Raw genomic sequence first — 144179 nt, forward strand, 5'->3', positions numbered from 1 at the left:
CAGAGCGTCTAGGGGAGTGAAACACAGCGTGCCTCTAACCAGGATGGTTATGAGTGAAAGCACCTAATCGAGTGAATGCAACCCGACATAGTGCAATTATGGAAATGTTTGGCGAGCAGGAGCGCCGTGCAATGGCGCAGGATATGTTTAAAAAACGTGACAGACCGCTCACAGCTACAGCGGCAGCCTCGTCCTCTGGGGCGGGAGATGGAAGCAACAAGCTCAACGAATTGTTTTTTAAACTTGAGAGAATGCATGAGCAGGAGATCCGCAAGTGGTGGGAGGCCACCAGCCTCAGTAGCTACATCGACGAGAAAATGGTGCCCAGAGGATTAAGAGTGTATACGGTGCCGGCTTACGAGCACCCTGATCCCCAACTGTTAACGGACTGGCAAGAACATACTCAGGCGTACTGTGAAGGTATCTTGAAACTCCTGGTAAAGTACGCTTGGAGCGACAGGGACAAAGCCCTGTCAGAAATACAAGCTCTAGAAACCCTCATAGATGGGGAAGGCGACTCTTCAAGAGTGAACGAACTGAAGGAAGCCCTGAAAAAACGTCTGGTCAGATACCAGCAGAAAATAATGTCACGTAAACAAGAAAAATTCGAACGTGACGAGAACGACTATCGACAGGGGCGCGTCCTGACGTTCGCAAAAAAGTACGACGCACCTAGGAAGGCCATGATCCAAGGCACCGCGCAAACACCAGGCTCCAGTGCGCCAACCTCGGAGTCTGAGGTAACGGCAGACGAATCAGGAGATGAACAACGGGAACAGAGGAGCGAAAGAAGGAGAATCCCTGCTCCTTTTCACGCGGAGTTCCAGCTGATCCGACAGAATTGGCTCAGAGGTGGCAAAAACAAGCCTCCAGAAAGACAAGAAGAAGGAGGACTAGAAGAGCCGGAGGAGGCGGCAAAAGGAAGAGGAAAGGGCAAAACAAAACCCCAAACACGGTCATATCGCAAAACAAAGAAGTAAGAATAGGTGAAGAACAGCGCGATAATGGGAGTAACCTTACAGTGGTAAATCTTACAAACAAACTCCTGACCGATGAACAAAAAGAGCTCCTCGGCCTTGGGCTTTCTTTCTGCCCCAATGCGGATCTCGAATTCACTCAAACCAAGATCGACCTCTTCAAGTTTACAGGAAAACTGAAGCTACACAAACATTTTAAATCAAGACCACACATTAAGGGTATGTCCAAACCAGGGCTCAGGATAACAGCCACTGACACCTTGATTGGTCGGGACATGCCCTGCATTGAAGCCATGGAAGCTCTAAGGAGTGAAAATGTTGATATGGACATTTCGACAATGAATATGGCAGAGAGGGCAGTGGCCCAAGGTATTGAACAAGAAAGAGATGGGAGCCAGTTTAAACCTCTCTCAACGTTCATTCCCCAGTCCCCTTGGGATGCAATTGACGCCTTCTCTGAAGCCATGTTGATGGAGTTGGTCAAAGAAAGAAAGGTTTCCCACCCTATTCCCAGTAACATCACTCAATCCCAGAAGAAAGCCTTGCAGGAATTGTTAAGCGACAAACAAACAATTATAAAACCCTCGGATAAAGGAGGTAATGTCGTCTTAATGACAAGGGAGTATTATTACCAAGAAGCAATGAGGCAACTTTCTGATTTAAAATACTATGTCATCACGACTAAAGATCTGTATGATGCAAGTATTAGGGAATATGATAATTTGATCTTCAAGTGGTATAACCTCTCAATGCTTGACAAAGACGAACACATCTTCTTAAGAAGTAGCAACCCAATGATACCTACTTTTTATCATTTGCCGAAATTACATAAAAACAGTGTCACTCCTCCTGGCCGACCGATTGTGGCATCTATCGGTGGGCTAACAGAGAATATGTCCAAATTTGTGGACAATTATATCTTCCCTCTGGTTTTGGGTCTGGAGTCTTATGTCCAAGATACAAAGGACTGTTTAAAGAGAGTGGACAATATGGACTGGCAAGATGATTATCTTTTCTTAGTGATGGATATTACCAGCTTATACACCATCATTGAGCATGGACATGGACTATCTGCTGTCGAACACTATCTAAACAAACGTCCCATTCGGTTTGCGCAACATAATGTGATGTTAATAGAATTTGTGCAATTCTGTCTGGAGAATAACATCTTTTTGTTCGAAGATAGTCTATACCGACAAACCTCTGGGACAGCGATGGGCACATGCTTTGCCCCCATCTATGCGAACTTGTTCGTTGGCTGGTGGGAGGAGCATGTGCCCAGGAGCTATGACGAAGAGGGTGAAAGTGGGAAAGTGGTACATTGGTACCGCTACATAGATGACTTGTTCATCGTGTGGCAGGGTACAGAGGATTCAGCAAGAAAATACATTGATATTCTCAATGATAATATCTACAATGTGCATCTGTCTGGTACTATTAGTGGGGTGGCAGCCCACTATCTGGACCTACGGGTTCACATTGAGGATGGCCGAGTCCAAACGTCTCTTTATCGTAAAGAGACAGCGGGAAATTCTATCCTGTTTGCTAGTAGCGCCCACCCACCTAAGCTCGTCAAGAGTATCCCGTACGGTGAACTCTTGAGGATAAAAAGAAACAGCACCCAAGATAAGGATTTCGAGGCGGCTGCCTCGGAATGCCTTTCCCGCTTCCGATCCAGAGGCTATGATGAGCCACTTTTGTCCAATACATTGAAAAAAGTGAGAACGATTCCGAGAGTTGATCTACTAGCTGAGAAAGTAAGGACGCCTGATGAGAATACTGGGAATGTCTTTAGAATGATCACCCCTTACTCTGCAGGTGCTGATAGACTGAGGAGTTTGATGCGCAAAAATTGGCACATCTTGCTCACAGACGAAAGACTCAGAGAGGATCTGCCTGCGCATCCCCGGGTGACCTTTAGCAAAGCGAGGTCTCTGGGTGATGTGTTAGTACACAGCCATCTAGAACCCCTACCCACTCAAAGTAATACCAACACTCTGAAAAGTATGAGTGGTTTTTTCCCATGCGGGAAATGTAAAGCTTGTAGCAACAGCCATAGGGTTCTGCAATATGATATTCCTGATGCTGGTAGGACTAAGAAAATCAATAAGTTCATTACATGCAGCACCACTTATGCTGTGTACTGTTTGATATGCCCATGCGGTCTCAGATATATTGGTAGTACCATCAACCAACTTAAACTGAGAGTGCTTGAACATCAGAGGGCTATCGAAAAGGTGGACCCCGCATACCCAGTAGCGAGGCATTTTGCCGAATACCATAAAAAAGATAGAACGAAACTGCGCTACTTTGGCTTGGATTATGTCCCATTCAATCCACGGGGTGGAGATAGGCTAAGAAGGCTCAGACGTCTTGAGTCAAGATATATAATCGATCTGTCTACCAAGTTCCCCAAGGGTATGAATAGTGGCGAGGATATGGCGGTCCACCTGGGAAAATAAAGGGCTGAATAGGATTATATAGTCACTAGCACAAGTTATTCCATCTCGTCTCGATATCACCTGTACGCTATAATATTATGCATATCTGTTTGAAAATATGGTGAACTTAGGAAAATGTAAATGTGTATATAGTGTACATACTGTGCTTAGACTATATGGTTATATTACATACCTAGGCTGATCACTAGCTTCTGCAGAGTAGTATGTGTGTGTAATTACATACATATATGCTTTCTCAAAATTAACAACAAACTGTTTATACGCTATACATCTCGTAACGAAGCTCACTCCTCTTAGACTGTACTAGTATCTGTATGTTTGTGTGTGTATATATAGTCTGACTTTGATCACTCTCTACATTAATATGGTTTTGATTTGATGGTTCTTATGAATATGACCACTCTCCATTGTACAGTTGTGATCATTTGTAGATAGATTATGGTTCTTATCTCCCGCCAGACGGACGTTTGGCTGTTTGTTTTTCTGTGTTGCATGAATGATTAACTTTATCTATATTATTTATTCACGGTGAATTTATAGCACCTAACATATTTATCTTGACTGCTGATATGAAGTAGGCCACTTCCTCTTTGCACATATTTATATATATTTTCTAGCGCCTTATTGTATGTGGTCATGAAATTGTCTATTCTCTTCACTCAAGGGACCCATGCCGATCCACGGCTATACTTCTTTTGTATAATCATTGGAATGCATTATTGAATTTTGCCCTCTGCCTATTTGATTTAACCAATTCATGGTTATATCTGTGTGGTTTTGACTTTTAGAAAACCACTCCAAGATGGCGCTTATGGTATTGCTGAGGGTTTAGTCCCTTGTTGATGTTCATGAATTAACACATGATTTTATTTAAGGTGTGTTTTGGATTATGGGTTGTGACACCGACGAAGGCTTTTAGCCGAAACGTTTGTCTGTGCTAAATAAACTGCACGCTGCTTAGTAATTTCCCTGAGTGCTGCTCCTTTCTTTTCGTACTACGGAGAAGTTTTTTGAGCGTCATATATATATATATATATAATACAACTCCAACACTTATTTTTTCAAAGAAAACAGGTCGCAATCCGGACTTCGTGATTCAATTCTTTAGCATATTTATTCCATCACACTCCAAGTTTAGAAAACACACCAAAGCGTTTCGATCTCACCTGAGATCTTGTTCACAGTAACGCCCCCTCCATTATTACACCTATTTAAAGTGCATTTGTGCTTACATCATTTCCTGTATTAACTTTTGCAGGCCATTATGGTATTTGTAGAGACAACTTAACATACCAATATATACACATTGCATTAAAATAAACCAAAACTTGTGACAAACCTAAATACAAACCAGTCATCTATTAATCCTATCAATAGATGTTACTATTTTAAAAAACCTTGTGGATGTACGGCTTTTATGTGTTATGCATATTAGTTCAGTTGCATGATTCCTGTAAGTTAATTCCCAAAACCGGGTTCTTCACCATCAGTTTATGCTATTAATGCCTCCAGTGGCATTGATCAACCTAATTTTTCACTTATTCAAAACATTTTTAACATTTCAATTTCATTACCGGTTAAAAATAGAAGTGCCTCCAGTGGCATAGATCAAACTAAATTTCAGGTTGCACTACTCCAAAACATTTTATACCGCTAGTTCTGGTCTTCTATCGAGCAACCTTTTTAGCTAGCTTGGCTGGATTCAACTAATCTTTATCGTTCCAAAACCATGAAAAGGTGATACAATGTGAAAATGTAATTCAAAATAAAAACCATTCTGTGATTTAAATGTCCCCCTATCTACGAGAGTTTAAAGATTATCCATTGTTATCATTTGTCTTACATCATCCTATTTACAGACCCGTGAAGAGACTTTTTCCTCTGTTTTCCTTGCATCTTATTATTTCCAGGTGTAATTTACAAATGTACATATAATTCCTCACTCTGATTGGGTCCATGCGGTGTCAGAGACCGTAGATTTAGAATGTCTTGATTCTCTTTTTCTGAGTGTTCTTTTGTCACCGCCTCTTACCTGCCTCTTCACTATATCAATACCATAAAACATTAGCGCTTTCCAATTACTGTCATGGCTTGTTTCTATATATTTGGCAACTGCATTGCTCCTCTCCTTATGTGTTGTTGCCCTTACATGTTCCAGAATGTTTTTTAGTTCACATATGGTGCTGCCCACATATTTGAGTTCACATGGGCATTCTATTACATAAACAACGTACTGACTTTTGCATGTAATTAACTCCGGTATGTTCCAAATTTTTCCGTTCGCCATCATGACCTCTTGGGTGTTCTTTGCGATCTGGCACACTTTACAATTATAACATTTCTTGAACCCTTTGCTTTGTAGCCAAGATTTGTTCTTTTCTTTTTGAAAGTGACTGTGTGTTATCCGTTACTTCAAATTGGTTGCTCGTCGATATGTCATATTTGGTGCACTGCCCATGATTGGTCCAACAGTCGTGTCTAATTTCAAGATTTACCAGTTTCTTTTTAGTATTTTTCTGATCTGAGTTGATTCTTTTGAAAAGGTGGTTATGAATCTTATTGGTTCAGCTTCACTTTTTTTGGTGGTATTTTCTGGGATTGTCTATAATAAATCCTTTCTTTTTTTTGTTATCAGTTCGCTCCCACCCATTGTTGATTTGAGATTTTGGATAACCTCTCTTTTCAAATCTTTTAAAGGTTGACGCACTCTGTTTTAACCATTCCGTTTCTTCTGCGCAAATCCTCTGAATTCTTATAAATTTGCCATATGGAATGTTTTGGAATAGGCATGGCTGATGGTTGCTGTCATTTTTCTATGCAACGTTGTTTATTTGATTTGCCTCGATGTAGATTTCGGTATCAAGGAAGGTGACTCTTGTTTCACTCAATTCATATGTGAATTTGAAATTTGCCAGTGTTTTGTTTAAATTCTAAAAGTATTCCTTGAACTCCAACTCTGACCCATGCCAGATGATAAGGAGGTCATCGATGAAATGTAACCATAGAATTATTTTGTTAAAAAATGTCATTGTCAGATTGCCAAGCCCATTTTTGCTCCCACCAGCCCATTGTAAAAATTGGACTAGACCACCAGGGCGTCCAATTGGTTCTGCAAATGGATCCTTATTCGAACCCATGGCTAATTATATTGATTATTTTTTGTTACCTTTTGTTTCGAAATTGAGTTCTTACATTAAAGATACAACAGAAATGTTAAGACATCTGAATGGCACTCCTTGGCATCCCACTTACAAATTGATAACGATGGACGTTATATCGTTATATATGAATATAGATCACGAAATTGGAATTTCAGCCTGCAACTTTTTTTTGAAGGAAAGAAACATCTATTATACCCAACACAACATCATGCTGGAAGAGATGATAAGGATGTGCCTGATACAAAATGTACTCTATTTTGGAGAAGAAATATTCAACCAAACAAAAGGCACCGCAATGGTTTTTTCCTTCAGCCCTAGCTTCGCCTGTCTCACAATGGGCTGGTGGGAGCAAAAATGAGCTTGGCAATGTGACAATGACATATTTTTTAACAAAATAATTCTATGGTTACATTTCATCGATGACCTTCTTATCATCTGTGTTGGGTCAGAGTTGGAGTTCAAGGAATACTTTGGGATTTTAAACAAAACACCGACAAATTTCACATTCATATTTGAATTGAGTGAAACAAGAGTCACCTTCCTTGATACCGAAATCTACATCAAGTTAAATCAAATACAAACATCGTTGCATAGAAAAATGACAGCTACTAATGCAACCTTGCATGCAAGCAGTTTCCATCAGCAACGCCTATTCCAAAATAGTCCATATGGCGAATTTTTAAGAATTCAGAGGATTTGCTCAGAAGAAACAGCCTTTAAAAGATTTGAAAAGAGAGGCTAATCAAAATCTCAAATCAACAATGGGTGGGAGCGAGCTGATAAAAAAGACAGAAAGGATTTATTACAAACAATCTAAGAAAATGCCAACGAAAAAAGTAAAGCTGAACCAGTAAGATTCATAACCACCTTTTCAAAAGAATCAACTCAGATCAGACAAATACTAGAAACTGGAAAATCTTGAAATTAGACACGACTGTTGGACCAATCATGGGCAATGCACCAAATATAACATTTCGACGAGCAACCAATTTGAAGGATTGGATAACACACAGTCACTTTCAAAAAGAACACAACAAATCTTGGCTACAAAGCAAAGGGTTCAAGAAATGTTATAATTGTAAAGTGTGCCAGATCGCAAAGAACACCCAAGATGTCATGATGGCGAATGGAAAAATTTGGAACATACAGAAGTTAATTACATGCAAAAGTCAGTATGTTGTTTATGTAATAGAATGCCCATGTGAACTCAAATACTTGGGCAGCACCATATGTGAACTAAAAAAACTTAATCTGGAACATGTAAGGGCAACAATACATAAGGACAGGAACAACGCAGTTGCCAAACATATGGAAACAAACCATGACAGTTATTGGAAAGCTCTAATGTTTTATGGCATTGATAAGGTGAAGAGGCAGGTAAGAGGCGGTGAGAGAGAAAGAACACTCAGACAAAGAGAATCAAGACATATTCTAAATCTACGATCTCAGACACCGCATGGACTCAGAGTGAGGAATTACATGTACATTTGTAAATTACACCTGTAAATAACAAAATACAAGGAAGACAGAGAAAAAGTCTCTTCACAGGTCTGTAAATCGGATGATGTAAGACAAATGATCACAACGGATAATCTTTAAACTCTCGTAGAAAGGGGGACATTTAAATCACAGAATGGTTTTTATTTTGGTTTAAATTTTCAAATTGTATCACCTTCTTATAGTTTTGGAATGATAAAGATTAGTTGAATCCAGCCAAGCTAGCTAAAAAGGTTGTTCAATAGAAGACCACAACTAGCGGTATAAAATGTTTTGGAGTAGTGGATCCTGAAATTTAGTTTGATCTATGCCACTGGAGGCACTTATATTTTTAACTGGTAATGAAATTAAAATGTAAAAAATGTTTTGAATAAGTGAGAAATTAGGTTGATCAATGCCACTGGAGGCATTAATAGCATAAACTGATGGTGAAGGAACCGGTTTTGGGAATTAAATTACAGCAATCATGCAACCGAACTAATATGCATAACACATAAAAGCCGTACATCCGCAAGGTTTTTTAAAATGGTAACATCTATTCATAGGGTTAATAGATGGCTGGTTTGTATTTAGGTTTTTCACAAGTTTTGGTTTATTTTAACGCAATGTGTATATATATTGGTATGTTAAGTTGTCACTACAAATACCATAATTCCCTGCAAAGGTTAATACAGGAAATGATGTAAGCACGAATGCATTTTAAATAGGTGTAATAATGGAGGGGGCGTTACCGTGAACAAGATCTCAGGTGAGATCGAAACATGTTGGTGTGTTTTCTAAACTTGGAGTGTGATGGAATAAATACGCTAAAGAATTGAATCACGAAGTCCGGAGTGCGACATGTTTTCTTTGAAAAAAGAAGTGTTGGATAATAATTGGTGGTGTGGCGCTACCGGGAGGTTAGGCACAGCTGAAGAAGAGCGCCTCGCCAGTGAAAGGAGCTGGAGGTTTGTGTGTATATATATGCGGGATCGCGGTATTTCTGTGTCACGGCCCGGGTTGGTGCTGGACTCATGATAGAGGCGTTGGGGACTTGAGGCGGCAATCAACACCTGCAATGCGGGATTCACTCGGCTACCACTAGCCATCTTCCCCCTTCAGTCATGCACAACAGCGCTCACACGAGCACAATTCAGCTCCGCCATTGACACTTACCCGGATGATGCAAGCTGGGAAATGCAGTCCCTGATGAGCCGGACCGACAGCTGTGGGTAATCAAAAACGGAGCCTGCTTCACTCCAACCAATAGGAGTGCTTCTAGACATTTAAAGGAGGGAGCGAGTATGTCCCAGAGTAACCTGGCATCTGATGAAGGCCCACGCCGAAATGCATTATGCCGCAATTACTATGGTGAATAAATGACCGCTGAAAGATTCACCGCTGTGTCCTCTGCTCGTTTCTTGGAAGTGAGGTTTGTTGGACATATATATATACACATACACATATATATACACACACATATGTTTTTAGCATGTGTTGGTGTAGGTACACATGCTTAGCATATACCTGCCAGCTTGTGTTAGGCTGAGACGTTTGCAAGGTATTATTCTTCAAAGAAGTATTTGGAGTCACGAGGTATAGAAACTCTTCCCTTAACTCCATGCTAGACTGTGGTTTTTCCTAGCCACCCAGCTTGGACGTGTACCAACTGGGCTCCGTGTTTGATGCTGTTAACCGTGTACTTCAGACCCTCAAGGCATTTCACCAGTGCGGACAACTTTGAAAACAACTTTGAGTGACCATCCCATTCTCGTCAAGTACACAACAGTTCCTCTAGGTGCCTAATCACTAGGCTCGAGTCGGGGCTTTTGCCGCAGACCACTTCGACTAATTCCTCTCCGAAAATGCAACAGGAGTGATGGAAAGAGCTTCGTTCCAAAACTGCCCATAGTGTCATGCAAACTATCCCTGGGTTGACCACTGTCCTGTCCACAACCTGTCTCTCTACTTCTCCCTCCTAAGCCCAATGAGTCGAAGTGCGAGGTCTGCCTGTGGTTCCGGGCCAATAAAACCCCTCGCCATTGACGGGAACGCAGATGGTCCCATCAGAGGATGCAGTTGCAGGGCATTGAAACCCTTGACATCTTTAGAGAACAGGACATTGAGGGAGAGGGACAGTATCAGCCTGAGACATTCACTACGTAAGCTCCTGAACTGTCCCCAAGAGCTTAGGCAGTGTTCTGCTGTGAATCCGAAGAACAACAACAGTAAGGTGTACGTAGTATGTCTTCTGAGAGTCATATCTACATAGCCCAGAGACTCCGAACAGAGAGCAAGCAGCAGAGATGCAGAGCATCCAGCCCAACCCCCAAAACACTTTCTGTCAAACCGCCATTGCCCTCGGGCCATGGTTGGAAGCCAAGCACACGCTTCAGAGCAGATACCAGTCACTGTGTTAAGCACCAAACCACTTTGGGCTGAAAGGGCCACACAAGCCTTCGAAGACGAAAGATCGCCGTACCATCATCGAAAGCCAGCCAGGCATCAACAGCGAAATTTCATTGCTGCCAAAAAAAGACACAGGCGCCACCGGTGCATTCGGAGCCAAAAAGAGTAGCCTCTTTGACATCTGAGGAGTCAGAGGCGATTCTTCAGTGCCTGCAGGATGAGCTCGGAGCTTTGCAAAAATACCCATTTATCCACCCACAAACCAGAAAAATCTGCACCAAGGTTCCAGCAAAACCAAAGGAGACCCTCTCACATAAAGGGAGACTCACTTGTGAGAAGCTGATTGCTCTGGAGCCGATGCCACCATAGCAAAGGAAGTTCAAAGACAGACAGGGGCACTAACCCTCCATCTCGACCCGCTAAGCATGCTGCTTCTTCCTCTTCACTGCCACCTGTACATCCTCCACCACCACATCCTCCGTTGTTCCCTCAGTCATGCTCTTCACAAGGATCACCAGACTCTTCACGAGAGAAAGGATGTCAAACTTAACCTTCAGACTCTTATAATGCACCTTATGCCCCAGAGTACCCAGGGTAACCCTGGGTGGACTGTAATATTAATTTAGAGGGTGACTCAGAACCAGATGTCCATCCAGTTAGACCCTCCCCACCGGATAACACTACCTCCTACCACGAGGTGATACAAATGGTGCCTAGCTATCACAAATTAAGCCTCCAGCTCAAAAACACCATCCAGTTAGGTAAAGAGGCAACATTATCATGGATTAAAGAGATGGTGCACTGTGCTTGCTTACAGACTCACATTGGGCAGCTGTACTGAGTTTAGCCCTTTTGAGATCATGAGAGGCAGACTGCCAACCATGAAATAGTGTGGCTTGAATGCATCCTTATAAAAGGAGTAAATTCACTCCTAAAGTGGTTAAGGAACAGGTTATTAAGAGTCAAGACAAGAGTAAGAAGTACCATGACAGAAAGAATAGCTCAAAATTAGTTGATATGCGAATTGGTGATTGGGTTAGTGTAAAGAAAAACCAAGAATTTACAAGAAAAACGAAGGTCGCTATTTCCATCCTTTACAAGTAATTAAGGTGTTATGTGACTCAGTCCAGTTGAGTGATGGAAAACTATGGCACTTGAGCAGCATCTCTCTATACAAAGGAGAGAAGAGGTGTGCTAATGGTACTTTTGAAGGGGGTTCTAATAAGGATGCAAATAATAGCAAGTGTGATTGGTTATTGGATGGATGTTCCGATATCACCATTCCTGGTATGATAAATGAGAATGACTCTGCTGAAGTCAATACACATGAACAAGGAGAAATACCTAGCCAAAGTTCCTCGGTCTTCTGGTCTCAACAGGGAGATGCAAGGAAAGGGAGACACTGGGAGTATGATCAGAAACCTACAGAGGTTTCAGGACTATGTGTGCAGTTGAACTATATTATTACTGTGGTTACAGTTTATCTTTACTGGATAGTTTGCTTTTATTATATATATGTTTTGTTTTGTTTTTAGCCTAACCCTGTAAAGTCCATTCCCTTTAGGGAGATGGACCATGTCAACAGTTTGGCATTCTCACCCCATATCTGATGAGCCATCTGAGGGGCCTGTGGTCTGTCTGAACCTGGAAGTGAGTCCCAAACTGGTATGGTCTCAACTTCTTCAATGCCCAGACAAAAACAAAAGCTTCTCTTTCAATGGCACTCCACCTCTGTTCCCGAAGAAGTCACCTTCTACTAATAAAGGCTATTAGTTGGTCTAGACTATCTTTATGTAGCTGTGCTAAGACTGCCCCTATGCCATGCTCTGAAGCATTCATTTCCACTTTTAATTGCTTGAAGAAATCAGGTGCCTTGAGTACAGGTACTGTACACATGGCTACTTTGAATGAATCAAATGTTTTCTGACCAGGCTCAGCCCAGATCACCAATCGGCTGCTTCTTAAAAGTCAGCTCAGTTAAATGGGCAACAATGGTTCCATAACCCTTTATAAATCTTCAGTAGTAGCTTGTGAGGCCTAAGAAGACTCTCACTTCTGTCTGAGTTTTAGGCTGTTGCGAGACCATGATAGCTTCAATCTTGGCCTGGAGGGGCCGCATCATACTCCCACTTACTAGTTGTCCTAATAATTTTAATAATAATAATAATAAAAGACATTTATAAAGTGCACAGCTACCTCGACTGAGGTGTCCGGGCGCTAAAGTGGATTACATCGCTGCCATGCTAGCAGAGAACTAGTCTCTACGGTTGAACAGCCAGGTCTTCACGGCCTTTCTAAACTCCTGCTCAGAGTACATCATACGGAGTTGGAGGGTCAGGTCATTCCAGCATTTTAGAGGTTCCCACATCGAAAGTTCTGCCCCCCATTCTCACTTTAACAAAATGGGGGATGAAAAGGAAGCTTTTAAAACTGGACCTCAGCGATCTACCCTGCTGGTAGGGACGAAGTCACATCCTCAGATACTTAGGGCCACTTTCCTGGTAGGCCCGGAAGGCAAATGTGAGGGCCTTAAATTCAACTCTCTTAGCCACAGGAAGCCAATGGAGTTGTCTGAGGTGGGGGGGGATATGATGATGGAGAGGGACCTTGCGGACCAGCCTAGCTGCCACATTTTGCACTATCTGCAGCCTACGGATCAAGCCGTTGGGCATACCCAGATAGAGTCCATTGTCATAGTTGATATGCACGGAAAGGGATAAGCCCTTGTTCCAACGGACACCAAGATTCTTCACTGAGCCCTTAGAAGTGGGAGCTGTTCCCAATTCAACCGGCCCCCACAAGGCTGCTGGAGGAGGGACTGCTTTGTTGAAAAACAGTACCTCCGTCTTGTCAGCATTGAGCTTTAAAAAATTGCTGCTGATCCAGACGGAGATATTTTTAAGGCACTCTCTAAAAGAGTCAAAGGCGGATGCCGACATTTCTCTAAAGGAAATATCAGTTGGGTGTCATCCGCGTAGGATATCACCTTGATCCCTGTGCTAGCGATGAGTTCAGCCAATGGTGCCAATAGAAGTGGACTCAGGGCCGAGCCCTGAGGCACCCCCCATCTTATAGGCTTGGCCTTCTTGGAGAAAGGGTGGAGAAAGACCTGTTGGTCTCGGCCATGAGGTAAGATGTGATCCAGTCCAGGGCCGTCCCAAGGATGCCCAGCTTGCACATTCCAAAAGCTGTCCCGGAAAACAGGAGGCCAAGTAACTGCAGCTCTAGCCATTAAAAGGCCTCAGTCAGATTTATTCTATTCTTCCTGTCTTCTTCAGAAGAAATATAAGACTAGGACAAAAAGCATAGAATGTTAGTGGCCCATCTACCAACCAACACAGTTGAGGACCCCAGTCTCTGCCAACTCCCCAATCCAGAATCAGAGAGGCCCAGTTACATGTTCATCATCAAAGCACTCACGTTCCGATGTGTCTCCTACCAGCTACTCTTATTGAAGTAATAAGGATCATGTAAAACAAATTGTTTTGATATATGTTATTGTATAGAGGTGGGCGAGCCAACAAATTAACGGGCAGAGCAGAGCTTGAGCCAAGGCAAGTTTCTAGCTCGGATCCTAGAGCCCGTGCACGAGCGGAGCCCTGAAAATATCTACAAATATTACGTGAAAATGATAATGTCTTTTCAATGTTCCAAAAAGTGTACTTCTCACATCACATTATAGCATTACCCTGAGAATTACTTTATAAAAAGTGATAGATTTTTAACATGAAGCATTAGTGAACTAAGAATCAAGATAATTGTCTTGTAAACCCGGTACTGGCCCAGATTATTGCAAAGCAACATTATAGTCAGGTACGTAGCTTGGTCAGTAAGATTGGGTGGTGTGAGCTTCAGAATTCCTCAAAACAAGATTATACATAAAAGGACGGGAGACTCGCCCCCGAGATTCTGTCCTAGTGGACCTTTTAAAGACCAGGGAACAAAGATTATTAGGAAATCTGTGGCACCACCATCCAATGAGGGGACTCTACCTCTACAGTGAAGCGAGGGAGATGTGAGAAGTTGGCATGGCATATGCTATCCACTATTCTAGTGGGCACCTTGCACCAGTCCAAACGACCCTTATTGATGGTAGGTTTAAAGACAACCTATATAGAAAGCTATCCTAGTGATAGCTGTGGAGAGCAGCCTTCAGGCTAAATCTTGAAGGAATGTAAAGCAGCTTGTTTTACCAGCCTATAATCTCGTGAATGACCAAATGAAAGGAGAACCACACCAGGTATATATATAAAATATATGTATATAATCTAAACACATCCCTCTAGTCTCTTTATGAGGCTAGAGGCAAAAGTACATACAGTAAACTTATTTAGCACACAGTAAATTAGCACAATATATGATTAGCCCTAGGGGCATCACAAATCATATACTAAGTAAGTGGTATAAGAACCACAACGGACATAGAGACAAGGCCTAGGGCCTGTAGAACTGCTGGGGCAACCAGCAACCACCCAAGGTAGTGACGCAGGAGACCCACGGGGGACGCGGGCAGTCTCTAAACACAGCCGCGAATTACCATTGACTTCTATGGAGAAAGTTACGATTAGAACTTTAAAGATTAGGGACACTTAGGAGTGGACTTAGAGCAAACCCCATTAGAACTAGACAGTTCGAGAGTCCAGACCCGCGGGAGCACCGAAGTACTCGTGTTACCTCACCCAGGGAAGCCGGGTGCATAGGTGTCTTTTCGTGTCGGGTTTCGACGTCGTTTTCTATTGCGAGCTACGAAAAAGTGGTGCAGGCGACCAAGTGGAAAGTGTCTGGATGGATCCAAGGGTGGATCGGAGATCTGAAGAACTTGAAAGCAGAGGGGACATAGTCTGGGTTACTAGCCAGTGACCAGGAAGGCGATGAGCAGATGCCCACCGATGTCGGGTGATTTCAGGTGCAGAAGGTGAAGCTTGACTCTTCAGCCACGAGGACCAGGAGGAGTCGACGACAACCAGGAGCTGGATTTGAGCTGTCCCATGACGAATGTCACGTGCTGCGGTGTCAGTATTCGGGTTGGACCCAACAAGCCTTGGCAACAGCAACCCACGCAGAAAGCAAAAATGTTACTTCGGAGCAGACCAGCAAGGTCTGAGGGACTCACCCTTTGGAGGGGAGTAAGGTCACGTCTGGCACAAACAGGGAAGCCCAAGAAACAAGAGTTTGCCTTCGGAGGGACCCACCAGTCAACGGACCAGGGATCGGGAAGGGGCCTCGAGCAGAAATGCTAGAAGCGGGCCCACGGAACACTTGTGGAGTGTAGGCCCACAATCTCGGTGCAGATGATGCTCAGGGCTTGGACTACGAGTAGCCCAATGCACAACTTGAGGAATGCTCGGGAAGTAGGTGCACTAGCAAATGTGCACGGTGTCAAGGAGTTCCGGTTCCACGTCTCTCGTGATGGCTGCGGGTCTCAGCTTTGCTGTGATCTCGTGTCGGCCTCAGAGATGTCTGGAAGTCTGGGTCCAGTGTCGCAAATCCTTCGGGATCCAGTGGGAGCCTTGAAAATGCAGATTGGCAAGATGCTTCTTTGGTGCCTGTTTGAACAGTGGAGTCACTCCTTGACCCCAAGGGAGAGTCTTCCGTCTTCTAGTCGAAATAGAATGTCGAAGTTCCAGGATATATGTTGCAGAGTTTCGTCCTGGGTAATCTAAAGTCCTAAGGACTGGGTTCCTATACTTATACTATGTTTAGGGGTTGGACTTACTCTAGGGTCCCATCTATGGGAGGACCCAGGGTGGGGGTGGTTACACCCCTTCCCCTTTGCCCAGTTTCGCGCCAGAGCAGGGGCTGAGTGCCCCTGCAACCGGTTTGAACTGGGGTATGCACAGGGACACCAAGTGTGCCCCGAGCACTGTCTGAAAAGCATTCACTGAATAGTATGAATGGTAGGCCTCTGGGGTACCTATACACTTGGTACCTAAGGTACCATATACTAGGGACTCACAAGGGTAACCCAGTAACCAATCTGGAGTGTACCTAAAGTACATGCAATCAATTTAGAGAGGAAGCAGCTAGGCTGGGATCCTGAAAAGCAGGACCCCAGCCAGACTGAAATCGAAAAACAGTGAAACACCAGCAAAAAGTGGGGGTAACCATAGTAAGCAGATTCCACTCTCCTACAGGAGACACATTACAATAAACAACACAACAGCAAAAAGGTACAATGAAACAGGAAATGTAAACTAGTGAAACAGAGAACTGAGGATTCATATTTCCTGGTCCCTGAGATAAAGAAAACCACTGAATATTGGATAAAGGGTAATCCAGATCTATCCTTGTTGCTTGCTAAAACCAATAGCTAAGTTTTAATTGTTACATATTTTGTTTGCATATACATGAATTCATCATGATGAAGGTGGAGAATTGATTCCTAGTCCCGCTGACACAGAGTCAACAGTATTTTTAAAGAACTAGGACTTATGATGAAAATAAACTTTTTAAGATTCAGAACGTGTTATTAAATTTTTTTTATCTTTCAATGATGTTTTAACAATTGATATGTGATGTACACATTTTAATGATAGTAGGAACAGAGGACTTGCCGATAAGTGTTACATATTATATCTAACATTGACAGGACCCTTTTTACACCTAAAAAGTCCAGATATACTCCACTTCTTTATGCAGGTCCGTTAGGTACGTTTGATTGTATGTCCATATATTTATATTTTGGAAGGATTTTTAAATATTTATGTGAATTAACAATTTTGATAAAGTACAGGAGACCGTTTTTGACTTACAATTTTACATTACCATACACAATATTGTAAGTCTTTTCAGTGCACACCTATTTGTGGATTATTGGATATCTAGAAGTTACAGCACAAAAGGGAATTTGTTTTACTTAATAGGTTCAGATTTCCCAATAATCACGCTGGTATATCATGGTAAAATTCATTACCTGAGAAAGAGGACATGAGGGGGGCTTAAGGGGCAGTGGAAAGGGAGAGAAGTGTAGATTGTTAGCGCCACTTACAACTAAATAATTTGTAAAATAACCAACATTTTTGAGAACTTTAAAACAGAGAGGAGAGAGTATGTGTGTTTGTTTTAGTCTGTGTGCGCATGTAAAAATTCTAAGTGAAATCTGACAGACACCTCCCCATACCTGACTGAAAGCACCTGTGCCCAACTATGTACGAGATAGTACATTTATTGGAAAACAGCCATTACAACACAGTCATTACAACGACCTACCTTTACAATGCAACTGTTAGAACGCAACTGCCTTTACATTGCATGCCATTACATGGCATGTCACTACAACGCATGCCATTACAACACATTATAAGGTAAGTAATGGAGATTTTTTTTAATATTAGGGGGGGTATGGGTTTTGGGGTACATGGGAATAGTAATTTTCACCACTACACTATAAAACACTTTCCCTACTGTTGCACTCACCAAAGTGGGAATAGTAATTTTACCCCTACACTATCCAATATTTAGTAGTTTTTACCCCTACACTATCCAACACTTACCCTACTGTTGCCCTAAAAGTATTATGCGTTGTAATGGTATGCGTTGTAATGGAATGCGTTGTCATGGTATTTATTAAAAATGTGTTGTAATGACATGCGTTTTAAAATCATGCGATGTAATGGTAGTTGCGATGTAAAGACTGCGTTGTAAAAGCATGAGTTGTAATTGCATGTGTTGTAACATCATATATTCACATTTATAAGGCGGTTTAACACCCCAAACACCCCTCTGAAGCTACGTCCCTGATTATAGTCTAGGAGTCGTAAATCGACCAGCATAGGTTTTTATTTTACTGGTATTCTGAACTCATGTTTGAAAGTACTTTCATATGCGATGATGAAGAAAAAGAAATTCGATGAACTTATACATTTGATAAAATCCCAAGGTTTATGGAGGAAGTCACAATTTTTCCAGGTTTAACTTTATACATACAAATCAGTCAGTACATGGTTATCAATTTGTCTTTCCTCATGTTAAAGCTTTGTTTTTTTTCCTCTTTGTGCATTTTTCTGCAGTTTTTATATAGCTGCAAACTCAAATTGAAGGTGTTAGAGTGTTTTATATGAGCACCAGTTACATTACACAATGTCATCATTCATTGTTTATAGGGATGGGGGATTAAGTGGTTTTCCCAGAATAACAGGTTGTTGAGCCACCGCCTCTAAACAGGTTCGCTGGTTCCAAAGTTGGCAGTTCTGGCTGTAACTCCAAATCCAGGGTACAGGTAGGACAGCAGATAAAACCACATGAAGGCTTGGCTCATTATGGCATCGAGGTTCCAACAGGACCTTGAGTTGAGCCAGAGCCAGGCTTCAGGCTCGAGCCTGCTTGAGCTTTCAGTGGCTCACCCACCTCTACTCTACAAGCTTTAAAACACATCATTCAAAGCACATTTTTTAAAACATTACTCCACCCCCCAAAAAAATACCAACTATTGTTTTGTGAAAGGTTGTGACTTGTGCAGTGCATGTGGGACAATTGTTTGGGGTTGCACATGCCTAAATCGAGCCTGATCCAGTGCATGCCGTGGTCTGCTTCTCTTCAAGTTGGATCCTATAGAGACCTGCTCATTTGCTTACAACAATCAATTTACTGTGGAGGCCAGTAAGTACAATTTAGACGGGGGCAGGGGCCCACACACACACACACACTCATACCCAAGCATTCACATGCATACTCATCCATTCATAATACTCACTCATAAATACACATATATTCATACATACATGCACTCACCAAACAGTCAATAAAAACACAACACTTACCTGCTGCAGCTCTCAGGAAGGGAAGCCTTAGAGGTGCCAGGAGGTTTGGGACTGCTGCCTGCCCTCATTGGATGACCTAAGTGACCTCATTTGCTGACCCTAGATCAGCCAATCAGGGGAGGCAGTAGTCCCTAGCTCGTCCTAGAGTAGGATGGGCTCAGAGAGACTGCTGACCCACCCATTCTGTGACAAGGTGTCAGTGATAGACACTCAAATCTGTGCACTGCAGGGCCTACAACTGAAGTGCCCAGGTACAAGGCCATCGCTGATGCTCACCCTCAACACGAGGGGGAGGTTCTTGAAGACCTCTGCTGAGCTCAAGAGGTCATGCCCACAGCAGCTGTAACATCCTCAGCCCAGCAAAGTTCATCTCAAGCAGTTCTCATGGATGGGCCGCTGCTGCAATCTAATGTAAGGTGCCTGCATTCTATATCTCTCTCTCCTCTTCTCACAATTACGTTCCTAGGATTTGGTGTGACCTAAGATAAGGGCACTATTCTGATTGCTGACAGGCAACCCCAAAACTATTCCCACCTAGGCCAGCCTCTTCCAGCCGAGCCCTCCTCTCTGGTGTAGCTTGCTACCTGTCTGCTAATGCACTCTGGGGCCTCCCCAAGAGTATGAAGCGCTGGATAAATGCAATACAAAATGAATCTTATTAGAAAAGAGCCTAATGTTGATATTACAGCAAAATCCAATAATCTATGCATGCCAATTGACCCGATTAGACGGGAGACTCACGAATCTTAAGGCAAAACGGGCTTTATTTTGGCTGCCCCCACCTGCCTCTCCTTCAATAGAAGACATGGGGGAAAATCCAGTCTCTTGATTATTTTAGTGACATTTCCCACTTTCCTCTTCTGAAATGTTGACATATATGACTAATTGCTGACGCCATCCCATGTTGGCTTTTTGGGTTCTCCGGCAAAACTATTAAACTTCCTCGCAGAGGGCTATCTATCCTAACGTACTTTAAAATCAACATGCTGCGGGCGGGTTCCCTCGCACATCATCTGACGCGCCACCAAGCTCGCCCAACCTTTAATTCACGCGTCCATACCTTTAATTCACGCGCCAATACCTTTTATCCATCCACTGAGCAATCCACCTGCCAATATTACCCTTCAATTCACTTCATCTGCATGTTCAGGTAAGTAGTTACCTTCCTTTACCCCCTCACCCCCTCCCTTTCACTTCCATCACATCCACCCTTTCATCTGTTGCCTCGACCTCCGTCCTGAGCTGTGAGGCCCCGCTCCAGGCTCCCCCAGCGTCGAAAACCTCTTTATTGAAACCGATGTGCGTTCCTAAGACACCCATATGTCCCTCCTCGCCCCCCTGCTTCTCTCTCTCTCTCTCTTAGTCTCACTTCTCTCCCTTTGCCACACTACCGTGCTGTGGGGCGCAGGAGTGCGGCCCTCGCCATGTAGTGTGACTGTCACCCTCTGTTCATTTCTCTGCCATCTGAGCTATCCCTCGGCTCTAGTCTAACCCCCTTCCTCCTCTCTCACTTCATGCTGAGTTAACACCCCGTGTAACATGGTTCTGCCCCCCTTCGCAGCTGCCACTGACTCTAGCCCCTCATCCCTTCTACCCCTCTCCTCTCCCTCCTTCCTCTTCCCCCACCCCCTCCATGCTGTCATAAAACCCCGTTGCTCCTGCTGCCACCCCTGATAAGCTCTGCTTGCCACCCAGAGCATCACAGGGCTCCAGTGGTTTAGGATCTGCAGAGCATAATTCCGGCTCCTGCCAATGACTCAGTGTTTGATCCTTTTCACATGACTCGCTGCTGCTGCCGCCCGTATGCCACGCACCAGCATGCTTCATAGCAAGAGATTATCCCTCCCACCAATATCTCCGGGGAAAAACAGTTTATACATCTGTTCAACTGAAAGCTCCAATGATGGAGCTTCAGTGACAGACTGGGTACCGGAGAAGCATGGAATAATACAGAAAGAGGGGGGTGCCTTCAATGTTGGGGAGCTACAAAGAGGTGCCAGGAGCTAAACAGGTTGAGGATTTGTCTGCAGGGGGCGTCATTCAGCGAAGGGCTCATAAAGTTTGGGGGCTGGAAAAATTCATGAAAGATGAAAGGGCAGGGTAAATCCATGAACTGTGGGGCATCTTTTGTGGTGTGATTCATGGTTAGTGTAAGTAATGTATGAAGAGATCAGGATTGTGGGAGGATTTTGAAGGGGTCAACAGTGGGACTGATTCACAGAGGGTCACCAAGTGTCAGCCTTAGGGGTGATTTTGAAGTGTGAAAGGGGAGCTTGGTGAAGAGTTAAAACTTGTGTGATTCAAGAAACCTCTAGGGTAGGGGTCATTCATGTAAAGCCAGAGGCGCGATACATTCATATGGTAATAGAAGGGGGGTTCATTTGTGTGGCCATCCAGTGAAAGCCAAAGCAAAGATGAGACATCGCCTTCAACCTAAACTCTTTTCAAATCTATATGACTTCTTATCTCCTAAAACTGAATCTTACCAAAACTGAATTACTCCTAATATCCTCTTCAAAATCAATCCTGGATGGACACACTCAACAGTAAACCCACCATCATTGACAGTGCCAAATCCCTAGGAGTCATGCTAGACAGGAATCCTGACTTACAGTCTCAAATCAGTGCCATGGCCGGACACATGCTCTATCAACTACATCTTCTCTGTGGAAACCACTGCTACATTCCAGACCAAGATCTGACTCTTGCTCATGCTCTGGTTGTTAGAAATGGGGGGTCTATGTAGTTGGCAATGGTTTGCACCTTTGTCCAAGTAGGGCCTCTTCTTCCTAGTCAGGGTAGGGGGATACACTTCTAAAATAACCCTGCTCACCCCCTTGTAGCTTGGCACAAGCAGACAGGCTTATCTCAGAGGCGGTGTGTAAAGCATGTGTGCACACATACAGTAACACAGTGAAAACACTACAAATGGACACCACACCAGTTTAGAAATATAAGTATTCTTTATCTAAACCAAACAAGACCGGAATTACAAAAATCCAACATACTGTAATCCAAATATGACTATTAGACGGTAAAAACAGTTCTGTCCATAGCAAACTATAGATGCAGCACTTTCAACACAAAGTACCTTGAATACATCACAATCATACACAAAAAAAAGCCACAGAGAAGGCGATGCGTCGGTACCTTACGCGAAGGGAAGGTGATGCGTCGATTCTTTACTACAGGGGAGATGATGCGTTGGTTCCTTACTGCCACTTCACTGCCTTTGGACTGAACTCACAGGAGGAGTGGAACACAATTCTTTGAACTCCTTCTTTGTCCTCTGTTTATTGTAATGAGCTATGCTTTAACAACTGCTCAGTAGCTCAATATGTTTTTCTTATAATTGTATTTTTGGTTTTTTTCATGATTTGATGTCCTACATTGTTGAACCTCTTACTTACTCTGTCACTCTTTATGTACGTTTACTATTGTACTTTACACTAGTGGCACTAACTAGTATAGCTGCATTCACTACCGGCTTCTTCCTACAGCTCTTCGAGTTACACTTCTGTATTCACTGGAGCAAGCACAAAGAATATCTCTTTAATTGATTACTACCACTGGATGTTATACATGCACCCGTGGTCATACTAACCATTTATTCATAATTATTGTTATCATTATTAATTGTATTCTTATTTCAAAGGGCAATTTTGGACCATGAATTATGGTCGGGTTCCCGCTAACCCATGCGGTTCTTCCCTCCTTTCCATTTATTGTCGATTAGAACACGCTTGGCTAGTTTCATACCCGACTGCCAGCTCAGATTCACGCCACGCTGTGACTGAGCACTCCTGCGCCTTGTGCGCATGCCCAGCCTTGTTCCCAGTTAGCGGTCTAGTGTTTCCTACTTCCCCCTTCCGGGTTATATTCTGAAACCGCACACCCTGGTGGTGCATTCTCCTTCAACAAGCCATGGAGCTACTTACCCTTCTGTGGCTCTTCCGACTATGCGGTATCCCCGGCTAAGTAAGTGTTAACCACTGGCCTCTACATACTGAACACCGCTACTGATTGGACCCTTATTTTCCATTTCCTTTGTTTTACAGATTAGCTATACCTCCACGACTACGCAGTGCACTCTGGAAATTATTGGGGATTAATATAAGCCTTGACTTCTTCTAGAAGCAGCTCATCTGACCGTGAGCCTCCTTGTTTCGTTTTTCGAGTAAGTGAATCCCGCTCCAATTATCGGCACTCCCTCCTACAGACTGGCAATTTTTCCCTATAACTTATTTGGTCTAGATTCAATTCTCCAGGACACATCCCTCCAGGGAATAACATTTTTTCTAGCTATCGCGACAAGAATTTTAGATTCTATTAAAGACACGGAGGTGAGGATTATTCTTTCTCTATTTCTTTACTGCAAACACAGCAGCCAATTAGAGTAAAACTACACCAATAAAAAACAACAATACCCATGAGGCTTTGAACCATGCCTCCTTTGTAACAGCCAATCACTGCATTATCAAGTATACAAAGTAGAGAGACACCAATCTGGCTTCCTCTTTTCTTTGCGCGAACTCAGTCCAATAAGAACAAATCAAAGTCTTAAACTCTCAACGGAGAGATGAACAGTTCCTTTAAGAATTATCAACGGAGAATAATCCACAGCAAACGAAGACTTCCTCTTCTGTCAGGAAGGCCAGGTAGCTCCATCCGGAGTATCCACTCAACTCTTGTTGGAATCATTTCCTAAAACAGAAAACAAGGTTGAGAAAGGGAGCCCACAACTTCATTTCTCATCGGGTGGGCATAAAAAGTTGTTAAAACACTTACAACATCAACAACTTCACAGTTGCATAAACTGTCCCAACGGTTGGGATAATCTTCGCCTCCGTGTCTTTAACCGAATATAAAATTCTTGTTGCGATAGCTAGAAAATTTTGTATTCTATAGCAGGACCGGAGGCTTCTGATAATGCTGGTTCAAAGCTCGTCAATCACAGCATCAGAAACATGAGGAATAGGTTTATAATAAAAAAACTTTAAACATTGAATCAGAAGACCAGTCAGCTGCTTTGAGGATGTCTTCCAGACGGGATCCTAACAAGTAGGCTTTGGAGGCCATAGCCCCTCTGGCAGAGTGGGCAACATAAATAGAAATGTCAATACCTGCCTCCGACATGACCCATCTAACCCACCTGGCTAAGGTGGCAGCAGAGACTGGTTTGAATGGCTTCTGGATAGAAATCAGCAACTGACCCAAAGGATCAGACCTGTGAGCAAAAGTACGTTCTTCATAACACTTCAAACTCTGTAAAACACATAACTTGTTATTATGAGGAAAGGAAGGATACTCCACTGAACGAGACATGGTCTTAGTCCGTCGTGTGATCATAAAAGAGACACCCTGAGGAGAAAACATCCTACCAGCCAAGTCTTAAGGCTCTAACATCAGACACTCTTCTACATGAAATGAGGCAAAGCAACATAGTAAGCTTGGCAGAAAGCTGTTTCAAGGACAGATCACCATTATCCGGCCAGGATTCCAAAAGGGAGAGAACTGTAGAAACATGCCATAAAGTGGAATACCTGGGCTGAAGGGGATTAGCCACGCGGACACCCTTAAGTAACTTACAAAACAGGGGATGCATCCCCACAGGCTTTCCATCAACTTGATCATGCCCAGCAGAAATAGCAGACCTGAAATTTTTAACCGACCTGTAAGCAAGGCCTGATTCTGCACATTCCGACAAGAAATTCAAAATCTCAGTTATATTTGATCCCACGGGATCCACCTGTTTTTGAAGGCACCAACCCACCCATCTCTTCCATGAAGTAGAATATCGTTTTTGGGTGGAAGGAGCCCACACTTGTTGCATAAAGCAGGAAGCCGCCTGTGAAAGTCCTGTCATGCTCTCATGTCTCCTGAGAGCGTCCACACCATCAGTGTTAACTGATTCTGCAGGACCAGCGAGTGGCCCGACCCCACTGGGTCCTGGAGGAGAGTCGGGAATACCGGAAGCCGGAACGGAAGATCCACAGATAACTCCAACTGAGTGGGAAACCACGACTGAGTTGACCAAAACGGTGTCACCAACACTAGTGAAGCCCTCTGACGACAGATAAAGGCCGCCACTCTCGGGATCAGTGCAAACGGAGGAAAAGCATAATTCCTCTTTGCCCCCAATGGTGCAGGAATGCGTCCGTTCCCATCGCCATCGGATCCGGTCTCCAACTAAAGAAGAGGGGAAGTTGGGCATTGAGGCAAGAGGCAAACAGGTCTATCTGGCATGGGCCTCGCATAACCATGATCTGAGCAAACAGCGAGGGGTGAAGCCTCTAATCGCTGTCGTCCCGAAGGAACCGGGAGTTCCAGTCCGCTACCTAATTGAACTTCCCCGGGAGATATTCTGCTACTACAGAGATCTAGCGATCCAGGCAGAAATGCCAAAACTCTTTAACAATTTGGACTAGCATGCGGGACTTCATCCCCCCTAGTCGATTGATGTATCTCACCACTGAGACATTGTCCATTCGGAGCAGGATGCAACAATTGCTCTTCAGGGGTGAGATAGATCTGATGGCAAAGGACCCTGCCAACAACTCTAGACAGTTTATGTGTAATTTTAGTTCTTCTGCTGACCACCGTCCTCCTGTGGTAAATTCCCCACAGCGAGCGCCCCAACCCCATTGGCTGGCATCAGACTCGACGACCACATCCGGGGCGGCGCCGAAAATTGCTCGCCCATTCCAGGCTGTCATGTGTTCCAGCCACCACTGAAGCTCCTCTCGAGCTTCCGGGGATAGGGGAATGATGTTGTCGTAATGAAACCTCTTTTGGATATAAAAGATTTTGAGTCTCTGAAGTGCAAGGGTCCCGGGAAGATGGCTTGGATCTAGGATGCAAGCAGACCCACACTTCTCGCTAGAACTCTCAAGGAAATAATTTCTTTGGACAATGTGGATCTGATTTCTCTCTTTATGGACCTGATCTTGCTCACTGGAAGGAGGAGCTGTGCAGAAACTGAGTCGATCAGGAATCCCATAAATTCCATTTGCTGACTCGGTATCATCACTGATTTCTTGGCATTGATGACAAACCCTAGATTCTGTAACAGGGACATCGTCCACTCCAGATGAGTGAGGAGGAGATCCCGGTCCTGTGCCAGAATTAGCATGTCGTCTAAATGCACAATAAGACATACCCCCATCTCCCGGAGGCGGGAGACCACTGGTTTGAGGAGCTTGGTGAACACCCAGGGTGCTGACGAGAGGCCAAAGGGGAGCGTGCGATACCGGTACCACTGCCCTTTCCATTGAAATTGCAAGAATTTCTGATGTGAGGGGCAAATCGGGACCGTAAGGTATGCATCCTTCAAGTCCACCCGGACCATCCAGTCTTTTCCTAGCAGGAGATCTCGCAAGAGATGGATACCCTCCATCTTGAAGTGACGATACACGACATAGGGGTTGAAATCTCTTAAGTTTAATACTAGGCGTTGACCGCCGCCTTTCTTCTGAACCAAAAAGACGTTGCTGCAAAACCCTTCGGGGATGAAGGCTCCCACGGCAATAGCCTGTTTGGCCAAAAGCTCTTCCAGCTCTGAGTCTATAAAACTCTGTTCGAGATGGGAAAAAAGGAGAGGACTAGGGGGAAACACCTGACGAGGACACTCCAACAGTTCTATCTGGTAACCCTGCACGGTCTGAAGGATCCAAACATGTGAAGTGAGACTCGTCCAATTTTCCACAAAGTGCAGCAATCTGCCAACTAGGGGAATGACAGGACACACAGGACTTACCAGAGGATTGATTGTCGAAATTCTTGTAACCTCGGTTGACTCCCAGGTTGATACGGCCTCTGTAGCCGCGCGATCTGGACGGGTAGAAGCCCGCCTGTTCGGGTTCTTGGGTGTAACCTCTGCCACGCCTTGGGGCATATCCTTGCTGAGGACTTGTATTCGAATAGCGGCCGGTCGATCGTCCTCTGCCACGCCCGGCCCCACCAGAGACCTGGTACAGAACTCTCTTCAAGGATGCCTGAGAATTGTCCAGGGAAGCGAACGTGCTTACAAATTTGGCTATATCTTTAACAAATTTGTCTCCAAGCAATTGGCCTTCCTCCAAAGGCCCTGGTTCTGATGAGGCCAGCTCCACTAGTTGTGGATCAATCCTTAGCAGGACTGATTTTCTTCTCTCTGAAGCTAGGGCGCAGTTAGCATTCCCTAACATGCAAATAGCTCTTTGTGCCCAACCAGCCAGGACCTCAGGATGGATGGCGTCACCTGTCTCTTGAGCTTGGAGGGCCAATTCAAGGATATTAGCCAAAGGGCCCGAAAGGCCGAGGACCTTGTCTTGGCATGCTCTGAGCGCGTTGTCAATCCCCTTCTTGGGGTCCTTTTTATACTTCTTAAGAAAGGTGGTCATTGATGTATCAATGTCTGGGGTAGGGGCCACCTTGTGGGCTAGGTCTGGGCGGGGGCATTCAGACTTGCGCAGGTCAGCCTATAGGTATTCTGCCACCATGGGGGGAGGGACCCAGTCGGGGACCTAGGGTGGACAATGTCCGAGGGATCGAACATGAAAGGGGAAGTTGTAACAGGGGAGGAAGCATGCTTACGCTTCTTTGCGCACTTGTGCGGTTTGGACGCTTGGGAGGAATCTGTGTCCGTATCAGTATCAGTGGTGGTATCTGCCACCGGGATAGGTGAGGACTGCGGACGGAGGATGGAAGGAACAGCGTCCTTGGCACCTTCACTGGACTTATAAAGTTTAGCGTAGGAGTGGACATGTGGCCAGGAGGACTCAGGGGACTCACGGCTTAGGGGAGCAGGGGTCTGACCCGAACCTGTAGGAGGGGGGCTTTGGGAACAGCAGGGACAAGCATTTCCAATTTCTTAGCTAAGGGTAACAGGGCGGAAGACAAGGCCTTGTCTAGTTTAGCGTCAAGCTTTTTATCAATAATGTCCTCCATGGACTCTTCTTCATAATACTCTTCGTCACCCTGCTCGTCGCCCGCAGCAACCTCCTCCTGATAGCAATCAAATGTTGCCATCCTCCAAAGGAAAATAAATCTCCACTCTTAAATCCCCAGAGGGAAGCTTAATTCTCAGCCCAGCAGGGCGTCGGTTGGAAGTAGTGCCGGGCGCAGGAGCCAAAAAACAGTACTGAAAAGACACTCACTGATGCTGTAGTCCCACTCTAGGACTAATGGAGGAAGTAAGCCCCTTTCTGCAGGCAAGCAGACAGGGGTGCGAAAAATTATGGCTCAAAAGAGCCTAGATAGAGCAGGGGTTAATAGTCAGCCCAAGCCAGAAGATAGTCTGCTCAAAACGCTGGTTTTATATCTTAAAAGGCCCAATTTGGCTCCTAGCCTGCTGCGAGGTGTCCCCTATTCAGCCCGGGGCAGAGCGTCGGAAGAGGCACTAATTTCGGGCTGCGCGCGCTTAGACACGGGCGCGAGCCCGGGAGACGCACGCTGCGAGCCTGCGAAGGCTCCGACGTGCGCTCCCTCCCAGAGGTGAGGGCCAAACTCCTCCGGCTCGCGGACCGCGAGCAGGCAGGCAGAGCTGCCAGATGCGGGCGGAGGCACAGAGAATAACAGCGCAACATGCGCTGAACAAAGGAAAGAACAGCGGGGAAGCGGAGTGGGCTCCACGGGAGGGCCGCGCTCCGAGGCTGAAAGCGGGGAAAGCGCGCAGAAGCAAAACGCGCAAAGCAGTACAGATTAACCCCACAAGGTAGAAACTTCAGCAATATCTCGTAGAAATCTCAAAATGCAATACATGTATGAAATAAGCAATACAAAGCACAAAAGCTACTATCAGTGCAAGTATACAGAGTAGAGAGGCACTTATCTGGGCTGCAGAGCAGCAAAGAAAGAGGAAGCCAGATTGGTGTCTCTCTACTTTGTATACTTGATAATGCAGTGATTGGCTGTTACAAAGGAGGCGTGGTTCAAAGCCTCATGGGTATTGTTGTTTTTTATTGTTGTAGTTTTACACTAATTGGCTGCTGTGTTTGCAGTAAAGAAATAGAGAAAGCATAATCAGAAGCCTCCGGTCCTGCTATAGAATCCTAGCCCTCGCCGTCATGTATTACTGAGCCTATCTCCAGACCCAGTAAGTAGTCCTAGCATACTATGTCACGTACAGATACCACGGTTGCCCGGCATTCTCCACCTCAACTCTTCATTAACTAATTGTGAGATTACGCTCCTTCAGTACCTCTCACAGTTCAGAACACCTTTGGTAACAAATCAGTTGGCATGCTCCATCAATGCCGCACAGTTTGCGCGAGCAGTTATTCAAGCACTATCATTGTCACGATATAGACACTGGGTAAAATGCCAGCAATCTTTTATCTTTTTTCTACACAAGCTAATTGACTCCTTCCTTGATTTAATGTTTCTATATCTCCTGGCATATTTATGCATAGTCAAATAGTATTGCTTAGTAATACTGAGAACCAGTTTTTTTAAAATTAATACAAATGTCTTTTCAATAATAATTGGTATGTTCTTCGTGACCTTCTTCAAGTTCTTTTTTCTTATAATATAGATATTAGGTGCTCACATACCAGTCCTGAGGATGATATCGAAGTATTGAGATCGAAACATCGTCGATCCCAGTACAACTAAACTCCTTGTTCATTATCTAAAAAATTGTTTAGAAGGATTTTTCTTATGTTGTCAATGTGATGAATGTTTTTATATTTCTTCTTACTCACCACAGCACCCCCCCCCTCTTTTCACTAATTTGTGAGCACCGCAGGTATCTTTTTGAACAGTCTGATATGAATATTGTGAATTAAATGTATTACTGAAAAATGTCCTTATGTGGACTTCTCTATACCTACTTAAAAAAATTGTATGACACTGTGGGGTATAGAAATTTCTGCCCTCGATGTTTTGTTGTACAACACTGTTATCAGGACCTATTGGCCTTATAAGAACAAATGTTTTCTTCTAGACTACACGTCGGTTTTACGTGCAGGGAAGGTGATGCATCGGTTCCCTATGCGCAGGAAAGGTGCTGCATCCGTTCCTTACTGCCATGCGGGGCAGATGATGCGTTTGTTCCTTACTGAAGGGGAGGTAATGCGTTTGTTTCTTACTGTGATTCATCGGTTTCTTACTGCGGCCCCTGTGTCCTTGTAGACTTGGCACCCTGGTGCGATGCGTCGAGATTAGGGATGCGTTGGTTCACGATGCGGCGGCGTCAATGGCGCTGCATTGGTCTCTCCAGCTGCGGTCCCAAGATGCGCTGGTTCTTGCAGCCGCACAACAGGGCCTGTTTCAGAATCAGTGCAATGATCTTGGACTTCGGAGGACGGTGCACGGGAATTCGGTGTGCAGGGACTTCTTCAGCCGCGAGCAGGCACTGCGTCGGTTTCTTCAGCAGCACAGCAGTTATGCGTCGCAAACAGGTGCGGATGCGTCACACTTCTTGTAGTTGAGTCTCTTTTCAAGCTCCCAACAGCAGAAACAACCTCCAGAGGCCCAACTGAGCAGCAGGCACCTCTTAGCAGGTCAGAACAACCAGCAAAGAAGTTAAGGGAAGCTGGTGGTGAAGTATTTGTGTCCATGAGACTTCAGAACAGGAGGCAAGCTCTACTTCAAGCCCTTGGAGATCTGCTTCAAGCAGGATACACAGCACACAGCAAAGTCTTTATCCTCTCCTTGGAAGAAACAGCCACTGCAAGCCAACCCCAGACAGCACACAGCAACGGGGCAGTACTTCTCCTTCAGCTTTCCCAGCTTTTCTCCTTGGCAGAGGTTCCTCTTTAGTCCAGAAGTATTCTAAAGTTCTAGGGTCTGGGCCCCAATACTTATATCCCATTTCTCGTTGTTCTCTGGTGGCAGAGAGGCTCTGTGCTCAGTCCAAACCTGTTCTGTCCTATCTGGTAGAGCTTCCCGGCAGGAGGTGGAGACAGCATTGTGTAAAACAAACCAGGCCTATTCAGGTGCAAGGAAATCTCCTCCCCGTACTCTAAGTGAAGCTCAGGTCTATTCAGCTCAGCTCTTACTCATTCAGGAAAGGCAGGATACACATTAACCCCTCCAGTGGCTGTCTGAGAGAATGCACATCCCCAGCCCCTGTCACTCCAAAGCCAGACAGTCAATCCACAAACCAGCAGAGTCACACAGGATGGCTAAGCAAGAAAATACCCACTTTCTAAAAGTGGTATTTTTAAACATATAATATAAAAATCACTTTACTAAAAGGTGCATTTTCATATTCTGAGTTCAGGCATACTAAACTCCATCTTTCTATCTTGTCCCAATGGGAAGTTATACTTATAAGATGTTATAAATAAACTCTCATTCTATCCTATGGGGCAGATATCCTTTCAATAGGGAAAAACAAAATACATTGTGTTTCACTATCAGAACATCACACACATCAGTATATGTCCTACGTTTCACATACACTGCACCCTGCCCACAGGGGTACCTTGGGCCTACCTTAGGGGTGACTCATATGTAAGAAAAGGGAAGGTTAGGGCCTGGCAAGTGGGTGCACTTGCCAGGTCGACATGGCAGTAAAAACTGCAAGCAGACATGGCAGTGGCAGGTCTGAGAACCCTTTGAACCCTTGTGTCGGTGCTGCAGGCCTACGAGCAGCATTTGATTTGCACTCCCTGGGCACATACAGTGAACTGTACTAGGGACTTAGTAGTAAATCAAATAAGCCAGTCATGGAAACGCCAATCCATAAACACAATTTACAGGGAGAGCATATGCACTTTAGCACTGTTCAGCAGTGGTAATGTGCCCAGAGTCATAAAACCAACAAAAACTGGTGAGAAACAGGAGGCCAAATAATCCAAAGGTCTGGTGGTAAACCCGCTGAAAAAGCCAGGTCAAACACAGGTGCTCTCCAGAATCAACTATTGTAACTATCTCTAGACAGGTCTCCCCAAAACCTTTCTCATCCCCCTGAAATAGCCCCTATACTCGACAACACATTTCGTAAAAGTGTGAAAAGGAATGACATCACACCTATGCTGATCTCTCTCCCACATTTGTCCATTGAAGCCAGGGCTATACACAAGACTGCTTGCATCACCCATAAGGCACTACAACATCTATTCCCCTTTACCTGGCAGACAAACCCAAGCTTTCAGGAGGTCCTAGACCATTACGAAACGCCGAAGCACTGCTGCTAGTACCCCATATCATTAAAAAGGAACGACTCCTGGCATAAACTTTCTCAGGTAGCGCAACCAGAATTTGGAACTCACTATTTTCAAACTCAAGCACTACTGCCTCGCTCATGACCCTAAAAACGAAACTGAAAGCCCTCCTCCTTCAACAATAATTTAACTAAGACGTTACAGCTAATCCTCTCCAGTGAGAACATGTTCACTCACCTCTTGGCATAGAACTAAACTCCATTTCATCAGGTGCTTACAACTGCTGTATATATTTCTTCACTGCGGTATATATTTCTTGTATAATTTATTTATATTTCCCGTAAAGATTTACCATTTTGTGACTTTTTACCTAATGTAACTATATTTGGTAATGGTAATTTTGAACTCTCTGTAACTATCCATGTAACAATATATGTTTACTGTAAATACTCTAGCACCTTTGGGTAACATCTGTGTTATATAAAAACGCATAAATAAATTAATAAACAAATGAACAAATGAGAGTGAGCCACTGAAAGCTCTAGCTAGAAGCCTGGCTCAGCTCAAGGTCCCTTTGAAACCTCGAGCCAAAAAGAGCTGAGGTTCCATCTGGCTCTGCCTGACCCCCATGCTCTAGCTTCACGGGCCAAGAAATAAAGTCCAAGCATTAACCTTTAATGTAAATCAGAAGACTGAGAAATAAATACTTTTTGACTTCCTCCTCCCCTTTTTTTGAATTTGTTTTTATTGGCCTCAGAACTCTGGGCACTTTACCATTGCTAACCACCAGTGCTCAAGTGCATGTGCTCACTCCCTTAAACATACACGGTTTAAGGGAGCCGGGGGCTCTATCTGCTTTCCCTAATTTGTTTTAAAAAACGTGAGTGTGTTTGTTATTATTTTGCACCGCCGCCACAAGTAGATTCACTTACTGTGGTGTCCTGTTTTTAAAATAACATTTGTGGAGCTCGCATACCTTGTCCCCGGATCCCCTGTGCAGCCGATTAGGCGCTGACGTGGACGGACCGGGACAGGGGCTCACAGCCGCCATATTGAGAGGACTGGGGGTTGCAGTCTAGCTGCAGGACGCCTCCCGCCCTCCCGGGTTATTTAAACAACTCGAAACCCGCAGCACGCAGACTATTATTGAGTTGCTCAACCCCTGAGGCGGAAGCCGGGGGCTCTATCTGCTTTCCCTAATTTAAAAAAAAACGTGAGTGTGTTTGTTATTATTTTGCGCAGCCACCACAAGTAGATTCACTTACTGTGGTGTCCTGTTTTTAAAATAACATTTGTGGAGCTCGCATACCTTGTCCCCGGATCCCCTGTGCAGCCGATTAGGCGCTGACCTGGACGGACCGGGACAGGGGCTCACAGCCGCCATATTGAGAGGACTGGGGGTTGCAGTCTAGCTGCAGGACGCCTCCCGCCCTCCCGGGTTACTTAAACAACTCGAAACCCGCAGCGCGCAGACTATTATTGAGTTGCTCAACCCCTGAGGCGGAAGCCGGGGGCTCTATCTGCTTTCCCTAATTTCTTTTTAAAAAACGTGAGTGTGTTTGTTATTATTTTGCGCCGCCGCCACAAGTAGATTCACTTACTGTGGTGTCCTGTTTTTAAAATAACATTTGTGGAGCTTGCATACCTTGTCCCCGATCCCCTGTGCAGCCGATTAGGCACTGACGTGGACGGACCGGGAAAGGGGCTCACAGCCGCCATATTGAGAGGACTGGGGGTTGAAGTCTAGCTGCAGGACGCCTCCCACCCTCCTCAACATCATATAAAGGTCACATGTCCTCCCGTCCGTGCAGCGGGCGGGCGCAGCGGTCGCGCCGGCGGCACGCCGAAGGCGCGCCAAAGGCAAGCCCGTCTGCGCCCGTCCGAGCCCGACCGGGACCAGGGGCCACCCCCCCTGGCCATTTAGTAGGAGATGGGAGGCTGTATAGCTCGGACCTCCTACATCAGCTTCGTCCACCCATGTCACCCAGCTGTTGTCATCTTATACCTCCCTTGGAGATCCCCCGTTTCTGCCCGCACTGTAAGACTGAGTTGATCAGTACATCAGCCAAGCCAGACGCAAGGGATTACTCCATGTTTCTCCTCAAATGCAGGTCTCTTCCTAAGCACAGTGTAGAAATATCCTTGCTGTTGGATGTATATACACCGGATGCAGTCTTTCTGACTGAAACCTGGTTGGCCCAAGACTCTCAGCCTGACCTGGTGCAAGCCCTCATACCTGGCTACCAGATAGCCCGTCTAGATCGATCTCAGGGCAAAGGTGGAGGGCTTGCTATCATTTATAAGGATAATTATGTATGTCATTGTCTGACGGAGTCTGTTGCTGACTGTGAAAGTCTGCCCTTCGTTATTGAATTTTCCCCTAACACTAGTTTTACAGGTATTCTTATCTACCGTCCACCGGGACCCATTAGACAATTTCAAACATCCCTCCCTTCTGTGGCCGCTGAACTGGCCTCATCTCCCTCAAACTTCACACTACTTGGAGACTTTAACGTCCCTTTCGATAATATGTCAGACACTGTGGCTACAGAGATGATGGCGAGTTTAGCTGCCATTCAATTAGAGCAACTTGTCCCTTCTTCAACGCATGCTAAAGGTCATCTTTTAGATCCGATCTTCAGCAATTGTGAACATCTCATAGTGGGCACCATCAGTTGCCTACCCTGGACAGATCACTTTTTGATTCCCTTTACTTGGACCACACACAAACCTTTACCTTCTATCTTCATTTCCCGTAAAACTCGAAATTGGTCCAAACTTCATGTAGATAATTGGTCCAATACCCTTAGCATCACTAGACCATCATTTTCTTGTGACCCATCTGTGAACAATAACGCATATAACAACTGGATCACCACCTCTTTAGACTCGATTCTTCCTCTTCGCATATCTGGGTCGAAAAGACAGAATAAAACTGCACCGTGGTATACAGAAGAGCTCAGGGACAAAAAACGGATCTGCAAAAGATTGGAGAGGAAATGGCGTATGACCTATGATCCCACCGATAAAACTATCTATAGGGAAGCCATTAGGACCTATAAATCCAAATTTAACACTAAGGGAGGTCCCAGGGGAATTTTTTAAAGACCCTTACTGCTAAACCCCCTGACTATAAATGACACCAACAAAAATTAGCAGTGAGTCAAAAAACGACCAATCAAATTATGTACCCACTAGACAAGAAATGGAAAAAGCTATCACTTAGAACGAGTTCCCATCAGTCCACCATCGAGACCGCCCTTCATCATCTGGGATCTCTTGTTCCTTTCAAGGTTGGGGAACCACAACAGACATGGCAGATTTAATAACCAAGTCAAGGATGTCCTAAGCAAATTGCCCCAGATGTGAACAGGGTGTGTCTAGTGAGGAACTGAATAGCAGTGCTGCTATTCAGTTCCTCACTAGACACACCCTGTTCACATCTGGGGCAATCTGCCATGTCTGTTGTGGTTCCCCAACCTTGAAAGGAACAAGAGATCCCAGATGATGAAGGGCCGTCTCGATGGTGGACTGATGGGAACTCGTTCTAATTGATAGCTTTTTCCATTTCTTGTCTAGTGGGTACATAATTTGATTGGTCGTTTTTTGACTCACTGCTAATTTTTGTTGGCGACCTATAAATCCACCATAAAAATCATACAATCAGCCCATTATAATGCGAAGATAACATTGGCTAAATCTAGGCCCAAAGAAATATATCGAATAGTAAAATCTCTGATGAGGCCCCCTTCACATTTGGCAGACAATTGCAACTCACTTTCTAGATGCAATGAGCTGGTTGATTTTTTCTTTCACAAAGTCAACACAATCTACCACTCCTTTCCGGACCCAGTCATTGAACTATCTACTCAAAGCCCAGATTTGGTCTTAGACACAGAAATTTCTTCTCAAAATAAATTAGACCATTTTCCTTTGCTGAATCTGGAAACACTAGAGACTCTAGTACACCAAATAAAATCTGGCTCTCCGTGCGATCCTGCTCCCCCAGGCACGTTGGTTTCGGCCAGCAAAGCCATCCTTCCAACACTCATGGAGCTGTTGAACTCTTCCATCTTGAGTGGGATGGTACCCTTGGCCTGGAAGCATGCCATGGTGCGGGCTTTGCTGAAAAAACCTGCTCTTGATCCGGCTAATTCCAGCAACTACCGTCCGATCTCCCTGCTCCCATGGGCAACTAAGATCCTCGAGAAACACATTAACACCTTTTTCACTCAGTTTCTCGAGGATAACCATCTGCTTGATCTTTCCCAGACGGGCTTCCGCCCCAAACATGGGACGGAGACCGCCCTGCTAGCTGTGACAGAGGAGGCGAGGCGGATCTTGGATCGGGGAGGATCGGTGGCAGTGATCCTCCTCGATCTGAGTGCTGCTTTTGATACGGTAAATCATAAAATCCTTGTGAACCGTCTCGCCGACCTGGGTGTATCCGGCGAATCTCTGGTTTGGTTCAAGTCTTTTCTAACTGATAGAACCTTCTAGGTCTTTGATGGCACATCTGTCTCGTCAAGCAGGCCTCTGGGGTGTGGAGTACCTCAGGGTTCTTCACTGAGCCCTACGCTCTTCAATGCATACATGAGACCGCTGGCTGGGATTGTTCGTCCGCATGGTATTAACATCATTTCCTATGCAGATGACACCCAGCTAGTGGTCTCCCTTGTGCAGAAGAGTGGTCTCCAACCACTGCCCAATTTAGCAGCGTGCTTGGAAGAGGTTAAGAGCTGGATGATGAAGTCCTGTTTGAAGCTCAATGACGATAAGACTGAGCTCATGCTCTTGGGCTCGGCAGCTCCTTCCACTCTGGAGCTGCTGTGGCCTCTGAGCATGGGTGCAGCCCCTGCTCCCAGAGATTACATCAAAAGTCTGGGGGTATGGCTAGAAAAGTCATTGACCTTCAATACACAGGCTACCAAGGTGGCGGCCACCTGCTTTGGCCTCCTTAGGGTGATAAAAAAGATCCTTCCCCTCCTTCCATTTGAGGCCAAGCAGATAGTCATACAGGGCCTTGTTCAATCCCGCCTGGACTTCAATAATGCCCTGTACCTTGGGGCGCCAGAGTATAGCCTGCAAAAACTTCAACGAACCCAAAACTGTGCAGCTCGAGCATTACTTGGAATCCCACGAAGGACCCCAATAAAGCCGGGGTTAAGAGCTCTGCATTGGCTGCCCATTAGGGAAAGGGTGAAGTTCAAATCTTTGTGTATTGCTCACCCAGCTTTTTGGAAATTGGGCCCAGAAATTAACCACTCTTTGATCTCCCTTTATCTACCCAATAAAATGCTCCGTTCATCATCTGCATCTCTGGCCAAGATTCCTAGAATTCAGAGAGCTAGAGCAGGAGGCCGATCCTTCTCTTATAATGTATCAAAGCTGTGGAACACTCTTCCTCTGCATCTGAGAACTAACCCCAATCTGTTTAGTTTTGGTAAACAGCTTAAAACGTTTCTGTTTCAGTAATTAGAAACCCCCTGTTTTCTTTTAAATGCACTCTTTTGGTTTTAGCGCCTGGACGCCTCAGGGCAGCTGTAGCGCTTAATAAATCTTCTTTTCATTTCATTTTCATTTCATTTCATTTCATTTCATTGGCATATACCTGATTGGCATATTTAATTTACTTTTAAGTCCTTTGTAAAGTGGTATACCATATACCCAGGGCCTATACATTGAATGCTACTAGTGGGGCTGAAGATCTGGTTGTGCCACCTGCTTAAGTATCCCTTTAAATATGTCTCAGGCCTGCCTCTGCAGGGCCTGTGTGGGCAGTTTACACTGCCATTTTGACTTGGCATTTAAAATCCCTAGCCAAGCCTTAAACTCCCCTTTTATTATATTTAATTTGCCCCTAAGGTAGGCCCTCTGTAGCCAATAGTGCAGGTTGCTGTGTAAGTAAAAAGGCAGGACATTTGCTTTTAAGTTTTACATGTCTTGGTAGTGAACCCCCCAAATTTGTTTTTGTCTACTGCAAGGCCTACCTTCTCATAGGATAACATTGGGTATTCCTTATTGAATTTAATACACTGTAATTCCTAATTGAGAAGAGGTAGACCTTTCTTGCTTAGTATCTATGTAATTGTAATAATAAATCCTCTTCAGTGACAATGTTGAATTTATCATTACAATTTTGAAAATCCCACTTACAAAAAGATGGCATTTCCCTGCTCTGAGCCCCGTTTATCTGCAGCCTGCCTCTGATTCAAGTCTGGGGAGGGTGACAGCTGAGCTTTGTGTATTCCCCCTAGACAGTCACACACAATGGGAACTTAGGTGTGACTAAATCTGCCATCTTGGGAGGATGGTGCTAGGGAAAGCCTCACACTTACACCTGAATAAGCTATATCCTGTCCCCACACAAAGGGATGCACTCCCCTGTAGTGAGTCTGGAATCAGGGCAGGAAGGGAGGATCTCTGTGCACTTCGAAGACCCTCCTTTGAAGTCTCCCCCACTTCAAAGGCACCACTGGCTTTAAGAACTGGACCTCAGATCCTACCACTTCAGTACATGTCTGGACCTGTGGATACCCTCCTAAGAAGAAGGGCTGCTGTGCTGCTGGACTGCCACTTTGCTGGACTGCTGCTCTTAAAGAACTGCTTTCTTGCTGTGCTGAACTTCAGTTTCCTGACCTGAAGTCTCAGGGACGTAGGACTTCCAACCATCCTGCTTCTACACCTGGACTAAAGGAACTCGGCCTAAGGCGTTTGCTTCATCTGAACCAACGCATCCTCTCAGAGCCAGCGCATCACCCTCAGATCCGATGCATTCTCTGCAATAGGAGCAGAACTGACGGATCAACCGGCGCATCTGTGTTGTTGCTGGTTCACAACAAAGCATCGCTCGGCTGTACCTTGGACCTTTGTTGACACAACCAGGATTACTGTAGCCTTGTTCAGTGGGCCTCACTAGTCCCTGTATCAGGCCTGCACTCCATCGCAGTGGGACTGAACTTTTGATTTTGACACAGTCCAGCTCAACCAGATATCCCAAATAAGCAATTATTGCTTCTAAGCACTATTTTACAGTTTATTCTTTAAAAATTCAAAACTCACGTTCTACTTATTAGATTTTTGAAATGTTGGTCTTGTTTATTTATTAAATTAAGATTTGTTTTTCTAACTTGGTGTGGAATCTTTTTATGTGCTGTTTTTACTGTTTTACTGTTTGAAGTGTTGTACAAATACTTCAAACATTGCCTCTGAAGGTGAGCCTGACTGCTCTGTGCTAAGTGACCAGAGGGTGAGCACAGGTTAATTTAGGGTGTGTTTGTGAATTATGCTGACTGGGATTGTGGTTGCTGCTTGACCAGGGCTTGGCCCAGTCAACCAGGAACCTAATTTCTATCAGTGATCCTAGCCAAATATTTTATTTAATCTAACATCCTCATTACCACATTTGACAGCACCTTCAAGTAGGTGTGGTTAGGATGTTGGCTGCACAAAAACCCTGTGGGTTTGATTTAACAGAATATAACATTGTTCCTTTCATAAAAATAATTTAGGCCAAATCTAGGGTACAATTGATTACTAACTTGCTGAGGAATTCACTTATGGCAGCGTTGTCAGTGCTGGAATGAGAAGCAAGAATGTTTCTATATTCATGTTTAAAAAACATCTTTTTTAATAATTACCTCTCAATCCAGTGAGATAATATGATATACTAAGGTGAAACGCCCTCCACAAGTCAAAACGTTTTGAATTTTTTACATGATGTTTGTTTGTTGCATGGTTTTCATGACAAATATTTACATGGCTCAGCTTGTGCACAAGGTCTTAGAGCAAGCCAGCCCGCTGCCTCGGCCTCCCCTGTTAATTTGTTCGTTTAACAGTGCTTAATTTATTAAAAAGAATAAGTGCTAGGGCTCTGATCAGGAAGCCACTGCAGCTTCCACCACACATTTCCCCTCCCAGGACCTGCCACTGATAGTAACCACAAAATTACTAATCATCTCACGCCTACAAGTGTGAGAATTCTGACTATTTCAGGCCCCTAAAGCTATAAGAATGGCTTGGACGGCACGTAAAAGTCACTTTTAATGTAGGTTGCATTATGCATTAACTGTTATTGTGGTCATCTCTAAATTAGCAGACTGTCAATCCCAAGTGTTGATAATTGAGCACCGGAAACCACCAGCTCAAATTAAGCACTGTCGCTTAACCACCTGTATTCATGGAGTGAGGTGATATATGAGGCTCAACTGCTGTCACAGGCAGTGTTGAAGTTGGTAGAACTGGTATTCAATACGGGAACCCAAAAATTGAGTCTGACAGTCAATTTTTACATTTATTTTTAAATCTGCTGCAAAGGAATTGGCAACAAGAACATAGGACAGTAAATATGTTCTAGATTACTTAATTGGTCACAAAGAGATTGAATTTTAAAATCTCTTACATATTTAAGACACCTGCTGCAGGGGTCATTGTGTTCTCAGTGATTTTGAGGAGAGTATTTTAGCGTTAAGTTAACACTAGTGGTGAATGCAGTTCTGCTAGAGCACTGTATTTTGTCCAATCACAGTTTTGAGTAATATAGAAGATTAATATTCCTGCTGCAAACCACATTATACAATATTTAATTAGATAGGTAAGTAGGTGTTATATTCACCCTGTGCCTCAGCTTTTGTCTCGCGCTGAGCTCGTGCTGTCTGATCCTGTTACGTGTCCAGTGTTCGGTCCTAACGGCAGTTAGTTGCCCGTTTGGTCCCGGTCTGGCTGGTTGGGTTTTCTACGCTTTTTCTTGATTAAAGTACCTAACCAACGCGACACTGGTGTGCAGCCTCATTCATCATTTATAACATTTTAGCGACGAGGGTGGGATGCGAACCCACGCGTGCAGGTGCAGACCAGAGAAATGCCTTTTTATTGATCAAACAAAATATCTTGGATGCTAATATTCTTTCAAGTTTTGTACAGTCATTTCACACCATTCTCACTGTGGACGCTAGCTCTGTTGGGATCGGAGCGGTTTTGACACAAAAAGGTGATGGTAAACAGAACACTGTTGCGTTTGCTTCACGTTCCCTGACTGAGACCGAAAGGAATTACTCGGTCATAGAGCGTGAAGCATTGGCGGCTGCATGGGCAACCCGATATTTTCGTGTGTATTTATGGGGAATCACATTCACGCTCAGAACTGACCACAAGCCACTGTTGAAGGTTCTAGCCCCCGGGGGTATTAGAAATTGCTCAGGGAGGTTAGCGAGACTTGCAGTCAGTGTCCAAGAGTTTACGTGCAATGTGGAATACTTACCTGGTTGGTGCAACAGTGTTGCGGACTGCTTATCAAGATTGCCTGACACTAAAGTGCAGCCTAAAGAGATGGTGACCGAGAGTGTGGTCGCGTTTCTAGATGACCTGGAAAGTGATTTACCCAGTTCCATATCTAAAAAGGGGTGGATGGAAGAAATGAAGAAGGATCTTGTCATGGAGGGTTTAATTAAGATGTGCAAGGAAGGGGTGTCAAGGCAAAGTACGGTCTCACCTGCTCTTAGGCCTTATGTTCAGTTACAGGATGAAATTTCTTTACAGAGCGAGTTTATTCTTGTGCGGGGTGAAAACTATATACCACCTGTATCCCTTAGACCCCGTATCATTGCCTTGGCGCATGAGGGCCATCTAGGGCACACCCTTACTGGCAAACGCATCAAGGCTGACTTTTGGTGGCCGGGAGTAGATGCACAGGTAAAGAGTTTGGTTGAACAGTGTCAGTTGTGCAAAGAGTCTGAAAAAAGGTTACAGGTTCGTGCAAGTAAGGGTGCTGTGGGACAGATTGGTTCTGACGATGTGCGTGGCAGAAGGTTTGTATTGACTTCATAGGTCCTTTTCATGACCTGGTGGATTCAGAGAAGTTTGCTTTGGTGTTAGTGGATTCGGCTTCAAGGTGGGTAGAGGTTGCTTTTATGAAGAGCATCACTGCTGAATCCACTGTCAAAGTACTGGATGAGATTTTTAGACGTGAAGGGGTTCCTTCCATGGTGTTGACAGATAATGGCACACAACTTACCTCTGCCATTATGGAGGATTATTTTGTGTTTTTGGGCTTAAAGCATTTACGTACTTCGCTTTACAACCCACAAGGGAATGGACTATGCGAGAGGGTAAACAGACTTGTTAAGGCCACTATGCAGCTTGCATTAGCCTCAGGTCGTTCAGTGCAGAAGGAAATTAAAGAAATGTTGTGGGCATACCGCACAACAGTTCATAGCAACATGTCCGTGACACCTTTTGAACTCATGAGGGGGAGGTCAGCGGGTACGAAGCTGATTCCTACTTGGCTACATGGGAAAGTAGAGAAGATGGGTCACAACGTCCCGGAAAATTGTGCTTCCACTAACATAGCTGAAGGGGACTTGGTAAAAGTGAAACCTGGCGGAAATCAGAGGATGTTCAACAAATTTAGAGGGCCTTACCAAGTGAAGTCGGTGGTTGGTAACTACATAAAGTTGCTGAATGGACAAACTTGGAATCTCCGCAGGGTAGCACTTTACCAGAAAAAGGTCAAGCCAACAACTTCAGTGCCGGTCACTAAAAATGTTGTTGTTGAAGAAATTTGCAGACCTCTTCGCAAAAGGGTTGCTCCTGCCTATTTAAAAGATTTTGTGTAATTTTGCTGATTTAAGGAAGGGTGTGGGGTTACATGGTCCTGTGTTACATAGTCCTGTGTTCTCAAGGGAAAACTGTGTGTTTAATGCAGTATCGTTATTTTTATGTGTTGGTGTAAACTCTTGCCTAATTTGTTTTATCACATTTTCTTTATCCATTGTTTAAGGAAAGGAGATGTGTTATATTCACCCTGTGCCTCAGCTTTTGTCTCGCGCTGAGCTCGTGCTGTCTGATCCTGTTACGTGTCCAGTGTTCGGTCCTAACGGCAGTTAGTTGCCCGTTTGGTCCCGGTCTGGCTGGTTGGGTTGTCTACGCTTCTTCTTGATTAAAGTACCTAACCAACGCGACACTGGTGTGCAGCCTCATTCATCATTTATAACAGTAGGCTACTGCTTTTGACACTAAGATCATTGTGTTTGTCCTGGGTTCATAAGCTGCAAGCCTTCTAATATAGCACAGTCATCTATTTATGGCATCAAGGTGGTACATGCACACTGGAAGTCATGGGTTTAGAGCCTTATTGTTTTTTTTTCTCATGCTGTTGCTATACTAAGACCGCAAAAAAGGCTGCCTCCTCTGGGAAGTAATAAGTCTTGTTGGTACACACAACCACATTCACTGCATTATATTTTATATATTGACTATGTGTTTCTCGCACTGTTCACTGTTAGCATATAATATCTACAAGTATAGATTGTATGTGATTCTACACTTTATAATCCTCAGTTTTATGTAGCATTTCTTGAACATTGATTTACACACTTGTATGATTTCTTGCACCTCAGTTTGTGATGTAAAGCACTCTGACAACCTACACTGGGGTAAGTAGTGCTATAAAAGAATTATAAAAAAATAGTAGGGGCCATTTAAATCAATATTTGTGTAATTACTCATACAGATGCATAAATAATAATTTGTTACAATGCAAGCACATCTCTTAAAGAGGGGCTGAACAAAGTTAAAACCCTGCTTTCAATCACAGTTTCTCTTAATACTTGTGAAGTGATTACAAGCTGTGCACCTTCCACTGCATTGGTATTTAGGAGATAGGCTCCAAATGGCTCCCTACCAGGCTGATACTAGAACAAAAGGCGGGCTGATGGCCCTTTAAATCAGGCCTTTGCTATAGCCCAGCTGGATTTTAAAATAAGAAAGTCCCCTTTCTGCCTATAGATTTCTACTCTAAACAGATTGCAGCCAGCTTGAGGGCACCGCTGAATTATGTCCCAGTGTTGGAAAATGACACCCGGACAAGTTCAGCATGATTCCCTGGAAAATAGCTGCCGGAACTGGGATGGGGTTTCTGGTAGTAGATGATTTTGGATGGGGCAAGAGTTCAACCAATTCAAGGAGCAAAAGTAAATCATGAATGGCTCAGGAGTGAAGATGATTTGATAATGGCCTAAAAGAGGGAATGTTTTCCGCAGGGCTCATGAGGGGACAAATTCACGAGGGGTCAGAAGTGGCAAATAGTTGATGGGTTGTTTTTGCGTTGGGTTGTTCGTGAAGTGGGCAGGTGCGTCGAGACGGGGATGATTATTGGAGTGCTTGAAGTGCAGACACGTTGTGAAGGTGTTGAGTGCCAATGATCAGTGATGGACAATTCAGAACAAGTATGGGAGAGCAGTGGCAGCTGGCAACTTACCTTTGCGCTGGGTCCGCGTCTCTTCTCCTGCTCTTCTCCATCTCAGACGGAAACACAGCCAGGCCCCACTGACCAATCACGTTGTGAATGGTAGGCACCCAGGCTACCCCCTGACCAATCATAATTCTGCAATGCAGCGTTGTGATTGGTTTTAAGCATCCTGGTTCAACGCTCGACCAGGGAATGGGGCCCTGGGCTTGTTCTCCATGCAGGCTGTAATGCACCCTTTATGGAGAACGGGGAGAGTGCATGACTGTTTGAGGGCCCGAGAGGGCCGAACCAAACAGTCATTGTGCTCTTAGTGGGCAAACAATTCCTCCCCTGTCCATCCCCGAGATCAGAGCAGCCCTGACCACGGCAAAGCAGCCGGAAGCATAACATGATAATAATTTAAAGTTATCATTTTTTGCTTCTTCGCACTGCCTAAAAACAGTGGGGAGAGGAGCCGCCACTGTAGGGAGAGGTTCGTGGATTGGTTTTCAAAATGGTGATTTCATTCATGGGGCCTCATTTATGAAAAGTGACTCATCGCTGCGTGAAAACAGCGATGCGTCACTTTTCACAGCGCCCTCCTTGCGACACCAATGATGCGTCATATTTACAGTATGACGCATCATGGCGCAAGGAGTTACAGATACGTCAGTTTTTCTGACGTATCTGTATGGCGCAAAAGTAACGCATTGCTGGAGTGTGTCACAAAAGTGACGTAACTCCAGCAATGTGTCCTTTCACATGGGGCAAGCCCCATGTGAAAGGGCCTGCGTCAGTCTTACGCCTGCTGTGAGGCAGGCGTAAGAAATTGACGCATTTTAGTCCTAGAAGTGGCGCAGTGAAATCTTATAGATTTCACTGCGTCACTTCTATGACCCTGTATTGCGTCAGAACGCCCCCCTGCATACATTGGGGCAGATTTATGAGTTCGGGCGCATCTCTGCAAATCAGCAGGGATGCGCCAGAACTGATGCGTCACGCAATTCCCGCCTTGCGGCACCACATATGCGCCGCATTTACAATGCGGCGCACCATGGTGCAAGGAAGGGCAGATGCGTGACGCATCTTGTGGTGTACGGGCGGCGCATTGCTGGAGTAGCGTCGCAAGTGCGACGCAACTCCTGCAATGTACAGAAGCCACCCATACATAACGTGGTGCGTCACTCCTTACGCCTGCTTCAAGCAGGCGCAAGGATTTGACCCAGCAGTGTCGTAAAACTGACTCAGTGAAATCTTGTAGATTTCACTGCGTCAGTTTTACCGGGCTTTCCTACGAGGGAACGCCCATCCTGCGACAGAACGCCCACATGAAAACTGGCGTAGGTTTCATGTGGCGCAGGGCTTTACAACGTGACGCATCTGCCTAGATGCGTCACGTTGTAAATAGGTCGCAGGATGCGCCACGTTTCCGCGTAAACGTGGCGCAAGTCCGACATAAATCTGCCCCTTAATACCTGGCGTAGGTATAATGTAGCGTACGGGTTTACAAAGTGACGCATCTACCTAGATGCGTCACTTTGTAAATATGGTGCAACAAGGCACATTTTTCACGCTGCTGGTGCGTCACAAAAAGTGACGCACCAGCGGTGTAAAAGTGACGCACGGCCTCATAAATGAGGCCCATGGGATGTAGTAAACACTTTCTTTACGCAATGGTCAATTAACTATCACATCTGACTCGGACTCCCCCGCCCTCTCCAGTTAAATCCTCTCTCCCTGCGCACCAGCGCACGCACCGTGCCTGCGCGCGCGCCCCAGCTGCAGGCCGTTGTCAGGAGTGGGATTATGGGCCTGCTCGCCGTTCCCCGATGGCTCTGTTCGGCAGCCCCGGTTGCTGCTCAGTTTCTAGGCAAAGCAGACGGATTAACACTGCGTGATGGAGGCAGAGGGTGCTGGGAAGGACGGAGAGGGAGGCGGATGCCAAGAGCAGAGCGGGGAGAGACAGGTGAGGCGAGGTGGACCCACAAGGGAGCAGAGGGTTGCCGTGCAGTGAAGGAGGAAGTGGAATTTACAGAGATAACGAACACTCTAAAACACTCCAGATTATTTTAGAATTGTTCCCCCCAAAATATTATTTGTAATCACGCGATTTCATTCAAAATACGTGTTTGTGTACATAAAGAATAGTGTAGTTGAAAGTAGTGCGAAGCCATGCAAATGAACAGGGGGTGGCGGAACCAAGGGTCGAATCAAGCTCTAAAAGACCATGCTCAAGCCGAGGCATGAACATTTTGGCATGTAAATTGTGCCACAAACATCGTATAAAAACAGGATCATTTTAAAGTCTGATCAAAATGCAAAAAAGTGTATATATTTTTTACTTGCGGAAGCATTTTGCCGAAAGTACATCACATTAAATCACTACACTAAGAAGCATTTATAAAAAGTGATAACTTTAAAACATGGGTTTGCAAACATATATTATCCTCTCCCCTGACAAATATGCCATTAGGTAACTAAAAGGCGATTCAGATGTAATGTGCATTCTATATGTGGTTTAGATTCTTATTAGACATAGAGTCTATTTAACACAAGGCAGGATTTTGTATAGGGCACATCCTGAACTCCTGCTTTTCTGGGCGCACTCATATGAAATAATGAAGAAAGGGCGGTACGGTGAAATAAAATATTTGCCTAGGAGCACACAAACTGACCCAAGGTTTTAGTTTCACATTGTGCCACTAGATATGTATGTCTTTCTCTCTTATTTTACAGCGAAGGTTAATTCTGTGTCTGTGATTCTTGGTGTGTGAGGTAAGAGCGTAAGTAGCAGTCAGAGGCCATAAAAGCGGCTTGTTTTGGGCCTAGAGGTTCAAGAGGACTTCGAGCTGAGCCAGAGATCTGGCACAGGGCCGGCTCTAGGCTCATGGTGGCCCTGGGTGGGAGCGTTGGAAGGGGGCCCGGAAGAGGGGGTCCGGGCGGGGCGGAGCGCGCAGGCCAGTAAAGAGGGGAGGGGGTCAGAATGTTTAGAAGTGGAACAAATCCCTGCCAGGGGCCACCACGCAAATATGTATCCATCTTCAGAGGATTAATATATTAAGGATATATATTGGCGTGGTGGCCCCTGGGGTTTGGTGGCCCTGTGCAGGTGCACAGCTTGCACATGCCTAAAGCCGGCCCTGTCTGGCACGAGCCTTCAGGGGCACACTCACCTCTGCTGTAAAGAGGTTTTGGTGTAGTGTTTCGTCTTTGTACACATGAATTTCAGAAAGAAATGTGTGCCTTTAATTGACGTTTTACCAGCACGCCCACCAATATCTTCAGGACAATTTGGCATTGTCATGAACGCCCTGTGCTCTTGCCGCAGCTGTACAAAGTTTACCTCTCCCCTCTGAGATTCCCATGTTTGTGACAATGACATATGCATCTGATGAAAGCACTCAGATGCCAGCTGCAAAATATCAACAGACTACTCCTTTCAGCCTATCTAGCGCGTAAGGGTGGGTAGCCAAGAGGTAGTTTTTAGAGATAGTGGAGGGTACCAGTTTCCTTTTTCCTGTACCTGCTGTTCGCTTCTGGCCTTCGAGTCCATTATACATGCACTCTGTTATTTATCCCGGGGTAAAATGCACATTGCACCGACCAAGTTTTGATAGCCACCCTTTGGAACCTCAACATGCTACTTGATGAATGTACCTGGTCTTCCTGAGTCCGTGGCGCACCGTCAGTACTGCATAATCTGTTGCTTTACTACAACCACCATAACCAGTAAGTGTGCGCTCCAATTTCAAATGGCTCAATGTCTAATGTGTGAAGCTACAGATATATTGATTTTGCTAGACTTTCCTGTTTTCAGTTCTATTTCTTGTGAATGCCACTGAAGTATTTTAGGTGTTTTCCAATGATTTCACAAAGTGGAAAAATCAGTGGTTATTATTGTTTACTATTTTTTGTGCTGTAAAAAAAGATGGCCGTTGTGTATTTCCAGTACTTTTAAAGAATGTGGCTTTCATTTTCTTCCTTTGCTCACTTCTACTGCCAGCTTGACCTTTCTTCTTTCCTGATCCCGAGTCCATTCTCTGTACCTTTTCCTTGATTTTACTCTTCCAAGTACCTTAATTATTTCCTTTCCTGTCTCATTTCCCAGGACTCAAACTCCCTCTCTAGCAGTCCAGTCCCCCCCTAGCTTCAGGATGAGCCTGAATGCTCATATTGTTGTCCATCATTAAGATTTGATTGCAGCTGATAAAAAGTTAATGGTGAACATTTAACACACCTTTCTGCTGCTCTATACGTTGAGGATCGAACAAATGAGAATTTCTGCTTGAGACGTGATATATTTTGGTGTGCTTGGTGCTCTATTATTGCGTAGTAGTGTTAAACCGCCCCTTTCTTTGTCTTGAGGTACCAAGAAAGGGCTGAGTTACTAAGTGTGATTATCTGAGCCTATTCCTTCTCTACATGGTCATGGAGAAGTATGCAGAGGAATTAATGTACGTACTGTTAGCTACGGGGTCTTTGCTGTGCAAAGAAGCAACTGAGATAGTAAAGAAACTTCGTGAGCTGGAGGATAACTTGTGCCATTTGATTGTGCAGTTCACACCACAAATTAGGTTTATTTGATGTTACTGGGGTATGTGTAAGGGATTTTATGTTCATTTGGAAGTCAGCACACAGACCGGTAGTGTTAGACCTGGGGTTACCAGTCTACATAGGGTAGCTTGGCTCAGAGCAGGAAGGTCTATCCCAAAGGCACATGTGTTAAGTTTGCGTCGCACCCTTCAGTAACACAGCGTTCATCCACCAGAAAAGAAAGACACTACACCAGTCTTAGAAAAATACGGGCTGTTTTATAAAATTCACTTCGCTGTTTTTCTTTCTGTTACTTAGCAGTATTTAGTTTCAGTTCATAAAATTACTCTACATTTGATTGTTACCATCTACACTTTTACGTTTAACATTTTCTTACACAGTTCTCACACCAATGGAAGGAGTTTAGCAATGTTTCCCGTATTTAGGCAGTGCAGAGTATTCAACTAAAATTGGAGAACACAGCAATATCCAAACCCCCTCTATAATAAGGCAAGACTATACATTACCCTTAGAGTCTCAATGTTACTATTGGCATGTAGTTACAGGTTCCATCAACAGTTTCATTATTATCACATTAGTTCCATTGTTCAAGCAGCTGTTTATCTTCTTTAAGGGCACTCTCTTATCTCTGCTTTCATGAATGGTAAAGTTAACTTTCATTAGAGTGCTTCTATTGACCAGAGGAAAATGCCTCAACCCTAGAGCCATGCATTGGTTTCGCGCTGTTCCAGGCGAAGTTTATCAGAGGGGAGGTTTCCCAAGGTCTGAGGATAACTTCCCAGTCCCTTCACAGGAAGCAGCAGTTAATAACTCCCTGGCTGTTATTCCGGGTAGGCACAACTCTCTCCCCTCAGGGACAACCTTATGGACGATCACGCGGCCCTCTTAGCCCCTGGGGCCCCGCACTTCCCACCACTACCTTACCAGATGGTGCAACAATTCAGTCCCGGCCTGCTCGCCCGACTGCGTCACCACCTCCGATCTTGGCTCAGCTGTAGTTGGGATGATTCCGGCCCCAGTGTGGCAACCTTGAAGCAGCTGACTGGGCCGGATTGGTGCGGCGGCTCCTTCGGCGCTCCACTCCGTCAGCGTCGGTGGAGACGGCTCCAGCACGCAAGCGCAGGGGATTAGTGGCTCTCCTTCCGAACCTGCTCGAACGCGGCAGGTCTCGGGTTGCCACTCCGCCCCCTCACAAGGATCAGCTTCCGCCTTCCGGGCCTGCGCAGTACCGCGGCAGCCAGATTCTCTCTCAGCCACACTACCCTCTCTCTCAGGGATTATCGACTGCCTCACGGGGCTTGCGCAGTACCGCAACTAGCCAGTTCTGGGGATTTCACGCTCCGCTTTCTCCTCAGTGCTGTCACGCTTCCTGGGATCACCGCCACCAATTTCCTCCCCCAATCTCGCTGTCCTCCACCAAGCCTGTATTGTGAGGAAGCACTCCCGCGTTGGTGCTACTGACCCCAGGTGAGAGGGAGACAACGAGGGAGACGGGGAGTAAAACGAAAGGAGAAGGGGGGTTGTATCAATCTGCTTTTCTGTCCACTCTCCTTCCGTAGCAGTTCCCTCACAGCTACTAGGAAAAATTCACCCTATGGACAACAGGAGCAGAACTACTTCACAGATCGGTCTCCTAAGATCGATTTTCTGGAACTGGGTGGATCTTTTGCCCAGGGTCAACAGGAACACAAATTGGCAGGGTCAAGTCTGCAGTAAGGGGGAAGGGTGGTGAAAGCAGTAAGGAGGCAATCCCTTGGAAGGAAGTCAACCCTCTGAATATCCTACCCCCCACCTAGCGCCACAGCCTGTACTCCAGCTGACTCTCTCGCTGAATGACAAAATAGTCGCCCTACAGTTGGCCTTTTTATACCCCTAGCCTCCGGTGTCCAGAATAGGCCAGAAGGTTCTAGATTCCCTATGTTAACCTATGGGTCTCTTTCCTGAAGTAACCGTTATGGCAGTTACTGACCACCATTTTGGGTAACTAAGTTTGCCCTTAGAAAAGGAGGGATTTCTAGATCTATGAGGAACCATGGGGTCACGGAGTACCTAACCCCCAGGTCAACACCTAAACATTTCAGTGGACATAATAAAATGAGAGGATTGAGGGGCAAAAACGGGACAAAAATAAATAAATAAAAGGAGGGACCACCCAAAGGGCTGACAGGTCTAACACGTAGAAACTGATTTCTACCACGCATGAGTGCCTTTTGTTTATTTGAAAGCAGTGTGGGGATTGTACTTTTTCCAGCATTCATTAGTCTAGTGCATTTCCAATCTTGCTGAAAAGAATGAGCACAGCTCCCGTATGTTGCTGTAGTCTGTGAAGGTGATTTTTTTAACAAGTGTCAGGCATTGTTTCAACACCATAGGTTCTCAGCTTCATTTTGTTTTGGAGAAGTAAGAATGAAAACGGAACTTGGTGACTGGGGCTGTGTCATGAACATGTTCTGTTTCAGTATTCAGGCTCAGAACTGATCCAAGTCTTTGTTTTGCCAAATTGTGTTGTCTGCAGCACATATTTTGAAATGTAGAGTTATAGTAGTCTCTTAAAGATTCGGAGCTGCACAGTCTATAGCTCATTCTCTAACTCGTAGATTTTCTCTGTTAATGTATAGGCTTTATGCAGCTCGATTTTAGCAAAACCGGAGCATTGGCCTCTTCTGGGCCTTGGCATGGTTGCTGAAGTTGTTCATGATATGGACCTTCTCCCTCTGTTTAAGAACACATAGCTCATAAATGCATGCTTTGTATACCATCACTTTATGAAGCTGAAAACAGGACTAATGGGTACATGCTATTGTACCTAGCAGAATCCTCATTCACGGTGATCTTAGTTGCCACAGTCTTGATACCTGAGCTTTCAAAAAGCAAACCTTAGTATTGCTGTCAGTGAAGGAGCGGGAGACAAAGTTCTGCTTGCTCAGAATTCAGCTGCAAACATATTGCCCACTACATAGCAACATACAGTGAAAGTGAACAGTGAGGTGAAACCAAAGAGTCAACCCAGGCTCCTAAATAGGGGTGTAAGTAGGCTACAGGGACTTTGCAGAGGGTCAAAATGGCCTATTAAGTCGCTTATTGTGCTCCGAATGGGACATGCATAGAGGGAGAGGCTGCACTTGGACTGTTTTGAATCCAGCGGGCACAAAAACAGTAAAAGTGCAGCAAAATCTGTTTTTCATTTTCCCTTTGGTGGAGTTTTGTCTGTTATAATTGTTTTAAGCTAGGGATTCTAGATTGTGTGGCATTTTATTTATATTAATGTTTTCCCCAGGGAGTGCAATGGCTCCTCCTGGGAATAAAACACATTTATAAACAAGCATTTACAATGCAATAGGTTTCGCATTGACGTGAGTTTGAGCTATTGACATTGCAAATAACAATGCCTTTTTTTTAAACATAAATAAAAGGCATTGTTATTTACAAAGTCAATAGCTCAGACTTGTGTCAATGCGAGACCTATTGCATTGCAAATGCTTGTTTTCATTGGAGTGATTCCCGCACAAGGGGAACTGACTGCTGAAAGAGACAGATGGGAAGGGCGCGGCGAAAGGTGGGGGAAGGGCATGGAAGAAACAGGTGGGGGTGACGGAGACAGGTGGGGAGCAAGGACAGGCGAAATGTGCATATCAACTAAGATTTGGGGACTTGAACACGAAATGGTTTACTACTGGGCTATGGAGAGCTTTAAAATACCACTAGGGCAGAGATTAGTGAATTAGACTGGGGGGGGGGGGTGCGTAGCTAGGAAAACATCTGGAGGAGGTGAAACTGTCATGTGGGGGAAGGCACTGAACGTAAGATATGATTCTGCACTTATTCCATGTCACCAGCTGCCACATAACCACTTCCAGAGCGTTCATTGAATAACGTGAAGCATTATGGGAGTTGTAGTCCTTTTTCTACGAATAAACAAATTGTATACTAATCTACCAGAATGCAGAAGAAAAAAATTCAAAGAAAGCCTAACTCTGGAATATTTGGTCAAATGGTAATCCTAGACGGACGGGGGGGCATTAATGAGGCAGATGGATGAGGGTGGGGGGGAGACGATGGAGCTGCGTTACCTTCCAAACTGGCAGGACCTGTTTCTGTCGAGGAGGCACAGATATCCATTTACCTTGCTTTCAGCCCCATGGCCCTTGTTTTCAGGTGCTTGGGAGTGGGGAGCTCGGTGGGGGTGTTGTGGGGGTGCCGATGAATGAGGCACTGTGAAAGGAGAGGGTAGATCTGATATCTCTCCCTCTTTGTCCTTGGCTGTCAGCCCCCCCAGGGGAAGCACAGCCGGGAGCGGTTCCTCCATCCAGACCTCTGATGCCCTCCCCCCTCCTGCGCAGGAGGAGGGAGGGGTGACCTGCCGCGGGGTTAAGGAGACCCAACCTTCTTTCACAAACCCTAAAATAACCACCCTTCCCCCTCCCCCACCAAGGTGAAAAGGTTGCAGGGATAGATCTGCCCGCGTGGGAACATGAAGGGCACAGATAAAGGTGCGCTCCGGATGGAGGGGGCAGCTCTGCGGTTCCCCTGTTCAGATTCTCTTTGTTTGAAGGGGGGGTATGTGGGCAGCTGGAGTGAGGTGGGTGGAGGGGTAGGAAGCTGGCATCTGTCCCCATCAGCAGCAGAAGCGGCTCCTCTTCCCTCCCTTCCTCTTTCCTGTCCCTCCCTTTCCTCCCCCCTTTGTTTCCATCACCGCCGAGCCTACAGTGGGAATAGGCGATGGCCAGTGAAACAGCGTCCGGGTGCAGTAAACAGAAATCAAAAGCTGGCGCTATCACAGAGAGGGCACTGCGTGACTGGGGGTTGACAGGTCAGTGTAGAGATGGCTGTGTGTGCTGTCCGTGCATACCTGGTGTAGGGTCTTATCGTTATTCACACCCCTAAAGTATAGTAACCGTAAGCACAAATAATTGAATGTGTATTCTAGCCGATGCATGATTTTATTTCCTTACTGTGCACGAACCAACTTTCAAATGCCATAGGATACATCCGGACACCTCTGAATAAACTAATCAGGGAGAAACGTCGTAATCCCGGAACTAACAAGTGTCGAATGTTAGTTAACCAGGTTCGGCCACGAATCCGAAACCACGGTTGTAGCGCAGGAGACGCCGTCACCATGCTCGTTGGCTGTCCCTGCGCTAGCTGTGATGAGAAGACACGCCGGAAGACACGCCGAGCCGAGGTACGGGATGTGTGTGTGAGCGCCGGAGGGCCGGGGGGTTCTGTATGTATGTGTGTGTGTGCATGCGGGCTGCGGGGGCTCTCTATGTGTGTGCGTGTGTGTATGCGCGGCGGGGGGGGTTCTCTGTGTGTGTGTGTGTGCCTGCATGTGTGTATGCGCGGCGGGCGGGGGAGGGGGGGTTGGGGGGGATCTCTATGTGTGTGTGTGTGTGTGATTGTGTGTATGCGCGGCGGTGGGGGGGTCTGTATGTGTGTGTGAGCGCGTGTGTGTGCCTGCTTCCAAGGAGCCATGGGAGACAGGAAGCGCGCGCGACCTGATCCCAGTTCGGAAGGTTGCACGTGCACATCACTTGTCTCCTGTCTCCCTTGACTCCTTGACCCCTAAAGCCCCACAGGATGGCGGAGCAAGAATTCACCTCTTGTCCCCTCCATCGCCAGTGGTGATCTCTGTTGTCAGCGCACCTTGCGGCATGCTGACATCACAGATGGGCAGAGCGGCAGGAGGCAGGGGCCGAGGCAGAAGCGATTTCACAAATCCTCCGCCCTTTGCATTTGAAAAACAAATATTCTGGTACAAGCACCGGAAGATCCTTTGTAGCCCTCCCCAGCATTGGGCAACGGCCGACAGAGGTACTTTGGGTGTGGGCGGATGTTGACTGACACCTGCACCAAAGGGGTTAATATCAACATGTGGTCAAGCTTTAACATTTTTCATTGTTAGTTTAGTCTGTCAGTAGTCTTAGTGCCTCCAAAACCTGTTTTGTTAAAATCAGTGGCCAAATGTTATTAAAACCCCAGGATTCAACCAATGATTACGAGAGGTCTTTACACCAGAACTATCGCCAGAGGTCATACCAGACTGCGAAGCCCCTACTCTTAGTCAGAGTTTTGGTTTCAGAAGCTGTGCGGAATGCATCCTTCACCTAGCATTCATAGCCTGCTTCTGTGGCAGAGCTACGATGAGGAATAGCAGCAGACAGCTAAAGGTATGCTCTAAAATCCATCCTTTGAAACTCACAAGGCAGATTTTCCTATTTAATGGTGTAGATGATGTTTAGCATTGCTAACAATGCAAGAAACATTTATCTTGTTCTCGCTGACCATTGCATGCCTAACTGCTTTTATTTTACCATTCTGTGTGGTTACTTCACAGTACTGAGGATTTTTAAATAAACTATTGAAAATGCATGTCCTCATTTTGCTAGTGCTACCTTTGAGTGTGTTATTCATAAACAATTATGGTGTGGAATGCCTGTTTCCCCGAACTTGTTTAGAGGGACTGATATCAACTTGAAAACACTGTTTCTTTCCACAGGATTTCTCAGTGGGTTAACGTCAGGGCTGTGGTCCAACTGGCTTTCTAATTAATTTCTGACTCCTTGAAATAAGTCCTTGCCTTGGTGGGTAAGAAATATGACCCCTATAGCTCCCTGAGATTTCGTACACTGGGGACCTACATGATCTGTTGTAACATCTTTGTAATAGTTGCCTGATCATCTAAGATCTGTACCTGTGGATGGATGACCTCCTAAACTTATATTAGGGCCATGCACCAGTTTTTGGGGCTCTTTTGTAGGGTTGATGTTTTTCTCTTCATCTCTTCCCTTTAGATCAGCTTGTAGCTAATGCAGCAACACTCATTCTTTAAGCCATGCAAGTCATGGCATTGGTCATTTGCAGCTGTTTGCCAGTATAATCTCTGTGTTTTGTGTCTGTGGAACAGTCATCCGTCACACACATATGCTCTAAGACTAGTAATAGTATCTGTAACAGTGCCCCAGAACTGCTTAGCTTGCAAATAGAACAAGGGTTCACCTATTCTGGAAGAGACAGTGGATGATAACTTCTGTAGGAAGAAGCGGATGAAGTATATGGTCTAAGGCACCTTGTGCAATACTAAGCATGAATTTGTCTGGTGAGATAGCAAGGCACCATCCCAAAGTGCCCACCCCCTCCAATAGGTTTCAAACACCTTGACCGGTTTGAAAGAAATGGTATAAGTAATGCCTTGGAAAGTAAAAGACCATCTATGCTAGTACCTGTGTTATGAGCCCCGATGTACCCCAATATAGGCCTAGGTAGTTGCACAACCTTTTACCTACATTTTTCTATCTTGCTCTACATAACTGCTCTGGTGCTGACCTTTTACCTGGTTAGGTACCAAATAAATGTTTTGTGGTTTTCTTCGAAAACTATCCTCATTTATCCTGCATGAGGATTCTTAGTATCACAGCAGAATTGCCATCTTCTGCATAATAACATGCATACAGTACCATGACACATCTAGGTAGAACCCCTGAGGATACCTTTCGGGCATATAAGAACCACATCTTTGCTGGGCAAACCAGAGGAGAAACTTCCATGCTGACATGAGACGCTGAAGTCCCTGCTTGCAGACAATCCAGCGCACAGTGCTCTGACATCCCTTGCGGGGTGTCCAACTCGAGACCAAGGCAGAGTCCTTCATTCTCTCCCATCAGGTTATGGGGTTTCCTAGGGGGGTTCTTGGCTTTACACCTACATGTATGCTAGGTACACTTAGGTACACTCAGCTAATGTTTGCATCTTAGGAGTACACACGATTACTGACATGTATATATATGCCTATATGTATTTACTGTTTTAGCACCATGGTAGAATTCTACCTTTTATTTACTCTGGTGGTGCTTGTAATCGTATACATCTGTTTCTGTCTAATGATTGTCGCAGCACATGTATTTTTTACTAGCATGGCGCTGGTTCAATAAATGCTTATTGAAAAAGTCCCAACCATTTATTCTGTGTATATCTCTGAGACTAAGGGCTAGATGTAGGTAATTCTATTTTACCACTTCTTAAATACCGAATTTTACCGATTCGGTATTTAAGAAGTGGTAAAATAGAGGGGGGGGGGATGTAGGTATTTCAGAATCGGTAAATACCGAGTCGTTAAGATTCGGTATTTACCAATTCTGTAAATACCGATTCCGTAAAGCCCAACGGAATCAATGGGCAATACCGAATCGGTATTTACCGATTCCAGAAAGGGTGCAGGGGGTGTCACTTTGACACCCTCTAGCACCCCCAATACAGGCATGTGTGCCATGTGGCACACAGACATGCCCTAAGGGCATGTCTGTCTGTCACATGGCATAGGTGTGCATGCACACATGTGCATGCACACCTGTATTCAGTATTTTACCACCCAATTGGATTGGGTGGTAAAATACCGAATCTGTAAGGCCTTTGGGACTCAGAAGAGTCCCACCTACATCTGGCCGTTACCGAATCGGTAAAAATACCGATTCTGTATTTTACTGATTCGGTAAATTTACCGAATCGGTAAAATAGGCCCCCTACATCACAAATACACATTTACCGGTCCGTAACGGCCGAAATCGGCCGTTACCGGTCGGTAAATGGCCTCCTACATCTGGCCCCTAAGTGAGCATGAGTGACTGAGTGAAAGGTACTGTACTGTTTCCACGATCCCTGAGGGGTCAGGGTTGTCCTGTTCGATAGTTGCCAGAAACTATTCAGAGATCTTCATCTCAAGGCCTTTTCTGCGTGCCCAAAGTGCGCCGAGCAAGGATCGGGGGAACATTTTTCTCCCTGTTGGGCCCTAAGCTTTGGAACTCTCTCCCTCTGAATTTACTCTTGGAAACTCGTTACACCCACTTCCACAGAGCCATAAAAACATGGCTTTTTAATCAGTAACTTCCTCCTGCCTCTCCTCCGAGTATTAAGATCAGCTCTTTGGTTTAGTATCTTCCAGCGCTGGGAAACCCTTTTTGGGTAGCTGTTGCGCGTTAGAAGCATAATAAATAAATAAATAAATTTGCTCCTTGGTAAGATTGTGGGGCTTATAGTGGCACTGTGAGCTAGCTGGTCCACAGACAAACATATCCTTTGGGGGTGTCTGGAATCAGTCTGGGCACCAATCCCTTAGTTTATGTTGTCTAAACGCGCAGATCCTATATAGATTTGCAGGAACTACACAACATGGTGCTGCCAACATTGGTTTTGTTCTTATTTAACCGTCAAATCGGAGTAGTTCAGTTGTGCTTTCTCAGAGACCCCTACTCACATTTATCCAGAGAGGTCTGGAGTGGGAAGGGAAAAATCCGCCGCAGCCGAGTAGGTATGTCCTATTTATTAGCTGTAGGTTTGTTCAAGCTTGAAGGATTAGAGTTCCCTACACTGTGCATAAACCTTATTTCTATTTCCTTGAAATTCCTTTCAAAATATCTGTTCAAGATGAGATTGCGGCTGCAATGAATGCAAATACAACAGAGGAAGGAATGTAGTAAGGTGCTATAAAAATGTCAGAAAATTGCAGAAACGCACTTACTTTAAAATGAGCAGATTTTGGAGTACCAGCATTAGGCGGGTCTGTTACCTTCGTCATTGAGGCACAAGAGGCAAACAGAACAGAGGTGTTCTATTCTTGGGTCAAGTTCCCACCTACAGACAGACAGACAGACAGACACACACACACACACTTTATTCTTACACTGCGGATGAAATACCAGATGCATACTCTCCATAAGAGGACATAGAAGTCCAGTTAACTTACCAAGAGCATATAAATTGGGTTGAAGACGCCCTCCCCAATACCACAGATGAAGTGAGACTTGGTCCTCTCAGCAGAGACAGAGCGACTTGACCAGTCTAGCTGCTTACACACCGCATCCAGAGATAGATACATTACCATCAGCAAACTTACGTCCACTTCACAAAGAAATAATAAAACTTTACAGAAATCTTGCAAAGTCAGTCAGTCAGTCAAAGTACTTTATTTCGGTAAGATACCATAAAAAGGCCATACATACACAATAAACATAACACAATAATAAAAGATAAAACAAGTAAAACCTTGTGTTAAAAATCACATACAAACAGTTTCTGGAAATATTAAAAACATCGGATATTACACCGCAATGTCAATATATAAAATATATAAAATTGTATAAAAAATATGACCCCTCTTAAAAAAGTAACCCTTAGTGCAGAAGATGAACCTCCAGCTTTAGTATTGCATATCTCTTGTACCACATAGATTGAAGAAATCTTGCTGTGGCAAAAACTATCGGGGGGAAGTGTCGTATTTAAGAATACTGAAGACCTCCCTGTAATCCCTAAAGCCCCTAGCCCTACACAGCTGCAGAATCCATTTCTCCCTAGCCCTAGCGTACGTGGGGCAGAAGAGCAGAACGTGCAGATCTGTCTCACTGCCACTGGAACACCCCGGGCAGGTCCTTGCCGTTGAGGGGGCGTTCCGCCATTTATGCATCACCGCCCTCAATGGTAGTGCGCTGTGTCTGAACTGGGTGTAAAGTTTCTTAGCCAAGAAGGGCTGGATGTCATCCAAAAAGACTTCAAAGCGGGGATAAGCCTTGATGTTCAAAAAAATGTCCGTTAGCCTACCCATCGAGGGATTACTTGTTTTAGACTCCGTACGGTACCTCCTAAGAGCTATATTCAGTAGTTTATTAAAAAGCAGAGGACAGGAGTCTTGGGGAAACGACCACATGTCTCCTCTGCCTAGAGCCTGGCAGAGTTGCTTGATGTAATTCAACCATGGTATTTTCCTCGTGTTCCCCCTCTGCAGAATGTCTCTCAGGTCATCCCTATAGCTCGAGAGCTCAGGAGTCGCCCAAAGACGCCTCCAATACAATAGAGGACGATTTGCTGCGATCTCTTGGATTGGTACCAGGCCCAGGTCCAGTGCGCCCCCTCTTGCTTGGGCCTTACAAATCTCTAGAGGCGGGCTCTCGAGTTTCAAAGCGGTGTCGGTACAAACCTTTAAGATACCACCCGAAGATTGTGCCAGCATTAGGTTGGCCCTAGCGTTATGGGACCCCCAGTCCATCTTGTCATTCAGTGTGACCCCCAGGTACTCAAAAGTGGACACACGGTCCAACACTGTTCTATTCATATGTGGGCAGGGGCAATTGGCCGATTTGTAGTTAAAGACCATGAACTTTGTTTTCGAGCAGAATGTCTCTAATGTGCGCTTTATACCCCCTGACGATTTTGACACCAGGAGGGTATCATCGGCAAACATTAGGGCCGGTATCCGTCGCCCCGCTAAACTAGGAGAATCCAGATCTTTTGCTCCCGAAAGATGGTCTATTAGCCCATTAAGAAAGAGGGATAAGAGGGTGGGGGCCAAAACACACCCCTGCCTTACTCCCCTCTCAACCGGGAAGAGGGCCGACAACTCCCCATTCCTCCCATACCTCACCCTTGCATATGTGCCCTGGTGCAGTCATTTGAATAAGTGGCACAAGTAGGGGGGGCACCCATCGCCAGTAGTAAGGCCCACAACTTTTCCCTATGGACCAGGTCAAATGCGGACCGAAGGTCCACAAAGATCAAGAACAAACTGCCCGCTCCAATAGTGACCGTCTTCCAGTAGACCAACTGTAATCTAAACAGTTGGTCTACGGTAGAAACCTTTGCTCGAAAGCCCGCCTCAAGGGAGGTTAGGATGTGTTGGTCATCCATCCAACTCTGCAACCTTGATAACAAAAGGCGGGCGAAGATTTTCTGGAGGACGTCAATCAAACTTATGGGGCGGTAGTAAGCCGGGTCGAGTGGGGAAGCTTTCTTGTGAATGGGGATTATTTCGGCTCCCAACCAGGTTTCAGGGATCTCCAAACCCTGCAGGATGGCGTTGAAATAAGCACAGATGTAAGGATCCCATACATTTTGTTCGCTACAGTAGAGGTCACCGGGAATCCTATCCAGGCCCGGGGCTTTTCCTAATTTCAGGCTACCAAGGGCCACCCGCACTTCGTGGACAGAGCAAGGTGGGCAGTCCAGAGCCGAGGCTTCCAGGAGAGCCAATTCTGTAGGGCGATTTTGCAATACGGCCTCCTCGTGGTGATCACTATGCCCAGATGAATACAGGGGCTTAAAATGATCTAACCACGCATCTTCACTCAGATTAGGGATAATGGCTGACTTCCCCTCGGCCGACCCAACTCGCACAAGGTTCCAGAATGACCTGAAATCTCGGGCTCCCAATGCCCCTCGGATATTGTCCCCCCTGACTGCTTCCCACTCAGCCCTAGCCTCCCTAATCAAAGTTTTATACACCTCCCTCGCCATTCTAATGCTAGAAATTGAGCCAGATTTGACCTCCTTGATCAAGCACCTCTTTGGTTAGCTACATTCTTTATTAAACCAGTGGTCCTGCCTCTTTGTCCCACCGCTCCTAAAATCCGAAGAGTAAAAATAGCAGGCCAGGGAGCCAAAAAGGTTATTATGTATATCTTGGAGCCCGTGGGAGGGGAGAGGTTCGCTACCTGTGCCCAGGAGGTTAGAGACCTCCATGAGAGAGCTTACAAGTTGATATAATTCTGCCAGTCTCTCAGGAGCCAGTGCAATCGTCTCCCATCTAACTCTTCTCCCTCCCGCGGCAAAGACTAGATTACAGTCAATAGCCGTTTCCTCACGTCCTGAATCACGGTGACAACCAAGGGGAACGATCAGTTCTAATGACAATAAATTGTAATCGCTGTCAACCCTTGGGGTCACGGGGAAGGATCTGAGGCAAGCCCAGACCTTTACATTTACCAATATATAATCTATGGTAGAGCTGCCCCCCGGTCTGTTAAATGTACTATTTCCTGAATATCTGGGGCCAATCTACCATTACAAGCCCTTAAAGAATATAAAAAAGCCAAATTGTTGATCGCAAGGGCCAGTGGAGGTAGGCGCTTTTCTGGGTACATGGTGCAGTCCGGAATGAACCAACTTTCGTCTTCTTCCGTGGATATAGAGGGAATCCCCGAAAGTGGCTCAAAGTGGCAATTAAGGTCTGCGCCAATAATTTTATGAGCACCCGGGGGAAGAGTTTGTACAAGAGCCTCCAGTGCTTCCAAGGTTGATAGGCCCAGCTGGAGCGGATGAGGGCGCAGGTATATATTAATCACTGCCAGCATAGGCCCCCTTATTAAAATTCAATATAACTCAAAGAATGTCCGGGCAAAGGGAATCTACGACCCTAACCATACATCCCAGATGGACAGCAACCCAAATGCATACCCCCCGAAGGTCTGCCCCTCAAGCCCTGAACTGCTGAGATGTGGAAGGACACATATCCCTCCTTGACCGGAGGCGACAGCATCCAAGTCTCTTGAAAGAGACATAGATCATAGCCCTCCATCAACTCTCCCTACTCCGGGTTTGACAGCTTTCTCTCGCGTCCCGCTACATTCCAAGAGCCTATAAGTGGAAAATGGGTTGAGGCAGGAACCGGGAGGTCCGCCAGTAGTAAAGGTTCGGTAGAGCAAGAAGGTTTAGAATGTAGATAATTGCCCACTTCCTCCACAGAACTAACTAACCTCTGAGTAAAAGGGGGCGAGGAAATAATGAAATGTGTCCCTTCCAGACCGAATCTCTCGCCTGACACACCCTTCTCTCTGCTAGAATTCCCCCCACCTTCACACCCCATGTGGGACAAAGCAGATCCTGCAGGGGAGCAAATTGATAACGGTCAATCTATATTGCTTAGGGCAGAATATCTATTACCCACAGTGATGTTATATTCATGATGATAACCAGCAAGGGAGGGGCGGAATGGATCGTAACCCCCAAAAGCTGGAGGTTGGGAATAGAAATACCCCAAATGGACGGTGTTAATAGAATTCGCATGGAAAAACCCTCCATTATGTAAAACATGTTCAATAGCCCTTGGGTCCCGAAAATCCACAATCACACAGTCGCCACTAGTGTCCTTAGGTTTCGTCCCCAACCAACTTACTCTACGTGCAAACATAATTTCCCCCTGCCCGGCACCCATTAAAGGTCTGTGCCTACTTAACCAGAAGATAACTTTGTTCTTCAGTTCTGGAAAAGTTTCCCTTGTATCTCCTGGGAGGGCAGGGACGCCTGTAAGCACCACCACATAGGGCGAGGCTTCCGGCGGTAGCTGAGGTAGAGGAGTATATTTAGAAGAGCCCAGCATGTTGTTATTTCCTAGTGGGTATTCTAAGAGCCCGGTTGGTTTTGGCAGCCCTGGTGGTTCCTGTACTTTACGTCCCGGGACAGATGGAAACACAATGGGGCGACCAATAGGACCTGGGCCATTAGTGGTTGGTGTGGGAGTCGTGATCTTAAGGGGGATCTGTGCAGAGGTGGGGGGGATTAGGGCAGAGACTATTGGCCAAAGGCTGGGCATTCTCAGCTACATTAGTGGATCCTTTAGCCTGTGCCGAGGTAGTATTCCCTGGGGCGGTGGCTGTCTGTGCTTTCCCTGCGCCTTTACTATTTATCAAAGAGACCAGTCTATCAATTTTAGAAGACAAGGATTTAAAATTTGTATTGATGACCAGTTCCATATGGGCCTGGAGATCCAACAAAAGGTCAGTAGCCCAGCGAGGGGGACCGGAGAAAGCACGAGGACCAGGATTAAGGTCCTGAAAACCCTGCTCGAGATCTCCACAAGCAGGAGTAGGTACTGGAGCCTTAGTGGGCTTCCCCTTTTTCTTGGATTTTTTAGGTCTGGCACCACGCACGTGCTTCTGGGGTGGGACCCGAGGGGGTGGAAGATGAAAGTCGGGGTTGCACACTCTCAAGTACAAAATCTAAGTCAGACACAATCTGAGCACCGGGTAGGCCTGAGAATGAGGGCATAAGGGAAGTCCTAAAATCCGTAGGGAAGGCTGTGACTACGGAGCAGTCTTCCAGAAGAGTAGAGGAGGGCATAGCAGGGGTAATCGAAAGACGCCTTTCCGTGTTTTCTATTGCGTTAGCCACAACCCCTATTGTTTTTTGGAGCATTTTGTCAATAGCTGTAAGGCTAGGTAGGGGTTGTGTAGAAGCCGCTAAAAGCCTGGTTGTAGGACGATGGGCAATCGACTTATCTCCCTTGCCCCTGGTGCTGCTCTCAGCCACTTACATCCAATTGGGGGATAAAATAAATACCTAAAACGCAAAATTACAACAGGAACACAATAAACTACTGCAATATAACACAAAATGGCCAAGTAAAATATTTAAACCACAGGAAATGCTGTTAGTCACTTCGACCTGCATATTATAGAAGAAGATTAAAACAAGGTACCGCTATAGAGTTCACCCAAAATGTCTTTTTGCGAGATGTTTTAGAGAGGTGGCCCAGCCCGGCCTCTGTCGGCCCCGGACGGCCACAGACAGTCCCGCCCTTGTCCCGGGCTTAACCCGGCTGCGCCCGCACGCGTCCCGCGACGTGGGACCTCTAGCCTCCTTAACAAGCGCCACCTGGCGCGAAATCCTGCGCGGGGCCGGGTCAAGCGCAGGGAATGCTGGTGATTGTGGTCTCCCCCCTCGGCGACCGCGCACAGGTGTCAGAGTGCAGCGGTGGCGGGGGAGACCTGGGGGGACTGGTAGATGACTGGTCGTACCCCTCCTGCAGCCTCAGCCTCACGGGTGGATGGGGAAATCCAGCGGCGATTCACGGGTCAGGGTGTGAGCAAAATAAATATTGTCAAAGGAGCACCCGCTCCACAGCACCTCTAGCCTCCTTAACAAGCGCCACCTGCAGAAATCTTACACAGTTCGTTATGGGAACACTCACACTTCAACACACAACGGTCATTCAAACAGGCCAACTATAAGGGAATGCAAGAAAAACCACCCTACAAACGCTGAATGCGATTATGGGAAGAATACCCACTAAACGTGAGCAAATGCCATTCTGGATAGCACAGAAAATAGTACTGCTTGAGGCAGTGTTTCGACACATTGGCCCACAAGAAAAACACAGAATACTGACAGTTTGCTTGCCAATCGGGATAGCTCCCCCTATAGAGGATTGTACCACTTGGGGTATAGTCTTTGCTGCCGTCTATACCAGGACTCATGGTACCCCCTCAATAGCAGTCATACCAGAAGTATTGAAGCAAATACAGAACAAGTACTGGGCGGAACCTGCCCTGGACTTAGTGATGAAATTGATAGGCAGCTTTTCCTAGGTATCTACAATATGTTAGCAAACATAAAAGGGGAGGTAGCTACGGTGGCTGTTCGCCGATGCCTGAGGGAATGCACTCCGGCAGAATCGGAGCAGCAGTTACATACAATTATCAAAGAGACCTATGCTTCGCTTGGAAAAGATAATTTGGGAGCTAGACCTGTCAACCCACAATTAATGGGTAATCCTGAAAAGGCTAATTCCAAGCAACCACCTGATTCTTCTAAAAAGAAATGGGATAATAAACAATAAAAAACAAGCAGAATACATCGCAATCATAGGGTGGTTCTCCTCAACAGGAGCCCTCTGACCGGAAGTATAACCTTAGGAATCGTGACAATATTAGGAAACCTGACAGGTATCAGGATACTGATACACGTTCCTCTTGTTCCTTTCATGGTTCAGAAGAGTGAGTCAAGCCAAGAGAAACATATCGCACTTCAGACCACATTATCAAAAAATAAGATAAACCCAAATCAAAACCTCAATTTAAAAAGAAGGTAGCTGGCCTTAAAATAAGAAATGCCCAGGCGACTGACTATTCAACTTCTGAACGTGGATTGGGCTATGACGATGCTAGGTAGCGCAGCAGAAGTAACAATAGTTCGCCAGAACCTGATGGAATTTCTGGTGACAGCAGCGTTGAATGAACATATCACAATGGAAATACCTGATAAGCGTCCCACATCAGTTACATGAAATAACACTCCAAGTGGAGGGGGACATACCAAGGAGAGTGAAAGATTCCTTTTGGGAGAACATGACATATGAATATGACACCCTTTTGGCTGAAAAACATTGGCCGCCTGAGTTCGTTATAGACTGCCTAAAAGGAGAAACCGTAATATTACCAGCTTTCTCCGACCTCGTTCCAGAGTCACTAAAACATTCATACACGCAGGAGTGGGCGGTAGCACTAGCTCCTACATTATACCACAGTCATGTAGATTCGGATGATGAGCCACCTCATCATGAAATCCCAGTTAAAACTACTCCCAGAGACAATACCTAATAAAGCATGATGCTGAAAAACAAGTTAGGGAGATCTTACATCAACTTGAATACCAAGGTGTAATCGAGAATTGCACCTCTTCCATGAATAATCCTTTGTTTCCTGTAATGAAACCTGACCATTCAATCCATCTAGTTTTAGACTACAGGCATTTGAACACATGCACTAAAACATTTTCAGTACAGAATGCACACAGTGCCGCATTAATAAATAACATTGTGCGGAAGAAATACAAAACAAAACTGGATATCTCAAATGGATTCCTTTGCCAAAATATTGCACCTGAAAGCAGGTATTTGACAGCATTTTAAAGCTCCCGACGCCAATTCTGTAGACTGTAGACTGCCCCAAAGGTAAAAGAAAAGCCCCGGATTATTCTCAGCAAGAGTTTGGGAGTTACTTCAAAATTTTGATGAGGGGGCATTGTCGATGATGAACTATTGGATCATTTGAACAGGGTGAACATCATCATTTTGGGGTTCACCTCAGAGGGCTACAAATGTAACTTTAAAAAATCAAAAATTGCACACCTCAATGCCCTATTTTTAGGATACTAGCTCTCGCATGAAGGGAAAAGCCTTGCAGCTAATTTTGTAGAAAAATATGCACCGCTCCAACCTCCAAATACTCTGAAAAATCTACACTCCATTTTAGGATTCATAAATTTTGGCAAGACATACATTTTGGATTACGCAGAAAAAGTAAAGCCTTTCTACAATTTAATAAGACCTGATTTTTCAGTTTGACATTGGACACAGGAACACACAGAAATTCTCCATTCCTTACAAGCTGACATGATAGGTTTCAAACACTTGCACACACGTGTAAACACTACGAACTTGGTGACCTGTGTAATCGCGGATCAATCCGGGTACACTTACCACACCTTCAAAGAAGGTGAAACAGTACCCATTGCATACAAATCCCATTTGTACGCAAACTCTGAAATGCGTTTTGTATCAACTGAAAAAATACAGACAGCGGTACAGACTGCTGTAGTGACGGAAAGAGCACCAGCTCAGGGGAAATGCATAATTTGCATGACACCAGTACCAAACCTAGAGGCTGGTACAAAAGCAAGCATTTCAAATGGGAAAGCACTGCATCCGCAAAGGATACAATGGGCAAATTCTCTCACTGCAACAGATGTAGACTACAAATTTGATTCTACATTAAAAACGCAAGCATTTCTGCAGTATGAACAAGAATATCCTCTCCCAAATTAAATAATGCCTCTAGATCAGTACGAATACATAATTTACACTGACTGGTCTGCTCAGCCTGCCGTAGGAAGTAAACAGCTATACAGCAATTGTATCGGGACATATGTGGGACAGCAAGTTCTGTCCTAGCAATACGCAGACGCAGTCTCTAGGGGATTGCACAGCTGGCATAACTAAAAGCCCTGATACTGGCACTAAACAATATGGATCGGGAATTTCCCACAATAATTGATTGTAATTCATTTTCCAGTTATACAATGAATATCTTCACTATTTGGGCCAGAATGGGTTTAGAGATTCGAAAGGTTGCACAATAACGCATAAGATGCTTTGGGCACAAGTGGCACAGCTGAAAAAGGCTTGCCACGTGCTCACATGAGTCATACTTTAAGTCATCAGCGTGTTGGCGTGCACGTTGAAGAGAATTCATTGGATGACGGAGCAGCCAAGACAACAGTGAGAACTGCTACTGTTGCTGCAATCACTTGTTCCAGTACGAGGATAGATGGACAGATAATGGTAGCTGTCAACGCTACGCATAATAACAGCTCAGCCTTGCCTAAATGTTTTCAACTCAAGTACTCCTACAAGTTAGAAGCGCAAAATATTCTCCATGCTCATATTCCAGGAGTGGGGGATAGAGTAATACCAAACATGGATCGCAGATTAGGTTTCATTCTAGCTGCACACTAGGGTCTGGGTTCAGCACACTCAGGTATTACGGCAACAGTTTCACTACTGAAACAATTTTATTGGTGGCCAGGTCTTACCGAACAGACCATGGGTTTTATCCTTAAGTGCAACATCTGTCAGCAGATGAAGGGTTACACCATAGTCTGCCTTAAACACCACTATTGATATCAGACAGACGTCTCGCATGTGTCTATTTGGACCACTGCAGCCCCTTACAATCTGATGGGGCTTACAAGTATACCTTGGTGGCAGTGGATTTATGCTCTAAATTCCTGGAGTGATGCCTGATTGTGTGAAATCGCTGCTTTATGGGTTATGGTTACAGATGTATTAGTTGTAAAATATATATCTGGATTCAATTTTTTCATGAAATTATGTCATGTGATATCTTATTTTTTACCGACATGCTTTCAAAAACACATTCATTTTCTGGAAATGTGTAGAAATTTACAGTGGAGCCATCTTGGAGTGGTCGTTGAAATGTTCTGTCAGGTCTCTGGGAAAAATGAAAGCGGTGAAGGACGGGGCAATAGAAATTACAATAATGGAGGACAGAGGCCTCTGGACTTGATTTCAAGACAGGGTGCCAACCACTACATTGTCAGTGTTTGGCATTTAGGTCAGATGAGAGCGGGCACTTCAAAGATTCAACTGACCCTCGGACAAATGCCTCGTAATATCAGTAATTTTTGATTCCTTCGATTTTTCACACCAGTTCACACCTGTACTTTGATCCCTTACCTTTGTTGTTTTTCCCCTAGTTAGTCCCCCTCGGTCTCCTAGTGTTTCCCTTCCTAGGATTTCCAGAGTCCTTCTTGTTTAACCAGTATATTGTAACTTTTGTTTTTTATCCCCTTCTGTATATTTAGCACAACCTAGTTTCCTAGTGCCATTGAATTATTCCCAATTTACTGTTCTCACAAAATGTTTGTGGTTTGCCTCGGTACTGTGCATCTCTATTCCAGATCAGGTAAGCTGTGCTCCATACCTCGCTACTGTGACGCTGTGCCATCCGAAAACTCTAAAAATCCAGTCCAGGAGCCTCACTTTTCAAATCTCTTCTGTGTTTCTCCTTTGAAAAGTAAGCCTCGGTTAACTTAGGATTTTCTTGGTCCAAATTTAAAGCTCCTCTTTTGAACTATTCAATGATCAGCTGCCGTATGTAGACGAGATGACTACAAATTATCAAGGCACCATTTTTCCAGTTTGGGGATTTAATTTAACAATGTGTACATTCTAGAAAGGCGATAACTGGTTTGACTCCATTGAGCCTATGTCACTAACACATCTAAAAGAAATTAGTGGCTAGAGGAAAGCCCATGGCTGGAAAACTGGTGTCCCGGTTACATGGAAAGCTGCCAGGTTCTGCAAATAACTGTATTAACAAGTGTTTAAACAAGGGTGAGGCTCTCTTATAAATGGGCCCGCCCAAAATGGTGGAAAGATCTTGCGAGTATCCAGTTCCTATGAGATTTAAGACACCTGCTGCTGGACTTAAAATGCCCGCCCTTGAGTGCTCTCTCGTCTGAGGAATGCTGAGCACAATTTCTCAAGAATCTTGACTCTAATCCCAAAATGATTGAGGCTATAGATGTATTCTTTCTGGAACACCTCCCACTTCTCTTGGAACAAGCCTCCTTAATTCCAGTCACCACAAACTGGACACATTTCTTTCAGGGCTGAATGTGATCTTGACTGTAGGGGCATAAATCAGCCTCTTGAGAGCCCTGATACCTACACATAAGAAACTATCCGTGTAGACTTCTCACGAATTCCAAAAGTCATACTAGTGCAGACTGTTGAAAATAAAGCAAGAAGGCATACACAGCCGTTCCTTGCTGACACGCTAGAGCAACTATCAAGTCCTTTCCAGACAGGTTCTGTATGTTTATAGTGGCTCACCACAATGTATAATCACAGCATGCTTCATAATGATACATTGACATGGCTTAGGTAGATGTGACCAGCCTTCCCCCCTCCTCTTGACACTATTAAATAAAGACAAAGATGGCAATTTTGTAGAAATTCAACTGTGCCTGTATTGTTGACTACAAAAGAATAGATGGGCATAAACTTCCTCTACCTCAACAGCAACAAAAGCGAAAACCCAATAGGAATATAAAACCCTTCAGCCATTCATTTCAGTTGGACAGCATAACTCAAACCACCTCTGTGCTTGTCAAAACAGTTTGAAATCCAGAAGCCCTCTTTAATTCAGACCAATCCTTCACCCAAAAAGCTAAAGCAATAAAAAAACATTGTCAGTACCACCTCTACAACATATCTAAAACCTATTCCACTCTATGCATCTTCAAACAAATCCTCCTCTTTTATGTAATTGTGCTGTCTATACTTTAGAACTGCACCGCTGTCTTTCTCCACACCCCATCAAAACTTCAGATGGTTCAAAACAGGGCAATCAGACTTGTCTTTGGCCTGAAAAAAGCATGACCACTGATCTAAGTTAAAGTTGCTTTGTATGAAACAACAAATAACACTAAACACATTTCATATCATCATACTTTTTAAAATACTCCCTCAGTCTCCATACTCAGACAAAAGTGAACACAGATGTATAGCACGGAGAAGCAGCCAGACTGCTACATTTGCAGGTAATTTGTCAATAAAATACCCATTGACACATACATGAATAACACATTCTGATCATTTAAACATCACTGCCTAATCCAAGGACAATAGGGCAGTGTAGTATCAGTTGAAGAAATGATAAGTAATACAAGGGATAGAAATATAAAACATAAAGATCAGTGTAATGCGAAAAAACATAGGTAACTGCTGGGACACTCTCAATTTCATATTACCGCTCCCATACACATGTTTTCCTTATTAATTTTTATAATTTTATGCGTCCCCTCTTCACTATATTCTGTGATCCTGAGTGTGAGAAATTGGGTCGTTTGTTGGGGGTGGGGGTGGGTGGGGTGAGCCCTTATCACTCAACAACCATAAGCCTTGTCGGGTTGAACCAAAAAAGTTGCTAAATTAACCTGTGCTTAACCCTCTGGTAGCTTGGCACAAAAGCAGTCAGGCTGAACTCTGTGCACAGTATTTATGCAGCACTTACACAGTAATAAAGTGAAAACACAACACAAGAAAAACAATGACAACAATCGACTCAGTAGAACCAGAGATATGCAATTTCAAAGGCTTCAGGTAAGTAGAGTTCCTAAAAGCACATAGTGCCACACACAGATACTTGGTTGTGCAAGACGGGGTTAAAGTTGCAAGTTCAAGCTGCCCGTGATGGATCGTGGGCTGGACACAGGAACCAGGTTAGTCTCGCAGAAAAAGCTACCTTCTCAAAGTTCGGTGTGAAGAGTCAAGTTTGCAATGCAGGAGGCCTGAGTAGGAGGAAAAGCATCAAGGATGGTCGTCGCTCTAGCGCAAAGAACCAGCTGGGTGGCGCAGACAGTCAACATTGTAGCACGCAGATCCTTTAGAGCATCGTGGACAGTGGTTGCTGGAGGTTCGGTCATTATGGGATATCTATGCTGTAGCACGAAGTGCAGATCTCACATTGCTGGTCGTTGCTGGAGGTCGCTATAGTGTGAAGAGTCTGGTTCACTGGAGCTTTGCATTGGCAGGTGGTAAGATCTTGGTGTGAACTGGCCTGTTCACAGTTGCAAAGAGCCCAACACTTATGGAGTTCTTCTTTTCTTGGAGGGGGAGCTCAACTGATGCCACAACCACAGTCCAGGAGCTGAGGGACACCTCTTGGGGATCAGGAACTCACTCCAGCAGAGGCCAGCAGGGCAGTTCCAGTTGCAGGTCAGCTGGGCAGATGCAGGGAGGCCTGTGGAGCTTATGTCCCTGTAGCTCAGAACAGGTTGTCAGCTAGCTGACCCTTGGATGCATTTCAGCCTGGTTGTGGAAATTGGGTTTACATATTGAGGGGAAATCCATACTCGAGCAGGAACCACAATCTCTGTCGGGGTGAAACACAAACAAACCCCAAATTAAAATGTGCTTAACCGTCGGGTAGCTTTACACAAAGCAGTCAGGCTTAACTCAAAGGCAATGTTTAAAGTATTTGTCGCACTTCATACAGTAATAAAGTGAAAACAAAACACTGTAAAAATCCTACACAATTTAGAAAGATAGGGTAAAATGTACTACATTATTTGAGAACAAAATGACAATCTAATCAGTAGAACCGGAGATATGTAATTTTAAAGGTTTCAGTAAAAATAGTGCCTAACAGCACAAACCGCCAAGTGTGTTTTAGTTGTGCCAGACTGGGGAAAAAGGTGCATTAAGAAAGAATGTCCTGATCGGTAAGGATGTGTAGGCAATTAATTATGCATGCATACAGCATTACTCACAAGGAAAGAAGGAGAAACCACATTAATTTGGAAAAAGATAGTTAATCATCTTTATATTGCAACATAAGTTATGGTCGTAGAATATTCAGTTAGAAGCAGCACTGCATAAATAAATTGGAGACAACCATAGAACACTTGGTGCTTGAAAGTGATTGTGATGAAAGTGGCGACGCAAGTGAAGAAGTGAACAGCAAGAACGGCGCACTGTGACAAAGTGCAAATAATTTACAGTGAGTGGCTCCAAGGTATTATTATTATTATTATTCTGAGTTTTGTATAGCGCCTGGTTACCTATTAGGCATCCCAGCGCTTACCAGAACATAACACTACTTAAAGAATGAAGGGATTAAACAGAAAACAGAAAGGTTTTTAAAAGTTTTCGAAACCGAAGCAGGCTAGCTTCCGAGCGCAGTTGTAGGGGCAACGAGTTCCACAAAGAGGCCACATTTATTGAAAACCTTCTGCCACCCGTTCTTGCCTTCTTCACCCTGCCAACCTGAAGGAGATGTTGGTCGTCAGAGCGAAGAGGACGGGGGGCCTTGTAGGGCTGGACCATCTCCCCCAGAATAGGTGGACCTACCCCGTGCAGAACTTTGTGGGCGATACAAAGTGACTTAAACTTCACTCTGTCTCTCACAGGGAGCCAGTGCAGTGCCCTCAACGCCGGGCGAGCAGATTGACGCCTGGGGAGACCCGTCAGAAGTCTGGCTGCCGCGTTCTGCACTTGCTGCAGTTTATTCAGGGTAGATTCGGGTGCACCCAGGAATAACGCATTGCTGAAGTCCAGCCGCGAGATGATAAGTCCCTGGATAAGAAGCCTTCGGGTGGTCGCTGGGAGCAGAGGCAAAATCTTCTGGGCTGCGCGGAGCAGGCCAAAGCACACGCCAGCAGTCTTTTTGGCGTGAGTTTTGAACGATAGGTCCTGCTCCAGCCATACCCCCAAACTCTTGATCTCCCGTTTAGGGGGGGGAACCGGTCCCAGACAGTCTGGCCAGCTGCTGGGGGACAAAGATGGAGAGGAGTTCCCCAGCAGCATCAGTTCCGTCTTGGAGCCATTTAACTTTAGGGCTGAGCTGCACATCCACGTATAGATCTTCTCAAGACATGTGTGCAGCCGGTCGGAATGGTATGCCGACTGGGAAAGGCCTACCACCAGCTGAGTATCATCAGCATAGCTGATGATTTTAATACCCAGCGGCAGTACCACACTCTCCAGGGGGGCCATGTAAACGTTGAATAAGGTAGGGCTCAATGAAGAGCCCTGTGGCACACCACACTGGAGAGGGGTCGAAGATGATTTTTCATGGCCTTCCCACACCTCAAATGAACGATCTTCCAAAAAGGAAGCGAACCATTTGAGGGCCAGACCCGTGACCCCCACCCCTGACAGCCGTTGGAGAAGCACCTGATGGTCCACGGTATCAAAAGCAGCGCTGAGGTCCAGGAGGATCACTGCCACTGATCCCCCCGCATCCAGCATGCTCCTAGCATTCTCCACGACCGCCAACAGGGCAGTGTCAGTCCCCTGACCGGGACGAAAACCCGTTTGGGAGTCGCCCAGGAGGGAATTGGCTTCCAAGAAGTCCGAGAGGCGTCTGTTCACCAGCTTCTCAGCCACCTTACTGATACCCGGCAGCAAGGAGATAGGCCGAAAGTTGGCGAGGTCGGCGGGATCGAGGTTAGGCTTTTTCAAAAGGGCCTTAACCACTGCTCCTTTCCAACTGGGGGGAACTACCCCGTGGGCAAAGGACAGGTTTATCAGGTCCGTCACAGGGCCACCAATCACAGAGGACACCTGTTTAAGATATTTAATAGGTGCTGGGTCTTTCGGAGAGCCGCTCTTCATTGAGCCCAGAACCGCCAGAACTTCCTCCATCGTAACCGGACCCAGGGAGGCCATCTCCACCGATTGCATCTTAGATAGAGAGCTGGAATTGTCCACCAAGGCGGGGACCTCACCTGGCCGGGGGAGGGAGGCCAGTATGTTATCAATTTTTCTTTTGAAAAACGAGGCCAGTTCGGTGCACTTTTTGCAAGGGTCCTCATGTAACACCCGGGGTTCAGGGACATTAAGTAGCTCCTTAATAACCCTAAATGACTCTTTGGGAGAGTTGGCCGCAGAATCTATACGCTCTTCAAAGAATCTTGATTTTGCCGCCCGTATAGCGGATTTATACCTACTCAGAGCCGTACGATATTCTTTGCGACTCGCCTCACTCCAATCTCTCCTCCAGGACCGCTCTAGCTTCTTGCACCCCTGTAAGTGACAACGTGATATCACAATACACAAATTTTTTCCAATTGGTTGTTCAGCCACAGAAGAAGAGTACGCCTGCTAATACGCTGTTATGTCGACGTTGTTTCGATCCATGTTAGTTTGGATCGTCATCAGGACTGGGTTGTCTGAGTTAGGGCGTGCTGCAAGGAAGGGAGAGAGAATCAGGGAAGGTTCGGGACAGACCACGGAAGTTTGGGTCAAGGGTTACAGTCTGTTTACCTTGGTTCAAATCCGTGCGTAGGGAGAGCTCATAATTTATTTAGAGAATCCCAGGAGTCGGTTGGGGTTAGCCTATGAAGTAGTCTGGTTCCCCAAGACCAGTCGATCCAAGTTCTGCCGAGAGCACTGTGAGACAAGGGGAGGGGGAGGGCGAGAGAGGGGAAGATCAGTAAAGTAGATTGGGTTGGAGTTACATTAAGAATTCGGACGTCTTTAAACAACCGTAATAACCACACGGTATATGTGTGTTTGATCTGGAATTTATGAAACTCCGTGTTAGTTTGCAGATCGTAGCGTGGGGAGATTCAAAGTAAGGGTGGGACGTACCTGACTGAAGCAATGCTTGACGCGGCCGTCTACGATCAGCCGGTATGTCAGCACGCCTGTTGGGAAAGAACAAAGGCAGTGATTACCAACGGCCCGTATGTCTGATACGATAACGTCAGACTGGGTCATGTAACCCTGTGGTTCGCTCGGGGGAAGAGGGCACGTACCTGAATGAATTTTCGTGCTGTTGCAGGAGTTGATCACGGCGTAGTGAGCCGGGAGCAGCGAAGCGAGAAGATTTACTTCCGCGTGTGGGCGGGGTTGGGAGGGGCCCTGAGGGTGTGAGCCAGGTGTGTCCAAGTGACTTCAGTCACAAAAGGCAAGTCATCTGTAACTCAAGAATGAGTGGGCGTTAAAACTTACTTCCGCGTGTGGGCGGAGTTGGAGAGGACCGCCAGGGGCGTGTGCTGGGCATGTCCAACTGACGTTGGTCTCAGGGAGTAGGAGATGAATAGCGCAAGGGTGGGTGGGCGTGAGCTAGGTATCTAACCTAGCGGCTCAAGTTGAAATACGCATTTACATTTACTACATTCGTTTCTGTATATTAAAAATAAGGTAATTACAATTGCGGTCTAATACAGTTGTGATAAACAACAACAAAATCGGTTATGTCTACCATACATAATACTTGTCTGGCGTCATGCAGGTGTTATGTGTAAGTATGTATATAATTGTAATTATATACAATACAATTACTTTTAGGCAATTAAAAGGGAATTACTTCGCCAGTGTATATCATACGATTGACTATCAAGGAAGTGTTTTAGTATAACATAGACAGACTGTACGAATCGCAATACATATAAACCTATATATGTCCGGAATTTCAGAGAAAGGATAGTCTAATATTAGAGTATGAACCCCGTGTAAGCCATAGTGATCATATTAATGGGCAGCTTATGTATGAGGCATGGATGCAGGAATTAATGAACAGAGGCGAATGGATAGGTAGGTTTCAGGTGGTAACAGTGCTGTTCCATTCATCAATTGTATTAAGACCATGGTTCACAGTGTCGCAGATGGTCATCCATTTACATTCAGCCTTGTTCAGTAGCATTTTAATGTCCCCTCCTCGTGTGGGTAATGTTGGTTTCTCTATTATTTGCCAACGGATATCGGTGTCTGAGTGACCCAGTTGCAGATAGTGTGCTACCAAAGATGCTGGTACCGTTTTGCAATTAATCCTACTCTTATGCTGAATGATGCGCTGTTTGATCATTTGTGTCGTCTGCCCAATGTAGATGAGATTGCATGGACACTTGATGGCATGAATCACGTTCTGTGTTCTACAGTTTGTGTGTTTCTTCAGTTCGTATCGTCGACCATTCACTGTGAATTCTTTCGTATTTATGGTCAGGTTGCACACACTGCAGTTTTGGCATCTGTAATGGCCCACAATCGGGTCGAGGCCCCAAGCGGCTGTAATGGCGTTTTTTCCGTGGGTGGATTGTGGCCATGTAATTGCATGCACCAGATGGTTGGCCAAGTTATCGCCGCGTTGATAAGAGAACAGTGGGGCTTCTTTGAATTGTTCATGTGAACGTAGCACACTATCTGCAACTGGGTCACTCAGACACCGATATCCGTTGGCAAATAATAGAGAAACCAACTTTACCCACACGAGGAGGGGACATTAAAATGCTACTGAACAAGGCTGAATGTAAATGGATGACCATCTGCGACACTGTGAACCATGGTCCTAATACAATTGATGAATGGAACAGCACTGTTACCACCTGAAACCTACCCATCCATTCGCCTCTGTTCATTAATTCCTGCATCCATGCCTCATACATAAGCTGCCCATTAATATGATCACTATGGCATACTCTAATACTAGACTATCCTTTCTCTGAAATTCCGGACATATATAGGTTTAAATGTATTGCGATTCGTACAGTCTGTCTATGTTATACTAAAACACTTCCTTGATAGTCAATCGTATGATATACACTGGCGAAGTAATTCCCTTTTAATTGCCTAAAAGTAATTGTATTGTATATAATTACAATTATTTACATACTTACACAGAACACCTGCATGACGCCAGACAAGTATTATGTATGGTAGACATAACCGAGTTTGTTGTTGTTTATCACAACTGGATTAGACCGCAATTGTAATTACCTTGTTTTTAATATATAGAAACGAATGTAGTAAATGTAAATGCGTATTTCAACTTGAGCCGCTAGGTTAGATACCTAGCTCACGCCCACCCACCCTTGCGCTATACATCTCCTACTCCCTGAGACCAACGTCACTTGGACATGCCCAGCACACGCCCCTGGCGGTCCTCTCCAACTCCGACAACACGCGGAAGTAAGTTTTAACGCCCACTCATTCTTGAGTTACCGATGACTTGCCTTCTGTGACTGACGTCACTTGGACACACCTGGCTCACACCCTCAGGGCCCCTCCCAACCCCGCCCACACGCGTAAGTAAATCTTCTCACTTTGCTGCTCCCGGCTCACTACGCCGTGATCAACTCCTGAAACAGCACGCCAATTCATTCAGGTACGTGCCCCCTTCCCCCGAGCGAACCACAGGGTTACATGACCCAGTCTGACGTTATCGTATCAGACATACGGGCCGTTGGTAATCACTGCCTTTGTTCTTTCCCAACAGGCGTGCTGACATACCGGCTGATCGTAGACGGCTGCGTCAAGCATTGCTTCAGTCAGGTACGTCCCACCCTTACTTTGAATCTCCCCACGCTACGATCTGCAAAGTAACACGGAGTTTCATAAATTCCAGATCAAACACACATATACCGTGTGGTTATTACGGTTGTTTAAAGACGTCCGAATTCTTAATGTAACTCCAACCCAATCTGCTTTACTGATCTTCCCCCTCTCGTCCTCCCCCTCCCCTTGTCTCACAGTGCTCTCGGCAGAACTTGGATCGACTTGTCTTGGGGAACCAGACTACTTCATAGGCTAACCCCAACCGACTCCTGGGATTCTCTAAATAAATTATGAGCTCTCCCTACGCACGGATTTGAACCAAGGTAAACAGACTGTAACCCTTGACCCAAACTTCCGTGGTCTGTCCCGAACCTTCTCTGATTCTCTCTCCCTTCCTTGCAGCACGCCCTAACTCAGACAACCCAGTCCTGATGACGATCCAAACTAACATGGATCGAAACACCATCGACCTAACAGCGTATTAGCAGGCGTACTCTTCTTCTGTGGCTCAACAACCAATTGGAAAAAATTTGTGTATGGTGATATCACGTTGTCACTTACCTTGGAGCCACTCACTGTAAATTATTTGCACTTTGTCACAGTGCGCCGTCCTTGCTGTTCACTTCTTCACTTGCGTCGCCACTTTCATCACAATCACTTTCAAGCACCAAGTGTTCTATGGTTGTCTCCAATTTATTTATGCAGTGCTGCTTCTAACTGTATATTCTACGACCATAACTTATGTTGCAATATAAATATGATTAACTATCTTTTTAAATTAATGTGGTTTCTCCTTCTTTCCTTGTGAGTAATGCTGTATGCATGCATAATTAATTGCCTACACATCCTTACCGATCAGGACATTGTTTCTTAATGCACCTTACTTACCCAGTCCTGAACTGGTCTATGGGTTACACTCCTGTACATTTTACAAGACTTTGGAAAAAGTCACACGTTCAGGCCAACCCTGCTGGAAAGTGGGCCGGACACAGAGACCAAGCTAGTCCCACTGAACTAGAGTACCTTAAATCATGGTTGCGGAATGTTACGAGATCCCATGTTGAGGATGAGTCACACATCTGAAGCAGTTGTGGGGCTTGCGATGCAGAGTCTTGCGTTGTCTTCAAGGATCACGTTGATGAGGGTCTTGCAATGCAAAGGCATGCGTTGAGTATGCGTTGCGCAGCAGTGGTTAGGGAGCGGAACTGCTAGAAGATGTGCCGCGCTGAGTCAGTTCTGCCCACAGGACCACAGCGTGGCTGGCAAAGCACCTTCAGGTCCATTTACAAAGGTCTGGGGCACAAGACCCACAGCAGACTGAGTCCCGAGGCTGGGTTCAAGGTAGTTGAAGCCTGTTCTGTCCATGAGGCTCTTGATCAGTAGGCCAGTCAACTGGCCCTTGAAGTCACGTGGTTCAAGATGGAGGTCCAGTCCTTCCCTCAGGCAGCAGGGCTGCAAGTTGCAGGGCAACCGGGCAACAGAATAGCATTCCTTCTTATAGAGCAGCACAGCAGTCCTTCTGAGTCTTCCACTGGTCCAGAGGTGTACTAAAGAGTTGGGTCCGAGTGTCCAACATATATACCTGGTGTGAGAAGCTGTGTTTCTGTTGCAGTAACCCCCCCACTTTTTGCCAGACTACTGATGCACTTTGACTTGACGGCCATGGGTCCCTGCCAATCAGGTTCCCTGGGCCTGTGTTCTTTCCCCAAAATTGTACTTTGTACACCTAATTGGCACTCTCTGGCCACAGGTCAGGCCCGGGTAAATGGTACCACAGGTTCCCAGGGCACTGTGACCAGGGAAGGCCTCTAAGGGCTGCAGCAGTTATTGAGCCAACGTTAGAGGTCCTGTACCTTTACACTGACACACTGCCTTTGCATGCTGCGTGTTTTGGTGCAGAACAAAGTGAAGAGTCGACATGGCACAATTCCCTGTGTGCCATGCCTACAACCCACTGCCCTGGCATGGATCAGTCACCCCTCTAGCTGGGTGCACCATACCAGTGGTGAGGGTACAGGTGCATGCGCCCTGTACCATAAGTCAATTCTTAGACATTGTAAGTGCAGTGCTGCCATTAAGAGTATATGGTGCTGGGAGTCTGTCATTACAAACGCCACAGTACCATTATGGCTGCACTGAAAACTGAGAAGTTTGGTATCAAACTTCTCAGCACATTAAACCCACACTGATTCCAGTGTGGGATTTAATGAAAACTACACACAGAGGGCATCTTGGAGATGCCCCCTCAAAAACGACCAGCCTCTGGTAGGTGCCCTGACTAGTACACACCAGTCTGCCACCACAAGACATGTTTCTGGACCCCTGGGGAGGGAGCCTTAGTTCCTCGAGCCCAGAAACAAAGACTTTCCTGGAAGGAAGTGGTCACACCTCCCCTGGCCAGGAAGAGCCATCTGTGGCAAGGGAGCTTCAAAGGCTTTGCAGCCTTTGTAATGCGACCCCTAGCCTCTCCTGCTAACAGGAGCAGGCCACCTTCCTGTCTCCCCTCCTTTTCGGCAGGAATACGGGTAGGAAAAATTTGCCAGCCCAGGTGTGCCCACCTCTGCCAACCCCACCCCTAAGGGGGGGGAGGAAAGGAGAAGCCCACTCTTCAGTGCCCGCCATCTTGCAGATGGCAGGCACTCCCCAATCAGGATTAGGGATTGTGCTCACTCCCCCACGTGGGGTGAGCACGCCAAAGGTGTAGTCACCCTAAGGTCAGTAACCCATTGGCTTCTGACACTGAGCCCCCTAAAACTCCCCCTAAATACCGTATTTAGGGGGCAGGCCTGAACCAAGAAGCGAGACAAGAAACCAGAAGAGGAAGGACCAAATAGCTGTGCCAGAGCTAACCAGAGGAGGACGCCCGCTGGCCTGTCCCCACCTCGTACCTGCTCCAGCGAAATACAGGTGTGTCCTGCAGCCAGCAACCTCGAGAAACCTGGAGAACCTGCAACGAGCTGGTAAGACGATCCAACCCTAAAAGACACCCCTGCACCTGATGCCCCACGGCCTTGGGTGGCCCAAACGATGGTACCTAACCAACCCCCAGCATCCCAACTTATCTCTCCAAGTGTTGGTCGCATCCAGAAGACCTTCGTCTCGAACATGCAGTGTGTTTGCAAACCTGAGAAACCCCATTGAAAGCTACGGGTGCGCCCGATGCCAAAACAGCCCTCTGCAACTGGCCGCCCCAGTGCCGCTGAGGGTGAACCTTTTGTGCTAGCTTGTACCCCCCATTCGCCCTGAGCTTAAGTCCAGCAGCTTTGCTCCCACACCCCAGTGGCCTGCTCTTAAGCAGCCACCAACCGGAAACCACCTATCCCCCAACAGATAACATTGGGCCGCAGCACCCTGCACCTGGCAGCCCTAGTGCCACTGAGGGTGTAACGAGAGTGCATCCTTGACCCTGGGGGACCCCTGAGTCTAACTCTAGAATACCAACTCCGACAATGTATTGCGACAATAAAGTACTTACCTATTAACCGATAACACTATTTTCCTCCATAGGATAACATTGACTGTTATTCATAATATTCAACTAAAGATCCTATACAAAGTATATGTACTGTATTCTGAAAAGCATTGCATAATCAGTAACACTACTGTAATTAAATCAAAGTATATTTACAATTACAATTCAAACTGTTTACAAACTGCATTACTACTGTAAAGTATTTATTGCTTACCTGTGCCAGGCTTGCTTGGTTCTAGAAAATAAAATGACTAAAAGAATATTTTTATACAAAAACAATTGGTCTGAAGTGCAGTCTTTGAGTGTGTGAAATCATTTGCTGACTATGTACAACAAATGCTTAACACTGTCCTCTGATAAAGCCTTACTGCTCGACCACACTACCAGACATAGAGAGTAAGATTCTGTCTACTTTTACCTCTGCCTACCTTTGGGTTCAACTGGACTCTGTGCCCACTATACCTCACTTGGGTATAGTATATATAGAGCCAGCTTCCTACACCTGGTGCCCACTTTGAAGTAGGAGCAGATTCTAAACATTTCCATCCTCCAGCGGTGCTTATCATTTCTAGCCTCCCTCCCCCTAGCTTGTCTGGGGTCCCAAAAGGCCAGTGTCAAACCCTTTGTGCCAGTCCCCGGGCAGAACCTTTAGGATGTGCGAGTGAGGCAGGTGATAGCTCCTCCCTCTCATCAAGTCATACACCCATTCTGCTACCACCTATTCCACTTTCTCTTTCGGTCTGTAAGCAATACACAAAGACCAACTGCCAGCGACCCATAGTCATTTGTCCCAGGATACAGGCTGCAGGCACCAAATGATTTAGACAAAAAAATACCAACTATCTAAAAGTGGCATTTTCAGAAATGTGACTTAAAATCCAACTTCACTACTAAAAAAGGCTTTAAATTACAATTCTTTAGACACCAAACTTGATATCCGTACCTGCTTCTAACTGAAAGTTATCACTTATTAAATGTAATAAGTTAACCCAATGTTATCCTACGGTAGAGGTAGGTCGCACAGTAGTAAAAAAAAAAAATGCAAGAGTTTTTCACTTCCTGGACACTTAACATTTAAAAGTAAATGTACAACTTTTTAATTACATTGCACCCTGCCCTCTGGGCTATGTAGGGCCTTCCCTAGGGGTAACCTACATGTATTAAAAAGGGAGATTTGGGCCTGATAGGAAGTGTATCTTGCCAGGTCAAAATAGCAGTATAAAACTGCACACACCGGCGGCAATGACAGACATGAGACATGTTGAATGGGCTGATTGCGTCGGGACACTACTAGTAGCATCTGTGCACTCTATAAATCTTAATCATCACTAAATCTTATTCATTGAGTGGGTGGCATAATCAATACCCAGTGCTAAAGTTCTTGTAATCTCTCCATAAAACGTGGTAAAATTGGCCTACACCAAAATTGGTACAGTTAAGTAACTTGTAAGTCCCTAGAAAAGGATATTAGATGCATCCAGGGCCTGCAGATTAAATGCTACTAGTAAACGTGCAACACTCATTATGGCACCCTCTAAGAAAAAAGGTGACATCCTGAATGGTTTGGGTTCTTTGGGACCACAAATGGACCCGTTTGGGCCAAGACTCTGCGGCCTGCAATGACCGCTAACGCGAAGCTCTGGTCAAACCAACACACTGGCCTACAGTACCCTCCTGTGACGTTCTGCAATGATCTGCATTTCACACTACAGCAACAGCAGCCTGCAGTGACCTCAAACGAGAAGCTCCAGCAAAGACTGTCTGCACCACTGGAGCCACTCTTTAAGCTACATCAACAACAGCCCGCACCTCCCAGTGTGCTTTTCATGCTACAGTAACAACCATCCACAACACTCTCCCTGCTCGTCACGGACACCTCCACCGTAAATGGAACTATTCGCACCGTACTTTGAGAATGTAACTCTTTCAGCAGGACTAACCTGGTTCCTGTATTCGACCCATGCTCCAGTGCAGTCGGCCTGGACTTGTGACTTTTCCCCGGTCTAGCAAAACTAGATGACTGCGCTTTTTGTTTTTAGGCTCTATATCTACCATAACTTTAAAATTGCAGATCTCTTGTTCTACTGATTGGATATTTGTCATTTTGGTATCATTATATTTGTTTAAATTCATTCTGGTTCCCTAAAATGTTTGATATTTTTCTCTTGCTGTATTTTTTCTTTATTACTGTTCGTGTGCTGCATAAATACTTTACACATTGCCTCCAGGTTAAGCCTGTCTGCTATGTGCTAAGCTACCAGAGGGTTAAGCACAGGTTAATTTAATGACTTTTTGTGATTCACCCTGACCAGTATAATGGTTAATGCTCAGTGGGGCTTCCACCTACCTCAAACAATAACTCAATTTCTTACAGTACCTGATAAATTAGGACGCAGTGCAGTCTGACTTTATCAGGTGCAATAAATACCACCCATTTACTAGTTGAACTGCAATTACTACAGATATCACAATTAAGCAGGCCACTTTCAATGTGGGTCTTGGAGGTGATGGCTCTTTAAGTTTAATTTCCTCTGGTTCCCTCTCCAAGTAAATTCTTAGTCATACTATATGACTGCAAGTCTCCTTGGAAGAGGTAGGATGGAATTATGAAAGAAGATGAAATCTAAAAGTAAAGAATACTTGTCTATACATCTTCAAAAAGCAAGAAGTCAGTCAAATTGTCTTCTCAGAACATGTAAACTGCCTGTTAAACCTTTGGGTTTTAGTCAATTTCTATGACAATTAGAGTGGACAACTCTCCTTATTTCCACTGATTGTTTGGCAGGTGTTTGTAGGGCTTAAACTCCCAATTCCTCTGCGGTGTCTCCGACACGTTTGTCATACCACAACAATGTTGCAATAATTTGTGAAAGCCTCTCCTAGAGTGAATTTTTGGTCCATGTTTATGACAACGGTGCTGTCAAACCCTACTTTTACCCCATATTTTAAGACTTTTTTTGGGGGGGATGAGCTCACAAAATGTACACATAAGGATTGTCTCAGCTGCCAGTCCTTAATTTTTTGGGGGGATTAGTTTATTATGCCCTTTAACTTAAGTTTTAATAGATGCCTAGAAAATGTGTAGCTTTGTGTCCACATTCTAGGAAATATATTCTGTAAAATTGAATATTTGGTCCTGTTATTTAAAAGTTGCCTGGTGGGACAAGCCCGCTTCTGCATACCACACTAGAAAGGGTCAGGCTTTCTTTGCTTACACACTGCCATTCTGTATATAGTTCAAAGTGGGATTGGTGGGGTTTTATATTTTCTGGCTGCTTTCACCTGTCGCGGTCACAGGCAAATAACCCACCTTCTTTGGGTCCAAAAACAGTTTCGTCCTCATCGAACTTGGGTACGACTCTGTGGGTCGGGTATTGGTCCTCAATGCTGCCTGGTGACGGTGGTAGCAACTTGAAGTCTTTGGGCTACCAACTTGCTCCAGCTGGCTTCTTCAGTTGTTGTGTCCCTGTTCTGCCAGCAACAGGCCAGTCAGCTGGCACTTGGAGTTCTCTTTGCTTGACTGGGCTCTGGAGACACCTTCTCCCTGAGCAGGACACGGCAGGCGCAGTGCCTCTCTTCGCTAGCCACCGGGTTAAGCAGGTGCATTCTTCGACGGTGCAGCTTCTCTTTGCTGGTTCTTCAGTGCAGCAGGGCATTCCTCCTTTGATCCTGCTTCCCTGTCGGTCAGAATCTGAGGTCTGAGTGCCAGGGGTGCCCCCTTTATGCTCACAAAGTGCCCTCAGGGCAGGATGCAGTTGGTAACCAATGGGTTACCAGGTTCTCTCCCTCATGGTCAACACTCCCTGTGTAGTGTGGCATCTGGCTATCCCAGGATGGACCATTATGCCCACTCCCAAGATGGCGAGATTCCTCTCTCGGTGTTCAGACCTCCCTAGCCCACCCCCGGGAAGTGGTTATCTTAGGGCTATAAGCCCCTGGGTAAACCAGTTTGGAAACTGGTTTCCCCTCTCTACCTCCAATGCCTGCCTGTCTACTTCAACAGTGGGGCAGCCTTCCCCTTTGGTGTTGCACATCTCCCCTTCAAAGGCAGTTTCACATTTGAAGCCTGCCTTTTTGGGCTAATAGTGAGGTAGCTTAGCATTAGAATTGTGAAAAATCTGATACCAATATGAAACTTTGCACCTGGCTTAAGAATAAGGTAAAAAAAAAAAAGCAGTGATGATATAAACCCCAAAAATCGTAAGGCTACTTTGCCCGTATTAAGTCATAAAAGAAAATGGCAGCCGCTATTATTTATATTGGGGTGAGCGTAGTGTGCGTAGTGGGGCTACGTGAAGCTCTGCGAAGTGGGGAGAAAGCTACGCCCATCCACACACTTCGCGTAGCCCCACTTCGCGCCGCCCGCCTCCCTCCCGCCCTCTTGTAAATGTCCTGGCAACGATTTAAAACCTTGTTAAATAAATTAAAACGACTTACCTTACATGCGGCGTCCCGGGGCTCCCTCTTCCTATTTTCTCGCCACGTCTTCCTGACAAATGCGCATGCCAGGGCATTTACAAGAGGGCGGGAGGGAGGCGGGTGGCAGGCTACTTCGCTCCACTATGGCGTGTGCGTAGTGTTGCCTACTTTGCGAATCGCGAAGTAGGCAACACTACCCACACTCGTGGATGGAGTGAAGCCCTAAGCCCACCCGTAATTTATATAGTGAGTACCAACTTAATGTTTAGTAACAATAACATATTTTCACACAGTTTTCTAGTCGGGAATGATAAAAACGGTACAAATTCTGCATTTTAGTTGACCCCTCATGAAGAATGAGAAGTTTTTAATTGATCCAGTAAGTAAATACCTTAATATGTAAATAAAAAAAAGTATGTTGTACTGCCTTTGTAAACTAACAAATTATTTTTTTTGCTGCAGGTTCCTGAAATTGTGACAAGGTTATCCGCTGTCAATGAGTAAAAATGTGTACCAAAAGAAGATGTGAATTTGTAAATATTACTAAAGAGTTTATCTCTAGTACACAAAATGTTAGAACTGAGCTTGATTGGGATCTGTGTGTATTGTATCAACAAGATTTAACAGATGTTTTAGTTTATCCAGCTAATAGTAAACATTCTAATTAAGGAATTGGGTACAAACGTTTGCTTGACAGTCTGCTAGCTTTTGACAAAATGAAGGGACTTCCATCAATCATCAAGACAAAATTGTTAAAAAATCAAGAAGTAGTTGAACGACTGTTAAATGAAAACTGTGGTAAATTCCATGAAATGTGTAGAAACAAATTTGACAAACACAAACTTGCAAGGGTATAAAAAAAGACGGTTTTCAAGAGAGAACTTCAAGGTGTACGCGTGCTTCCTTTATAGTTGGTGAATTGAAAGATACGCGTTTCTTCTGTGACGAAGAGTCGGGCAGAATTTATAAATGTCCGTACACTTTAATTAAGTAATCCGGTTTGAGTTGCTGCAGTTGCATTAAGTGACTCAAAAGTACTCGCCAATTTAAGTGGTGGTGATATGGTTGCGACCAAAGCAAGTACCACAAAAGTGTCTTGTTCGTTTTTATAACCTGCTTCGGCAAATACTTAAAAAAGAAAAAAGTCAAGACAATAAATTGACATTAATCTATGGCATGGTATTAGGTAAAATTGTATACTATCTCGAAGATACACTTCAAATTCTGAAGTATCGCCAGTATTTATTTTACCTAACATCAAATCACTCGTAGTTTGCGTACGACAGAATTAGGTGTAGAAAATGCAGACAAATATGAACACAGCACACGATTAAAATAAAAAATTCTTACGTTCATACCAGAACTTACAGCTGAACCAAGAGGTAGAGATATTATAGTAATCTGCAAACACGATATAGGACAAAATATATTCAGCATCTATAAAGAAAAAGCTCTTCAGCTCCCACCAAGAAGACAATGCCTCTTGCAACACTCTATTTGTAAATAATGCTAAGGAACGTACACAAGTGTTTTCGCATTATAATAGAATTCGTTATGCCTTAGGTATTGGCGAAAATCTTATGAATATTGCAACCAACTTAATCTTGAGTAATAATGCAAAACATCTGTGTGCATTACAGACTACGTGGGGAGAACTAAATATGGAACATAATTTGTATTATGACATCACACGCCTAAAATGGCGGGGTCAGAATTTTCAGGTCTATATAAAAAAAATCAATGTTCTTATGACTACCTAACACTCTGCCTAGTGCAATATTAGTATCACATTTTGCACGATTCTGATGGTTTTTGACTCTAAGCTACCTCACTTTAACACTCGAGTGGCTTCCTGCAGGAGGAAGGTGACCCCTCCATGGCCTGCAATTCCGCATTGTTCTACTTCCATGGCACATCTCTGAAGAGGACTGAAAACTGTCTTGTGGAGCAGGCTCCATAGGTGCCCAGAAAGGCACAAGAGTTTTGAAGGCAACAAAGTGTCCGCTTTGCTAAGGCTGCACACTGCAACATGTTACATTAATTTCAACTTGAGGTACAACTCTGGCTTAATGTAACAAGTTTTTTTGATTCCTTGAAGTGCCTACTTTGGTCTTACCATTCAGGAGTTAGCACAGCTGAGAAGTCTGTGTGTAACCCCGTACTTGCCAATGGGGTGACCAAGTCTTTTCACAGTAAATCTGCGGTTTTGCATGTTTTACTGTCAGGACATGGAAAGTACATGTCCTACATTTGTCATATGTTGGACCCTGCCTTTAGGGCGTGTGGGCCTGCCAAAGGTGTGACTTACACACACATGCCCAGGGTAAATGGCCGTTTTGACATTGCTTTCTATGGCAAAGTCGGGCTAGCAGTGCACAACTGTTTTACCAGTCTGCAGTGGCTGACTGGAGGACTTTTTTTATTACTTGGAGGACCTCCAGAGTGGCACAATTAGTTCTTCAAGCCCTGGGTACCCCTCTAACGTACATGCCCTGGGTGCCATGGTACCATTTACTGGGGTCTTACAGATAAGTTAGCCATTTTCAATTGGATACAGCCAATTCAACATACTCTTTAGGGTCAGGGTGCTGGCCCTGGTGTGTGGTTAGCAGGCCTCAGTGCACTCTCCGAGCTGAAAAACCTACAACGTCAGTTGAAAAGCTAGGGGGTGACCGTACAAAAAGAGGCCTTTCCTTACAGCTCAGAAAACAGGCAATGAAGAGGACATCCCTATTCGTACTACTAATAGCGTATGCTCACCAACTAGCCCATGATGGAAACCTTTGAACTGTTTGGAACTTCATCCCACTCACTACCCATTGAAGGCAAACGTGTGCCCTATACAAATGCACATAACAGAGCAGTACATAAATTAATCGATTCATTTATAAAATGTTGGCAATAAGGTGAAAATGATTAAAATGCATTATGTTGTTGCAAGAAGTACAACCAAGCATCAGTGTGTGAAGAAGTGTCATGTTCTCATTGATTACAATGGTTGTCATATGTCCCATTCCAACCATACTTAAGAGGCTACCCCCTTTACTTTTATCTGAGACAACGTCTTCGTCATTATCCTTGGTAATGTTCATGAATGTTTATTGCCCTCAGTTCATTTATTTGATGATGAAGTCCCTTGCCACCGAGTCTTTTAAAGGTAAGCTATTGATGTTCTATTAGCTGCACATGGATGCCACCAAAGGATCTCCCATTTAGACTAGATTGCGCTCACACTTTCTGGCCCTACATAGAATAACCGCGCTCTCTCCTTTTTGCTTTATATTCATGAATAGCCACAGCCGAGCACAACTCTCCCTTCATCAAACACTACCCATAATGTCCTCATATAAAATACAGTTCCTAAGGAGTGATTCAAAAAGTCAAAAATATTAACAACTGCATGCACTACCGACCATCCACTCAGTCTTACCATGGAACCCTGACTTCTGGAAGTGATGAAAAGCCTATTGTGTCAGTCCACTGATCTGTCTTTGGTTTATTGCTGTCACACCCACTCCTTCTATTCTGTTCTCCTCTCTTCTTTTATTCACTATTATTCCCTCTTTGTGCTCTTTTCTGTTCTTCCATTTGTGGGCCCTCTCGACTTAAATGTTTCTAAGTGCTCCTCAGGACAGACCAGGATTCAAGGTAGATATGGCGAAAGAGCCCTGATTTGGAGGATGGAGGTGAGAAGGTGAGATGTTTGTCGGATGTGTGAGGTACTGTCCTCCAGCAGGTGCTGGCGTCAAAGCAAAGATGAAAATACCCTACAGTATAATCTGACCGCCCTGGGAGAGCAGTCAAGCCATGGTGCTGCGCCGCTTTTGTTGTGGGGCAGCTGAATAGTAAAACCAGGCCAGAAGAGCCTTGTTTTGGAAAGGATTTGGCGTTCAGGCCAGAGCTGCCGATCGCCGATTTTGGAAGTGGCAAACCAGTTTCGAGTCTGTACATCGGCTCAACATCCTGTGATATTGGGCAAATAATTTAACCCAGCCGTGCCTTAAAAAATAATAATAATCTAACCTTGCATAATGTAACTGAGGCTTGTGTAACGCTTTAATACCTTCGGGTCGTATGTGCGCTATATAAAACTGCAACAACAAAAAAAACATAGAAAAGAGCCCCACATCATCTCCCTCTCATCTTACCTGTTGGTAGACTGGTCTGTAAATTCACAAACCAATAGCAACAGCGAACTTACAAATCTGGAGATGTGCAAGTGCAACTGTGTACTTCCGCAGGTATAATGGTGATCATACTGCATGTAGGGCCCAACCAAACATTATCTCCACTGTCCCCTAGGCCCTGAATGATGCACCGATAATAATGATGAGGATAATAATGATGTTATGTATATCTTTAATGATGTCACAGATGTAATTTGAGATATCCCTAATATTTTCACCAATTGATTGAAAATCAATCACTTTTTTGGGATTCGTTTTTAATCTTAATGTTGAACCATGAAGCTCATTAACAAATATTTTTCCATGTTTTGAGCCCTGGGCAGTATTCTCTCCGTTTTTTTACACAGACATGGATACAGGTCTCGCCCTATGAATATTGCAACCAGTCCCCATACATGGCTTGTATGAACAGTGCACAGGATATTATCCCTTGCCTTGGCACAAGCACAGTACCTTTCTTCATCATATCGAACGGGCAGTGCATGTACTTTGCCTAGGACATGACCTTTGTTTTTATGGGCTTGTAGTTATTTCCTGTGAAAAGTACTGCTGTCCACCAAACGCATCTCTTGCACTGCCGCCCCCATGTCTGACATCATCACCTTTCTAAATACCGTCACGGCATTCCTGAAAAACCATGTGAACACCCATGCATCAACTAAAACACAAAAGTGCAAGTCGATCCCTTCAGCACCCTGGTTCACTGAAGACCATGCCAACAACAAACGCACTACCCGCAGACAAGAAAGAAAATTAAATTAAACCAGAACCACTGATTACCTCATGCTACTGAAGTCCCTTTGTGCAAACAAACTGTCTCACCAGACTGAGCCAAGTAACGTTCTTAATGTTCAAGGACTGCCTGAACCTCCTATCCCACACTCCATGCAAATGCAATGCCATCAACCACTTCTTCACCCAAAGAAACAGAACATATGACCGCACATTGACAACACCAAACCTGCTTCTCCTCTGACACTCCTCTGCACTGAAACCCTCAATAGTAACCCTTCAAACCGTTCCTTTCAAAGACCTTGCTAACATCCTCAACACCCTCAAAGCCACTACCTATGAAGATGGGGTCTTACCTTCATGCTTCGTGAAAGCTTTCCCTGCAGAAGCCCTACTCACCATTGTCAATGCCTCCCTTACTCAAGCCATCTTCCCAGAAGCTCTTAGAGCAACTCCGACCTTCCCACTCCTGAAGAAACCCACACGAGACTCTGATGACCTCGCCAGCTGTTAGCCTATTACTCCTCTACCCTTTATCGGCAAGATAGTTAAAGAAGCAGTCTATGCACAGCTTCAAGAGGTTATGTGTATTTGTTGATACTGTGATTCACCCTGCCGCTCACAGCCGTTGCAGTTGGAAAGCGAACATTGGTTTTTTCCCCTCACTGCCTTGCCGGATTGCCCATACCTGCCACGGAGCCTGATTAAGAGGAGCAGAACATCTTGGGACATTCATCGTTGCTGCCGGGGCCGGGACTGCGAGACCCAGGGTGCATAGCGCTTTACCAACACAGGTCACCTGGTGTCTCTTCCCGCCCCCAGCTCCCTCGCGGCTATTTACGGCTCGCGGCCCCCGCTCCGTGGGGGCCGCTCGCAGCCGTTGCAGTTGGAAAGCGAACATTGTTTTTTTCCCCTCCCTGCCTTGCCGGATTGCCCATACCTGCCACGGAGACTGATTAAGAGGAGAAGAACATCTTGGGACATTCATCGTTGGGGCCGGGACTGCGAGACCCAGGGTGCATAGCGCTTTACCAACACACCGCACCTGGTGTCTCTTCCCGCCCCCAACTGCCTCATATAACCACGCCCTCCTCCGCGCACGCGGGACGCGCGCGCGCGGGCGGGCGCCGGGCTAAGCCCGGGCAAAGGGCGGGCCGTTTGAGGCCGTTCGAGAACGGCAGAGACTGGGACCGGGCTACTCCTTTTGCATTTTCTGACTCTACCTATTACCACCCTTTCCACTCTCCAAACTTTGGAACTATTGCCATGAGAGAGACAAGGAGTAAGAGCACGCTAGCTGCTGGGACTGCAAAAGGTACTTTGGACACCTATTTTGCAAAGGCGGGGTCTCTCCTTATTGATGAAATCACGATCCTGGAAAGGCGAATATCGCAAGAAATAGATTGGGTAAGGTGATCCTCTATGGGTACAATAGCGCAGGCTAGGACCCCGGAAAAGAGACTGGATCGTATAGAGTCTGACAACGGGGAGAATGGGGTTAGTGGTACGTTAGATATACCTGACCTTCCTAAACAACGATATCGATACTAGCGCCCCTGTAGAGTTAAGCTTACTACCCCTACCTCAGCCCCCTCCTCCCACACTTACTGTCATCGTCAACCTGGCTAACACGGATGACACTACTGAGATTGTTAGCTGTCCTACGCAGGGGGAAAGGGAAGGAGCCATTCCAAAAAGGGAAAGAGGGGCACAAAACCCTGGGGGACGCAAGGCTAAGGTAGTAAAGCACAACCCCGTAGCGGAGGGAACCAATCTGGGATCAAGTAGTAAGGGACACACACCCCTGAGGAGAAATATGCCATTACCCCCGCCGAATCCCCTTCCACAAACACCCGGCCAGACACCACTTCGCCACAATGTAACCCCAGGTGACGAAGATATCACCCTCTCTGACATCGGCGCTCTTTTGAAGTCACTATTAAGCCCCTTAGAAGCGCGCCTAACTAAGATCGAAGCCAGACTAGTGACCATCGAAAAAGCTACGGTCCAACTAGCAGACACCTCTAAAAAACATAGCAACGTTGCCAGAGGTGGGGGGGGGGCTTAGGAACAAGAAGCCTACACCCACGCCACTAGCGAAGGAGGTGGCCCCGGCCTCCAAACCTTCACAATCCCAACAGCCCGCACCTCACACTGCGTCCCCTCAGTTGACCGATTGTGCCACAACTTCTTGTCCCCCTGAAAGGACAGCTGCAGCCACACAGGGAGCCCAGGGCACTAACAAAAAACACAGGGTAGTAAATTTACCCCCGGAGGCGAGCCCATATATAGTTATCTTAGCGGGGGTTCCAGAGCTAAAACCATCCTCCAAAGAACCTGTTGTTGCTCTTAAAAACAAGGTGGTCAATTGGCTTTCCATCAACAGGCCCCTCCCCCAGGGAATATCGAGTGATGTCCTCGTGGTGAGGAGAGTCCCATGGTTAGGCAACACACGAAAATCGATTAATGGGGACTGTGTCCTAATTAATTTTAGGGACACCTCGATCATCGCACATGTTTGCAGATGGTCTTACCCTGACTTTGGGACATCTATTCAGCCCTTACCTCTATCATTCTTCTATCCACCAGCGACCCATGTGCGAGATGAGGAGCGATGGGAGACTATCCACAGGAGGGAGGGAAGCTGGGGTGACAGAGAGAGAGGAGCCATATTTTGTCCCGGAGCCCACCATCCGGTTCATATTCCAACCTTTAATAGGTACAGTACTTTGGATTTAGTCGACTGACAGAGTGGGACTATGAGGGGGGAGGCTGCCGAGCGACCCAGGGGATTTAAGGAAAGGAGAGCCACTCCCCCCCACACCTTGCTCTGACAACTCCTGTGGGTCAGCTCGTTGTGAGGAGCAATACTCCACCAGAGATGTCCATACAAACATAGCCGGCACCATCCCCAGTATGAGTGAAACTATAAACGAACAAGGGGAAAGACCCTCTAGTAACACGCTATTATTGATTCCCCCTGACATGGGCACTCCTCCCCTTCTGACTCTGAACCCCAGACCGCCCTTCCTAAACATACTATCTTGGAATGTGGCTGGCCTGGGGAACAAATTAAATTACCCGGATTGGAGCTCCAAGAAACCTGGGCGAGAGAGGAAGTCTCTCGCACAGGTTTTGCAGCTTATTCCGTCCCCGCAAAGTGGGGGGGTAGGGGGCTCCCCTCAGGCGGCCTTGTGACCTGGGTGGCGGTTGATTTGGGATGCACGGTTACCGTGCTTCCCCTAGCCACAGAGGACATTCTTGGTCCTTTGTTGGAGTGGCCGAACTCGAGTAGACTTGTGGTGATAAATGTCTATTCTAGGCCAGTTTGCATCACTCAAGAGTCACCTACCATCGACGAACTCTCGGTCACCCTTAGTGACATTTCTCAGAGCACTCCCCTCCTGATTGGAGGGGATCTAAACTGCCACTTTGAACCCCTCTTAGGCTTAGCGGATGGACTTTCCCAGGAGGAGGATGCACTGTGGTCCGTACCCCCAACGGCAGCGCCTGCACCCAGAGCCTGGACTCCGCTGGCCGTCCAAATTACTGCCTTGACCCTTAAACACGGTGTGCGGGCCTGCAATGGACGCACAAATTCTGATATCCCTCCTAATTGCACTTACAATAGAATAGGCAGGGAGTCGAGATTAGACTATATTCTAGTCTCACTTCCCTTGTGGTCCTACATTAACGACTTCCGGGTGATACCTAGGAAGGACAGTGACCACAATGCATTGGAATTGGAATTTGCCCTTCCAGGCCTAGACGACAGAGGGCTGGTGGCAGACCTCCCTGGACATGGGCTAGTACTGACGAATAACAGACGGAGAGTTAGGTGGGAGAAGCTTGCCTCCAATCTAGAGAAGGTCTCGGGGCTTTATGCCCGGGTCATTCCCACACTTGAAAAGGTTTGCACACTGATGGAGCAACCAAGCATGCTGGGTATTAACGAGCAGTTGTGGCTGTTGCATGAGGACCTGATTAAGTCTGTGGCTGAAGTTTTCTTCTCGACAGGAAAGAGTGGTGGTGGTCGTCACACCCGACCCACCTGGTATAATGCTGCATGCCATAAGGCCAAATCTGACCTGTTGACTTCGATCAAGGAAGGCAGAGACAGATCTGTGATCAGGGCCAGGAGAAGGGTCTACAAGTCCCTGACTTCACATGCTAAAAGCGAATGGGAACAGGAGAAATGGGAAAACCTCACCATTTCATTATCTTGTAGGGACTCACGCAAATTCTGGCGCATTGTTAATACGGGGTCTGAGGAGCTAGCCTCGGCAATTGAACCCAACATCTCGGCCAAGGCCTGGCAAGACCACTTTCAGTCCCTCTATGGGGTTGACGATGGCGCCCTTAATAATCCTTTATCGACCACCAGCATTGTACCAGAGGGGGACCTCTTTACCGAAAAGGAGGTGCGAGTAGCCATCGCAGGGTTGATACCAGGTAAGGTGCCTGGTTTGGATGGTCTACCGGGAGACCTATTCAAACAGGAGCCCGACATATGGGCACCTTACCTAATGACGTTATTCAACGCTGTTCTGAGGGGTATGGATGTACCGGGTACTTGGCTGGGCGCAGAGATTGTCCCTATAAACAAGAAGGGGTCGCCTCTGCTCCCAGCCAACTACAGGCCTATCAGCCTTATTGATGTAACTCAGAAAATCTTCGGTAGGCTGATACTTGACCGCCTCCAAAATTGGATTGAGGAACTTGCTATTCTGAGTCCCTACCAGGCTGGGTTCAGAAGGGGGGTTTCAACAACGGACCAGATCTTCCGATTGAATCTTTTGTATTGGAAGACTGTGGCAATCGAGGGCGGCAGCTTGTACACGGTATTCGTGGACTTGCGAGCAGCCTTCGACTTAGTGCCGAGAGATAGACTGTGGATCGTCCTGGCGGAGTTAGGGATTCCGGTGGACATTTTGTCAATCTTGATAAGATTACACCAGGGGAATTTCGCCCGGGTTAGGTGTGGCAGAAGTGGGGCACTCTCGGGTAGTTTCCCCGTTGACAGAGGGGTAAGACAGGGCTGTGTACTAGCACCGACCCTGTTTTGCCTCTTTGTCAACGGGGTGGTCGACCACTTGAATAGGTTGGTTGATATTGACGCTCCTAAGCTTAATGGCAGCAGGGTGCCCGCTATCATGTTTGCGGACGACACCCTGCTGCTATCTAAGTCTCCCATGGGTATACAACGGGTTTTGGACGGGTTTTCAACTTTTTGTGTGGAGCGAAGGCTGGAGATCAACGCCCTGAAAACAAAATTTATGATCTTCAGCCCTCCCTCCTCAACTCGCCCAAATCCTACCATAGGGCCGTTGAGACTAGAGAGGGTCTTCACCTTCGAATACATGGGGCTAACCATCAACCAGAACATGACATGGGACTCACATCGCACTAAGGCCAACATGAAACTGGTCCAGCTAACGGGTGGCATCTGTAGGATGGCAAGTAGGTCGACCTTCAAGCCTTTCGGTCCCCTTCTTCATATCTACAAAATGCAGGCAAGAGGGGCCGTCACTTATGGCGGAGAACTGTGGGGTCATACAATCGCCAAGAAACTGCAGGTTAGTGAGAACAACTTTATAAGGCAGCTGGCAGCCCTACCACCTGGCACCCCCCTCCTCCCGCTGAGATTAGACCTGGGTCTTAGACCCATTACTGAAGAGTTGAGACTGAAACCCATAACCCTTTGGCGCAGAATCTGGTGCTCCCCTGAATTATCGAGCTACAGGGCTGAGCTCGAGGAGATCCTACGCCTACCAAATGCCACCCTAATACCTTGGCTGAGATACGTTAAACAAACATGTGAGTCTCTAGGAAGGCTGGAACTATGGCTTGATCTGGGAAATGCCTGTGGTAGGACCCCACGCAAACTCCTCTCGAGAGAGTTCTACGAGCATAAGTTACTTGTCTCGATTGAGAGCACACACGAGGGGTCTCTAACTAATCTGTTTACTAAGTCCAATGATTCATACCTCCTAGAGCCTGTCTTTGATGGAATTAGCCCCGTTCTGACAAGAAAACTATTCATGCAGTGGCGATACGGCACTCTCCCTCTTAGGGCCTTTACGGATCGCTGGGTTAACTCCAAGCCCTCAACACAGTGCCCAGCTTGCCTATACCCCCAAGAAAATGATCTGCACATTATATTTTTTTGTAAAGCTTACCAAAGACCGGGGAAATATTGGCTTGTTCCCCTCTTTAAAAAAACCACGGCTTTAGGCTCTACCTTCCAGCCTACAGAATATTAAAGACAGATCTATCCCCCCCCAATTGTGTTTGCTGTGGCAAAATTTTTAACAGCAATGTGGCATACACGCAACCGCTGCATCAAGTTAAATATTGACAAAAGCATTGCTTGATGATTTCTAAATGTAATACATTGCAACTGTTCTTTTTTTTTAAACTTGTTTTCTGTATTGTCTCCAATTTTCGTTTACCTGTATTGTTTTTTTATTTTTTTTCAAATCTTTTTATATTCAATACCATTTGTAATTATTTTAAACTGTTGTAATCTTTTATGATCTAAATAGATCGAAATAAAGATTGTAAATGTTTCACCCTTAAGGGTATCCTGATGATAATGCATTACCATCTTGGTCGATCTGTGGCCTGGCCTAGATGGAAGAGCCAGTTCTTCAGCTTGCTGTGGAACTCAAGAACTAATATGCAGTGGCAACTATTTCCAGGATTTATGAACGAGACAGGAGAAAGCACAACCACCAGTTCTGGTCTGTGTATGCTGGCAATGTATGTGACTAAGACTGAGTGGAGGTGTCTGATTAATTTGTAAAAGCAGATATGGTTCTTGAGGTATGCAGGACCTACGTTGTGTAAGGCTTTGAATTTGAACATGAGAAATTTGAATATCGCTCGTTTGTGGATGTGGAAGCAGTCCAATTCTTTGATGTGCGGGGTAATTTGTGTGCAGGGTGGGAGATTAAGGGTGAGTCTGCCTGTTTAAATCTGCATGGTCCACAGTCTTCTGGTCAGTTGAGTGTTGATTCCAGCAGAAAAGACATTTCCGTAGTCCAGGGTGCTATTGATGAGGTGATGGTTCTGTGGGTGTTGGTGGGGAGACACTTGAAGAGCTTTTTTGGCATCTTTATTGTGGGGAAGCAAGAGGTGGAGACTGCATTTACTTGGTTGGTGGTCACTGTGAGTTGGTTGTCAATGATTTCCCTGAAATTTTTAGCATGAGTTATTCGAGGGGATGATCTCGAGTTCAGCAGGTCACCAGGTGGTGTCTCATTGCGAATTGTTTCTGCCAAAGATTGCAACTTCCGTTTTGTCGATAAAAGTAAAGGTCCATAGGTCGCACGCTACTCCACCATTCCAGCGGGTATACCCCAAGAGCATCATGGTAAATGCAGTTTTCTCAAAGCGGGTGCGCTTTACAAAGGATTTGATGTGTGATGCAAAATTGCAGGCCAACTCTGGACACCGGTGTTTCAGGATTATTGTCCTTCATCAGCAGAGTGTAGGAGGATTTTCAGGGGTTGCTGTGCAGGCTGCCAAAGTGTTCTCAGGTCTGGTACCTCTCCGGGCGCGTAGGGCGTTACCTTAGCTCGTCAGCTCAAAGGCTCAAGGGAGCCGAATTTAAGTAAAGGTCCATAGGTGGGGTATACCCGCTGGAATGGTGGAGTAGCGTGCGACCTATGGACCTTTTCCGTTTTGTCGATGTTTACCATGAGGCAGGTGGCTTTCATCCATCCGGCGACGTTGGTCATGCAGGTGGAGAAATTGGTCTGGGTGTTCTGCACTTTGTTGGAACGGGAAAGTATTAGCAGAGTTTTGCTGGCTTAGGACAAGACGTATACTCTGTGGGTGTGTACAAAGCTGGTAGGTGTTGAACAGGCTGTGGCTTAGAGATGATCTTTGAGGGACTCCACAGATGAAGTTGAGGGATCCGAGTAGAAAAGGGTTCAGGTTGACAGACTAGAGCACAACACATCAATGCCAACCGACTCCTACATAACTATCAATCTGGCTTCAGGCCCCATTGCAGCATGGACACAGTTACCTTACAAACTGGAGATATTTGATTTGATTGGAGATTTGTAATGCGCGACTTAGCCCGGAGGCGTCAAGGCGCAGAAGATGGAAAATCGCCAGGTGCAGCTAGTGAGCATAGGAGAACTAGGGATAGGCTTCAACAAAAAGCAGGGTTTTGATGCCTTTGCGGAAGAGGGCGAGGGACTCCTGGTTCTTGAGTTCCAAAGGGAGCTGGTTCCAGAGTCTGGGGGCAAGGGAAAAAACACCTTACCTCCCCATCTCGCCGTAGCAATTTGGGGGACAGTTAGCAGATTCTTACCGGCCGAGCGCAGGGCCCTACCAGGGGCATAGGTTGACACCAAGGACCTAATGTCCTCGGCACCAGCACCATGGAGGGCCTGTGAGTAATGATCAGAGTTTTGAATTTTATCCTGGCATGCACAGGAAGCCAGTGAAGTCTTTTCCTGATCAATGTTCCAGAGGAACGTCTGGGGGCATCGACAGCAAACCTCGCTGCTGCATTCTGGACAACTTGCAGACGGTGGACCAGTTTATTACTCATGCCGAGGTATAGGGCATTGCAATAGTCCAGACGCGAGGATAGAAGGGCGAGAGAGACAAGTTTCTGGGCGTCCGGGGAGAGATAGTGGGTACGTTTTCTCAGCACCCTTAGAATCCCGCAGCAAATGGAAACCGTTCTATTTACTTGCTTGTCGAAGGCAAGTGAGGTGTCAAAAATGACCCACAGATTGCGGGCGACAGGGGAAGGCTGAGGGCAAGCTCCCAGTGCCGGTGGCCACCAGTCGGCTGACCAGACCTCTTTGTTTCCTCCGAAGACAAGGATCTCGGTCTTTTCCCCGTTAGATTTGAGGTAGTTCGACGTCATCCAACCTGCCACTGCTTCCATACAGTTTTTGAAATTAAAGGCCGTGGTCTCGATGGATTGTGACAGGGAGACCATGATCTGGGTGTCATCGGCATACAAGAGCACTTCTAATCCAAAAGACCTGACAAGTCTAGCAAGTGGGGCCACATAAATTTTGAAAAGCGTGGGGCTCAATGAGGAGCCCTGTGGGACCCCACACTGCGAAGGCTTGGCGGTGGAAAGGAAGTCTCCCAATTTGACCCTTTGCTCCCGTTGATTGAGGAAAGATGTAAGGAGGCTCAGAGCCAGCCCCTCCACCCCATCTCACTGAGACGGGAGGCCAGGATGGTCCGAGACAGGGTGTCAAAAGCGGCTGTGAGGTCGAGCAGGATCTGACACTCATGACCACAAATAAAGATTAACCTGATATTACTAGACCTCTCAGCTACCTTTTCCATTTTCGACCACTCACCCTCATACTCCCCCTGAAGTTTTCAATGGGATTTACGGGAAATGTCCTTCAGTGGTTCACCTCCAACCAAGAACTGTTTGTTCAGATGGGCACCTTCAGGCTCCAGAAGATCCAAAATCACCTGCGGAGGCCCCTTCCCCCTGCATTCTGACATGTCCTCTGCCATTTTCAACCTCTTCAAAGTCCCTTGGAGCTCTTCTGACATGAAACAACATTAAAATTCCCAAATGCGCTGATGACATACAACTATATTTGAAAGTCTTCTTTGCTCCAGATATCCTTTGCCTCAAACATTGCCTGCTAAGTTGGATGTTTAGCACCTACCCGAAGTGTACCCCACTAAAACATAAATTCCTGCTATTCTTCAAGAACACCAAGCAACAACTGGCCCAAATCTGGAACCTGGCTCTACCACAGGAAGCTGGACAGATTCAACCCCCCAATTTGTCACCCAATGGCAAGTCACTCTGATTTACCCTAGATCCCAGTCTCACTTAAAGAACACATCACCCACAAAACTAGGGGAGAGGAGCTGGCCTAATGGCTAGGGCGGTCAACTTCGAATCTGGGGAACCGGGTTCGAGTCTCAGCAATGACGCTGAACATCCTGTAATTCTGGGCAAATCACTTAATCTCCCCGTGCCTTACAAAAATAAATGTGTCTTCATGTAACGCAACTGGTGCTATGTAAAGCGGTGTGACCCCCGGTACCTTCAGGTCAAGTTGTGCTATATAAAACTCCATTAAAATAAAAATAAATTTAAAACTAAGAAGGCCTGGTACTAGCACTCTTCCCTTAAGAAAATAAAACTTTTCCCCTCAGAAAGTGACTTCACAACGGCTGTTCTAGCTCCCATACTCTTGTATCTGGATGATTGCAGTGCACCAGTTTACAGGTTCTCCGATTCCACTCTGGCCCCTCTTAAAGGCATCATATCAGCTACAACACACATCATTAAGCACCTGAAGACATACAGCCAGATCACCTCCACATTGATGGAACTCCACTGGCTGCCCTTGCCAGCACAAATTATGTTCAAAACCAGCTGCATAATCTACAAAGCCATCACGACAAGCACACTTTATGTAGCTGACTGACAAGTTTGACACAACTTCAGCCGGGACACCAAGAAATCCCAAGAAACAGACCTTCTGTATTTATGCACCTGGGATTTTGAATGACATCCCTTTGTCCATCAAGACTGTCCCAATCTAGGAAAAAGTTGAAAATGTACCCTTTCGAAGAACACTACTTCATGAGGTAGGAACAGTCCACTACTCTGCACACGTATCACATGTTGATTGTAGTTTTGCTTTTGACCCTGTACAGTGCTCTGATACCTTTGTGTTAGGTTTGCTCTGTATAAATGCTATATATATATATATATATATATATATATATATATATATATATATATATATATATATATGTGTGTGTGTGTGTGTGCTACAACTTACAAGTCTGTATACATTCATGTTGGATTGTGCAATTGCAAAAGTTATAACGGATATGAATTGAACATTGGGACATCGTGTCACAATCATGAACTTTGAAAGGATTTTGTTTGATGCAATTTAACAATGCACATTTTAATCATGAGATGATTATGAAAAAAGACTAAGAAAAGTATGTCATCTACGTTGATGAACATATGGTCTTTTTATATTTAAGAAAAAGTGGGTGCTGAGGATGACGTCTAGCTGTGAACTAGGCTCCTCCCTGAGAGCCGAAACACGTTGGTCTGTGGCAACATGCCATCTACTATGAATCACCAATAAAGTAACCACAGTGGTTCTGCTGGTATTGGGCATACAGCGTTTTTCCTTGTGCAAGAAGAGTGTAGTCCTAATTAGCGGGAGTTCGTTCCTGCCTGCCTAGGCCGCCCTGTCGGGGTTGATGAGCTTCCATGAACGGAGAAGCTGTATATCTATAACTATCTATCTCCATATAGATATCCCACTGGCGGTTGCCACTGGGTAGTTAGCAAGGAGTTTTTTTCAACTTCTTTTTATTAAACATTTGTCAGATTCCGCATACATGTACATAAACAAAGGCTGAATTATAGTGTCCTCTGTGGATAGCAAGGCGTTTTTTGTCTTGCTAATAACTTGTGCCACTCGACGAACCTTCACGAAATTTGCTAAAAAAGGCAAATTCACCTCAGCTGAGTTTAGGGGTGATCGTCAAGCAGAGGCTAAGAAAAAAGGAGATGGGGGTCAAAAAAGAAAATTCTCCAATCCATTTTCCATAGATTTCTTTCGTCAGGCCTACATTGAAGCAGGCCATGTTAATCCCCATCTTAAAAAAAGCTGACGCGGATGCTTCTGTGTTCAGCAACTATCGCCCAATATCGCTCCTACCCAAACCAGTAAAGGTACTGGAAAAAGTCGTGCAATAACAACTGGCCGACTATTTGGAGTCCAGGCAACAATTTTTCCACGACTCACAATCCGGATTTAGATCCGGCAACAGTACGGAGACCTCGTTGCTGGAGGTAACAGATCATTTGCGAATGCGTGGATGCAGGCGAGGAGGCCATGTTGGTGCTCCTCGACTTGTCTGTGGCTTTTGATACCGTCTCTCATACCATTTTGTTAGATAAACTACATAGTCTTGGGATACGAGACACTCCCTTGGCCTGGATAAGATCGTTTCTGAGTGGCAGAACTCAGCAGGTCTTTCTCGGGCCTTTTTTCTCGAAGGAAAAACCACTCAGCTGCGGAGTGCCTCAGGGCTCTGCACTGAGCCCCCTCGTCTTTAATGTCTATCTTTCACCTCTGGCTGAGGTAGTTGAGGGGGGACAGAGTGATCTCATATGCTGGTGACACTCAGATTGGGTTTTCATTTAGAGATCACTCTGATGGCGACCGTGCCAACTTTAGACGCTGCCTCTCCAACATTGCATCTTGGATGACCCTCAATACCCTCAAGCTCAATACATATAAAACCGAGGTGCTATTCTTTAATCAAAGTGCCCCACTTCCGTCTCTACTGTGGTGGCCGTCTGAGCTCAACCCTCCCCCGATACCCGTAAAATCAGCCCGTAATCTGGGTTTCCAATTTGACAATGAACTGTCATGTAAAACTCAAATCAATAAGGTCACCTCCACATGTTTTACTTTTGGCAAACTTTGCATGATTAGCAAGATTCTCCCTTTCCTCCCTCTGGATTCACTTAGGACTGTCATCCATGCCCTTATTACTTCTCACTTGGATTATTCCAATAGCCTTTATGTGGGAGCTCCAGCCTATCTGATTAATCGGTTGCAGATTGTACAGAATGCCGCAGCAAGGCTGATATGCAACATCCCGTACCGCCACTCAATAACCCCTCATCAGATGAAACTTCACTGGTTGCCTGTGCCCTATCGCATCCAGTTTCAAGCCTTGGTCCTGGCTTTCAGGGCTCTAAATAGCAAGGGGCCGGCGTATATCAGACGTAGGTTAAAACCTGTTCAGTCTGCCCGAGCTCTCCGATCCAATCACCTCTGTCTTCTTTTCTCTCCCCGCTTCCACCATTCCAGAATGGGGGGCAGAGCATTTGCTGTTGTCACCACCAAACTATGGAACAGCTTACCAATATGTCTGCGGCTGCCTAAATCTGAATCCTTGTTTAAAGACCTGGCTGTTTTCCAACTTCTAGCCATACTAGACATCCATGTTGTCCCCTAGTCCGCAGCGCTGGGACACCCCCGTCGGGGGTAGCAGCGCGCTTTATAAGCTCCATAAATAAATAAATAAATAAATACAGAAAAACTGCTGAATGGAATCACACCAAATTTGGCAGGAAGCTTGATCTTGGTTCAAAGATTGTGCTTTTTTGTGCTGTGGTGTAAATCGGTTCAATAGTTTTGGAGATATTAAGTTCCAGAAATATTTTAATTTCTGTATAGTTGGGTTGGAGAGGCTCTTGCGAGAGCCCCTCGAACTCAACGTAAAAAACATAGAGCATTCTGATTGGCCCAGGGAGCTTTTTATTTTCACTTGAGCCACTTCATTGCCATGAGAGACACTCTCATTGACTGACAAGGTCAAAGTCCGCATCAAGGAAGAGGTTTCCAAGATGCTCACGTTAGGGGTAACAGAGCCCTCCAACAGTCCTTGTGCCAGCCAGGTGGTCTTGGTCCCAAAGGCTGCTGCATCCGGTACCACACCTGAACTGCTGTTCTGTGTAGACTACCATGGGCTCAATGCCATCAGTAAGACTAATGTGCACCCGATCCCCAGAGCTGATAAGCTCATAGATTGACTGAGGCCTGCCATGTTCCTCGGTACGCTTGACTTAATGTGTGTGTACAGACAGATTGCCTTGACCGATGGGGCCAAAGAGAGATCAGCGTTCTCAATGCCGGACTAGCACTTGCAGTTCCGTTTCATGCCGTTCGGATTGAAGAATGCCCCTGCCACCTTTCAGAGTTTGGTCAACCAGGTTTTGACTGGGCTGGGGGAGTTCAGCGCTATCTATCTGAATGACATTGCAGTGTTCAGCTCCAGTTGGGAGGATCACTCTCATCAACTCTGGGAAGTTTTTACGGTCCTGCAGAAGTCAGGCTTCCCTACGAAAGCCAGTAAGTGCCAGATAGGGCAGGGGTCTGTGGTGTTCTCGGGACACCAGGTGGGAAGCAGCCAGGTGGCACCCCTACAACCGAAGATCAACACCATTCTGGCTTGGGGGCCCCCGAAGTCCCAGACAGAGGTGAGAGCCTTTTTAGGTCTAACCGGTTATTACAGGTAAATTTGTCAAGAGCTATGGCACCATTGTTGCGTCCTTGAATGAGCTGACTTCCAGAAAGCAGCCCAGGATAGTGATTTGGACAGAGGCTTGTCACACCGCTCTTGATGTGTGGAAAAGTAAATTTTGCCATGTTGTATGTGCCTACGTGTTCCCCACCTTATGTTATATGTGCATGATCGACATGCATGTATTCCCCTCTGATCGATTAAAGACGCAATTACAGTTGTGTCCATCTCTAGTATGCCAGTTTCCAGTCCTCGTGAAAACAACGAATATTAGGCCTATGTAAACCTACGTTGCCACGTTTTACAGTGTGCACGTTAATTCAGTGAATTGTCCCCGTTTCTAGGCCTCAAAAGGGCCCGGACTCAGATTCAGCTCCTGTCTTCTGAACCCTCTCCGAGGAGCGATACAGCCCCCACCTGTATCCCTGACCCTTCACTTACTTCATGCCTCGCAGTGCCCGGCCCGGCCTGGCTCTGCCTCCCAGTCTGCCAAGAGTATGTTATGTTTCTAGTTATCAGTCCAGCCCTCCTTCTCTGCATTCCTAAGCTACTGAATCGCATCAATAGTTTCCGTCATGGTCTAGCCTTTATGTCTCCATGTAAGAGAAATACTGTATTAATATTCATAGAATATTCCTCGCACACGAACTACATGTAGAATAATGCATGCACCAGTCTTGGTGTCTGTTAGCCTTTGCCCTGATAACTTTTGGATTCTATCAACATGTACTCTAAACACCAGATACTAGATATGCCTGGGTACATGTCGCTCTGACACTCCAGACTTTAGTCTCCTCTTCTAGCACAGAAGTCATAGCCCCCAGTTCCTCCTAGTAACACGTCATTGCCAGTTTGCGCGCACCACTAGGTTAAAGGTCCCAGCTCCTCAGGTAGCCCCCTCCATGTTTCCGCCCCGTTTATGACATATTCTGTTACGTTTACACCACATGTCTATGTATACGCCCTGTACACGCCTCTTGTTACACCCACTTTATGCCTTATCTTTCGCGACTGCTATGAAACCACGCCTACTGCTACGCCTACTGTATTGAATGAAATGTATTTTGTTTAACTATAAATATTGTGCACTGTTATTAAAAGTTTGCTAGTCATCCCAGATCCTGCCCCCGGCAGCTGCCATCCCATTCCCATGCAGGCTGTCCTGTTCCTGTCCTTTATGCCTGATTAAAGCCTGTAAACTTCAGCTACCTCGAATCTTGACTCTTATTTATTGAGCTACCTGTTTATTGATTATTCTGAAAAATAGATCCGGTAATAAATTATTTATTTACCACAGATGCCCAGAAGGCATCTATGTGCACAGCGCCCCGTGCTCAAGGCACCTGATTTATCCAAGGAATTCATTGTACTGCCAGATGCTTCAGAGCATGGTGAGGGGTTACTTCTATCACAGCTAAACGAAGATGGCCTAGAAAAACCTGTAGCCTTTATTAGCAGGAGGTTACTTCCACGGGAACAGAGGTGGAGCGCAATTGAAAAGGAAGATTTTGCTGTGGTCTGGGCACTGAAGAAGCTAAGACCCTACTTGTTTGGGACTCTTTTCTGGGTTCAGACAGACCACAGGCCCCTCAGATGGTTAATGGAGGTGAGGGGTGAGAACCAAGACCTGTTGAGGTGGTCCCCCTCCCTAAAGGGAATGGACTTTACGGTGGAACACTGCCCTGGTACAGAACGCACCAATGCCGATGGTCTGTCCAGATTCTTCCGCCTTAGTGGTGAGAACTCCCAGGCGGTTGGGTAGTTCTTCCTACTTTCAGGTAGAGGGGACAAGTGTTAGACCTGGCATCCTTGGTGTGGTTTTCGCTGTCTTTTTGCCTCTACCTCCTGTATTTTGTGACTGATGCTGGACTTCGTTTTTGCTGTTTTTTAACTCTGGGTACTTTATGACTGCTGATCAATGCTAGAGTGCAAGTGTTCCCTGTGTAAATTGTGATTATGATTGGTTATCCATGATTGGTATATTTGATTTACTGCTAAGTCCCTAGTAAAGTACACTGTGTGCGCCCAGGGCCTGTAAATCAAATACTAAGAGTGGGCCAGCAGCACTGGTTGTGCCACCCACATGAGTAGCTCTGTAAGCTTGACTCTGACCTGCCATTGCAGTGTCTGTGAGTGCAGTTTTAAACTCCCTTCTGACCTGGCAAGTGCACCCACTTGCCAGACCCTAACCTTCCCTTTTCTACGTGTAAGGCACCCCTAAGGTAGGCTCAAGGTAGACCCATGGGCAGGGTGCAGTGTATGTGAAAGGTAGTACATGTACTGGTATGTTATACATATCCTGATAGCGAAATAGTGCAGATTTAATTTTTCACTATTGCAAGGACTAGCTCTCCTGTAGGTTATCATTGATGCTGCCTTGTAACGTTTTAGAAGTGTAACTTTCAAATGGGAAGAGATAGAGATTTGGAGTTTGGGTTCCCTGAGCTCAGAATTTAAAATACATCTTTTAGTGAAGTTGGTTTTGTGTATTTGAAAATGCCAAGCCCATGCCGGTAAGATGAAGAATGGTAATGGCGACGCAGACGAAGAATGGGTCCGGATTACAACACAAACGCTGTTGGAGCTAGGACAAATGAAGAGCCACTGGTTCATGGTACACATTGCTTGGAGGCATGAAAACAAGTGTTACAATCTTCGTTTCTCACTTTCAAGTTGTAACAAAGCATCGACCATAATTGAAAATAAATAAAGACGCGCCCGTCCGAAGCATGACGGCAGCAGAAAATAATTGAATAATTGCGGCAAAGTGCTGAGGCCAGTAGAATGAAAGTGATATTTTTCAACATTTATGTTAAAATTTGTGGAAGCAAAAAAGGAAAATAAAACTTTTGTCTTCATCGTGAAAAGCTAAACAAATTCAGAGCTAGAAAAGGCTCAACTTTGACATGGCCTAATTGAAATACAGGCATGCCATAATGATCAGAATTGCTCAGCGATAAGGTAGGAGAGTCTCTCTTAAACAGGGTTATATAATAGATTATTTTGAATACTAAAAACAAAGTCAACAGTAACCTCTTTAGTAACTGAGATCAAATGTCATTGTTTTTCAGTTAAAACCAGCCATGGTCCCAAGGAGACCTCTAACTGAAGCGGTCGAAGCGCATCGACTTTTAACCGCTTCAATGGAGTTGAACAAAACATAATTTAAACCTGCAGTTTGAGGCAACCAAGAACTCTGTTAGGTGCCGCATTCTGAAAAATCTAGCAGTGAATACAACCCCTTGTTATTTGTGGGCATTCATGAGTCTTACCTAATCAGTGACATTAAGTACTGACTTGTGCTTGAAAAGTTCAAGACTAGTTTTGCTTTGATTTCCCTTTGAATATGTTTTGCATTTGAAACACATTTGCCTGCCAACAGCCAGTGTTTTTAGGCAAAGCCTAAACATATGCTATTATGATGTCATGTATATGTTTAGTGTATTGTTTGTAATTTCTGTGAAAGTATAGTTGCTATTATGTTTTGAACAAGGCCCAAGCGGGTACATATACCCTGTGATGCATGTGATCTGATGTGTTTGACAAAAGAAAAATGGTTAAAATGAACTAAAAATCATTGGTAAAATGAAAACCAAGGTATCGGTAATCCTGAACCCGAAATGGTAAAAGTGTGATGAATGATTCCAGCCTAGGTGTATTTGAGTTTGTATACTAAAAGTGGTCTAGCCTGAGACTGTAGTACAGACCCAACCCCTCAAGTTAAAAAACTTTTAGAAAGAGGCCATTTTTTTGCTTTACCATCCTGGGCCTCTGCCTGCCTGTGGAATCCAGGTCTGAGGGAGGGTGACAGTTGGGCTGTTTGTGCATTTACTCTAGACAGTCACACGAAGGGAGCTGAGGTGTGCCCTGCATATCCTGATGGCGCATCACCAGGCTGATGGGGCTTTCTAAGCTAAAGTGGAAGGAGAAGTTGTTACTGACACCTGAATAGGGATGTGTTTGCCCTCTCACAGCGCTGTTTCCACCCCCTGTAGTGTATCTGGAGCCAAGGTACGGAAAGGCAGGATCTTGTGGACAACGAAGACTTTACTTTGAAGAATGCCTGTTTCAAAGGCCAAATTTGGTATAAGTGTTGGACCTCTAACCCCACATTTTTAAAACACTTCTGGATTGAGGACTCTGCCAAGAAGAACAGCTGAAGAGCAGTCAGAAGGAGGGGGCGTGGCCATGCAGGCGACCAAGATTGCCGCCTGTGCTTGAAGCTCCGCCGGCCTGGAACCGATACAGCCTGTGTTCTCCGATGTAGGAGATACCTGGACCAGTAGACACCTTTCCATCTTGCCCGGGAGGCACAGCGGAGCAGTTTGATGCCCAGGTCGGTCCGCTGCGGGGAGCGGTGCAGCTTTTCCCAGGGCCCGCGCTGATAGGACTCTGGCTCGGGCCCGACGGCCTTCCTGACTGCGGAATCACCGAGGGATGAGCGGCCCTGGATTTATTGGGTAAGCACGGTCCTGGTGGGCGCCCGGTGCTGGATTCGGCCCCCCCACACCGCCTGCTTGGCCACCCTCCCCCTGTCCTACCTGCTGAGGCTGTGTCCAGCTGTGTGCGTGGCGGTCGCGGGGCTCCCGAGGCCTCGTGGGCGCCGCTGCGCTGGGCCTCGGCATGCGTGTTCCGGAGGGAGGGGAGGCGGGCTAGTGAGGGGGCCTTGATTTTCATCGCGGGGGCATCCTGGGCACTGGGCCCCATCGAGTGAGCCGGCTCCCTTCCCTCTCCTGAGCACAGGTTTGGAGGTGGTGGAGACCGCGGCTGCCTCCCCAGGGCCTGCAACGTTTCTGGGCCTAGAAGGAGACTGCTTGATTGGTCTTCCCGCATCCACTGGCGGCTATAAAAGATATGTTCCCTCCTGGGGCTGTGACGCTGCTGCTGCCGCACTGCGAAGGGGCCTAAGATTCACGCGCTGACTCTGTTGCTCACTGGGGGACTCTGTGATCACTACATATTTGCCACTGGTTCTTTACTTGCGGACAGAGCAGCATGCGCTGTCCCTCGCACTCTTCTTTTGGTGGGTGGCCTGGCCGGATCTGCTTGACTCTCGCCTCTGGGGGCATTGCCATTGTTCTATCACTTGGCCAGTGTTGCTATGTGCGTTCTGTTAGACTGGCACGCACTGTAGAGCTGCACTGTGAGGCTCTTCTCTTGGGGTGGTGTCAAACGAAGACTCTGCACTCCTCTGGCCTTCCTGCTTTGCAACCTCAGTTTGGCTCCGTTTGCGTCTTGAGGCACAGCTGCTTTCCCTGAAGTATGGGAAGAAAAGATCCTAAGCAGCGCACGCTGCAATTTGAAAAGGCCCCTGGCTCCACCTCCAACTACCCTTTAGATATGGCGGATGGGGCTCAGAGCTCTAACGATACAGACAACCCTGCCTCCCTAACTGCGGCTATGCTTAAAGAGATGAGAGCTGGTTTCAGGGCACTGGACGTAGATTTGGTGTGCTAGATAAGAAATTGGCTGACATGGGCACAAAGGTCTGAGCGCATGACCGGCTGTTAGATGTGGTGGAGGCGAGGGTCTCAGATATTGAAGACGGAGTGGCAACATCGCAGAAACGGCTTGAGAGGGTGGAAAGGATTCTTAAGGAAGTGGCGATAAAGAATGAGGATTTGGAGGCCCGCAGTCGATGGAACAACATCCGCATTATTGACGTGCCGGAGACAGCTACCACCGGTCGCATGGTTATCTTCGTAGAGCAATTATTAACGGAATTGTTTGGTAGGGAGGCCTTCCCGCACGGATTTGTGGTGGAGCGTGCTCACAGGTCATTGGGCCCTCACCCTAAACCAGGTCAGCCTCTGAGACCCATTATTGCAAGACTCATGAACTTCAGGGACAGAGACGTGGCCCTCCGCTCTGCTCGGGACCGTGGGGAGGTCCAGTGGCAAGGGAGTAAGTTGTCATTTTTCCCTGATTTCACTATCATGGTCCACGATGCGAGAAGCAAATTCAATGGAGTTAAGGCCACCCTGAAAAACCTGGGTCTTGGGTATGGCATGCTTTACCCGGCGAGGTTGAAAGTGGATGTGGACAGGAGATTCCGCATCTTTGAGTCCCCGGCAGAGGCACAGGAGTTTTATCAAGCTTATAAAAAGAATAACAACGGAGCGGGGACCACCCCACGTGCCGCCTCCCCTCCTCAAAGTGGGTCGGAGGCCAGCATTGAGCTTCTCTCTAATCCCAGGACTGGTTGATCAGTTATTGCACTTATCATATATGTTCTGCTGTCTTTGTATTATGTGTGCAATTCTATCCTGATTGTTACTGCAACATTCAGTAATGCCCGACCGACGTGGCCTTGCTGCGCCTCATGGTGAAAACCAAGATTTCTTTACTACATATGCCAAGTTTACGGTGTGTACATTTGATTTCTGCATTGGTATGGTTGTTTATATTGCACCGTCATTTGGTTAGTGGAGTTGGGTTCTGCCTCGCAGGGGTTGGTGTGAGGCTGGGTGGTGGGTGGGGGGAAAACATTTGCTTGTTTTTTATGGATCTTCAGCGAACATTGCACAGGTTACTGGTACATGGCACCGGTTTGATTTGCATTGCTGTAAATTTGTTGTGATAGCTCTCCAATGGTACAGTTAAGCTGGCAGCCCGGTCATTCCGGGCTCTCTCTGATTTCCTGGAATGTTAGGGGGTTGAATAATACTCAAAAGCAAAGGCAGGTCCTTAATTGCATTGCAAGGCATAACATTGACATTGTCTACATGCAGGAGACCCACCTGTCCAAATCTGAAGATTTTCCTGTGGCGGCGAGCTTGGGTTCCCATCGATATTTTTCCAATTACAGTAGGTATGCAAGGGGAGTAGCCATATTTATACATAGAAGAGTTCGTTTCTCTCTGCATAAGATGGTGGGGGACGGTAGGGCTGGACGTTGATTGTGACTGGCTCATTGATGGGACATAATGTTGCACTGGTCTGTGTTTATGGTCCTAATGTGGATTCATCTGACTTCTATCATGAGTTACAGATGCGCTTATTGGCACTGGACCCGTGCTTACTGATAATGGGGGATTTCAACTTATTGCTAGATCCTACTAGGGATAGCACTTCCTCCTCTCCTGACACTGAACCCCGCTTGCGCCGTGCGCAACAGGACATCTGTGGGTGCTTCTCTTTAATAGACATTGAAAGCATAAAATGCCCGCACCTCGCAGCCTACACGCATTATTCTGGGTTTCACAACACCTGGACTAGAATAGACTACTTGTTGGTTTCCCCGGGGGTTGCTGGATGGTTTGGTGGGTTGGTTACCCTACCACGCACGTTTTCAGACCACTCTCCGGTCATGCTTAAGATTAACGTTCCCAGACCTGGAGGATATGAGAGGCAGTGGCGCTTACCTGGGAGAGCTCTTCTAGATCAAGTTTTTCATGTGGAAATAAGAGAGGCTATTGAGGATTACTTCGAAATTACCACTGGGTCGGTGGACACCTGGGCTGTGCTTTGGGAAGGATTTAAGGCCTATATCAGAGGTGTCTGTATTGCCAAAAATGCTGGGGTCCTGAAAGATCTACGTTCCACTTTGAGCCGCATTGAGACCGATATCACTGCTTTAGATCAGGATTTATTGGAGGCCGCATCGGGGACTGGGGAGGCCTAGCGATTAGCTTTGTTGCTCGAATTTAGAAAGGCCGCTGAACAAGAGTTATTATTCCTTAACAAACAGCATGTCGCTAGACAATATGGAGAGGGCGAACGACCCGTTAAGATTCTTGCACACACACTCCGCCCTCATGTGATAAAGCATACATCACTGAGCTCATAGGCCCGGACGACAAGTTGTTGCACTCCACCCCGGACATATGCGACACGTTTCTTTCTTATTTCAAAACATTATACACTTCCAAAGTCACCTGAGACCTTCAAGAACAAGGGGTATACCTGGCGGAAATCGTGCTGGTGTACATAGAACGACATATGCAGGATTTCCTGTCCATTCCCATATCCCAGGAGAGCATTTTTGAGGCAATAGAAGTGTTGCAGGGCTCCTCAGCTCCCGGTCTCGACGGGTTCTCCGCGGATTTTCATAAAGTGTATAAGGATATATTATTTCCGCGATTGGTGGAGGTGTATGCTGAAGCGCTAGAAGTGGGTATCCTTCCTCCAACATTCAGGGAAGCGGTCATCATCCTCCTCCCCAAACCAGGTAAAGACCCCAAACTCTGTGGCTCCTATAGGCCGTTATCCCTGCTGAACCTTGATTATAAAATACTGGCGAAGGTGACCGCAATCCGGTTATCTTTATTAATGGAATCTATCATTTCTCCGTCACAGTCTGGTTTCGTCCCTCACAGATCCACATCTCTCAATTTGAGGACTCTGTTTACGGTGTTACATAGAATTGATCCTAACACACCTGCCGCTGCAGTGCTCCTTGATGCTGAGAAGGCATTCAACTCCCTTAAGTGGCCCTTTTTTCTGTCTGTCATGCGTCGTATGGAATGCCCGAGTGTTTTGTCTCTATCGTTGCTCTATTATACACCGAACCTACAGCTCGATTATCTTGCGGCACGAGGCAGGGCTGCCCCCTGTCCCCATTACTTTTCATTTTGGCAATGGACTCACTAGTTCGACATTTTCAAGAAAAACATTTACATTGTGGCTTACAATTTCGCACGGGACCTCTTCTGGTGTCCCTGTATGATGATGATACAATCTTATACGCCAGACTACCCCATCTTAACCTCGAACCTCTTATTCAGGAAATTATTCGATTCGGCAGATTTTTCAGTGTCATTGTCAATTGGCATAAATCTGTCATTTTCCCATTGACTGCTAGCACTACTTCCTGGGAATGCGAATTCCCGCTTGAATGGTGCCAAGATGCTATCAAGTATCTTGGAGTTTATATACATCTAGACACCGCCACTATTATCAGGCTAAACTATGGTCGGGCAATTAGCTCCCTGGAATCGCAGGTTGTGAGATGGTTACGGCTGCCTTTGTCGATGGCCTGTAGAGTGGCCATTATTAAAATGGTGGTTCTCCCTCGGTTTCTGTACCTTTTTAACAATATCCCCATTCCTCTCACTCAGACCCTTTTTCAGCTGCGTACACTCCTCTTGCGACTCATTTAGGGAGACGGGAGGCTGACTGTGAATTGGCAGACCTTGAGCCTGCCGTATGAGAGAGGAGGCTTTGAGGTTCCAGACATGTATTTGTATTACCTGGCTGCACAATGTTGCTATTCCTATGCCTGGTATTACCCAGATGCACGTGTCCCCTATTTGAAGCCGGAAGCTGACCTAGTACTTCCACAGAAACTGACCACCATTTTACCCATGGGCATCCCAAGAGATCCTCTGGACATTCAGACTGTATCCACCACTTGCTGGGCATGGGACAGGTTGCGAAGACTTGGGCCTAGTCCAATTGTATTCTCCGGCGTTGCCTCTACCAAACCCTTCATTGCTGCCCATAACAGGCAAGGTCTTGATTCAGTGCACACTGGAGAAATTTCAAATCCGCACAATTTGACCTGTTTCCAGATGATCATGTTTTCTCAGTGTCAGAGGAAGCTCGGTTCAGTCCTTTATGGATACCTTTGTAATTAAACGTTCCCTTCTTTTCCGGCTGCTTCCAAGCCAGCCCCACCAATGACCTTAATTATAGAATGTCCTACAGGCGCACATTTGATATCCAAACTGTACAAACAATGTGTCATGTCCCGGCCGTTCTCTGATGCTAAAACACGCACAGCATGGGAGATTGATTTAGGCAGGCCTATTACGGATGACCAGTGGGAACAGTGCTGCAGGGCAACTAGGGAGGTGTCCCTGAATAGCAGGCATAAACGGCTTCACTTTAAGTTTCTCCGCAGATGTACCACCCCCCCGCATGGTCCCACAAGTTAGACCCCGCTAGACCCCACCCCTGCCAGATGTGTCTGGCTCTATTTGCCGATTTTACCCATCTCTCCTGGATTTGTCCTAAAGTACAGCATTACTGGGTTCAGGTGCACGCCACACTAGGGGACATACTTTCCATGATATTGATCCCCACTACGGAGATTGCACTGTTAGGGTATATGGTTAATTTTCCTAAGAAGGTCAGAAAATTAGCTGCGCTGGGTTTTCTGTTGGCCAAATGCGAGGTGGCATTTTTATGGGATAGCAGCAGGGTCCCTTCACTGCAGTCATGGCTTCGCAGTTTGGCGTTTTGTAATGTAAATTGTGAGAAATACGCCACATTCGTTCCAAGCTCCTTGCGACCTGTGGACATTTGGGGACCGTACAAAGCATACATCTCTAACAAACTCACTGAGTCAGACTCTCAGATTACTAATGATATTGTTCCTGAGGGGGTCAGCTAAGAGCATGGGGCAGCAGTGAGCACTCATATTTTGAATGTTTTTACTGTGTATCATTCATACTTCATCTCTGTTTGTATCGGGGGGTGCTGGGGGAAGAAGACCGTTCCTTGTATTGCGAGTACCCTGTGGGTTAATTGGTGTTGTGCCTTCACTTATCCCCCACGTTCCATTGTCTACTTATGTCATGGACTGTTACATGTCGCTCATATCACATAGCATTTATTTATGTTGGTGCTAGTACTATGTATCACAATATGCTTTATATTATTGATCATGAATGTATAAAACTGAAAAAATAAAGCTTTAAAAAAAAAAAAAAGCAGTCAGAAGGAGCAGTGCCAATTTGCTGTGTTCACCTTTGCTCGGTTGGCCTGCAGTTGCTGCTTCTAAATGTGGGCAGTGAAAGAACTGGACTTGCTTTCTTGTATCCTTCTTTTCCAAGGTTCTCCAAGGGCTTGTGTGAGCTTGCCTCCTGTTGGAAATCTCAGGGCCTTCAAAGACTTCACCTGAAGCATCTCTGAACTTCACTGCTGGGAGTGCTGACCTGCCAAGTGGTGTCAATTCGAGTTCTGGGCCCTTGGGGGTCGTTCTACTGATTCAAGATCTGAAAATCCACACATCGCCCTTCCAGCACCGTTTTTCTCGCTGCAAGCTTTTGAGAGCGGATGAAAAACTAAAGCATTGCTGAGGTGCGGTTGAAAAATCGACACAGCGTGTGTTCGCGGCCAGAAGAACCGCCACAGCCCGAGTCCAGAGCAATGACCCCCGCTCTGACTTCGACGCAGCCCCTGCTGTGCGGCTGAAGGAATCGACTCACCACCTGTGTGGCTGTGGAAATCAATGCAGCACCTGTTTTGCTGCCACTTCAACCCGCAGCGCCTGGATTTTTTCACGCATCGCACCTGGGCGCCAGTTTTCAATGCATCTTCCCAGGGAAAGGAGTCACCTCTTGAAATCGACGCATCGTTTCTTCTTGCAATAAGGAATTGAGGCAATGCTTCTCCTGCGTGCAGCAGAACTGACACATCCATTCTCCTGGGACTCAAGAACCGATGCATCGCTGTGTTTTCCTATGCTATCCTCCCTTTTTTTTTTTTTTAAACCGATTTTATTGGCATTTGGTTCACGTTCAGTTCCATTACCTACATGGCAAGCCATTTACATATTCGTACAGCTATGCCATCGTTTTCCCCTACTGTGCTGTTCGTTGTATGCTATCCTCCTTTGCGGCTGTTTTTCGTCTAGGATTTTGGCGCATCAAAGTTACTCTGTGCTAAATCAATGCATCCATAGAGTTCTATGGACAGACTTGCTTAAACCTTTTAAAAAGTGGTATTTTTAGTTAAGTGTGTTGTATTTTTGTTGTTTTGGTCTTGGTTGGTTTAGATAAAGATTGTTTATTTTTCTGAACTGGTGTGCTGTCCATTTATAGTGCTTTCACTGTGTTACTGTGTGTTATGTACAAATACTTTACACATTGACTCTGACATAGGCTTGACTGCTCGTGCCAAGCTACCAAGGGGGTGAGCAGGGGATATCGTGGGTGTGAAACTCTTACCCTGATTAGAAAAAAGGGTCCCTACTTGGACAGGGTGCATACCACTGACAACTAGAAACTTCCATTTCTAAACATTGCCATGAAGAGCAGCTTTAGGGCGCACTGGAATGCTACACTGCCCAAGTAGTGCCTACCCCCGATTGCCCTGCAGTGTATATTTGTCCTCATGATAGACTAGAAACCCTAGGAATTCAAGTACCCTGGGTTCCCATCTGATCTCCATGGGGCTGAGTGTCTCGCGTGCCTCTTGCAAGGCGCGACACACCAGAAAAGCACATGTCTTGTGCCAGATAGTACATAAACCAGAGAATCTCCCCAGCTCCTCCAGGCACTCCATGCACCAGGGCACTCCAGATAGAGCATGTCGTCCGCGGCAAGGGAGATCACATGCTCACCCTCCTGTAATGGGATGCCTCCTCCCGCGCTCTCTTTCTGGAGCACAGTGGTAAATTGCTCCATCGCCAATGCAAACAGCAATGGGGAGAGCGATCACCCCTGTTTAGTGCCCCAGTGCACCGCGAACGCCCCTGAGACACACTTATTAACCTGGCCCTTGCGCCTGAGTACAGGAGTGCTACCCATCTGTCCCAGCCAGCTCTGAGACCCATTTTCCGCGTAACCGTGCTCGGATAACCCCAATGCAGTGTTCCAAATGCCTTACAGGTATGTATAGATAGAACAATTGCACTCGGGTGCCTATCGGACGCAATCTCCTGCAGTATTCTGTATTGTCTCCAAATGTTGAGTGAGTTTGCAATGAAGGATAAAATAATTTTGGTCAGCAGCAGCAATGGGTGTGTCATTCAGGATTTTATAGTCCACCTCTTGTGGGTTCCCAGAAGTTTGGGTATGGACACTATCGGCGTTTCTCTGGAGGATTCTGGGAGAAAGCCACTGTCCAGAGCTACAGCATACATCTCTGCAAACTCGGGGTCAGGAGGGATTCGTAAGTCTGGTAGTATTCAGCTGGTAAGCCGTCTGTACCTGGGATTGTCCACTGCGCAAGGTCCTTAATGGTGGCCCATATCTAAGGCTCCGTCACTGGGCCTCCTAGTGTTATGCTATGAGTAAGGGTTATCTGATGAAACTGGACACATGCCAAAGATGCTTCTATCTTCTCCGTGCTGCTCGGTTCCAGATCTTGGTTGAGGGTCTGATAATAGTGGGTGAATACCCCAAGGATCGCCCCTTGTGTATAAACCAGCCTTTCTCTGGCCCGTTATACTCATGATGGGCCTCCACCTCTCTTGGGGCTGGGTCAGCCAGGAGAGCATCCTCCCAGCCCTGCTCCCTCCGAGTGCATACCAGCCAGATACTCCCCTCTATCAAGAGCATGTAATTTTTCAAAGGTAGTTGCGTGGTTCTTGCACTCCTTTAGGAGCTAACAATGTATCATCTGGTTCAACACCTGCTCTCTCTCTAGGCGTCTAACCTCCGCCTCCTCTAGTCAGACAAGGTCTGTAAGGAGTGCCATGCTCCCAACATCTGCCCAAACATTTGCCCAATTCAGAACCCCCGTATGACCACCTTAAGGTTACCCCATTCTACATTAGTGTGTGTGGCCGAATGACAATTATGCTCGAAGTAATCCCTAATCGAGTCGGCAGGGGATCCCGAAACATGGGTTCCTCAAGGTGAGACACCCTAAGTCGCCACATTGGTATAGGTGGTATCTGTTTTTCCTGAGGGACTCCATTGAGCAGTGGGTTGTGATCCAAGATCGTATGACCCAGGTATTCCATGTGTACAATGTGTTCCTCTATTACTGAGGAGGACCGCCAACCTGTCTAAGCAGACATACAATGCGTACTCTGTCGAAGTAGGAGTACTCCCATTTATGTGGGTTTTGTTGTCACCAACTGTACACTAAGCCCAGACCCAGAGGTCATAGCTATCTGTACACTAGGCGCATCTGGCAGCGAGGTGTAGACCTATTTAGATCTATGTCCAGCACACTATTATAGTCCCCTCCCATTATCATCGGGCTGTGTACATCAAGGTTTAACACTAGGGCTAAGATTGAGTTTGACCCGTGTTCAGGGCATAGATACTTCTTATGGTTAGTTGCAAGCCATTGAGTCTCCCGCGCACCACCAAGCCAGAGTCTCCCATACACCACCACATGTCTGCCCCCTATGTCTATGCTGATTTCCAATGGCTCAAAGGGTATCCCAGGCCGCGCCCATATCTGGGCTCCCCTTGCAAAAGAGAAGTATCCAGTGGCGAAGTCCTTCCCCCCCCACCGATTCTGCAGCTTGGGCACCTTCCAGTCCAGCAGATGTGTTTCCTGCAGGAGGGCCACATCCACACACCTGCGTTTTAAGGACCAGTCCCCAGTGACTTTCAGGCACTAGGGGTAAGTCTACGGGGTAGTAGCTGGCAGACAGTGTGCAGGAGCAGTTCCACCTTCAGGCCAGCTCCAAGGCAGGTAAGTAGAGTATGGCAGTCTTATCTGTAAGGTCCATCAGTGCTAATTACAGTAGGGCATTAAACAACAACATTTGCCTATACCATGTATTATTTTAAACTGACGATTCTCTGGACAAACAAAAAAGCTATACGTTTGTACCGGTATTTTATTTATACCATTTACTTTGAATCTTACCTATTTATCTCAAAATCACATTTACATTCAACATATTGACTACAACATACTTGACATTTCTACATCCAAAATACAAAACATTTTACAAAAACAAACATTCAATTATGTCGTGAAAAATTCTTCAAATAAGTGAATCAATATCCATTTTATAGACAAAGTAGGAAATAAGGAGCAAAGAGCACCAAAAAGGTAACCACATTTTTGTTGAAGCAGAAATTAATTCATGCTATCATGACACATTGCTAAATTCTATATTCCTTATTTCATAATATGCTCCTTAATTGTGCCGAGGCGTTTCAAATCCAGGGAAGCCAAAGCCCGGATTCTTATCAGGGCTTTGTCACTTTCTGGACAAATTAAAGGAAGAGCCCTCTCGATCTTACTCTCAGGCTCTTGTCCCAGTCTTGTACTCGATAATATTTGAGGCAGGTATACCGTACGTAATCAAGTAAACCTCCCTTAAGCCAATCACAAAGCATTGCAGCTTTCTGATTGGCTTAAGGGATGCTGGATGCTTCCTGGATTACAGAAAAGCGGAGGAGAGACGTAGCTGGCGGAAGAGGTAAGTGGTATTTTTTAAATTTTATTTTGACCCCCCACCTTTCCACCCTCATTCCTGCCAGCTGCTACTGTGCTCAGCATGACCATCAGCGGCACCAAGATGTCAATGGATCAGTGGTGGCCCACGAATCTCTTAAGGGAGTGCGCCATCTTCCCACATGGCTAGACATGAGGAACAATACTTAGCACTGGTGCAAGTTTTGTGATGCAGCCCCTGCAAATTAAAGAATGGAATCTGGATTGACATGCTTCAGATCTAGGGTGTTGGGGAAGAGTATTCCCGCCAGAAGCCTTTGTAAAAAAGATGTCAAAGCGTAGCTTGCCTGAAGTTTTTCAAGCAAATAGAAGGGGCTATTTTGGCTTGTTACTTATAAGTAATGCTTAGGCATTTGATCTTCACTCTGGCCTCTAATGGAAGTCAATGTAGTTTACTTTCTTTGGTGAAGACTGAAATTTCTCTAAAGACACCTTTCTAGACGTACACCAATATATTAAGTCAGTGGAGGTTTTTAAATATATAATCTTACCTGTGCTACAAAGTACGGTATTGGCATATTCAATATTTGAATTCACTATGGAGGACACAATTATTTGTCAACGATATAGGGATTCACACTCAGTCAGATTAGATGATAGAAGATAGATTTGCAACAAATGCTATCTGAGATGTCAATAGTAGGGTTTAGCCAAAGAACACGCTTTTATGAACCAGGATCATTTTTTAGTTAAAAAGCACTTTACCCTTATCCCTGTCAGAGAAGGTTTGGTAATGCATCTCTTTTTGCAGAAAATATCACTACTGTTTTGGCAACGTTAAGCAGTTCAATATCTGGTATGCAAGCCAAAAACTTTTTCACTGCTCAGGAACCCCATTTTATTTTGTTTTTTTAAATATTTGTAATGGCAGCATAAGAATAATACAATGTATACTCCTGCATATGCACAAAACTGCAATTACTGGCCACCTGTAATGAGGCTGTTAAACCTCATTACAGGTGGCCAGTAATTGCAGTTTTGTGCATATGCAGGAGTTTGTGTCTTAATCTGGATTCTAACTTTTGTGAAAATCGTCATACCCCCCGGATTTTTCCCCCTAGGATTTTCAACAGTTTAAACTTTGGATAATTGGCTGTAACGTGGACAACTGTACCCTGGTGGGTAGCTGCAGGCTACCACGCTTTGGCAGAGCCACTTTACGCTTAAGGAAGAGCCACTCCGCAACTGAACCTGATCTCTCTGTGACGAATGTATGGTGAATTGTTAGATGAATGACCGAAACCTAGGAGAAGTTCCGTGTATGAAAGCCTAAGGCTCTCAGCAGAGCTAGAGCCCAGTGTTAGGGTGAGGCAACTAGGCTTTAGAAAAGAGACTAGTTATGTATGTTAAATTATGTTTGCCTCAGGAGTGAAAGTGGAGTGGTGGACTGTCTTGTCTCCAGTCAGTCCCTGCAGAAATCACTATCCTGGGGAACGAGCTAGAAATGGAACCACATGAAAGCTGAATGAGTGGCACATAGTCCTCATGCCCAGACTTACCTGCCCTTTGTAGCGGAACATATTCCCAACATTCCTGAATCTTACAGGAATTCTGGAGGGGGTTCCATGATTACTCCAGATGTAACCTGAAGAGAACATCTGAAACATTACTAAACCACGTACACAATGGATGCCCCAGATTACTCTTCTTGAACATAGGCTTGTGACTAAAAGACAAGGGCTGATGTCTAAGATAAAAGCGGGACACAACCTGTACCTAAGGGGCCATATCCTTCTGACTGAGTTCAGTCAGAGATTCTCGGTCCACATATGATATCCCACTACAATGGCACTCCTGCAACCCTCCTACAGCCCTGAAGTCTGCTCACACGTCTGACACGTATCTATTTTCTCTTAGTCTACGACGCCCTGCCCTGGTCACTGTAAGCTGAAATAGTGGCCGGCTGTAGTTGCTCACTCTGCCTGATCAGGTGTTGTCTTGGTGACTGGTTCGTGCACATGTATTTCAAAGTAGATTGTGGACCTACGGTGGAGATGGCAGGATTGATCCAGATGGACCACGATTTGCTGGACCTCTTCCTTAACAGGGGCACGGCTGGTGCTTGGTGCATGCTGGACCAGTCGCAAAACGCATCACTCAATAGGCATGGGTGACTGCTCTCAAAGTCAACAAAACAAGTGATGGGGAAATGATGGAATTAATCTCAGCCAATGGTCATTAATTGGAGTCATAGGGCCATATGTATCATACAAATTTGCATTCGCAAAGGCCGAAATTCGCAGAATTTCAGCCTTTGCGAATGCGAATTTGCTAAATGGGATGTATGAATGAAAATCCGGTGCAAAATAAGGAATCACAAAATTTGCGATGACTTATTTTGCAATTGCATTTAGGGAATCAAACATTTTGCAATTCCTTAAATGCAATGTATGAAGCTAAACACCCATTAGTCGTACGGCTTCACACTGAGAAGACAAATAAGTGATGGGTGGATTTAGTGGTCGAAGTGGGGGGTGGGGTGGGGGGGAGGGTCTGAGGGGCAAGACGTGCCCCAACTTTTTTAATTTTAGAAAAAAGAGTTACTTGGGAAAAGACAACCGTCACGGGACCGTTAATTCCAGCACTTGAAATGCTTCAGCATACGGCAGGAAGTTTCCTGTGCCCTTAAATCGAGGAGGGGCTGAACAAGCCCCCTTCCCAGGGTGCCTGCTTGCCTGCAAGAAATTTAAGTGTTCGCGACTGGTCAATCTGCAAACGTAAAGGGTGTTGAAGCCGTTGTTGGCTTTAACTGATGGAAACCCTTGAAGCTTCCTTATGACACACATTGATTTTTTTAAGTGGTATTGTAAGGGAGATACCAGCTGAGGTGTGAAGTGTGTCCTTTTAAAAGACAGTTATAAAAATTAATTTGCTTCCTGATGACACATTTATAATTTTTGAGAGATATTTTAAAGGAGCTACCAGCTAAGCTGTGCTTTTAAAAGACAGTTATACAAAAATACACCATGTAGAATCTAGGTATTAGTAAAATCTATATTTTGGAAACATTTTTAGCAGTCTGACCTATACTGTGTGTACGGCAAGTTTAAAATAATGACTTACATGTTCACAGTGCTTTCTGATACAGGCTGGGACCTTGTAGCACTAAACATACACAAGTCAGTATTCTCAAACACACCAACCAGGATACAATTATGTGGCTCTCTGGTGCAGTGCATTATCTAATAGTGGTTTCATAATGTGAAATAGTGTATTTTCCAGGGATCAATATAACTTGTAATTCATTTTCATTTAAGATCTGCGTTATTTTACATACAGTTACCTGAAGGTGAAAGACCGAAAAAAGTTACAGAATATTTTATTTTTTTAGCCACACCTTTGACCATGCCACCACCACTAACTCCGCCCCATTGCACGTAGCATTGCAGTTCTCATACTTTTTTTTAATGCACTTCGATCACTGGGTGGAATACTTACACAGCCACCTGTTCACTGTTTTCTTTTACTGGACCACAACCAATAGGAAGTAGCAATGTGCCTTGGGCCTGCCCATAGGTGTTAATTTCCTTTTTAGGAACAAGAACATCATGACCAAGGTTTTTTGTGATAAGTAAGAGAGCCTGACCTGTCCACCTTCAGAGACCAAAATATGAGGAAGCACAAAGTGCCTCTAAGACGTTGATAGGAGAGCTATTACCCAGCTTAGTGCATTTGTCCCTCAGCCTCACTCAAATAAACCCAAACAGTAGATGCTAGTGATGATCAAGTCTTATGGACACTCTATGCAACCGCTCTTCAACACCTCAAGACCTGAGCACCTTCAGTGAATCCGTGCCAGAACTGGACATCCTGCAGAATCTTGCTCCGGCCAACACGTAGAACTAAACCTTATGCTACTCTGTTCTTTTCCCAGTAGACTGCTGGCTAGGGGGCTGTTTCTAGAGCTGTATGGGTTGAAATGACCCAACCATTGCCCCATTGAAGCTCTTGCCTCCTTCCTTCAGGGTAGGGCTGCTTTATATTTCCCTGGGCTGATTTTGATTTCCACTCCTGTCTTTGAATTCTGTACCTGATATCTGTGTAGTGTAGAACTATTGGGCCATTAACCCCTTTGAGGCCGGACATTGTCTGTGCACCCCAGACAATATTCAACCCGCTGGCTCATTTTCTGATGCATCCACTCGAGCTATCTGGGGAGCTGAGATGCCATTAACTCACAGTGCCTCAGTGAGCAACATTACACACATTGAAGAACACTGGCCTTGTTTCCAATGTTTGGGGGCTGTCACTCCCACAAGGCAGCGGGAATTATGGCCAGAGACTGTATGTTGTGAAGACTGATACAGTATTGAGCGAAAAGAGCCCCGGTCAGAGTACGAACTCAGTCGGGCAATGGCTCTCCGCTCCCTTACAGTAGGGGCCAGACTGGGGAAGCAAAATCAATCCTGACAAAAACACTCAAATCAGCCCCGCTTCCTTCATCTACTTGTGCTATTTCTCTTTTTCCATCCATCCATTCTCTTGCCTTTTTCTTCTCTCTTTCTCTCTGACCACTTTCTCTCTATCTTTGGCTTTCCCTCTCTCTCTTTTGCCTGCGGCAGTTAACCTTGGGGAGCTGGGGACTGTGGCAGAGGCAGCAAGTGCGGCCCTGGGCCTCCCAACTGGGCCCCAAGGATTCCAGCCCACCAGGGCAAGGCCCAGTAGAGTAAAAGCCTGTTAGGCCCTGCTTACAGTCATGACCTGCCACAGGAAGCACCTCTCTCTCTCTTACGCTCTCTCTAACTTCCCTCTTGCTTGCCTCTCTGATAGTGCATCTCTGTAGCCACTACAGTAAGACCATCGGATGTCTCGGTACACCTCTGACCCATACAGTCAAGACCGTATCTATCTATCTATCTATCTATCTATCTATCTATCTATCTATCTATCTATCTATCTATCTATCTATCTATCTATCTATCTATCTATCTATCTATCTATCTATCTATCTATCTATCTATCTATCTATCTATCTTCCCTCCATCCCTCTCACCAAACTCCTTTTCCCTGCAGTCACAACAAGAGCTCCTCCCTCTTTTTCTCGTTAATCTCCTCTGCATGGCCTTTGGGGTACAGTGTCTCTTTATCAGTCAAAGAAAGCACAGTCGAAGAGAGCACTGCTCTGCCCTAGAACTGGGTCCCAGGATACAGCACCCCTTTCTCCTACAGTCGCAACATGGCCTCTTGCTGCCTCTCTACACGTACACCGCTGCCTCTCTCGGATGAGTACCACTCCCTCCTACGTTCACAGCATACCTTGAATTGTTTTCTGAAACAACTCCGTCCCCCCCATGTCTCGTTGTCACAGTCACGAGATGGCCTTCTTGGCAGGAGCGCCGCGCTCCCCGTCTACCCTGCAGTCGCAGCATTTCCTCTACCTGTCGGGCGGAAGCACCTCTTTTCTATAAAAGAGAACGCTGATCAATTATTAATCACACATGAAGAAGACGTCTGCTGTCGGCTCCAGAGACACTTGGAGCGGGTGATCATCCGTCGGGAGTCGGGACCCTGCCGCTTCGCTTTACAAACCTTCGTGTCACTGAAACAATTCATTTCCCTCAATACGGCCATGAATGAATGTATTGCCGTGTGACGCTGTTGCTATGGAGACCAGTCCCATTGAATATTGCTGGGCTGAGCGCGGCAATGGCCTCCGCCCTCTGGACTATTAATAGCAGCCGCTTGTGCATTTATGGCACGCGCTGTATTCGCTCTATTTCTATTTTATGTTCTCGGTAAGACGTCACCAGCGCCATGTTCTGCTCCTTGCAGGGACGGGCGCGATTAGTCATTTAATATCGTCATACTCGCCCCCGTAAAGATGTTCAAGAAGCCACTTGGGGGCTATGAGCAGCAGTGACGGTAGCAGGCGGTGGGGTGTCCTGGGGTCACAGAGTGTGGAATCCACCAACTGCCCGAGTAACCCACACGCTCATCTTAGTGCAGGTTCACTCTACCACATCAGACAAAGGACTGTTCGAGCCACAGGAGGAAAAGTCCATTGTATTACCTCAGTGTACCGCATAAGTGTGACTCCCACTGACCTTCTATTATTGGAACCCAGTGAATCGCTCTAGTAAGAGATTCACTGTGCTACCCGAGTGTGGTGAATCTACCGCAATACCCTAGTGAGAGACCCAGTGCAGCCCAAGAGGGTAAAATCCAAGGATTAAGTGGTCTGCATCCTTCCGGGTCTAAGACCCGAAAGTAATTAAAAATGCACCTTGAAACGGGTCCCTAGTAGACCCTATATTCACGTGCTTCTCTGTATTGGCAAACAACACTAGTCGAATTCTGACATTTTTATTTTTTATATAATTCTTTTCATTAAACAGTCATCGACATACAGAGGAATACAGAGGAATTAAGTACATTTCAATCAGCGAATGCAATAATAGACAGATTCTGCATTAGAATACTGTAGGAACAGATTATTGGGTGGGGGGGGATCATCTGAATCAATGCTGTGTGGCGGGTTTCAAGAATTCTGACCAATGAATGAAAAAACAAGCATTTACAATGCAACGGTCTCGCCTTTGCAAAAGTTAGAGCTATTAGCATTGTAAATGAGAACTTTTTTATTTGTGTTGGTTTTGAAATCAGAGAAATAAATGGCATTGCCATTTACAATGCCAATAGCGTAATCTCTCAAATGTGGGACCTATTGCATTTGCACCCACACACACACAGAGACACACACACACACACATGGATGTGGTGGTGGTGGTGGATGTGGTGGTAGTGGATGTGGTGGTGGTGGATGTGGTGAATGTGGTGGTGGTGGTGGATGTGGTCGTGGTGGATGAGGTGGTGGATGTGTTAGATGTGGTGTATGTGCTGGATGTGGTGGTGGTGGTGGATGTGGTGGTGGTGGTGGATGTGGTGGATTTGGAGTTGTTGGGAGTGTGGTGGATGTGGTGGTGGTGGTGGATGTGGTGGTGGTGGATGTGGTGGTGGTGGATGTGGCAGTGGATGTGGTGGTGGTGGATGTACTGAATGTGGTGGTGGTGGATGTGGTGGTGGTGGTGGATGTGGTGGTGGATGTGGTGGTGGTGAATGTGGTGGATGTTGTGATGGATGTTGTGGTGGTGTATGTAGTGGTGTATGTGGTGTATGTGGTGGATGAGGTGGTGGATGTGGTGTATGTGCTGGATGTGGTGGTGGTGGATGTGGTGGATTTGGTGGTGGTGGTGGATTTGGTGGTGGATGTGGTGGTGGTGGAGGTGGATGTGGTGGTGGTGGATGTGCTGGATGTGCTTGATGTGGTGGATGTGCTTGGTGTGGTGGTGGTGGATGTGGTGGTGGTGGATGTGGTGGTGGTGGTGGTGGATGTGGTGGTGGTGGTGGATGTGGTGGTGGTGGTGGATGTGGTGGTGGTAGTGGATGTGGTGGTGGATGTGGTGGTGCTGGATGTTCATTTCGATTACTTTTTGTAAAATGGGCTCGATGAGGTGGAAATGTACAGTAATGTCGCCGTGCGGTAAATAAAGCCTGCAAAATAGCTGCACCTCTAGCATCCAGCGAGCTGTCCTATTCATAGTCACAATATTGCCTCCAGTGTCCCACCTCCCAACCTGATGCACGACAGGGCTGGTCTCAACCACCCCAAGCACATTTATTTCTCTGACGGAGGAAGCGGAGGCTCCAGGGCTCCTTCACCGGAGCAGGCTAATCTCAGCCTCTTAATTCTGCAGGGAGGAGAGCGCTGGGAGCCGATGCCATCTCAGCGCCTGTGCATGCTTTGGGAGGTGTCTACTTGAGGGCTGGTCCGGGACACCCTACCTTAGTCTTAGATGGATCCGCACGCACGGAGGGCAGGCGTGCGCATAGACCCCAGCGCATAGACTTCAAGCACTGGCGCCTGAGCGCTGTTCACCCACCGCAGTCTCATCCCGGGAGCAGCGGCGCTGTAGCCAGTGCATAGGGGACACCGATCTAAAGTCACCCCCCAATCCCACAGAAAGTGGAGAGCCCCGAGCGCAGGGGCTGTGGGGGCGGGCATGCGAGGAGCGGCGACACCAACGTGTCCTCAGAGACTCTCAGCCCCCTCCCTAATCCCAAGGCATGTATTAGCAGATAAAGAGCCGTGTGCGAGGCTACCGCTGCCAGTGACCTAGCGAAGCTGCTGAAGCATGCCCGGGGAGGAGGCACGCTACCTCCCTTCACAGCATCGGCTGGGTAAAATACAGATCAGAAACAGTGTTTAGTGCCCACCCCACTTGTGATCGCCGCATCCGAGAGCCGAGGTAGCTGGGGCAGGAACAGGATCTTGTCAGCAACCTGTCACACACTCGAGATGTGAACAGGTTTTCAGACACATGGCACACAGCGGCGAGGGGCGCTGGGAGGGGGAGAGGGAAGAGGACGGCGGAGAGAAAGCGCTGCCTTTAATCTTTAAGCCCCGTCTTGCTCAGATTGACCTCCCAGACTTCCTTCTGGGGTAAAAGGTTCCTCATCTTCTTTATAGGGTCATCTGGACCCATAAAAAAGATAAGAAACCTTTTACGCCAGCAGTAAGTTGGGGAAGTCAATCGGAAAAAGAAGGGGCTTAAAGAGAAAGAAGAGCGTCACTTGGACCGCTTCTCCAATGGCTTGCCACCGTTTAGGAGGCCAGCCAATGGAGAGGAGGGGCGGGGCCTAACTGTGGAAAAGTCAGCCCATATCGCACCCGATGCCCAGGTGCAGGGCGACTCTTAGTTCCCATCTTGAATAGTTACCAAATGAAGAGACGGGCGCTGAAGGCAGGAAAACAAGAACAGAGTTTATTTCTCATGAGGAGAGCATGTCATTTCGGACACTCTCATAGTGTCTTCAGGAGGTGCTCTAACAAGTTTCTCTGAGGCTTCGTCTTTTATACACAGGTTTGTGGCATACATGCATCCTTTATTACAATCAAGACATTGTGAAGTACGAAGATATTCCAACACGTGGCTACAGTAGGGGCCCTTATCCTCCATACAATAGGAGGGGGCTGTCACGCAGCTGAGTGTTCTGCTGATTCTTTTGGAATGTGTGCTCCAGATCGAATCTCAGGGGGTGGGGAAGTCATGATCAATAGTAGCTCTTTTCAAGAGAGGCGAGTGCATACAGTAGTGGGCAATAAACTGTATCCTCAGGCTAAGGGATGACCAGCGGTCCATGTAGACAATTAGGTTCAGAGGAAGAGGTCATCAAAGGAGGGGTATTCATGGAGGGAAAGGAGGTGTTGGTCAGGCGCGGGGTGCGATTCTCAGAGACAGTCATGCGGGAGGGGAGGGCTCATGACTTGTGCATGTGAGAGCGGGGGCGATCAGGGTGCATGGGGGAAGCTTGCAGGGTCAGGGAAGGGAGCTGGTGATTGAAAACAGAGTGACCACGGTACCTAAAATGGCTGTTGTATATATGCATGTATGGGTCTATGCTGGCGGGAGAACACAGTCTGTGATCTGCAATGTCCATTCTGCTTACGACAAGTGGTACAGTGAACACAAATGAACGCCGCTTATGTACATACACATTGCTATTTTCAACAGTCGCCGCTCTTTAACGTAAGCTAGTTCTTTTGTGTTTATACTAATTGACGGGGTGTACGTATAGTCATGCGTGGCAAAATGAAATAACGTTCGTCAAATGCTAGTAAATTGCGTGTAACCATATGCAGTCGATAAAATTGGTGGAATGCAGTACATATGAGTTTACAGTCATTGCGTTATTCATACAAATCTAGAGATCGGAATAACCCTTTGTCGGGGTCAATCAAGGAATCAGGTTCTGACTTTTTCTCCGATGACATCAACATACAGTAAAAAGTGCTATATGAGACTTTTGGACCTGAGTGATCGATGAAACATTTTTAAAAGCAATAAAAATAGTTGAGGGAGGAATTCAGTTCGATGTAAGCAACTAGTCAAGGGGTGGGTAGAAAGTTCAGGAAGGGGGGGTTTAGCGAAAATGTCTTTTCAACGACGAGCCACCACTGGTAGACTCGGGTAGTCCGTTTTCTTTTCGTTGGCGCTTTTGAGCACCGGCGGCGGAGCTATAAGTCCAGCTCTGAACCATCCTTACGCGTTGCAGGGTGCGATCAGTCCTCTGCTGTTAGATCACAGTCCTGTTTCCTAACTGATCTTCTTAGGGGTGCCTTATGCTGGGCACCTGCGTGTCTTTCTTCTTCAGTGGCAAAACCTAATTCTATAGTCAAAGTTTGTGCAAGAAAAGGGTGAGTTTGTTGGATAATCAAGGGAAGAGAGGGCGGAGTGGGGCCAGATCTTTGAACACACCAAGGGACCAAGGGAGCAAAGGATAACGAGCAGGCAGGCCCATCAGTCGGACTCAAAAAGGGGACGGGGACTTCAGGCACGAGTGGGGCAGCAAATCGAGGGCTTCAAGGTAGCCCTTTATTCCTTAATCTGCCGAGTTTGGGAGTGGTGCCTCGTCCCGCGTCTCGTTGCTCGGTGGCTCCACCCTTGGTCGCGGTCACACGTGCTCCATGATCTGTGGCCAGGCTGTGCGTCAAGTCCAGCTCCTCTCCTCCGGCGATTGTATCTTTAAATGAGTACAAAAAGCAAGTTTTAGAAAACTGGTAGGAGAAGATATTTATACATTTCAATTCCGTCCCCAATCCTATGTAGGTGGAGAAAAGTTCATCGGTCACAGTCAGAAGTCGTCACTTAAGGAGTCTGTAGGAGGGCATTACCATTGAATTCATAAAACCTGTTTGGCATTCATTCGTGAGTATGTGGAGACAAATTTGACCTTTATACACAGTGCATTACATCAAAACTCAAAATCGAGTCCTTATGTAGAGACTCGTCCTTCCCTTTAACCCAAGTATCGACAATCTTACATTACCCTTCGGGGTCGGCTAACTCTTGTAAGCAGGGGCGTTATCGTCATGAAGAAGGGGGAGGGGGCAGATGTAAAACATGCTTTTCTTGGGGAGTGGCCGTTAATCAAGGTCATCAATTTCGCTTTCGAGGGCGGCTGACATGAAGCTGGGGTTAATCGGGGGAAGCGTGGGCGCTTTGGACAGGGAGCTGGGGTCGATCGGGAGAAGTGGGGTATTCTGGGCATCCGCACTTAAGTGCAGAGGGGTGAAGTGGTCGGTGCATTGGGAATTGCATTTCTAGCGAACCAAGAAACAGAAGGCCATTGACGTTATAGTCCCCCCATAAAAGGCCAGATTAGGGGACGTTAGTCGTCTGACCCGTCCTTTCTTTCATGACCAACTCGGGTCCTATTGTTTTGCAGAAAGGAGAGGTAGTAATATGGTAAGTCACAGTCGTTTTAGTTCCTGTCAATTTTTCCAAACACCTTTGTGTTCGAGGAGACCCAATTAGTTGTTGTGCCGGGGGGGCACAACGTTATCATACGAGGAAAGAGGGAACAGGGGGGGGCTTTAGAGAGTGAGAGAGAGAGAGAGAGAGAGAGAGAGAGAGAGAGAGAGAGAGAGAGACGTGTACAATAATGGGCCATTCAGCGCACACACAACACAAAACAACAGGGATTAAGTACTACGGAAACACAGGCAGAGGGATGACGTAGATCCATGCATCACGTATACACAAACTTAGACGGGGAAGACAGTACATGTATTATGTACAAAAAATCCAAGACAAAACATAGAACAGTTATTGGCCAAAATTATCTTTTCCTGTATGCTGCGCATTCTCAGTATCCTAAGCTCTTTTTACTTTTTCTTTTCCTTTTATTGTCGGCTGCCTTTACTGGAGGTTGTGGTTGCACACACTTACGTCTCTGCCACTTGGTCATGAACTAACCTGGTCGGGTTAATGCTCACGGTGGTATTTTCGAGTCATTTTAGCGAATGTGTTTCCAGGCTGAGACAACAGTTGGTGTCAGTTGGAGAACAATGGGGCAGCTTGGAGTTACATGTCTATTAGGATGCGAAAAAGGAGGTAGTAGGTGTTTAAATATTGGCAATATTCCTAGTCCTCTCGGCGGAGGATACTTGTGTAAACCTTACCTCGGAATATTCCTTAAACTTTCCCTATTTAGTTAAACGTAGGAATGTATTCATTATTGTACGTCATTTTTGGTTGCATTATTCGGGGTTTGTCGCGGTTAGGTACCATAATCAAACGCCTTTTTCCCGTCTCTTCGTCCGTTAGATCACCATTTCCATACATTAATCGACATTCCGATGTGACCTGCAGAGAGAGGGAAAAAGAAGGGGGCAGGGGCTACATTGATAGACACATTAACGTGCATAAACCCAGAAAGGCTTTTACTTACTGCATACTCGGCCTATCTCCACGGGATGCAGTCCCTGCCAACTGGGCGTTCAAGCCCAGGTGGACCGTTAGTGTGACTCCTCTTATACAGGTAGCATATAAAGTATAGGCTAAATACCAGGATCTTTAGCGGTTGCTTTTGGCTGTACAAAAAGGAAAAATACACAACTAAAACTTGGACTCTCCATATCTGCAATATCTCTATATATTATACCTTTTAACCCTTATCTAATCGAGCTGAGTCATTTCATCTGTATTTTAGTTATATCGGAAATAGTGGTCATTTATTTGAAACTTATTAATGTACGCGTGACAACTACATTAGCTTTTTCCCAAAAAAAATCTTTAATAAGAATGTCGGTGCACAAATACGGGCCTACAACCCCGTGGGCCGGCCACGGAGCAGGCTGGAACTGTAGAAGTGGGGATACTTTATTAGCGGAAAACTTAATGGAGTCGGTGGTCGTTAATTTCATAAAAAGTGCGCCAAGTGCAATAAAAATCATATCGAATCTTTTAGTGTGAGCAAGTATCATAAGCATTGAAATTCGAACTTTCAATAATCATGATGCGCAAAAACTTAACAACAATTCATTGTCCGAATGTTCAATCGGTACCCATCTCATGTCAATTCATTGTCCTTCATTGTCCGAACACATAATCAGTACCCATCTCATATCAATTCATTGTCCGAGCTGACAGTATACATCCTATATCAATCCATTGTCCGAACATATAATCAGTACACATCCTATATCAATCTATATGTTTTAAAAACTTCATACATAACCCATGACACCAAGGCTGAGCAATCGGGGTACAATAAGGAGTTGAGAGTTTCATTTGCGTCGGCGCCATTTTGGGTGCAGTCAGGCAGATCCAGGCATAGCCTAAATCTCCACTAACTCGTGGTTGGCCTAGAGCTTCCTTTTGGCAGTCCAAAAAAAGTTCCGTTAAAGGGCAAAAGAAAGGATTGGTGGTCTGAACCATCAGTCAAAAGGGGGAGGGAGGCAACACTTTTCCTACCGGGTCATACTGGGGTTTTCGCCGGAACTGTTCCGAACTGCAGTCTGCAGGATCTTAGTCATTCAAACTGAGGCTGGCGACAGCATGGGAGCGCCGACATCCTGCGGCTACATCTCCATCGTTCCGTAATCAGCAAGCAATCGGGCCATTCCTTCATGCTGGGCCCGCTCTTGCAAGTTTGACCGCCATTTTGAGAATTCAGCAGCTACCGGCAATCGCGGGGTCAAATGAGCGGACGGGCTCCAACCTGCCGGGTGAGGCGTTGCAGCATTGCCACAGTGGACGAACCCTTTTGCTGGGTGCGAGGAGCGTTGGGGGTGCAGCTGGGGAGCCTCCACCTGGGGAGGTGGGAGAGGATCGTTCGCGCCGCCTCTCCCTCCCGGTGCACCCCACGGCGTCTCGCTTGACATTTGTTATGGCCGGACCAGGCGATGAGGACGAGGGGGGGTCGGAGGCATGTGCAAGACATCCCCCCCCCCAGTGTTGTCGCAGCCATTATTAAAGAAGTGGCGCCTAGTACGTTTCGGGCCGGGCCTCCGGTTGATGGCGGCCGGACGCTCTTCGCCCTGACCCCAGGAACGGGTCCCTTGGTTCATCCGGTGGGGCAGACCTTGGCGCGTGGTGCCGCCTTCGGGCTATTTGCGCAGTGGCCTCTCCACCCCCAGGCCTCTTAGGGAAGCTGGTCCAGACTGTCTGAGAGAGGGGGGGGGGTCGAGGACATGGACATCCCCTCCCCTGCAACTCTCCAGCGTTGTCGTAGCCGCCACCGCGGCCGGATCCCGTCGGCCTCGGCCTCTCCTCAGGCCCACCCCATGTGATGATCTCCGGCCGACGGTTGGCAGCAGGACCCGCCCTACATGTGTTGAAGATCTCGTCTTCCGGCTGGGCGTGGCCGCAAACCTGTTGTACTTTGGGGGTTTCCAGAATGGGGGCGGATGTCTGCTGACTTGTGTCTTTCCCAGGTTGCCGTTATTGGGGCGTGGCAGGCGATGGGACAGACATGTTTGGAGCAGCGAGGGGCGATGAAGCCTCGTTGCCGTCGCAATGTCAAGCTTGGCTTCTCTTATCGTTTTCAGGTTTCTTATTACGGGCTTATTTCTAACGTTTCTTGTTTCTAGGACAATCATATGTTTTATCATTAAGTATTGTTATCGTTGTCTTATTCGTTATTTAATAAAAATTTTCATCAGTGGCCTACTGATTTCGTTTTCCTATTTTTTTTTCTTTCTAGTTTGTTTCGTGCTAAAGTTTCTGTTAACAGGATACAGTGATCACTTCATTATTATTGCATATGTCCTTTTCACTAGGGTGCTCTCTGGTCGGGCCAGATGACCTACCTCTAGTAAATGGTCCGGGTGGAACTGGTTTATCAATCAATGGGGAGTAGATAGGCATGACAGATTACAACGGGGGACAAAGGTCCGCATTACCTACCCTTCACTACTTGCAAAGACTAGACAGAGCATTTTCTCTATGTTATTTGCAAACAGAGAATACCTCCAAAAAGAACCGATTCCGAACAATCAATGTTCGGACAAACAATCAATCAATGAGGAATGAAATAGGCACGACGGATTACAATGGGGGCAAAAACCTGCGTTACCTACCCTTCACTATCTGCAAAGGGAGAGAGAATATTCCTATTCTTCCCCGTTTGTAGGCAGAGAAGATCCTTGAGAGAACCAACTTCGAGCAATTCAATGCTCGATCAAACAATCAATCAATGGGGAGAAAAAAATAGGTATGATGGATTACAATGGGGACAAAAGTCTGCATTACCTATCTTTCACTATCTGCAAAGGGAGACAGAATATTCCTATTTGTCCCCGTTTGTAGACAGGGAATATCTCAAAAAGCAATAATCGATAAAAAACGATTAACAGACAATCAATGGGGAGAAAAGATAGGCATGACGGATTACAATGGGGACAAAAGTCTGCATTACCTATCCTTCACTATCTGCAAAGGGAGACAGACGTTCCTATCTGTCGCTGTTTGCAGACAGAGAATGTCTCCAAGAGAACCAATACTTCAAGTAGCACCCAAGGCTAAATGAACCAATCAATGAACAATACCAGTATCTAAATACCGTTTCCAATATCAACAATCAATCAATCAATCAGATGGATAAAGCCATCCTACCAATCAGACGTAAAGACGTCCTACTTAACCTTACCCGGACCGGACCGTGTGGACAGTTCTTCGCCTTCCTTTTTCCAGCGCCCGATCGTTCTCTTTTCTCCATGTTTTTACCGCAGCAGTCCTGTGGGATTCCAGTCAGGACAGAAGGTCACTTGAGAGAGGTCCGATCGGAATCGGTGAAGTTCATTCAATCGGCAGCCGGACGAGGGCCCTCTCAAGGCAGGTATACTCCAATCATTTAGATGTTCACCCCATCGTCTGGACCTCTCTTACCGGACCTTATGTCGCTGATGGATCCCGCGTTGGGACGCCAATTGTGGAAAAGTCAGCCCATATCGCACCCGATGCCCAGGCTGCTGGTGCAGGGCGACTCTTAGTTCCCATCTTGAATAATTACCAAATGAAGAGACGGGCGCTGAAGGCAGGAAAACAAGAACAGAGTTTATTTCTCATGAGGAGAGCATGTCATTTCGGACACTCTCATAGTGTCTTCAGGAGGTGCTCTAACAAGTTTCTCTGAGGCTTCGTCTTTTATACACAGGTTTGTGGCATACATGCATCCTTTATTACAATCAAGACATTGTGAAGTACGAAGATATTCCAACACGTGGCTACAGTAGGGGCCCTTATCCTCCATACAATAGGAGGGGGCTGTCACGCAGCTGAGTGTTCTGCTGATTCTTTTGGAATGTGTGCTCCTGATCGAATCTCAGGGGGTGGGGAAGTCATGATCAATAGTAGCTCTTTTCAAGAGAGGCGAGTGCATACAGTAGTGGGCAATAAACTGTATCCTCAGGCTAAGGGATGACCAGCGGTCCATGTAGACAATTAGGTTCAGAGGAAGAGGTCATCAAAGGAGGGGTATTCATGGAGGGAAAGGAGGTGTTGGTCAGGCGCGGGGTGCGATTCTCAGAGACAGAGTCATGCGGGAGGGGAGGGCTCATGACTTGTGCATGTGAGAGCGGGGGCGATCAGGGTGCATGGGGGAAGCTTGCAGGGTCAGGGAAGGGAGCTGGTGATCGAAAACAGAGTGACCACGGTACCTAAAATGGCTGTTGTATATATGCATGTATGGGTCTATGCTGGCGGGATAACACAGTCTGTGATCTGCAATGTCCATTCTGCTTACGACAAGTGGTACAGTGAACACAAATGAACACCGCTTATGTACATACACATTGCTATTTTCAACATAACCCGCCTAGTGAAGTTTACTAAGAGGCATAAAATCTCACAAGCTCGACTGCGCATGTGCGCAGTACGCCACGCGAGACCTAAAAAGAATGCAATCAATGTCAGCCATTTAGTTCTTGTTTGTATTTAACATTTTATGTCATCTTGTATTCCCTAAGAGTGTTAGCTACCTCCAGGATGTTGTGTTTTTGTATTTTTTTCATGTAACATATTATTCTTGTATACTGCATACTTTGAACCCAATCTCCTCCAGGTGTTTATAATGGTCCACGATTGAGAGCTCTGGAACGCCATTTTCTCATAGTGCCTGCAGTGGGTTAGAAAGGGGTTCACAATGCATGCTCATCCAATCCTTGGCTTCCTTGTAGAGAGCACAAGACCAATGTTCAGGTATTCCAGATGCCATTGGGATTCTGTGCAATTGTTTGTGAAGGAGGTACACAATTATCAAAATATTGATAAGTTGAAAGTAAAATAAAATACAGTCCTTACAGGTGAGTGGGTCTGTTGTGTGTCTCGGGTGGCGACGTGAAAGAGATGCAAGGAAGTTCATCAGTAAATAGTGAAAAAAGGAAAGAGGTGAGGTGTAAGATATGCAGATAGACAAGATACAGAGAGATAAAGGGTGTATATGTCTAGCACATGGTGAGCATTACAAGAGTGAATGAGACACTCTGTAGAACACAAATCCTTCCACAGGGATCAGTAATTTTTGATTCATAGTTTCAACAAGTTTCAGAATTAAAACATTTTCAGTATGAATTATTTACAACAAATTCATTGTTACTCATTGATCTTAAACAGCTAACATCCATTGACAAGAAAAGTGTCCTGCCTAGTTTTAGGTGCATGTCCGATGTTGTGTTATATATCTGAATGCAATAACAGAAAGTGGCACACTATGGGAAGCACAGAAATTTAGTTTGTGTTTAAGCCACACCCTAAAATACATAGGCCACACCCCTTTTAAATACTGCCCACTTTATATATCCCACTTAAAGCCTTGGTAGAATCTATTATATAAACTTAGTATGGGGTAGGGGGTGTGGCCGAGCCAGCCAAGATGGTGGACGCACTTCCCTAGTGCTCCGGTCGGCTGCCCGCAAAGCTGATGCCTACCACCACACAAACGGCCATGTACCGGCCGATATAATCGCTAATCCTGTGAAGGGCTTCCACGAACACCTCTGGTGCCACCTGTGATCGCGGAGCTGCTGCCACGGACCCGGGGGGCCATGCGACGGCTGTCGCCAGAGCGCAACTAAGATGGCGGCGCCCAGCTCCTGACGCCCGGGAACCCGGGAGGGTGCCCCTGCTGCCCGGCGACGCTGGACTATGGTCCCTGTGGGCCTTGGGGGTGCCCTGGACATGGCCGCTGTACTGCCGGTCTGGGGACAGTGATCGCGTTGCGGAGGGACCACATCTCCGATTGAGCCTGACCGTCCGAGACCCCTGGACCGCCCGAGCGCTCTGGTGGGGTGCCGGCGGCTACAGAGCAACCGCGGAGAGGGCTGAATCGCGGTGGGTCTCGGGAAACATTTCTGGCGCTCCCGATGCCACCGGGACACTGCTGCGGACCCGAGACGGTGTTTGGCACTTGCCGCCCAGACCGACCCAAAATGGCGGCGGCCAGTCCAAGATGTAGGGAAGCCCGACGAGCCGGATCCTGATGCCCGGTGACGAGATCCGCAGATCCTGGTGACTGGTGACTCCTGGAGACAGCCGGAGGGTCCACGCTGCCACCCCTGCCGCAGTGAGTACAAGGGCTCTCGCGCTACAGGCGACGGTGGGCCCTGTCTGCCTCTGACCCGTTCGGGCGGCCCAGCGCGTCGCAGTCGGCAGTGGTGGCCCCCACGACCTCGCAGGGGCACAAGGAGAGCACCGAGAGACGCAGCGACGGCCCTGGATCGCCAGCGGGGGACGTCCCATACACCGGACACCTGGGAGCATCACCCCACCCCCTCCTGAAACGTACTGGCGAGGGACTCGAGGCCCCGGGGACACCATCCAGCGAGAGACGACTGTGGGGGGGGACCCTGGAACGGAGTCGTGCAGCGTCCCTGCCCGGACATCACATGGGTGGCGGCGATTAAGTTTGGAGGTGTCCGGTGGAAAACCCACATACCCGCTTTCAGTGAGGGGACCCCCACGGACACGCGAGGCTGGGACTACCCATCACCCCCATGGCAGTCGCAGGGGCGCAGTTAGGGACCACTACGACCCTCAGTGAGAAGAGGACCTCCCCTCCCCCGCTTCAACATCAGCTCCATGGCGGAGTGACGGCGGGGACCGGAGGGCAGTTTGCAGCAGCAGAGCACGGCGTCCCGGAGGAGGCCTCTGGCACCAGAGGGGTGACTGCGCCACCGACCCGGTGGGCCACCAGCGACAGCGATGGGGAGATTACAACGGACAGTGACCACGACGCCGGTACCTGCCCAGGGGCGATCGCCCTCCCCGGGCCCCTTGAAGATGCCGAAAACCGGCGGACCACCGCAGGGTGAGGATATGTCGACCAAGCTAGATAAGGTACTAGCGGCCATAGAGCATTCACGGCTGTCCATGGAGAACAAGTTTAGCGAACTCGCCTCGGATATTAACCTCCTGCGAGATGACCACAGAAAACTAACGGATAGAGTGAGCCAAGAAGAAAAAACGCTACAAGACTTGAAACCACAGGTCCAACTCCACCAAGAGGCCATCCAAGAACTCCAGAATAAAGTCAAATTCTTGGAACACAAGACAGACGATTTGGAAGGTCGCTCTCGCCGGAGCAACATCTGCGTCCTCAACCTGCCAGAGGGAGTGGAGGGCTCTGACCCTGTACACTATATAGAAACTTGGATAAAAACATTCACTCAGGTTCAGGACCTCACACCCTTCTTCTCAGTGGAGAGAGCGCACAGGGTTCCAGCCAGACGCCCGGCTGCGGGCTCCCCCCCCAGACCATTCCTGCTTAAACTGCTACACTATCAGGACCGGGATGCGATCCTGCGAGCGGCCAGGCAAGCGAGAACGCTCAGGGTGGAAGACAAGCACGTAATGCTGTTCCCAGACTACTCTCAAGCAGTGCAGCGCCAGAGAGCCACATTTCAGGCGGTAAAACAAACCCTGAGACAACACAAGATGCAGTACGCGCTCCTCTTCCCGGCTCGCCTTAAAATTATATTTGGGGACTCTACGCACTTCTTCATGAACCCGGTGGATGTGAGGCGCTGGCTGGAACACCACGACAAGGATCTACCAGAAAGGAGAACCACATCATCGCGCCCCCTTTCTAACAAACGGGGACTACGCTCCAAGAAGATAGCCTTCACGCAGCTGAGCCGCCCATCGGTTCCCAACACCAGAAAATCCCCAGATCTGGAACAAATAATAGCAGACAGACGGAAGGCCCTACATGCGGCGGCGGAGACACGGTGGATGGATCGGAGGAGGACCGGGGCCCACACATCTTCACATCCGAAGATGAATAATGCAGCGACACACGCACCTCGAGAGGGGGCTCGGTCTCCCCTCCACTGGTGACCCCGCAAACGGCGGACACGCTCTACTGAACGGCGACGAGCGGAGAATATGGTAAAACCGGGACACTCAGACCGGGTGGAACCGGAAGGGAGTCGTAATCCACCAACAGAGGTAATGGCGATTGCGAATTCACTTACAGCTACACTGCGCGAAGGGCAGCCAGACCTTGAGCCTTCGGCAGCGACACCAACCCACCCCCCACGCAAAACGAACTAGAGACAGTACAAGATGTACAGTTTGGACTTATTGTGCCAAGCAATAGGCCCCTATGGTTGGGACGGTTTCCCAAATGTTGTTCTTAAGTTCCCCCCCCTCTCATTCCACCTGTTCCTCATACATCTGCGGGAGAGGGCTGTTAGTCTGCGTCTGGACACTTGTGGGAGAAGTGTACGGGAGGAGGCGGCCATAACTATGGGCCCAGGGATTGGGGAGTGCTGCCCTGTAAGACTAACAGACAGACATGACGAGAATCCCTAACACGGACATTACATTCATCACACTAAACGTAAGGGGCCTACATACAGCGAGTAAGCGTTATGCAGTATATGCTTATTTGAAGAGACAACAAGCACACATCACCCTTTTGCAGGAGACCCACTTGACGGCAACAGAGGTGGGGCGACTACAGAAGAAATGGCGGGGCATTATCTGCGCTACCGGCTACTCCACTTTTGCCAGAGGGACACTGATCTGGGTCAGGCCAGGTACCCCATTTAAAGAACAGACCAGGGTGGTGGATAAGGAGGGGCGATATGTGTTCATGGAAGGATTACTGGATGGGCAATCAATTCTAATAGGCAGTATCTATGCCCCTAATACTGAACAGAACGTATTCTGGACCCGCCTCACGACAGCGCTAGCGTATCACAGCCACGTACAGTGGATATTGGGTGGAGATTACAACTGCATCCTGGACACGGCTCTGGACCGCTCCCGCCCCCCACCAACACACTCACCACTTCACAGACAGACAGAACTTTTTAATATTTGGGTGAAACACTGGGCATTGATCGATACATGGAGGGCACTACACCCCACCTCCAAGCTGTACTCATTTCATTCCATCCCTCACGACCTCCGAGTGCACCTGGATAGATTTCTTTGCTCGGCGCAGATACACACTAAGGTACAACATACCGACTATCTGGGGCGGGTGCTTTCAGACCACGATGCCCACTCGTTGACCCTTCGATGGAAGCCGCCGCACCCTCCTGTGCCCACATGGAAACTCCCCCGGGAGTGTCTTACAGACCAGGTATTCACACATACTCACCAGGAACACCTACAGGAACACTTTGCACTTAATGCAGGGACGGCAACCTCTAGGCTCATAGAATGGGATACACATAATGTAACGGCGAGAGGTCATTGTATACAGCAGGTAGTGGGGGTGCGCAAGCTCCTAGAACGTACACTACAGGACTCGGAATGTGCTTTAGCATCCCTATCGAAGGCGGATGACCGCGGTGCGGCCACCCCGGAACGCGTGGCCGAAGCAAAAACCAGGTACGCGGAAACACTGAGAGACCTCCGTAAATACAATTTTAGGATCTATGCCGCCAGGGTACACCGGGAGGGCAACAGGGGAGGTACACTTTTGGCCTGGCTCGCTAGACAGGACCCTGATCTGAAACCTGATACAGAAATTAGAGATCAGTCTGGTCAGCTCCACACATCCCAATCGGCAATCCTTCAAGTCTTCTACTCATATTACTCCGGCATATACAAGGCCCAGTGACAGGGAGACCCCCAAGGGATGGATGGATTCTTCCACACTTTGACCACCCCCCAAATCTCACCGACAAATAAGAAAGACCTGGACAGTAAGATAGGCCTACCCGAAGTGAAAAAGGCGATAGGGGCATTAGCTAGCAATAAAGCCCCTGGGATGGATGGCTTCCCCCTCGAATATTATAGTACCTTCTCGACTCTCCTGAGCCCCCGAATGGTCACCATGTTTAACGCCGCACTCGAGGCGGGGATGTTGCCACAGTCCCTTAGGGAATCGATAGTAGTATCGTTCCTCAAACCACACAGGAACTCCACGCTCCCATCGTCTTATAGACCGATCACCTTACTTAATACGGACTGCAAGATCTTAGGCAAAATACTAGCGGAGAGGTATACCCAGGTCCTACCTCCGTTAATCCACCCCGATCAGAGTGGGTTCGTCCCCAACCGCAACACATCCCACAACCTCCGTAGACTGTTCCATGTCCAAGACGAGACGCGGGAGCAGTTCCCCAATGCAGCATGCCTCATATTAGACCTCGAGAAGACATTCGATACTCTCTTATGGCCATATTTATTCGAGGTCCTTCGAAGATATAACGTTGGCCCGAACTTATTAGCGTACACAAGGCTCCTTTATACGAACCTCACATCTCGAGTCAGGATGGGCAGATACATCTCGTCAGCGTTCACGGTGGGGAGAGGAACGAGACAAGGATACCCGCTGTCAACCCTCCTCTTCGCCCTAGCGGTTGAACCCCTCGCAATACGCCTGCGACGGGAGGGCGAGGAGTGGGGAATCCCTCTAGCAGATACGAAACACTGCGTGTCCTTATACGCGGACGACCTCTTAATATATATCCGGGACGCTACTAAGGACCTGACCAGTATCTGGAGAACTCTGGAAGACTTCGCGAACGTTCGCCTCAAGGTCAACTGGGAGAAATCCTCGTTATACCCGCTGAGCCACCATATGGCCCCATTCGAGACCCGAATAGGCCCCCAATTACTGGCGTGGGATGCAGAGGCCCCCCGTTATCTGGGAGTGCGATTATATCACACCCCAGAAGATCTATACGAAGGGAACCATCGCAAAACCCTAGCTGGGCTACGATCAGCGGTGGGCTTCTGGAAGACGCTTCCGTTGGCGCCTATAGGCCGGGTGGCCCTGGCAAAAATGATCATGGTCCCCAGACTACTGTATCATTTTGCCAACCTTCCGGTGGTCCCGCCGCGATCGTTCTTTAAGGAGTTGGACAATCTCCTCACGGAGCTGGTGTGGGGTGGGGGACGGCGACGGGTGGCGTTATCGACACTCTACCTGCCCACCACGGAGGGTGGATTGGGAGCACCGGCCTTCGAGGCGTACTTCTTGGCGGCCCAGCTCCAATGGCTGTCATACTGGACGGCGGGCGACACATGGGAGAAACCATCACAGTGGACGGCCCCATACCGCAACCAGCAATCCACCGAACGCTGCTCCCGGGTACCAAACCTATGCGTACCCGACCCCTTCAATTCTCCATAGCTCGCACCTGTATGATGCGTGTTCACCGCATGTCTACAGCGCGCCCACCATACTCACCCCTGCTGCCACTGGTGGGCTTCCCACGAGGAGCCACGTACTACGCACAGGGTACACTACGGGTCTGGACTGACTTGGCAGTCACAGAGGTGGAGTCACTCTTTGAAGAGGGACGATTGAAAACATATGACCAAGTGATGGAGCAATACGATCTCCCCACCGGACAATTTCTACTCCACAGACAATTAATAGAGAGTAGTCGTAGATACTGGGATCCTGCCGAGGGAGAACCCACGCCACACCCAGTGATACACACGATCCTACACATGGGAGTGGGGCGCCACCTGGTTACCTGGCCTACAAGGCAATACGCACACTACTCCTTCCATCCCTCCAGCCTCTACGTCAGAAATGGGAGACGGACATAGGCAGGGTGGTCCACGACACAGAATGGAGCATGGCCCTGGAATACCCCAAGAAGGTCTCTAGGAATGCAAGGTTCCGCAACATACAGTTTAATTTCCTCCATAGAGCCTATCTCACGCCACATCGACTACATCGCTTCTTTCCGGATACACACTCTGCCTGCCCCCGCTGTCAAACCCCGATGGCAGACTTTAAACACATGTTCTGGGACTGCCCCACACTCCAAGGGTTCTGGAACACAGTCCATCGGACCCTTGAGGAGGTGACTGCCATCACGACTATGTTTACATGGGAGACATGCGCACTCGGAATCTTCCGCAGGCGGAAGACCGAGAAAGTGCAGTATCGTTTCCCATCACTGGCCACCC

This window comes from Lissotriton helveticus, chromosome 5_1 (genome assembly GCF_964261635.1).
Source record: "Lissotriton helveticus chromosome 5_1, aLisHel1.1, whole genome shotgun sequence".
Lineage (NCBI taxonomy): Eukaryota > Metazoa > Chordata > Amphibia > Caudata > Salamandridae > Lissotriton > Lissotriton helveticus.